Genomic DNA, 112830 nt, shown 5'->3' with positions numbered 1-112830 from the left:
AACGGGTGCTTCAGCACAGGAATACTGGGTGGAGGTGGGCATAACATCCAGAAGGCAGCACATAATGATGCATGAAGTCTTTCTACCCAGCTCCTAAACACCTTCTATCACAGCTGCAGAGTAGAAGCATTGGTATGGGAATGTTTCCATGGGAATTTTTTTTTTTTTTAATGGGAAAGTGAGAAACAGATCATTCCACACATCACTCCACACATCAAGTATCCCATCTTACACTATCCTTCACACCATCCCAGGAAACACATGCATTTCTTGTGTACCTGCACTTCTGTCAGTGGAAGTACACTGCTCACAAGTGATGCCTCCAGGTATTGCAGCTGTAAGGGCTAAAGTTTTCAGTGTGAGTGTGGTTCCATGAAGGTATCCACACTGCAGCTTTTATCAGTGAGACTACTTTAGGATGCTTGTTTGATTTTAACAAGGTATCTCCAAACTGATGTAGTAGATGCACCTGATGAACCCACGTGCACCCTAGTTTGCTTCTGAGACCAAAAACTCATCCCAGAGAAATGAGTATTACTTCAGTGTGATAGCTTTAAAAGAACTTGCAGTGAAATCTTAAGCACACAGTCAGTAGAGGATAATGCAATACAGCCAATGGCAAACACCTACCTATTTCATCATTTTGCTTCTACTTGGCCTACTGCTGAAAAATCCCTTCACATCTCTCCAGTATAATCCGTCTTGCTTATTATCCCTTCCTGCTACTCCTAAAAACCTAGCTGCTTAATTCTACCTGCATCAGCATCATGGGGATTGGTCCTTTTGCAAACCATCTGAAAGCCTGCGAGTGAACGAAGGCCTCCTGGTCTGTTACTGTACAAGCAGTTGGCTGTGACACACAAAATCCTTGCTGTTCTTTGCAAGACAGAGGTTTTTTTTTCCCCTTGTGTTTACCACCTCCAAAGCCTGCAGCCATTTTCTGGTGTTATTCTTTATACATGTAAAACAGCTGTGGCACAACACATCCTTATCTGGGACTGGAGCCCTGTGACAGCCAGCACTGTGTATCCAGCTAGGAAAGCAATACAATCTCTAACACCTGTGCCTGCTGTGCATGGAAAGACTGGTCCAGGGATGTATGTATCTCAGCTGGACTTTAGTCTGGCTATTGATACCAGCATTAAAATTATAGCAGAAGAAAATGAAACTCATTTAGTATCACAAATAGTTATCTCCCTTCTCTGGTATGAGACGTAAGAGGAACTGACAGAAACAGGTGACAATGAGATGGCAGGAGGAGCAACAGATGTGTGTGCTCCTTCTGTACCTGTCTTCTCCATCCATTTGTTGAGGGGGGAAAGTAGCTGAGCAAAGGGGAACTGGAGCAAAGAATGAAAGATAGAAAAATAGAGAACTGAGAACGCTGGGGAAAGGCAGTCTCTGAGCTCACTGGCACAGGCTGGCACTGTTGAGTTGCCCAGCAGCAGCAGCTGAAGGAATGTGGAGAAAGGGCAGTCACCTGCCAGAGGCAACATAGCAAAGAAAAGTATGGGGCTTGTCCTCACAGATGAATCATACTGTGAAAAACAAAACGAAGATGCACACTTCTGTGTTCTTTTGTTTTGAAGTAAATCATAAGTTTGCCCCAGTTCTACGTCTGGTAATTTTATATTTATGTCCCTGTGCTTCCATACCACTGTTTTATTACAAGGTACAGCTGGTGTGATGCAGGAATGCAAAAAGTCTTTTTTTGCAGGCAGATACCTAAGATTGCATGAAGCCAATCATGAAACTGTAGCAAAGGGCCACCGGCTGCTTTGGAACAGGGAGGTGGGGAATCAGCTGGTGAAGAAATGTCCTTATTCAGGTTGGCTATTAAAAAAGGTTGTTCACCAGAGATGAAGATGGCCAAGATCTGGAACAGGCTCCAAGGCAGTGGTCACAGCCCCAAGCTGCCAGAGTTCCAGAAGCATTTGGACGATGCTCTCAGACACAGAGTTTGAATTTTGGGCAGTCCTGTGTGGAGCCAGGAGTTGGACTCAGTGATCCTTGCGAGTCCCTTCCAAATTGGCATATTTTACAATTCCACACTCTAGGACAGGAACATAAAGCGGATGGGATCTTATCAAGAAAGAGAAGCAATGAGCCTTACTTTGTGAAAAACAGGATTGAGCCTGAGTGACAGAGATGAAGAGGAATGCTCCCATAAGAGATGCCCAAAGGCTAAGAGATGTTGTGCATCAGGAATCTGGTCAGGAAACTGCACGGGCTGACCAGGACAGCTATCTCAACTCTGTTCTAAGAACACACATTCCTCTCCTGGCTGCAATCCAAACGAGATTGGCAGGAATTTCTTTCTTTGCTTTTGTAATGAGAGCATGCCAAGTTTTAAGCAGGAAGTGTTTGTTTTTACTGCCAACAGCAGGCACTGTCATGGGTGCAGAGAAGCAAATAAACTTTCCCAAATTTCTCCTTTTCACTTAAGCAGTTCAGCCTCCTGAAAGTAGCTTCTGACACTGATCACTACCTGTGGCTGGAGGACACCTTCTGCCACCTATCCTCCAGGGCTATCCCACAGAGCCAGCATGAGCCCTCCACCCCAGGGGCACAGTGCAGCTGGCATGGCCACTGCTGCAGAACAGCAAGCATCCAGCCACCAGGGCCCCTACTTCAGCTCCATCCATGCAGGCTGCTTCCTCTGGCTGCCACTGCTTCTTCAGGCAGTGTCTAGAACTTTGCCTGGGTCTGTGGTTGCTGGCAAGATTTCTCCTTCATACTCCTTATAGAGAGATATACTCAGCCCTCTCTCACTCGTGTAAATGTCTGTTGTGTTAAATAGAAGAAGGAAGTGATGAAAAGGAAATTAGTTTTGTGTCCATTTCAGTTTGTCAAGGGAAGAGCCTCATCTTGCAAAAAGCCATGTCTTGCTTATATAGTTATATAGAAGAAATCAGATACATTCTGATTACCTTGACAAGTGAAAGGAATCACACAATTTAATGCCTGAGTACTACATACTCAAACATCTCACCAAGTTTTTCATAGTACTTTTAATTCTCCCGTGCTTATAAACCTATTTAACCATAGCACAGGCAGGCAACAAGTTCTGAATTACAAACTGGGGGTATTATTATCTAAAAGGCCCATAAGTCTCTGCAAAATGTGATGCAATTTTTCCGCAACTCTGCATGTGCCCCGGTCACCATGCTCTTCTGATTACATGAATCCTCTGAAAAATAGCCACGTCTGCAGCACGTGGGCTCCCTCTGAAAGAGCACGTCGTTATTTACCTTAGGGGTTTTTGTTTGTGTTTCCATTTGTCATTTGAAGCAAGGGCTTTGCAAAAGTGAAACTCAAAAGTGAAAATTGCCCTCAGCAGCCCATTTGCCCTCTACTCACACAAAAGCCTCTTTTTACTTCTTACAGTTTCCCCCTTCTTCCTCTCTTTCCCCTTCCTGCTCTCTTCACCAAGTCTGCCTTTTGCAACCCACCCTGTGCAGAGTACAGCACTGTAGATAAACCACATGCAAACCACATGTTATGTTTATTCAAATACTGGTGTCAACACCATCATCACAGCGATGCAAACGTCGGTGCATCCGAAATTCTGTATGTGCTCTCAGCTGGTTGAAGTCCATTGTGCTGCTGCTAATCTTACTTTCCATCACAGAAATTGAAATAGCCTGCAAATAGCGGTGATAAAAATTCCCTGGGCCCTTCCTAGTAATTGAATACAGTTACAGAAGTATTTAAATAGGATTTCTAAATTTTACAGCATACAGGTCACTGACTGGAGATGAAAGATATACCTCATTTTGATGTATTTAAATTTTATCTTAGAAAGTTCAGCAGTGTGATGTTGGCTTCCAGAGACAATTAGAGAGCTCTTGGGCCAAGACTCAGATATCCACCAAGAGCTAATTCCTCTACTACAGGAAAGGCACTGAAATCTTAGAATATGTATTTTGCCTAAGTGAAAGCAATTCTCCAGTGGTCAGGTTGGGTTTAGTTTACTATAGTTTATATTGACAACATGTAGCTTTTCTTTTTTTTTTTTTAATGGATTGCATAATCTGTTGTCCTGGAACAAATGAGAGGTACAAGAATCAAAACATGGAATGGTGCCAGAGTACCAGCCAAAAAACAGAAATCACGTGGTCATTACAGGAGTAGAGACTTGCTAGATAAGTTTAGCTATAAAAGAAAGAACAGAAAGACTAACTAATTGAAAACGAAGGAAGAGAAAGTTCACCCACATGGATTACACTAAGAGATTACATAAAAATAAAATCAAGCAGTCTCTAAGACAAAGAAGGAAATGACCTCCAAGAGCAGCACCAAGCTCCTCCCAGGGAAGAGCCTTGACACTCTTTGTGCGTGTGTGACACTCTTGTGTGTGTGTGTGTGTCATTCTGCAGCCTCCCTGTCTCAGCACAATGGGGCCTGTCCACATGGGAACCCAGAGGGACACTGCAGGAGGGAGCACAGTGCCAAAGAAAGAGGGCAGCTACTGGGAAAATTCTGCTGTGGAACTATATTAACTGTATCACTCAGACTTTCCTGCATTAATCTGGAGTACGAGCAGTAGGAGTATTGCTACCAGGCTAATGTTAATGCTATGTTGCATGTTGATTAGTCTGCCTTCAGCTTCTATAGCAGAATGATATGTTTTTTCAAAGAAATGCAACTCTGGATGTCTTAAGGTCCGTACAAACAAATGTTCCATATAAGCAAATAAACTGACAAAAAGATCTAACTTGGATTCAATCCAGTACATCCTACAGGGCATTAGGTCCTGCTCATATTTGCTCTAGGGACCCATAAAATGGACGTAACAGAAATTCCTTTCCTGACAGGCTGTGCACACAGAGTATGATAAGGAGAGAGAAATACCTGACATCTTGACTTCAAAGTTGTTCTGTCATCATGAGCCTCCAAAATCTGCTTTCCCTCAGAGCTCATAAAAATGCACCATAAACTAGGGGCAAAATCTTAATTGGGGCAATATTTCCTAGCAAACCACCTCTCCCTCCCTCCTTCCTTCCCTCCCTCTCCCCCTCCCTTTTTCTCCTTTTTCCCTCCCTCCCTCCTTCCTTCCTTCCTCCCTCGCTCTCCCCCTCTCTTCCTCCCTCCCTCTTCCTCTCCCCCTCTCCCCCTCTCCCCCTCTCCCTCCCTCCTTCCCTTCCCTTCCCTTCCCTTCCCTTCCCTTCCCTTCCCTTCCCTTCCCTTCCCTTCCCTTCCCTTCCCTTCCCTTCCCTTCCCTTCCCTTCCCTTCCCTTCCCTTCCCTTCCCTTCCCTTCCCTTCCCTTCCCTTCCCTTCCCTTCCCTTCCCTTCCCTTCCCTTCCCTTCCCTTCCCTTCCCTTCCCTTCCCTTCCCTTCCCTTCCCTTCCCTTCCCTTCCCTTGTTAACTTCAAACATTTAATTCTCTGCAAGTGTGTTTAGTAATACATAACAAGTCATCAGTAGCTGCAGTACTATTGTGTGGCTAGCTTTTCAGTACTGATATATAGTTAATCATTTTAACAGAAATTTTGCGTTAATATTTTAGCCTGTATCCTAAAGCTGCATGAAATCCTCTGCAAGACCAGTGGATCTGTATTCAGCAATGTGGAGAGTTAAAAAAACTGTCTTGATGTGCTGGACATTTGTCAAGACAAGCTGAAAAGAAACAGTACTGTGAATCAAGGTTATTCGGTTTGCATTCTTTCAGCTATCTCTTTCTAGCTAATTGGAGGCAGTTTTAAGAAGCTGTCATAAATGTTGCTGCTGCTTAGCAGTAAAAACTGTAAGGCTAAAAAATACAATTTTCCACTAAATAATAATTAAAGGGCAAATAAGAAGACATTTCCATAGGTTGGAATATCACCTATGAAGAGAGCTGTTTCTTGTATGAATTTGATAAAACTCTTGGCACATGGAAAAAAAAAAAGCCAACAAAAAACTGTGGAATGCTGCTGAGCTTGTTTCTCTCTTAGAAGGAAAAAACCCATGCTTTTTTTGCTAGAACTGTCTTCATGCTGCAGCTTCCTATTTTGCTTAGCCTGCAGCCTAAAATTCTACTAATTTTAACCTTTAACTTATTTGATCGAGTCATAACTTCAGCAGATCGACAATAATCTTTCAGCACGTTTTAAACAGAGGAGCAGTTTTGCAGATAGAGAAAAATCAGCCCCTTCCATATTTTTGCTGTAGTACTGCACTCCTCAGCCCTTCCTCAGACATAGCAGACCTCCGCCTTTTTGTGGCCTTGTGTTACACTGCGTAGTTCGGGGATCTTGTTTTGTAGAGAAGGTAGCATTGTGCCAACCAGGATCTTGTTTCCCCCATGCCATAATCCTGTGTTCAAATTATTTCTTAAACTGTTTTTACTGTTTCTTAATACTGTATTTTAATTGCTCAAGCCAGATAAAGCAGTGTTGATTTTAAATGGGTCAGTAACAAATTACTAGTAAATTAAAAACTGCTTTCTGCTCTTCTTAATGCACTTCAGTTGGATACTGTGCATGCTGCTGGGCAAAACTTGAAAATGTTATACAACATAGCAGATTAATCTTACCACAACAAAACAAAATGCACTTTATATTAAAAAATAAAAGAATTTTAAATCCATAGTATTTACTGGCACTAGGACAACCTCTCCTTAGCAGTGAGAAGGATTCTTGCTGTTCAGAGACAACAAACTGCTTTTTCTATCTTTTATTTTTAATTTCCTCTCAGAATCAGACTGAGAGGTTGATGTTTGCCTCCCAGTCTACCTGAGCCATGCTCTGCCCAGCAGAGGTGTGCCAGCCCAGTGCTGCCACCTGTGCCACTTCTTGTGTTGGGGGCCTCCGAGTCTTGGCTGCAGCTCTCACAGCCAGACCATCTTGTCAAGACCATACTTGCATAGGAAGCCCAGAATGATGCTGTCCTGCATGCATCTCCCACCACGCATCTACAGACATCCTCCTGATCTCTTGTTGGAGCCATCAGAGCAGGGATCTGAAGTCTCTTGGATGTTGATGGAAAAAGGCAGCCCAGAGCTCAGGTGGGAAGCTGTGCTCAGGAGCCAGGAGCACTGGCTCTGCAGGCCCCTGCTCACCCAGCAGGCCACAATCTGAGCATGCTGCAGGCTGCAGGACAGGACACTCGAGAAAACTGTCATCTGATCTCAGCGAGTATTGGGTGGTTTTATCTTGTGACCGCATACAGCACAATTCAGCTTTTCCTTTGCCCACCAGAGTGCACAGCTGTGGCAAAGCATATGGATACAGGGGAGTACATAAGCTGCATCATCCCAACTATGCCCACAGATGGGGCAGGTCCAGTCTGATGCCACCTCTACGGTGCCAGGCTGTGTAGTGGGCTGTGTAGAGATGAGGTCAGGAAGCTGCTCCTCTCACTGGCACTACAGTGGGCAGGCAGGGTTGCAAAGAGAAAGAGGCTGTGGTCACTCACTGTCCCAGGGGCAATGCCCTGGTCCATCAGCAACAAACTCTCCTGGCTCCTGCTCCCCATCAGATGCCCTGGGTTGACGTACCTGTAACACTCACCTCCACTGCTACGAGTGCACCCCATGGGGCCCCAGCTCCCTGAGCCAGGCAGGGGCAGGGAAATGCTGGTGATGCTGTGGGATGGGCACCAAGAACTGCTGTTGGCATTCCTACAGCATAACTCAACCAAGGCCTCATTCAGTGCTCCAAGACTCACAGCTGTGTTCAACGGGAGTCCAGGAATGGATTCACACTGGACTCTGCTGGTGCCTGAATGTATAAAGCAAGGGTGAGTGAAATCACGGTCACCTATCGCTGACTTACACTTACAACCCCTTGGTCAGTGACCTCACAGCCCTCTGATGCATGTATTCAGGCACTGGCCTGGGCCTCCATCACTCTCCAACATTCAGTGATTTTCCTTTGTAATGATGATACATTTGGGAAAATAAAAACTGCAGGTTTACTATCTCCACACTAATCCATCTTCTGTGAACTGTTTCCACTTTCTGAAACTTCTTTGAGATACACATTTTTTTCTGGTCCTGGTTTGGATGCAATACAAATTGGTGACAATCTCTATTTCAGGGCTGCTTTTTGCAGGCTGTTTGCTCACACTTTCCTCTGCAACTTACTCTAGGGGACCTGCTTCAGCAGAGCTTGGACTGGAGGATCTTCCTATGACTCTGAGATCTTCTTGATTTTCTACTGGATTTTTTTTTTTTTTTCCCTGTTTTAATTAGATTAGCCTCTGTGTCTCCCAGGGAAAAACTAACTACACATCTGTGTAACTATGGCACTTTTTAAGTTTCTTATGTTCTGATTGGAAGAAGTAGAGCACAATGTATGCTGTAACTTGTTTTTAGAAATACCACATATTTTAGCAGTATATTTTAGAAATATTGTTGTATTACATGATTAATTCTTGCTTGCAAAATTGCAGTAGCTTTTAGATGTTGCAAATACTATGGATGTAGTACTATAGACTAGAAAACATGCTGTAAGGCTATTCCGTTTTGATAAGAGACCCTCTGCAAAAGAAACACAATAAGGAAAGCCAGGGCCTCCACACAAGGCCAAATTGTCTCACTCTGGGATTAGGCTGGGATGCAACAGACAGGCGTCAAGATACTCCCCTCTATCCTCCTTATCTTCTGCACCCCAGCATGTATCATTAAAAGATGGGTTGCCAAACTTATCTCTATTCAAGGACAAGCAGATGTCCAGAAATAATGGCTGAGTGCTGAGTGAGGAGATGTTACAATTTCAGAACTATAGATTACTTACAATAGGCATTTCCCTACTGAGCATGTGTCAATGAAGAAAGTTCGTGTAGAGGACAAGCAAGGAAGATCATTGGATGAAGTAGAAGACTGTTGGTTGGACTGTCACGATGCTAGAAGGATGCTAGATGGTAGAAGAGACCATGGAATAGAAGATTGAAGACCTCATAAATCACTAGCTGAGATATATGTTAATTGTCTCACGTGTAATTGATGAACATGCACTATCTGTAGAAATATACTGGACTCTGAATCATGTGATCTTTGAAGCGATTATGATGGAATTATCCCCAGTACTGCTGGCACTGCTAATAAAGAATACCTGATTTAGCAGTAACAGAAGTTTGCTGTTAAGTTCCTATGCATCAATTTCTTTGATTCAGTTCCTAAGGAACAAATATTTGCCTTCTTTGCATTCACACTCTCTTCTTTGTCATTTAAAAAAAAAAAAAAGTAGGATTCCAGTCATCATTTTTCATTAATTCTTTGCCACTTCTGAGCCATGGCATCAAAACACACCGGTTAAGTCTTCCTAAAATGTTCAAAATGAAACCAGGATTATCTGCTTTTGATTTCGCTTCAGTAACAACGAATTTGTCTGTTTCTCATCCTCCCAGCAAAACACCCAAGGACAAGCCAAAGCAGCCCGTTTCTATGGCCATACATCACGTACGTCTCTATCAGGCTTTCAGGTAATTATTTTTAGCGACTGATCTGTGACCGATTGGTGCCAGCACGGCCGTAGGGCACCAGCAGCAGCGCTGGCCGCCAGCGGGAGGCGCTGAGGGACGGACGAGGGCGTGCTTTGATGGATACGTGCTGCCAAGCAGCAGTAAGCTTCGACACGCGTGTGCTGCTTCCAGGAAGGCACTGTAAGGTATCGTTCATAGCGCTGCTTACTGGAGCTAACTCTTTTCCAATCTAAGCGACTACTATGGGTCTGTGGAGGATGGCACCACGAACAAACCCCGCACGCATCACCAGCCCCATCATGGCTGCCACACCCCCACAGCCCGCTGTCACGGCGCCTCCTCCACAGCGCCCCCGACACTCGGCGGCGCCCAGTGGCAGCTAGAAGCCCCGCCTCCGTCGCACCTCTCCTCCAATCGCTTTTCGACCTCTTCTCTCTTCTTGCCGCGGTCGGGAAGGCGGACGATTGATGGACATTCGTTTCGTCCAATCGCAGAGCTCCGCGGCGCCGTGTGGGTGGTGCGGGGCAGCGCTGTTGTTTGGCGCGAGAGAGCAGTGCGGGGCTGTCTGGCTCCGCGGCCGCTCGCCCCTCGCAGCGGGCGAACTTGCGCTGCGTCCCGCACCTTCGCGGGCCGGGCTCCTGCCATGGCTCTGGTAGCTGGCGTCATCCGGCGGCTGGATGAGGCCGTGGTGAACCGCATCGCGGCCGGCGAGGTCATCCAGAGGCCGGCAAACGCCATTAAGGAGATGATAGAGAACTGGTAAGCTCCTGCGCCCCGCTGGGGGGACGCGCGGCGGCTGTGGGCACGGCTGTGGCACGGCTGTGGCACGGCTGGCCGCTGTGGCGTGCTGCCTGGCGGCGAGGGGAGCTGCAGCTACTGCTGGGATGCTCCGGCCGTACGGCTGCGCCCAGCCGAGGGGCGGCAGGAGATAACGCTTGTGCTGAACGCCTGGAGGGACGGCTCGCCCCAGAAGGATTCCCTGGACGGGGCTTGGCTCAGTTTGCTGCTGTGTTGGATGTGAATCGTTTCCTCTGAGCGCCAGGTGAAAGGTCTGTCGAGGATACAAGTTGTGGAATTTCACAGTTTCACCTGCACGTCCCTTGGTACGGCAGCTGCACGGTTCTTGGACTCCTCCAGGGATGGTGATTCCAACACCTCCCTGGGCAGCCTGTGCCACTGCGCCACCACTCTTGGAGAAGGAGTATTCCCTAATGTCCAACGTGAAATACACATATTTATTCTCTAGAATTGCTGTTCTGTAATGTGCTTTATTGGTTTCTGCAGTTTGGATGCTAAATCTACAAGTATCCAGGTGGTAGTCAAGGAAGGTGGTCTGAAGCTCATCCAGGTCCAAGATAACGGCTGTGGTATCAGGGTGAGTAAAGCTTAAAACAGATCACAGAATCACAGAATCGTAGGGGTTGGAAGGGACCTCCAGAGATCATTGAGTCCAACCCCCCTGCCAAAGCAGGTTCCCTACACCAGGTCACACAGGTAGGCGTCCAGGCGGGTCTTGAACATCTCCAGAGAAGGAGACTCCACAACCTCCCTGGGCAGCCTGTTCCAGTGCTCCGTCACCCTCACCGTAAAGAAGTTCTTGCGCACATTTGTGCAGAACTTCCTGTGCTCCAGTTTTCGGCCATTTCCCCTTGTCCTGTCTCCACATACCGCTGAAAAGAGTCTGGCCTCGCCACTCTGCCCCCAACACCTTAGATATTTATAGACCTGGATCAGGTCTCCTCTCAGTCTTCTCTTCTCAAGGCTAAACAGACCCAGCTCACTCAGCCTTTCCTCATAGGAGAGACACTCCAGGCCCTTCACCATCTTTGTGGCTCTCCGCTGGACTCTTTCCAAGAGGTCCCTGTCTTTTTTGTACTGGGGAGCCCAGAACTGGACACAGTACTCCAGATGAGGCCTTACCAGGGCAGAGTAGAGGGGGAGGATCACCTCCCTTGACCAGCTGGCCACGCTCTTTTTAATGCACCCCAGAATGCCGTTGGCCCTCTTGACCACAAGGGCACACTGCTGGCTCATGGCCAGCCTGTCGTCCACCAGGACACCCAGATGGCTGTGCACTGATATTTTACACATAATGCCTCTTAGAACTTAATTCAGTTTGTAAATATTTATGCTCTTGAGTAGACACAAAAATAATTGGAGGTGCTTAAGGCTGGGTTGGATGGGGCCCTGTGCAGCTTGACCTGGTGACAGCCCTGCCCATAGCTGCAGGTTGGCACTGGGTGGGCTTTAAGGTCCTGCCCAGCCTAAGCCAGTCTATGATTTTTATGAAACAGAAAGCAACTGTTACAATTCTTTTGTCTCTTTCACACAGAAGGAAGATCTGCACATCGTTTGTGAGAGATTTACTACCAGTAAACTGCAGAAATTTGAAGACTTGGCTAGTATTTCAACGTATGGTTTTAGGGGTGAGGTAAGCTCTTCATCAAGGTTTTGAAATTGTTCACTGTTCATAGTTATCCTTTTGTACTGCTGTTCATGTAACTTCTCATTCTGAACACACTCTACAGAAGGTTCTGTTTTCTGAGAGTCTGTCTTGTGAATACAATCAAGATATATTTCCATGTCTAAATGGGTTCCTAGGGAGAGGTATATATTCTTGTTTTCTGGAGTAAGAAAACTTTTAATTTAGGCAAGGCCTTCTTGTCACATGTTGCTTCAGGAGTCTGCAGGTGAAAGACCATGAAAAACTTGACAGAATGGTAAATCCTTGATGACAGACATTGGACTAAATACAATAATTAAAGGCAGAAGAATGTCCCGGATAAAAGTCAGTTTTTTGGGTTTCCCTAAACCCACATTCATGAGAGCTCTACTGACCTGCTATTTTCTTGTGCAAGTTTTTATTAGTTACTTGCAAGTAGTGTATAAAAACCTTGTGATGTTCTTTAAAGTGTTTAGACTTGTTTAGTTACCAATGATCTCTAGACCAAAGTTTAAAAAGATGCTTTTTCTTTCTCTAGGCATTGGCTAGCATCAGTCATGTTGCCCATGTTACAGTAACAACTAAAACAGCTGATGCAAAGTGTGCATACAGGTAAGCTAGTTATTATCCAAGTAACTTATGCTGTAGGTGATAATGAACAGATTCTCTTTACTGTGCTTGGTGGTGGTGGGGATGGATACTGAAGGAATATTTTGTTTCTAGAATAGTTATAAACAAGGCCCAGAAACAGAAAACATATCAGAAAACATAGCTTGAGTAATTTCTGTTCCAGAATGTAAAGATGAACTTTACCTAACAGTGCAGTTTAAAAGTGGAGGGGATCTTAAAAGGCACTGAACTTCAGCAGCTAATGTAGGGTAAATTTGTCTTTTTCTCATTTTGGGATAAAATATATGTACACAGTCAGCATTTCTTGCAAATTTCCAAAGTCTTTGAGCACAGGAGTTTGCTTCATGTTGCCTGATCAAAGGAATTTTGAGTACTCTCCTCAAAACTCAAACTCAAATATGAGTAAAAATATTTCTATTAATTTTTTTTTTTTTAAATGAGGTATGTAGAGTCTGTGAAATGTCAAATAAGGAAAAAAAAAAGAGTGTCCTTTGAAATTCTAGTCTATATAATCTGCTGAAATAACTGAATGGATCAGAAATCATTTATGCTAAAATCCTTTTATGGACAGCAAAGAAACACACCTTATATGTAAAGTCAAGAATGTCTTAACAGTATAACTCAAGTATAAACTTTAGGGGGAGATTATTATGAGTACAGGTCTAAATATTAAAGAGACTAAAGGACAATAATCCTACTATTACAGGAAAGTCTGAGTAGTGCAATTTCAAAACACATATCCTTTTATCTGGTACTTTTTCTGTTATTCTCACTTTCCTGCTTCTCCTGTGTGTACAAAGGTTATTGAGGACTACTTTCCTCTAGCAGGAAGTGGGGTGTTGCAGTTAATCCCCAGCAAACCAAGTTCTCTACTGGTAGGACTATGATGATGACAGGGTTTCTGTCCACTTATATCTTTTTTAGTTTTTTTTTTTTTCCCCTACCTCTATTAACTGTTGGACAACTTTTTATTTTCTGCTTAGAGCTTCTTACAGTGATGGAAAAATCAAAGCCCCCCCAAAACCCTGTGCTGGAAACCAAGGGACACAAATCATGGTAGGTTGGTTGGTTGATTTGTTTTTGCACATTCTCCTATTGTTCCCAGGTCTTTATATCACCTATTGTTATGTGTTGCATTGCAAGGTATATGACAGCATCACTTAGAATATGTTTGAAATGTTTTTTTGTGTGCCTTGATTGCAACAGCTGTTTCAATATTTATTTGCATTTCATTAAAACATTTTAGTTGGAGAATCCAGTGCTATCTGCAATGGAAGAAATGCAACTTTCAATGGAAAGCAGATGTTTATGGGGTTGTGGTGTTAGTTTAGAAACAACAAAGAACTTAAACATTGCATTTTATTAGGTGAAACTAAGCAAATAAGAAAACACTGAACATTGATCCTTTATAATGGGCCCTTCATGCTAGGCTGCGTAGGGATGGAGTCAGGAAAGCCAGGGCACAGCTTGATGCCAAAAAGAACAAGAAAGGCTTCTACAGGTTCCTCAGCCAGAAAAGGAAGGTCCAGGAGAGTTTACCCTCCTCTAGTGAGTGACCCAGGCAGGCTGGTGATAACGGACAAGGAGAAAGCTGAGGTACTTAACTTTTTTGCCTTGGTCTTCCCTGATATCTGCTTGCCACACAGGCCTCAAATGTTTGGTTTGCTAAGAGGGGACTGGGGAAGCAATATTCCTCCTGCTGTAAGCGAAGGTCAGGTTCACAACTACCTGAGGAACTTGAACATCAACCAATTTATGTGGGTCCCAATGAGATGCATCCCAGAGTCCTCAGGGAATTGGCTCAAGTAGTTGCCATGCCACACTCTATGATACTTGAAAAGTTGTAGCAATCAGGTGAATTCCATTGTGACTGGAAAAAAAGGTTACATCCTACCTGTTTTTAAGAAGTGTAAAAAGGATGACCTCAGAACTACTGACCTATGAGATTCATCTCATCTCCAAGGTCTTGCAGCTGGGTTGAGGGAATTCCAATTATCAATAAAAGCTGAAGGATGAAAGGATTGAGCGCAGCCCTTCTGAAAAAGACCTGGAGGACTGGTGGATGAGAAGCTGGACATGAGGCAGCAGCGTGCCCTCACAGCCCAGGAAGCCAACTGTGTCCTGGGCTGCATCAAAAGAAGTGTGGCCAGCAAGTTGAGGGAGGTGATCCTGTCCCTCTACTCTGTGCTGGTGAGGCTTCACCTGGAGTACTGCATCCAGACATTGGATAGATGCAGACCTGTTGGAGTGCATCCAGGGAAGGGCTACAAAAGTGATCCACAGAATGGAACACCTCTCATACAAGGACAGACCGAGAGAGCTGGGGCTGTTCAGCCTGGAGAAGAGAAGGCTGTGAGGTGATCTGATAGTGGCCTTTCAGTATCTAAAGGGGAGCTATAGGACAGGAGGGGACTGACTCTTTAGCATGGTCTATGGTGATAGAACAAGGGGAAATGGTTTCAAGCTCAAAGATGGAAAATTTAGGTTAGATATAAGGAAAAAATATTTTACATTGAGGGTGGAGGGCACTAGAACAGGTTGCCCAGTGATGTGGATGGTGCCCCATACCTGAAGACTTTCAAGGTGAGGCTGGATCAGGCCCTAGACAATCTGATTTAGCTGTGGTGTCCCTGTTCGTTGCAGGGGAGTTGGAAGGGACCTCTGAAGGCTATCAATTCCAACTCCAAAGATTGTATGATTCTATAAACTAAAATGTTGTCAGAAAATTTTGTTCTATTTTTTCAGAAAGTAGTTTAATTATATAGTGATTTTTTTTTAATGGTCTTTAATTTTGACCTTTGTCTCTTGTAGGTTGAAGATCTTTTTTACAATGTAAATACAAGGAGGAAAGCTTTAAAAAATCCGAGTGAAGAGTATGCAAAAATACTAGAAGTTGTTGGCAGGTAAACTGAAATAAGCAGCTCTAATTCCTTTTGCCATGAAGAACATGGTTTTTCAGAGAGATTAGTGTATACGATATTGTGATGTTGTTACTGTTTTTTTTTGTTTGTTTTTGTTTTTTTTTTAGTGATGGAGAAAATTTAGATGATGAAAAACTATAGTCAATTCAAGTGTATTATTACCTAGAATCCCAGCAAACAAATAGTGATAGACTTGAATAAGTGAACTTCGAATAAACTTGACTTGAAAAGAATCCAAGTAAAAACTGAAAAACTGAATGTGAAAAAGCTGAATGGCAATTTGACTTCTTATAAATGTACATATCACTTTAGCTACCAGATGTAATGTTTCCTTATTGGGTTCCTTTTCTGTATCTGATATGTGCAGAGGTTTGTAAGCAGGACCTATGCAATTTAACCACATAAAACCGCTTTGCACTCTCAGTAAAAACAAAAGATAACAAAGAATAGCAGGGCACTGTGTTAAGTTTTAGCTCTCTCCCTGAACAAGCTACTTAGTCTTCACTGTGAAGGAACACTTCAGCCAGGAAGTTAAGAGGCAGATCTCACTGTTATGTGGAGTGGGCTGATCTGAAGTCTTGCTGAGTTTGTCTTCCAACTCAGCCTTCTATGATGGAATGATGGCATCAGTGCACAAAGGAAAGGCAACAACTGATGTCACCTATGTGAACTTGTGGAAAGCCTTTGACATTAAGCCAGGGTTATGCAGCTGATGTGTATTGTAACTTGGCCTTGGATAAAAGGCAGCTGAACTGTCCAGGTACGGTGGAAGCCAGCCATTTCTCAACCCTTTCTTCATACAGATTGAGAGTTGATTCTCTTAAGAGAAAAGCTAAATGTTCTCAGTACTAAAACTATGTATTGAAACTGAACTAACAAGATCTGTGTAAGTTAATTAGGTTTGTTGTTATTTTTAATGTTTTTTTTTAATTATTATTTTAGTTTTTCTTGAGAAATAAACTAAGCTGATTTTTTTTTTTCCCCTCCCACATGGTTACAGTTATAAACAGATCAAATTTTCTTAATATCTGTTAGATCTACAAAAAGTTTAGTTCGGCTCAAGTTGCATTACTGTCTAGCAGGGAATGATTTTTGGACCTGTTACTAGCTGCTTTTTCAGCATTCACAAGCAGGAGCCCTTCATTCATTTTTCTTTCATGTACTGCAGTCTTATGCTGGCTTTTTTTTTTTTTTTTTTTTTTCCTCAGGTATGCCATCCATAACTCAGGTATCAGCTTTTCAGTTAAAAAGGTATGTAAATAAAGGCCTTATAATTTCACCATATACATATCTGGTCAAGTTTTTATATATATTTTTCTATCACACACACATAGATATGAAAGCAACAGAATAGTTGTATTGCCTCTTTTGCAGAGGGAGTAGCATATGGAGCTTTCCCTTGTACTGAAATGTTGAAGTGTACTTTGTTGCAGTTGAGTAGAAATCACTTCAGCAAACAGTAAAGAAAACAATGTATTTCTCAGGTGTTTGGTGTTTTCTGTGTGGTCAATGTTTCATTTGTTTTAGCTTTATTATAGAATCATAGAACGACTTTGGTTGGAAGGGATCTCAGAAGATCATCTAGTTCCAACCTCCCTGCTGTAGGCAAAGCTGCAAGCCATCAGCTTCTTGAGGCAGCCTATGTCAGTGCCTTGCCACCCTCATGAACAATTTTTTTCTTATATCTAATATTAAACATATCTTTTTTTTTTAGTATAAAGCCATTCCCCCTTTTCTTATCAGTACAGTCCCTGCTAGAGTCCCTTGCCTCCTTTCCTGTCAGCCTCCATTAGGTACTGGAAGGCCATTCTCAGGTCTTGCCAGAGCTGAACAACTCCAGCCTGTTTTCATAAGAAAAATGACTCAGCCCTCTGAGCATCCTCATGGCCTCCTCTGGATCTGCTCCAACAGGTCCATATCTTGCTTATGTTGGCGGCCCCTGAGCTGAATGCAGTGCAGGTGGGGTCCTGAGAACAGAGCAGGAAGGGAGAATTGCCTCCTTTGCCCTGCTGGTCATGCTACTTTTGAAGCAGCCCAACCAGGATACAGTTGGTTTTCTGGATTGCAAGTGCACACAGCATGTTGAGTTTCTTTCTCATCAACTGATGCCCCCATGCCCTGCTTACAGCTGCTCTTAATCCATTCTCTGCCCAGCCTGTATTTGTGCTTGAGATTGCCCTGTTGTAGGGGCAGGACTGTGCACATAGCCTTGTTGAACTTCATGAGTTTTGCACAGACCCACACCTTGAGCCTGTCTAAGTCCCTCAGTGTGGCATCACTTTCTTTCTGCATGTTGACTTCACCACATAGCTCAGTGTTGTTGGCAAACTTGATAAAGGTGCACTCAATCCCACTGTCCATGTTGCTGACAAAGATGTTAAAGAATGTCAGATCCAATATCAACCCCTGAAGGACATCACTTGTCACTGGTCTCTACCTGATCATTGTGCTGTTGATCACAACTCCTTGAGTGCAACCATCCAAACAATTCCTTATCCACTGAATGGTCCATCCATCAGATCCTTGTCCATCCAGTGTGGAGACAAAGATTTGTGAGATAGTGTCAAATGCATTGCATTTGAAGTCCAAATAAATAATGTCAGTTCTTCCCTTTTCCATCAGTGCTGCAATACTGTCAAAGAAGGTCAATATATTTTTTCAGTTACAATCTGCCCTCAGCAAAGTCATGCTGGCTGTCACCAATGACCTGTTTTCCATGTGTCTTACCTTAGTTTCCAGAAGGATCTGCTCCATGATCTTGCCAATCACAGACTGGCTGGTAGTTCTCCAGGTCTTGCTTTTTTTCTGTTTTTAGAGAAAACAGGGGTTCTGTTTTTCCCTTTTCTGATCACAGAGAACTTGACTGGACTGCCATAACTACTCCAATATGATGAGTAGTGGCTTAGCAACTTTATCTACCAGTTCCCTCAGAACCTTTGGATGCATCTCGTCAGGTCTCATGGATCTGTGCACCTTCAGGTTCCTTAGATGGCTTCAGACCTAATTTACTACATGGGCAGTTTATTATTCTGCCAGTCCCTCCTTTGCTATCTGTGACTTGGGCAACATGGCTAGAGCACTTGAGTGAAGAATGAGGGGAAAAAAAAATCTTTGAGTACCTCAGCCTCCTCCATATCCCGTGTAACCATGACTCCTTCTGGACAGAGCCCATGTTTTGTTCCTCTTATCACCAGTGTATAGAAGCTTTTCTTAGTGCCCTCAATGTCCTTGATCAGATGCAATTGTTTTCCTAATCTAATCCTAACTTTCCTAACCTGATACCTGCCTGCTTGGACAAATCCTCTGCATTCCTCACAGGCATGCTTCCACCTCTGTAGGCTTCCTTTTTGTGTTTGAGTTTGTCCAGGAGCTCTTAGTTCATCCATCTGTCCACCAGGGCTCCTGGTATTTTTGCTTCCTCTCTGTTGAGATGCATAGCTCCTGAGCTTGGAGGAAATGATCTTTGAATATTAACCAGCTTTCTTGGGGCCCCTCTTCCTTCCATGGTTTTATCCTATGTACTCTACAACACAGGTCCCCAAAGAGGCTCAAGTCTGTCAAAGTGAGCTTGCAGTATACCTTTCTAAGGATTCTGAAGTCCATTATTTATGAGCTGTTTCAGCCTTTTTTTAAAATCTGATTACTAATAACTGTGTGAAATAGAATTGTGTAAAGTAACATGATGTTCTTGACACTTATTTCTAGAACTGCCTATGTTCTTCAGTTCCAAAGATAAAGTATTAGCCTGAGTAGCTCTGATGTGGTCTAGCAAATTCTGCAGTGCCACTTAACATTTATTGCTTTTCTAAACACAAATAAGTAAATGATATAAAACATCCAATGACACTTCATCATTTGTTAGAAATATTATTGCTAAGTTTCACGTGTTTATGAAACTTCAGACAGAAGTGTGAATTGACTCATAGTCCTTTCTGATCTCTTCAGCAAGGTGATACTGTGTCAGATGTTAGAACTTTAGCAAATGCTACGACGGTGGACAACATTAGGTCCATCTTTGGAAATGCTGTTAGCAGGTATGTTGATGTCATGTACTAGAACACTTCATGTCCAAATGAAACATCTCCCTCTTTCTTCTCTTTTAAAGAACACAGGCTGTGCTAACTCTTCCTTTTCTTCCTTTAAAGTGAATTACAGAGAGTGACGATTGCAGTAATTTAAAAAAACCCAAAAACTTCCCTGTTTTGCAGGCTTTTTAAAAATTTATTTTAAACTGTATGAAATGAAAAAGGAAGTTGTAGTTACTCCTTCACTGGAAGGGAACAATCTGCTTGTAATTTTTATGTGCTAAACCAAAAAGACCAAGCTGTACCTGTTTTCTCTACAAGTTTCTATCCTTTTCTTACACCTTACCTCTTCATACTTCAGTTTGCTATTTGATAGATTTCAGTCCTTAATTTTTTTTTTGTGAAGTCTTATGTATTAAAATTTTGACAAAAGCTTCATTGGCTGAGGCTAGGTAAACCAGCCAGAAAAGCTGAAAACAAAACCACTCCTCTATTTGCTGCTTAAGGTAAAATTCTATCTTCATTTAGCTGAGAAAAATTGATAGCACACATCTGGGGAATGCATTTCAGATCTCCCTAGGCATCAGTTTGATTCAATTACTAAAACCACAGTATACATGTAAGGAATTAGATGTCTAACACATGAAAACACCTTTAGGTTCAGTATTTATTTACCATGTACTAGTTTTTCTCTACTTCCAATGCTTGTTTGATGCAGCTTTTCCTTTCCACTACCCTGAAGAAGGAAAGAAAACAAAAAGAGAAAGGAAATGCCAGCTGCATTTTCTTATTTGTGAGGTTAAATAATTTTATAGCTCAGCAAAGAATGTTTGAAGTCTCAAATAATTCAAATGTTATCCTTAACCATGACATAACTACAGTACAGAACAGTATGTTGCTACTTGTGAGGGCTGTTTGAAATTTGCATTAATGGAAGAATACATTTTGTGTGTGTGTGTATGTGTTTCTGTCAAACTGTCAATAGGGAACTCATAGAAGTGGGCTGTGAAGATGCAAATCTGGCCTTCAAAATGAAAGGCTACATCACGAATGCCAACTACTCTGTGAAGAAATGTATATTTTTACTCTTCATAAACCGTAAGTTAAAAAAAATAAAAAGCAACTTGTTGTACAGTCATGCTGCTTACGTAATAATCAGTAGAGCACAGCTTCCTGACAAATTGCAAAAACCTGAGTATGAACATTTTTCAAAGATGTCAAAGAATTAATATTAACTGTAGATCTTAAGGTGTTTTGCAATTCTTAATGTGGGTCATGCTTTGCACTGAAAGTACTAGAGAGCAGCTCACACTATAGTAACTGAAGCTTGTAGAAAATCAAGGTTATGCATGCCATTTGAAGACGCAAAACTTGAAGAATTGGTTTGAAGGATTAGCTAGGCACCATCTAATCTATTTCAGTGGCATTCTTTGATAATAGCATTTGGTTCTGTTTCAGATCGGCTGGTAGAGTCAACTGCTCTGCGGAAAGCCATAGAGACTGTGTATGCTGCTTATTTGCCAAAAAGTACTCATCCATTCCTATATTTAAGGTAAAGTAATAGGAAGAAGTAGTCTGACAATACTGCAGCACACTTGAAATCTTGGGACAATGACCAAGAATCACTGAAGCTATAGGAGAAGGCAACAGGGAAACTCAAGGAAAATACTTCAAAGGAATTAAGGAGTTCTCCTCCAACAAGGTGACAAGGCTGGTTGCCCAGCTGAAGTGCCTCAACATCAATGCACACAGCTTGGGAAAAGCAGGAGGAGTCGGAAGTCACTGTGGTACTAGAAAACTGTGATGTACTTGCTGTTACTGAAACCTGGTGGGATGATTCCTGTGACTAGAATGTGGCTATTGGCAGCTATGAGCTGTTCAGAAGGGACAGATGAGAAAGGAGGGCAAGAACGATTACCCTCTACATCAAGAAAGGAATAAAGTGAGAAGAGCTGTCCCTGAAGAATGGCCATGAGCCAGTCAAAAGCCTATGGGTGAGAGTTGAGACTGAGGCAACAACGGGAGCCCTGTGGCTGATGTCTACTACAGGCTGCCTGATCAAGCAGAGCCTGCTGATGAAACCTTCTTCCTCCAGCTACAGGAGGCACCATGATCACAAGCTCTTGTCCTGCTGTGGGACTCAACCACCCTGACATCTGCTGGAGAAGTAGCATGGCAAGCTGTAGGCAATTCAGGAGGCTTCTGGAATGCATCAAGGTTAACTTCTTAAGCCAAGTAATAGAAAGCCCCACTAGGAGAATGCAGTACTGGACCTGTTTTTCACTAATACAAATGAACTGACTGGTGACCTCAGGATATAAACTATATGTCTAAAAACATTTTAGTAGTCCAGTGGAGAGATTGATTTAAGGTTATTTAAAACCTTAAATATTTAAGGTTATATTATATCTCAGCAAGCTGACTTGGCTGAGATCAGAATAGAGTTTTAATACACCAAACAAAACTGACTGTAGTGTAACTTGAAGTTTCAGGATCATTATGGTTTCTTTCCCTGGGGTGATTGGTGCCTGGTTTGATAGATTTTATACTGAACCAATCTGTACCCTCTCTGCCATCCATGGGTAACTTTATGTTAACTTCTTTTAAAATGTTTTCCAGCCTGGAAATAGCCCCTAAAAATGTAGATGTGAATGTGCACCCTACAAAACATGAGGTCCACTTCCTTCATGAAGACAGCATTCTAGAGCGTGTGCAACAACATGTAGAAAGCAAGCTGTTGGGTTCTAATTCTTCAAGGATGTACTTTACTCAGGTGAGGATACATGTTTCAGATAATCACAGCCCTGTACAAAGTACTTTAACAGTAGTGGATGTATTATTTGCTTTCTTCAAAAGCACAAGCTAGGCTGGTCATCAGCGTTATACTGGTAGCTTGAGATCTTTAATGTTTCGGGGATGAAATTGCCTTAATATACCAATGATAATAATGTGGCAGTGAACTTACTGGATAAGAAGTGCATGAAAATATCTTGAACAGATACTTAGCAAAGTTATTTCATCTTTTTCATTTTGCAGGTATATTACTCTCCAAACTTGGTCAGCTTTTGTTCTGCCCTTTTCACAAGAAACATGAGACTGAGGAAACTGTGTGTTTGATGACACTGAATTTAACCCAACTGGAAAAATAGCAGGAAAAATGTCCTAATCTCTTTTTAAATAGAGGATAGTATAAAAATTATAACTGTGATCTTTTTCAAAAAAGTTTTCACTGTGCTTTTTTTACATTAAAGATTTTGCATTTCAGACAAGGGAATGCTAACTGATGATTTCTGTAGTTGCCATGATGACATTCATGTTATGTGAATAGCAAGTACAAGGCTGGTGGTTGTCTAAGCAGTTGAGATGGTTTCTGTGGGGTTTGGAAGTTACTTGCTTTCAAGAAGATGCTGTGAGAAACATAAAAGATCTTTGTGTTGTCTGTGTGCTCTTGCTTACGATTGATCTCTCTTCTTTCTCGATATCATAATGAAGACATTGCTTCCAGGGGCCGAATGTTCCTCCAGTGAGGTGGTAAAATCAGCAGCAAGCTCTTCTACAGCTACAAAAGGAACCAGTGATAAAGTTTACGCGCACCAAATGGTCCGCACTGATTCCCGAGAGCAGAAGTTGGATGCTTTTCTTCAGCTAGTGAACAACCCCCTGAGTACAGGCCCAACTGAGGAGACAACAGGGGTTAATGTGGGACCTCCGGAGGGCACATCAGGAAGCCAGCAGGACTGTCCTGTTAGGCCACAGGATGCTGAAATGGAAGATGTGAGTGAGCTTCTTGAAACAACTGATTTAATTGAAATGGCTGATGTTCAGCAGGATGCAGTGATGCCTGGAGGGCTGAGTAAGAGCGGACACTTGTCTCCTGAGAAAGCACTTCCTCGGTAAGTCTCATCTTTCCTGAGGTCCTACCTGTTCATTTCATGGCATCAGCCTGAATTCGAAGGTTTTTCTCATTTCTTTGGACTTCTGCTTTCAGAAGAATGTTTTGGCTTTTTCTCTAGAGTAACTTCTTACAGTCTTTTAATGAGAAATCCAATTTCATATGTGAACTGTAAATTACATAAACCTGTTCCAGTTGTCACAAGTTTCTGTGCATGCTGCAAGGCAGGAAACAGTATAAATGATGATACACTCTTTACTTCAGAGATCATATCAGTCTGCCTCACTTCACGGGTTCACCCTTTTGTGGTATGATGGAAAAATAGCAACTACATCACAGCATTTTGCAGCTGTTACCCTAGTAAAGATAAAAACCCTGTAGTGTTTTACAGCTCCCTTGGGGGCTGTTCTGAGAGGCCAGAATCTTCTGAGGGAATTTGGTTAGTTTTTTCCCTACTATTGCAGAGGAATTAGAGTGGAAAAGGTAATCAGAAATAATTATCCTTTTTCTAATGAATTATGCCTAGGAAGAAAAGTAAAACAGTATTTCTTTCTGGGAAATTGAGGAAACTTCCTGCTTTGCTTCATAATGTAGACTGTGTGAATTCAGCATCCCATCTGTTTGACTGTGCTTTGCTTAAGTGATAGAAAAGTAGGACATCTTTCCTCTTTGTTTCTGTATTGCAGAAAGAGACCAAGGGAAGACACAGACATACAAATGGAAGAAGACACCAGGAAGGAAATGACTGCTGCCTGCACCCCTAAAAGAAGAATTATCAATTTGACCAGCGTGCTGACTCTTCAGGAGGAAATTAGCAGCCAGGCACATGAAAGTAAGCGAATGTTTTGTTTTTCAGGTTTGTTGTACCAGATAAAGATGGTTGTTTGGACTACTAAGGGGGAAAAAGTTAAAAAGGTGTCCCAGATTCTTTAGAACATTTTAAATAGGTTGTAAATCTCAAATTGCATCATAACTAATGCCATAATATCACAGCTTGAAAAACTGAGTTAATTAGTAATTTTCAAGCAAATCTAAGTTACAATATTATTATAAGAAAATTGGCTTAGTTGCATGACTTCAAAATAGATTCAGAAGGAGAACATAATAATGGGACAGGCTTGATAATTGTATTTTTTTTCTATTTGGATCTGTCCTATGTATATAAGGGGAGTTTACAAGATACTGGTGAAAGTTTGGAAAAAGATGAAAGGTTTGCTGTTCTTCCTAAGGTTGTTCCCTCTTTACTCCTTCAGTTCCTTTAAGAGTTGCATAATGACATTGAGTCACACAGTGCTGTATTATTCAGTTAGTCTAAATGTCGGGAATCTTTTCTGTGTTGTTTTGTTGTTGAAATTACTGTGATTTTTCTGCTAGCAAGAAAACTGGTGAGCAAGAAACAGCAAGAAATTACTGGTGAGCAGCTCTACAGCTAACATGGCAAAACTAGCAGACTTCTGAAATAAATAACTTGTTTTTTAAAAAAATCAAAAGATCAGGATTTTTAGTAAGCATGTACTGACACTACTTGTGCTCTAGATGTTTTGCAGTAGGATGGTAATTCTGAGCTGGTAGTTTCATAGTTGACTGTCACAGTTTAAATACTGAAATCACATAGTTGTAGTCCTGTGCTGTAAAATTCTCCTTAAACTTTGTGGCAGAACTTGTGCAGCTGCTCAAGGTTGTCTTATCTCCACACATGTGAGAAATTCTTTTCCTGCAATATTACAGTATTCTGGAAAAAGTAACAGTAGGATTTGTTAGCGTAGGCTTTGCATTTTACATGTGATTTTGCTGTGATTGCAATGTTGTGCTTCTATAACCAAGTTTCTTCTGCAGGTTGTAGTGACGTTTGCAGAATGCCTAAAATGAACATGGAAACTGGACTTGTCATACTTATGTTTTTAAATACAAGAGAAGGCCAGAAACTTATTGAGGGGGAGAAGGAAAGGATTATAGACCTAACCTACTGCATTTCCAGAATGCAGTCTGACAGCATTAGATTTTGTTGCAACTTTGTTCTGCATCTAGAAAGATGCTAGGAGACCAGTGCAGGGCCACAAAGATGATAAAGGGCCTGGAGCATCTCGTGTATGAGGAAAGGCTGAGTAACATGGGTCTGTTCAGCCTGGGGAAAGAAAGACAGGGAGGGAGTGGGGATGGGGATCTGATTAATGTTTATAAATATCCATAGGGAGGTGGGAGGCAAATGGATGAGGCAGGCTCTTCTCAGTAGTGACAGGACAAGGAGCAATGGCCTAAAACTTGAACATAGGAAGTTCCACACAAACATGTGGAAGAACTTCTTTACCATAAGGGTGATGGAACACTGGAACGGGCTGCCCAGAGACGCTGTCGAGTCTCCTTCCATGGAGACATTAAAGATGCATCTGGATGCCTACCTGTGCCACCTGTTGTAGGGAACCTGCTTAAGCAGTGGGTTGAGTTCAATGATCTCTTGACGTCCCTTCAAATCCCTTCCCTTCTGTGTGATCTGCTGTGTTGTTTTTCTGGTTTTGGTGTATTGTTTTTTTCTCCCCCTGCCTGTATTCCCTTACTAACCTCCTGTGGCTGAAGCAACTTGAGAAAGTCAAGTCAAAAGGAGAAACTCTTAAAAATTTGCATTTGCAGATTAACTCATAACCTTTCTCATTTATGCTTTAACATTGAGTATATGCATATGCAAATAATTAAGATTTCAAAATGAATTGTAGCATTGCAGGCCTATATTAGAAGCTGTAGCATAGCAATGACCAAACAGTAACCAGACTTTAAAAGTCACAGATGACTCAGCTGAATAAATTCGGGCACACTTTTTCTCTTATTGTTTTCTTCCTTTTCCTCTCTTCAATTTCAGGTCTTCAGGAGATGCTCCGTGATCACTCATTTGTTGGCTGTGTCAGCCCTCAGTGGGCTCTGGTGCAGCATCGAACAAAACTGTATCTTCTCAATACAACTAAACTCAGGTAACAAAGCTGTTGTTTCCAACATGATCTATGCTTTTTCCCCTCTTAATTAGGATACCTTGGAGATGCACGATTGCGTTCACATAACAAATGTTTGTGTTTTAATTTAGCCAAGAACTCTTCTACCAGATACTTATTTATGACTTTGCAAACTTTGGCGTTCTAAGACTCTCTGTAAGTATACTTTACATTATATCATATGTAAGATTATTTACAGTAACCCTGTCCTTTCAAATAACATATGTTTATAGGTTCTTTTTTGTTCACTGTAGGAGTGATGTGCTGTTTCCTTTACAGTAATACAGAGTGGGAAACCTGTAATTTTGTAGCTGCAGCTGTAGATTGTGATCCTTGCTGCTTGTTGTGCTTCTGACTCTTCACCAGGCTTTGCTCATACATCAGTACAAATAATTGTAACGTACTTTCTGTGCTGATCAGATATACTACTGAATGACAGTGCTTATCCCGTGACTATCACAACACTTTGCAGGATTGTGAACTTCGTGGAGTTTTTTCACAAATAAATCCACACTTTTTAGACTAGTTGATGAGCTAATGTACTCTGCAGGCTAGAAGCTGTATATTTAGCTCACATTTCATGTGAAGGAAGAATGTCTTTTTTTTTTTTTTTTTTTAAGGGTGGGAGCAGTGGACTGATGGTTAACAACATTTCTGCTGCTTCTACTTCTAGGAGCCAGCTCCTTTATATGAGCTTGCAATGCTTGCTTTAGAGGACCCAGAGAGTGGCTGGACAGAAGAAGATGGCCCAAAAGAAGGCCTTGCTGAGTACATAGTTGAGTTTCTGAAAAAGAAGACTGAAATGTTGAAAGATTATTTCTCTCTTGAAATTGATGAGGTGACTGCTGCTATTACTCTTCACACTAAATAATGCTATGTTTTGGCATCTGGTAATAGCAATAGTTTGCTTGCAGTGCTTACTATCAGCAAGAGCTAGCTCTGGTAAGACTTGGGTGGTTTACCCCTTTCATTAAAAATGCTCAGGACTTATGCTGCTTTTAAAGGAGGGCTACGCAAAGTTTAATTATATTAATTATCAAATAAAATGCTTGAGTCATTGTTTCAGTAACTAGCCTGTGGCTTTCCTGTCCAACAAGGTGTGCAACCTAACTTTAGCTGAGGATGAGCTACAGGATCTCCCTCGCTTCTGTTATTTGTGCGTGGCCTACGGCATCTTTTATTCTGTACAAAACTGAACAGCTTTAGCAAATGTGTCATATAACCTTGACTTCTCACCTCGTATTCTCAGTGGAAATAGGATCAGCATAGTCAGTGGGTAGAGGAGGGAGCTCAGTTGAGGTCTCCCAGAGGTGAAAGCTCTTAACTGAGGCATTGTAAGTTAAACATCACCAACAACTCTTTTCCTGCAATGGCTACTTGGTATTGGGCTTCAAAAACTTGCAACTTCAGATATCCCCTAACACTCAGCAAGTTCAGCAAGGAGCAGCCTTAAAATAGATAACAGTTCCAGTGCATCCACTGCAAGAACAACCATATTTTTTACTGAAGCAGTAGCACTGCCTTTGCAGGAAGGAAACCTTACTGGATTACCACTTCTGATAGACAACTACATTCCCCTGCTGGAGGGACTACCGATGTTTGTCCTTCGGTTGGCCACTGAGGTATGTTTTTGTAAGTTAGTTAAAAAAAACTTAGTTCCTAAGTTTTTTTAACTTAGGAAATAATGAAGTGAATCAAGTGAATTAATGATAAGCTGCAAAGGAGGGGCTGAAATAGATTAAATGCACTGTTACATACTCCAGGCACTCTTGCAATAGTTGCTGATTAATTGGACTTTGCCTCTACATTCATAACTACTAATTGAGTATGTTTTGATTTGAATTGCCTTCATTTTTACTCATTTCTGTTCAGTGCCTTCACCTTACCAGCACAAAAATGGCCAAAGCACTATTCTGTATTGTAGGGAACCTGCTTTAGCAGTGGGGTTCGACTCTATGATAACTAGAGTTCCCTTATAATTCTGTGCTTTTGTGATTTTTATTTTTCCCCCCCTTATCAGGAATTGTTACCAAGTCTCTGGCCAGTTATCCAGATTTTATTAAATTACTTCTTTCTTCTAACAGGTAAACTGGGATGAAGAGAAGGAATGCTTTGAAAGCCTAAGTAAAGAACTGTCTATGTTCTACTCCATTAGAAAACAATATATAATAGATGAAACCAACCTGACAAGCTCTCAGGTACCATAATATGTTACTACTTATGTAACAAGCATTAACAAGACAAACTCTATTTTTTTTCTCCCCCAAACTACAGACGAAATGCAGTATACTTCATATATACACTTAGCCTCAGGTTGGAAAGTGTTTTTTTAACCTGTTAAGCTACAGTAAGCTTCTAGAGGTGGATGCATATAAACCTAAAATGTAGTTTGCTTATGTGTAAGTATCTGTTTAATCATTCAGTTAAGCTAGCCAGTTCAAGTGACACCACTCAAATGGATTTTTCAGAGCTTAAAATTAACTTTGCAGTACAGAATGTACTTGATTACTAGCAGAATTTGAGTCTCAGTAGTCTGACAAAGTTGAAGTGCTCTCTGTTAGTGAAATAACTTCAATTTGTTTATCCTTTCTGTTCCATGTTTCAGAATGAGGATTCTGACTCTGGTTCACCACCATGGAAATGGACAGTGGAGCATGTAGTTTACAAAGCCTTCAGGACTTATCTTTTACCTCCTAAACACTTCACAGATGATGGCAACATTTTGCAGCTTGCTAACCTGCCTGACCTGTATAAAGTTTTTGAGAGATGCTAAGCAAGAAATTATTTGTATAGATTTGTGCATATGTAAAAAAACTTGTTACATTCTGTTATATTTAGATAAAGTAGGGGAGGTGGTGGGAAGGGAAGAGAGGATTTAATGACAGCAAATAGATGTTATATTTTTTCTTCAGTTTAACAGAGAATAAAAAGAATCGATTATGTTCCTAAAATAAAAAATAAGATTTCATCTATGGACTGTGCATCAAGTTTCCTTGAGAAGAGAAGCTAACTTGAGCTGAAGCTAACTGAAGTGCAGGTGCTTTTACATGGCTTGAGCCCCGAAGGCAAGATTATCAACTTCCTTCCTTTTGTTTTGATGATGCAGGTACTGTCAAACAACAGTCTTTCATGAACATCAACTTAAAGCACATGCAGTAACTTTTTAGTACAGGACTAGCTGATGTGGTATTTCAGAACTCTTCAAATAAGGGGGATCACTTGCCTTTATCGAGGAGTCTGGAAGTGGAAACAGGAATTTGGTGCAAGGTAGCAAGTAAGTTTGCAAACATTAAATCTGCTTCAAAGAAGAGCTGCACTTGATAATCTTGAGTGCAGGCTCAAGAATGAGAGAAGACCATTAGTTCTGCTCAGGCAGAAAAAAGCCTTGTCTTGAGATCTTTCCAACTGTGAATGGGTGCAAGGATATCTTTGGTCCTTGACCAGCTTCAACTGTGTGCTTTAAAAAAAAACAAACAGCAGTGCTAAGGCTCTGGAATAGAAAAGTCCTACAACCTCCTTGCTGTGATAAATGCTCTCGAAGTGCATTGTGATTCCACTTGGTATACTGCCATTGCTATAGCATGCTTGTCTTGTGATTTCACAGAATGGCCCAGGTTGGAAGGGACCTCAAGGTCAGGAGGCATAGTAGGGATGGGCGAATGGTTCAACTACATGATCTTAGACATCTTTTCCAACCTTAATTCGACCTGTGATTCTATGAAATACGCTGGCTTAGGAAATGCTTGCAAATCTTTACCCTGAGTTTGCTATATCATTATTTATGTTTGGTATAAAATACATTTCTCTCCCCCCTCAAGGATTTCCTGCCATTACTCCATCTGTCTTGTTTTTCTTTACAGCTGCTGTTTTAACTCATCCTCCTTTTCTAGTTTTTCCCCCAAGTATTAAACTGCAAGAGGAAGCTGGCACTGAGAATAAGTTTACAGTTCTTGTAGTTCAAGAGGAATTCCATACTGCAGATTGAGAGAGGTGTTAAAGAAAAAGAGTGATGCACTTTGATGAAACTTATAAGTAATAAAGGAATTGCTCACCTCCTGGCTTAGATAAATTTTTCTCGTTAAATTTAATATTTGATCAGAAATACCCCAACTTTTGTTCTTCTAGTGATTTATTCTTACCTGCATCCTCTGAAACAGATCTTGAATATTCTGAAGGATAAAAAGATATGTTAGGATCTACTCAATAGTGACACTGGAGAACTTCAGCAGCAGCACACTGAAGCCAAAGCACCTTTTCACTGCCTTAGTGTACAGTGATCTTCCACATGAAGGATGATGGGATGCCTCATCTTTAGCCATACACATTTACAGAACTACTACTGGAGCAAAAAGGCGGGTTATGCTTTAAGTTGCCATCAAGCTTTAACAATAAAACAAAATAAAATAGGTGTGAAGGAATCTTCAAATAACCTTAAATGTAGCTCTCGCATACAGCAACACTTCATCTCTCTGCTTTTCCTTTGTAATGCCCCCAGTGTTCATTATACGTGGTCCACTCTCCCCAGCAGATCCCTGTCTTTTTTGTGTGTGCTGTGGAGCCCAGAACTGGACACAGTACTCCAGCTGAGGCCTGACCAGGATAGAGTAGAGGGGGAAGATACCTCCCTTGAACTGCAGGCCACAGTCCTTTTAATGCACCCCAATATCCCATTTGCCCTTTTGGCCACCAGGGCACAGTGCTGGCTCATGGCCAACCTGTCCTCCACTAGGACTCCCAGGTCCTTTTCTACAGAGCTCCTCTCCAGCAGGTCATCCCCCAATCCATACTGATACATGAACACCCAGACCACCCGCAACACCTCATAACTTAAGCTGTAAACAGACCAAAAACCTTTGCAACCAAACAGCCCTAAAGGGCAGCTCGTAATTCACATATTTGATGACAGGGAGTTTGAAAGCTGTAGTGACTCACAAGCCCATTTTCAGCTTACTGGATCCCCCTTCTTCAGTCTCAAAAATAATCAACACACATTTTAATGACTTGTGGATTCACTTTAGCATTGGCCTTTTAGTGGAAAAAAATCAGTAAATTAAAACAGTCAATACCGGTGCAAGGAAAAACTTAACAGAACAGTTAGACAACAGCTCATTTTGTGTTCTACCCTATGCTTCTGTTTCACAGCAACAGAAATATTGCAAAGCAATGGAGTATGTACACCCAAGTAAACACGTGAAGAATACAGTGGTACCTATCATGTGCCGTGCAGGTTGCTAGTATTAAAAACGAATGGCTTTGTAAGGAAACTGACAACACTTACATTCTCCTTTAGGTAGGAATTAAGTGTCACCAAAGCTTTTTTTGAAGCACTGGTTACTTAAGATCTTAGGTGAATACTTAAGATCTGTAGGTGAAAAACAAACCACATCTTATACCTATATCCAACAACTGATGAAAGCTTCTCTTTACTACAGCAATAATACCACTGTTTGCAAATGCTCACTTTCTCCACTTTGCTCCTTGAACCTGAATAACATCCAACACCAGCACAGAAATGGAAACTAAATTATTTCAAAAACCTTTTTGCATCCTTCTGATATCACATACACAACAGTGAAATCAATGGTGTTCTGCTAGTACTGACACTGCATCTCTACAGGTATTCAACCAGAGTAAGACATTCTGCACAAAATCAATGTAAACCAGAATCCTCATAACCCTACTAGAAACAAAAGAATGCTACATGCTGATTTTTCATCTGACAAAGCAACAAAGTATCACAGTGCATTAACCACGTTTTAACATTTTTATTTTAGAAAGTGAACATATCCATTAAAAAAAAGAAAATGCACGGAGTTAAAAAAAAAAAAAAGTAAACATAAAACTAATGACAAAACTGCAAAAACATAAAATAATTTTACCTAGTGAGTCCCAACCATTAAATATACTTCCACCACAGAGAAGTTTTACTTCATTATATTACCAGTCTCTTGATTAGGTACACAAAGACAACACTTGCCAGTAATTACCTAGTCATTAGAAGATCAACTTCAGGAATCACTGAATAATACATCATGGACAAGTATTTTCATGCCACTCAGGAGGCAATCTAATATACATATGTCACAAGGTACATCTTTGTGAGGTATTACAGTACATGGGAACCATTCCCTTTGCTTTCTAAGGAATAAATTCTCCAGTCAGCAGCTCCACCAGCAACTCAATCACAGACTGTTGCCAGAGTTTCCAAATCCCCACCAACTTCCCTCAGAGATTTTCCTTCTGTAACAGATTACACAAGTTAAGATTAAATGATCAAAACAATAGATACAGAAAACAGGAAGGCTCAGAAGAAACAGTCACCCGCTATTTCAGACAGGCAACAGACAGTCTCAAGTCAGAAGCTTCAACTGCTCCAGAACATTTAATACGTTCTCTAGCTCACGCTTTGCCATTTGTGGTAAAAATGAAAGCATGTGGTGAGATAACTCTGAAAGTAATTAAGTAATTTCTAAAATACGAACCTATTTAAACAAAGCACACCTCAAAAATCTTAAAACACAGCTTGCATAACGCAACCCACTTGTGGTATTAAACAGACTGTAAAGGGGAAATACTGAAGCAGTTTTGTCCATACAATCTTTCAGAGTCATGGATATGTTCTGGACTCAAACTGGAAGAAAATCTCTTCCTAGTACTTCTGCATCCTCATCTCCATAGACATTTCCCTCCTCCTTTACTTTTCCACTTTTGGTCCACCACTTTCCTTCCAAGAAGCCAGAGAAGAAACGGTAGAGGAGCTTGATCCCAAGTTTGCAGCCTTTTACACTCAGCACTGGAAGAGGGGCCTCAGACTCCTGTGTTTGAGTTAACCAGAACTCAGGGGCAGAGGAGCCTAACAACTGGCTCTCAAGAATATGAGAGGATTCCTTGCTTGAGCTTTGTCAAGACTGCAAGATGAGCTCCTAAGAATCAGCCCAACCATTCAAATAATTTGAGAAGGAGCTAAGAAGAAATGATTATTTAAGATTATTCTGGTGACATTCAGAGGAACTTACCTGTTTTCCATATTTGCTATACAACTGGTTTTTCACTGTCTTGTTTTTCTTCAGAGTCTTCATCAGATCCTGAACAAGAAGAGAGGAATGTCATCAATTCAGTTGAGAAAATAAGTACTACTAATAACTCATCATGCCAAGGAATAAATGTTGGCTCCATTTTACTTCCTTTTATATTATATTCTACTATATTCTGCTGTCAGTAGACTATTTCTACCCATAAGCCTCAAGATAGACTTCACATCTTTAACTAAAATACTTTTTCAGTGTTAATCATTAGTCATTATTTTTAAGGCACATTACTCCCAGAGGTCATGCTACCATATAAAATTCTAACACTTTCCACGTGGATAAGACTTCAAATTTATGTTGAATCAGAATCACAGAAAAGTTTCTTGACAGTATGCTGGTATAGCACACCATTACACTAAAGATTGTTTTAATGCATTGTCATCCCTAGATGGAGCTCTAAGTCACCTATTATATCAAGGCACTCAGCAATCACAAAGGCAGCCACTAAATGAGAAGAGTCACCAACATTAATTTTTCTACAATGCAAGATGGGCAAAAGCATCTGCAGCTATATGTGGATATTATTATTTTAAATACATTGCACAGTAAAGCAGAGCTTAACAAAAGAGATTTCTCTTTTAGGGTAAGAAGATTGACATGGGATCTTGGGTTCACAGTAGTTCAACCCACTTAACTGAAAGAAAGTACTAATTTCCTTGAAATGTCTGCAAACACATCTCTGGTATTGCAGTATTCCCATTTATTGTTGGCTTACTCACCTCACAGCTCAACTGGAACAAAGAGCACAGTACACAGACTCAAGGTATAATTAACGCTTGCTTTCAGTTCAACACGCTCAGCATTTCACACAGGAAGCTTTTTATTATGAGAAAGGAGCCTCCAACTGAAACTTCAGTTGGTCTTTTGAGCAGTTTCAAATTCACTGCCTCCCCTAAAATACTGTAAAGCTTCAAGTTCAGACTGGATTAAATAATGTAATGCTGAATAAATACTCTGTCTGCTAGCAGACAGAGAGGGCAAAAAAACAGTAGCCACCTCCATTCAGTTGCTGCCCCATTTTCTTTGAGACTATCTTTTTTCTAACACCTCTGGGACAAGTCAGAAGACTCACTAACTATCTGTATTGCAATTCATCTGATAGATCTTGAATAAAATGAATTGCTGAATAAAATAATCTTTTATTTCAGGATTATGAAATACAGTCTCCATTCATCCTCCACTCCCTTACATTATGAAGAGGAAGAAATATGCAGAAGTTTAATGCCAGTAAGAAAAATCTTCACAAATGCTAACATAATTACCTGCTACAGATTCAGGAGGGGAATAGAACTGGCCATCAGACAGGACTCCTGGGTGAAGGAGAGCTGCTCGTTCGGAAGCATCCTGTGCTATCAAAAATCCTAACAGGAAAAAAAAAATTCAGACATCATCTCACAGCTTATATCTTAAATACCGAGATCAAGCACCTTGAAGACTGAGGTACTGTATTAGCATTAAAAAACTGTTGATTTAATGTGCAGTTTCTGTAATTACAGGCAACTAATGCAGCAAGAGAGAATACTGTACACAAGTTAAGGAATCCTTCCTTCCACTCCATGAAAAGGCATGGTTAGGATGCCATATGTGAACTTAGCAGTATCCACCATCTAACTAAAACTCTGAAAAATGTATTTTTAATGCCCAGTGAACTGCCATGCACGATCAAATAAATCAAAGCTCCTTATTCACAGCTTGCTTTCACTCATTTGTCTCAACACACCTTGTAAATCCTACTCCTTTTGGCTCAATCATTAAAATCATGAAAATGCAATAGATAATGGGGCTATTCTGGTGTACATACATACAGGACAAATCTAAAGGGGGCTGGGAAAGAAGAGAATTCATCTTGTTCTTACTGCCATCAGCAGGTCTTCTGATAAGTAACAGGGCAAAGACAGCATTTTGGGTCATCTACTGAACTTGTCGCCTCCACTCTCAGCCATATTAAAACTGATGGGGAACAAATGCTTGATGCTTAACTGAATCAGGAGAGTTACCTGGGATAACCAGCAACTCCATTGGGAGGGGGAAAAAAAAAAATCCCTCTTTCTAACATAAGCACAGCAATTTATCTTATTACCCAGTTTAAGTCTCCAAAGGAGACATTTTTTTTTTTTACGAGTGCTGCTCTGAAAGTAATGACTCCCATTTTATTATGTTAGTCCACATTGTCAGAGGCAGATGGTGGTACAGCAGGAGAGGTTGAAGCTTCCCACCAATATTCCATTACATTCTGTTGCTGTGTGATAGTATGACCAAATGGTATCTGACATGGAAGTGTGTCTGAAGCAAAGGTGTGTCACTGAATTCCTCTATGAATTAAAAATGGCACCCGCTGACATTCACTGACACTTGCTTAACATTTATGGAGACTAAATAGTGGATGTGAGCACAGTGGCAGGGCAAAGGGCAGTGGGTGGTGCATTACAGCAGTAGTAATAGCACTGTGAAAGTCAAGCCACGTTCCAGACAGCCACATACAGCTGTCACACCATGAAACAAACAACATCTTGATCAGCTCATTGGTTTGAATTGACAGATTAAGAACAAGGAACTGTGTACAGAGCTGAACATCTGCTTCAATGCAATGGAAACAATGGTGGCAATGTTGGAATATCAGAAAGCTTAAGCCAGGTGAGTCCCACAGATGCTCAGAGTTTGTCAGGATATACTGAACCAATATGAAGCTGAAGGTGACAGTTTCCTGCATTGCATCATTACTGGTGACAAGATGTGGTGTCACCACTATGTGCCAAAGTTAAAACAGCAGTCCGTGGAGTGGTGACAAGAGAATTCCCCATAGAAGAAAAAGTTCAAGATGCAGCCCTCAGCAGGTAAAGTGATGTGCACTTTCCTTTTGGGATAGGAAAGAGGTGATCCCTCTGGATTTCCTGGAACCCAGACAAACCATCAACTCTGACTGCTACATCATGACACTGACTCAGCTGAAGGCTTGAACTTCCAGTCAGGCCAGAGAAGAAAACAACTTTTCTCTTGCAACATGATAACACCAGGCCCCATGACAATTTGAAAGTCACTGAGCGCACTGTCAATCCTGCCTGCACTGTCCTACCATACCTGCTGAATAGTCTGGACTTGGCACCTTCTGACTTTCATCTGTTCAATCAGTGGGCAATATTTTCCTAGCAATGGTACTGTCAGCAGCTGTGAAACAGTGGTTCTCCTCCACTGGTGCAGATTTTTTGTAAGCGTGGTGTGCAAGCTCTTGTTCACTGCTGTTGAAAACGTGTAGCTAACAGTGGTGACTGCTGAAAAACAATGGTTTGTAGCTGAGAGTTCCCTCTATCAAATAGTGTTACTTTGCTCTTTGAATCTGTTCTAGTTTCCACAAAAATAAATAGCAGGCATAACTTTCAGAACTACCTACGTGCTTATATTTCCACTCTGTCCAAAAGAGGAAAGATAACATCAGGTCAGAAATAATGGAAGATATTCTGAGTGGGTTTTAGCTTTACATCCTCCTCAAAAAAGGAAACTTTTAAAACTGGAAGTCTCTATTAATGGAAAGAAGAAAGAGAAGTAAAGGGATTGATGTAGAAAGATTGCTTCAAATCACTAAGGAATGAAGGCATCCACGCCCATGTAAACTTTTTGGTTTACCCAACAGGAAAACATACCCTTCCAGTTGTGTTTCAGACTATTTCACGTGGTGATACACAAATAACAGATAAGCTATACAATTAGTCGCCTGCTGTTGAAGCTAACAAATCATCTGTAACAGAAAACTGTGCTTTCTTCTCCTCATCACTCAGGAAAGCCTCTCTTTCAACTAAATCAGTGGGTTTCATCCATTTAGTTGAATACATTACTTGACAGATGACCTGCTGCCTTATCCTGAATTCATACTTGCTCTGGTCTCCTTCTATGCATGAAGCAGATTCTCCAGAACAGTTTCTTTGCTTTTCCTTTTCCACCTCAAAAGACAGTCAGCATGAGAGTTAGTTATTGTGTCTACTCTTCCTAGTTGAAAAGCCAGCAACTTACTCCATGCATTACCAAGGAGACAATATGTTATATGCCCAAGTCAGTTAAACTTTCGAGCCTTAAGCATGCAAAATTAAATATGCTCTTCAGTGCCTGACAAATACTGGTCTGGCCCTTGCAACTTTTAACTTTGTGTGACTAAATAAAAATCCCACTTCACTGAAGACATATTTCCTTCTAGAAAAATTATGCCACATCATTAAGTTTTTTAAACAACTCAATGTTTTTTAGAAGCTGGAAGATGCATTCTTCTGCCATTCTTCTGACAATATGAGACCAAACACTGCCAACTTCAGTGACTGAGGGAGACACAATAGGAACTTACTGTTTTCTTCTTCAGCTTCTTGTGGTAACACCTTGAAGTCCAAGAACCAGGTTTCAATCCAGGCAAGTATAAATGATATGATGGGCAGCACGTAGCCAAAAGCACCCTGTGAGAACAGCTAGAAGAAAAAAAATATATACAACATTATAGAAATTTACCTGAAGAGTCCTGCTTTAAAAGCAAACAAACGACCAACCCTGAGTAAAGCAAACGTGATTAGAATATATATACCTGTGAAATAATTACTTTTGCTAGTAAAAAGGCACTGGTCACCGCTGTTGTAAACTGAAAGAAAGAATAAGAACAGTTAAGACTGATAATTGTATTTACTTTTTCATCGCTGCCATTATCTGACATTTTCAATTTGAAATATTTATCAACAGAAACATCACAGATTAATAAATCTTATCAAGTGTTATTAAAATAACTTTGTTATTTTAGCCTTTTTAATACAAACAGCTCCAAATGTTGATTTTCATGCAGCTGATAGGCAGTTCAGGGACTAAACAGATGATAACACTGTATAAATTGTGATCTTATTCTACAAAGAAGATGCAGTATTTTCACTAACTCTCTTAGATAAAAAAAACAGACTGTAAATCTAATTGGGAAAAAGCAAACAATTGCTTGAAATGCTTTTCACTGCCATCTAAATCAAAGTTTTCATTTCAAATAACAAAATATCTTTGCACGAGGAAACTTGAACTAATAGTTTAATTCCCATGTTCATATTATGAAAATTAATCACTTGACACGGTTTAAAAATAGGAGGTGACAAACAAGTACCTAAAAAAAAAAAAAACCCAAACCAAAACACAAGAAGAACAGTGGACAAGTGCTATTCACTTCAACAAGGCTTCTAACTGTGTGTGTTTAGTCCAGCAACTCTTTAAATAACAGCAGGACCAAACTACCATCTGTTAAGCACAAGCAGAATGTTAAGACCAACAGCTTCTTCAAAACATTCAGTGAAGCTTTATAGATCTACTGCTTACCACCACAATGGGTTTGTTCTCACAACCTCAAAACCAACTGTTCAAGTTGGAGGATGTCAGTGGAAGAAATACCCCAAAAGTTATATTTCTGAGAGAAAGGGATTCTGAGATGTGTGCACTTAGAAATAATTTTTAAAAAATCACAGAGCAGCAATTGTTATTATGTATGTACTCATATCACACTAATAACATGATTTCAAGAATATCATGATGTAATCTTAGACTGAAGAAACTGTATGCTACTCCCTTGAAGAAAGTCATATGTGCACATATGCATTTACCACAGCATGAAGTGAAAAACATCCAAGATTGACAACGTACTGAGCCAGTAATATATGCATCATGTTATATGCCACAGTATTAACTGGAAGTACGAGTTCATCATATTTTTCTCATTCACACACAGTACAACTGCACTAAAGATACTTGTTTCAATTCACCAAAAATATGTATATAATTTACTATATGTAGATAATTTTAAAAAACTACACTTGTCAAGAGGCTCCTTTTTAAGAAGGGACACATAATCAATATTCTGTATTGGAGCAAGGAGCAGTACATGTACTGATACTCATGGTTGGTATATAAAATTCTAGGAACTAAAAATGTGTGAATGAACAAACAAATGCCAATTATTTTTGAAATAAAATTCAATATTTCCAGTGCAAATATATTTCAAGCATTAATTAGTAAGTCAGATGTTACAAGTGGTTACAACTACCCATTCATATTGGATTCAAAGTTAGTTTCCAACTTTTATTAACATGATACCTAACAAGGATCACATACGCTATGCTATTAAATTCTTGTCTTCAGACTTTAAATCTTCCTAAGCATTTGACCTGAATTAATTTTCATATATACCATCAAGTTGATTCTTAACATACAAACATTAAGAGGCATCTAAAGATTTGCCTGTTTGATCCATTCTAGTTGGAAACTCCATTATGCTTGGCTACTACTCACAGCTATTGCCCACCAATGGCGCAGTCTGCACATTGCATATGCAAGTATTAACACCTTAAATCGAAAGACTGCCAGTAGCTATAGAGAAAGGAAAAAAATATTTGTTGGTTAATTCAGAACAAAGAAGAACCACAAGATTCTCAGCTCACTAAAAATACGAACTGCTTACAAAACAAAACAGGACAATCAGTTCTACTATTAAGAAACAAATCTGAAGGTGGGTTTGCTTTTAAAAACAATATCATTTTCCATTTTTAAAGCACAGAGATGACTGTGTTGTTCACATGGCTACACAGACTCAAATTTACAAGTGTGAGCAACTGCACAAATACAAATTAGAAATATAAGCTACACAGAATATGTTTATAATCATTTTACCCAACTGGAATGTAAGCAGTTAAATCTAGATGTAATTAATCCAGCAAACACCCTGAGCATCACTGTGCACCTTGTTGATCCTACTAGTGTGCTACTACTGTGCAACAGTATCATTAAAAACTGTAAAGACTTCAAAAATGCAACGGCATGATGTTTATTTAACTTCTTTAATATTGACTGAAATGTTTCAGCAATCAATCATTCATTATGAAGATGCCTGCAGAACCAAGCTACTCCAAATATTCTGCAGTAAAGATGGATGAGTTATGGGATTTCTAGGCTAGAAAATGAAATCAATAGCAGACAGATGAGATTAGTGAATCAGGGAACCTAATCCTCAGTTTGCCTGCATATTCTGATACTAGATTCTTCTAACTTGCTTTAAAAGATGTGTTCAGAATTTTTAAAAAGTGAAAAAAACCACTCTAAAATGAAAAGGGATCTGAGACAGATATGTTTCAATATTGCACATTGCAAATACGTTTCAGCATGTATAGCAGAAACAGAAGAAATTCTGTGCAAGTCCACAACTCATTTTGCAGAATTCGATTAAGTTCTTTACAGAGAGAGTGGTGAGGTGCTGGAACAGCTGCCCAGAGAGGCTGTGGATGCCCCGTCCCTGGAGGTGTTCAAGGCCAGGCTGGATGGGGCACTAGGCAGCCTGGTCTGATATTGAATGTGGAGGTTGGCAGCCCTGCATGTGGCAGAGGGGTTGGAGATTCATGATCCTTGAGGTCCCTTCCAACCCTGGCCATTCTGTGATGATCCAGTCCCTTCCCAGGGAATAAAAGTCAATTATCTGGGATTACAAGTATTTAATCCTTGGTTCAACCACAGGACAATTTCCAGAGAATCGACATTTACAGATAAGTTTTTTTTTTTTTCCCCCTTCTTTCTAAATAAGGTACATCACAGAAACCTGCCAGCAAAATAACAATGAGAGAAAAGGAGAAATATAGTTTGCTATCTTCTGACATTTCTGTATTCAGTATCTCATTCCATCTGACTTGGCAAAAGACCCAATGCAGAAACCAGAACAAGCTTCTGCATTGCAGCTTTAGAGCTACAGCCTCTCTGAAAGACAGAAAAGTTTCCTGAGGCAGAAGAGCCCCTTCTGTGCACTTCAGATGCTTATATACAGGAGAAATGCTCTTAATGTTATCTGCTTTTAGTACAGTGTTTAAAAACCCTGTTTGAGTTAAAATACAGAAATCTGAAAACACCTGACCTGCACAGGCCAACCTGTTAACAAGTTTCTCTCACTGCAAAAGACTTACTCTGGAAGGACAAAGATGTCAATTTAAAGAAAATGATGTTACAGAGGAGGAGCACTGGCCTTCTCCTCTTAATAAAGTCTCTCTATGTTAGATTAGTCTCATTCCTGACTTTTTCACTTCTTCCTTCTCTCAAAACAGAAGATGCAATTTAAGTGTGCTAAAGCATCTCAATTGAAAAACTCCTTGAGAACCTGCTGCTTAAGGACTGGGCAACTCCTAGACAAGTGATATTTGGCACAAACTCTTCTGGTTTAAATTAGCAAGAAGAGACCAGCCCTGTCACAGGACTCAAACCAGGAAACATTTGAGGGAGGAGGAAACTGAAAAACTGTACTTTTGCTTCCTCCCTCCCTCCCCCCTCCCTTTTTTTTTTTTTTTAAAGAATACTTACAAATATATCAAAATATGAAGAAGAATAGTCATAATGTAGAACTTCTTTCTTCAAGGTAGTCTCAATGCCTCCCTTTACCTACAAAGAAACAACAGGCATAGCTTGAGAACAGAAATTACTTCAGCCAAAAACACAGATGTAAAACATTAACTCAGCAATTCCTGATCGACATACACAAGGATGATTAAACTAATCAGAGGAGATACATGGTAAGAAATCAATTTCAAAATTATATTCAAGAAAAATAAATGAGGATGCCACACAATTTATCACTGTTAAGAACCCGTGCTATATAAGCTACATTTCAGACTGTCCTAAAATAAAAGCAAACAAGTAGAAGAAATTAGTAGAAGGTAGAAGAAATTAATTGCAAGGTCTCCTACACAAATTCATTAACCATTTTGTTTCAGAAGAATATAAACAGCTGATCAGAAAGCCATCCAGAAATCAGCTCTCGTCAGCCACATTTAGTAAGCAGGTGATACTAAAAATCCCTTCTGATTCTTCAGCACTTGAATTCAATCAAATTCATATAATCCATACACTTATACTCCATATATATTTTCCTTAGCAATATATGTGCTACTTGTTTCCAGAAAAATGACCACAACCAAAAAAAATACTGTCAAAAGCACAGAAGCTGTGGTCATTAGTTATTTGTAGAATGGCCTAAAACAGGTTTAATTCCTTCATTTGTTTGAGGAGATTCAAAACTGCATCATCCTTAGCCACGTATCTTTCAGATGGAAGTGCTCATGATCTTTCTATTCAAAATGGGCTACTAAGAAAACAATTTAAGTTTCACTGGGCTAGAGACCAAGAGCAGCGTATCTTAGCAAGGAGTGAAGAACCCTTACGTCCATATTCCATTCCAAAGGCTATTTGTTTTTAACACTAAAGTAGATAAGTGAGCACTGTGTAACATAGTTATGTAAAGCACTGGAAAACAACAACAGAAAGCTTTGAGTTTGATTACCATCATGTTTTCAAAGCACTACAGCATCCCACAACACACGCTCACCATCTCAAAGCAGTACAGTGTAGCTACTTTCATATTCTTTGCTCAACTACTGCTGAATATTTTAGTTTTTTTTTTTTTTTTAAAAACTTTCTTCCTGCTGCTCTTCGCACCAACCCCAAGTTTGTTTATTCTTTCTTCTCTTCTCTCTCCCCCTCTGTAGATAGCTGAAAACTGCCTAAATATAGCTGTCCATTGCTTGTTGGTCTGCACCAAGTATGACCATTTAATTCCAGCATAAATAAGGAAGATTCTAGTGAGAGAGAAATTGTATGTATGTTGCTCATAAACCTTTGGAAAATATTTAGGAGGAAAGGGAAGAAACACACAAATTAATATACAGAACATTGCTGTATTGCACTTCAGGTCAATTTAAATAAGGGTTGGCTGGTCTTTTCTTTCTCTCCTCAACATGACATCTCAGCCCTCTCCTACAGGATAAAGAAACTAAAGAATAAGAACACAACACATCAGCATTAGCTGATGACTGAGTTCTGAGACAGTTCAGCAGCCTGTTCTGCATGCAGGAGCACCACGTTAACACAAGGATGAACAGAGAACCATGGAAGAATTGACTCAGAGTTCACTCAATCTACCAACAAAGCTACTCTCTGAAGTGTTTAAAAATAAGTTATGCTGAGTAACAAGTGACAATAGGAAAGTCATATTTACAGTAATTCTGGGAGTAATTCTGAAGTTCCAGTAGGGAATCACAGAATGGTCTGTATTGGAAGGGACCTTTGAGATCATCTAGTCTCAAGCCCCATTAGTGAAGAACAGTCCTACCACAATGCTACTGAACTTCCCTGCAAACAAAAATCAGTAAAACAGAACAAAAAGAACCTAACTGTGCATCAGGTACCAGCTTTCTTTCATTATTATGACTGAGCAAGGCAAAAACTTGTTTTTCATTCTTGCGTGCATCAGGCACTACAAGGCTCAGGGTTCACAGTAAGTGTCCCTTAAGAGAAAGTTTTTCACAAAGACAACTGCTAACTGCTGGGACCTAGAGATGTGTAATGCTATAGCATTCCACATAGATCACCATGACTTCATAGCATTTCCTACATTCTTAAATATTCGGAGAGCAATAATATGAAAAACTGTACTCTGAATACTCAACAAGAATTACAAAAGCATATTTTACTCCTCCCAGTCAAACAAGCTTTAAGGAAACTAGCTTACAACGAGCAAAAAGAAAGCATCAGAATGCAATGTGTTGGTTCTTTTGAGCCAAGCTAACTTTACACACTGGATACAAACACCTTTCCACCTAGCAAGATAACAAAAGTTAGTCACAAAATTATCAATCAGGCAAAGTTTGCTTTCTCAAATTAAATCAGGAAGTACATTTTTCATTACAGCAAACTATTCAAACAGTCAGCTCATGACATTTCATCACGTCAAATCAATAATCAACATCATTTATCTTGTAATGGAATGATGACAAAAAATATGTTTACTCAAGGTCTTTGTTACAAAAAAAAAAAAACAGGTACCTCCCATTTTTCATTTGTGCCTTTTCCTAAATACACACTTCAGATTACAAGCTTCAAATCCAGTTCAAAAAAACAGGATGCTACCATCAAACAATAACAAAACTTCTGTCTTATTTACTTCTGGGAATTTCACAAGAACCACCCTGGTTTCCAAATTACAAATGCTGGAGCTATAAGGCAGCAACTGTGGAAGCTTACGTTGTTTGATTGTGTCCTACCATAAACAACATATATTACTGTATATTTGTCTCAGATATATGTTACTGTAAAACAAAGATTTTGGCCATTTTAAGTATTTTCCAGGGACTAACCCTTCAGTCACTGACTCTGAGCTACTAAGTAAGATAAAAACACTTGAATCCTAATAAAATTAATGCTTGCCAAACTGTCACAGCTATCCACAGTAATACTTCTTGTTTACTTGCTCCTTGAAAAGTTCATTGGACTTTCAGTGTTTCTTCAGCGCAGTTCATAGGCTACAGGAACATCAAAAGGTTTAATTATATGAATATAAACCACATATCCAATGACTAAGTGAATGCAGCTAAGCAGATAAAAAGCTCATAAAAGCTTAAAAGAATGAAACTAGTTTCAACAGACACAAGTAGCACACAATTGGGATAGAAAACATATTAACCACTCCTGAAGTGAATAAATAACTGAATAAAGACCAAGCATACCGAAAAGATAACTCACATTTAATTCTATTATCCACAGCAAAGTTATAAATAAGAGATCAAATGTAACAAATAAACAGAAAGTCCTTCTGACGTCCGATATTCCCTTCTTCTCTCTGACATCATAGGACTCAATCCTGGCCATCAGGTGTGTTGGGTTGATGGAGTGGACATCTCGCAAGGACGGACAGGATTCCACACTGCTACTGTGAGCATTTTCTGCATCATTTGGCACCCGATTCATCCTGGGTTTGCTTACAGTAGTCTTTTTCCAATTTCACCATCACTAGAATGCTGATCCATATAGGAGCAACTTCTAAATAAAAAAGAAATGTACGTTAGTCAGCAAAGCCTCCAAATTCCACTATGCAATTTTACCTTACTATGTCAAGTTTCTCTCTAGAAAAAGTTTCAGCATCTAACCACCCTCATGGCAAAGGAATGTTTTCCAGTTCCCAATCTGACCCACACCTGGTGCAGCTCTGTGCTGTTCTTGCCCTGCCATTGGTGTACAGAAGCAGAGCCAGCACCTCCCTCTGCCTCCCCCTCTTAGGGAACTGCAAAGTCTTCTTCAGGCTGGGCAGCCTGAGTGCCCTCACCTCTCCTCAAAGCACACGTTATCACACATCCAGAGCTGGCACTACCAAAAGATTAGAAGTCCATTAAAATCAAGAGGGCTACAGTAAACATTTTATAAAGCAAATAAGCCACTAGTGAGTCTACAGATAAATTCAGCTGCTATCACATCCTATGCCACCAGACAGAAAGACAACTATGCAACTTCGTGGCAAAAGGTAAGGATGTCTCTACTGACTTCACCTCCACCTTCACTTTTTAAATGAGATTATCATGCTCACTTCTTACAAAACTCAAACTGATGGCTATACTACACAAGAAACTTCTTCCAATAAAAGCTCCTAGAAGGAGTTAAGGTTCAAGAAAACGCACAGAAACGTTAATTTAATGCAAAATACTCAGAAGAATAAGCTATATGTGCTGCAACACAAATCACATCAGTGGAGTTGCTGTAACACTGCGGGAGCAACTTCTTGAAATTCAAGAACAAAGCTCTGTCTCTTCCTGTGTGGGCTGACTTTCAGTACACCACAAAATGGAAACAAACCCTTCCCACTCTTCCATCTGAAGTAGCAACAGCATTCCAGCTTCCACTATGCAAGAAAACAGGCAGAGAAAGCACAGAAGGAAAAAACAAACAGGCATGTGTAACACAGCTCTGGACAAACAGGAGGATATAGGGACATGTGGGAAAAGGAAAGGTAGGGAAGGAATAGTCAGTGCACATACATTGCAGCTGAGGGAAAGGCAGACAAGTCAGTGTTGGTCCGTGTTTAGGTCAAGTCACACACACACATCCTCCAGGCAGCTTTTCTTGGGCTACTGCAGGAGAAGAGCAGCTGGCCTGCTCCCTGACAGAGGAGCCTCGCCTCTGACCGTGGGGAAGGAGCTGGCTGAGGCAAAGCAAGCCAGCACCAGTCACCAGGTCACTCAGGCACACGGCTACAAGCTGAACCAAGCACAGGACCAAGCACATGCACAGGCTGCCATCCTCCTCCAGCCTGGGAACGGCTTTTCAAATCCAGCCCAAATTCTTCTGGCTCTCAGTCACACATCATAGGAACAGAAAAGCTGGCAGTCTTTCGCTGACCATAATCTTTTAAAGAGATGTGAGCAAAGCACCCTCGGCCTGAGAAACTACAAAGCGGGAATAGGAGATTGAGCTTCCAGCTCCATTAGGAGGAAAAAGAGTAAAGGCAGAAATTGTACTGCATTCTCTCTTGTTACAAGATCCTTTCAAGTAAGTTTAGCACAAGCATCTTCACTGCTGCCCATCTCCCTCCCTGTTAGCCCAGCTTTTGGTGCCAGGACCTTCAGGAAGCACCAGCCTCAGCTCTGTAACCTCATGCTCTCTCTCATTCGAGGCATACACTGATTAGAAATTACAAACACTGCTGAGGAAGTGGAGAAACTTGGAAGTTAAACTCATATCGCATTTCTGCCTTTTTCTTCTTTAAAACATACTTATAAAAGGGAAGTATTGAAACACCTGAAAGTCATACATTAAGAACGTGAACATGGGATCATTTCACACTGCTGTATCGTATCACAGAATCACAGAATGGCCAGGGTTTGAAGGGACCTCAAGGATCACGAATCTCCAACCCCTCTACCACATGCAGGGCTGCCAACCTCCCCATTTAATACCAGACCAGGTTGCCCAGGGTCCCATCCAACCTGGCCTTGAACACCTCCATGGATGGGGCATCCACAGCCTCTCTGGGCAGCTGTTCCAGCACCTCACCACTCTCACAGTAAGGAAACTGATGAACATCTTCAGTAAATAACTACTTTGCAAGCTCTTCTATACCTCTGTTCCAAATACAAGGCGCTGAACCTTCTGCAAGTCACGTTTACCAGTTAGTTTGATACTAACCATGTGTTATCTAAAGCAGCTGCCTATGACAGCAAAGCCCATCATTTAGCCATTCGCTATGCGAGGAACCATTTCAGCACAGTACACAGGAAAGCTGAGAGGAAAGAAGGTTAGCTCGTAACATCCTCCAGGAAACTCTGTACCTACTGCCCAAGTCTGGGTCACAAGTAAAACTCTGAAGAAAGCTCTGCCATGGATTTCCTCCATAACAGCAGGCTCACGGCTCTATCTCACTGTGAGCTTACCGGAAGGTCAAAGCATTTAAGAGCGAAATATTTTGCCTTGAGATAAGAATTCACATTAGGAAGTTTGTGACATACTTTCTCCTCTTTTGACTCAAGCCTAATGAAGAGCTATGAGCACAATGAGAACTATCCCATGATTTTCAGCTTGTATTTAAAGTCATTGCCATTATTGCAAACGGCACACATTAAACATGCATCAGTTTTACATCCATCTTTGAGATACACGATTGGGATGGCACTTTTCTACCACTATATTATTCCAATTCTTCCATTCTACTGTACTTATTTTATTTATATGCTTGCTGTATTCATTTATCACACATGAGCACCAGCACAAATCTTTTTCTTTGCAAGTTCAAAAATGAAACAGATAACAGAACTTAACTGAAATACCAGAAATGATTTGGGAAGGAGAAAAACAAAAAGCTTACTTGAAAGGCTACCAAGATCCAACAGATCACAAGTGAAAGTGAAAGCATCATGAGAAGGCAATTTTAGGATAAGAAAACACTAGAAACAACAGCCTAAAATATCAGAGAAGTCCACTCAATAAACGAGAAATAAAAAATAACCGTGTGGATGCTGAAGACAAAGGAACAAAACCAAACAAACAGTGGCTGACATTCAGAAAGAAGATCGAAGATACATCATTTCCACTGACATGTGGCATTATAGTCAGCATTCAGGTTATATTAGATTATCGAAAGGCCCAAAGAGAAAATCATCACTGACAAAATTAAAAGCAACTGCTTCAAATCAATATTAAGAGGATTGCGTCTGAGGATCAGCAAGACAAAGCTCATGGCTGCACAGCAAACCATTCATCTGCTGCAGCTCCCCTGCTCTCCAGTTTGATGCTCATGAAATTCCTGCAAACTAGTAAAGCACACCTTCCTACACTGCAGGATAAGGCAAATCAGCTCCACAACAGCTCCTTCCGTGTTGTCCTACTCCACTCCTACATCTACATACAGTTATGGATATACTTCATCTTACAGTCCATCCTTTATACTGAGATCCTAACCAGTAACTGCAGGAAAAAAAAAAAAAAAAAGTATTTACATACTGACATATTGTTGCATTCCATAGGCACTACATACTTTAAACAATGTAAAACTGAAAAATTCAGCTGATGTACACCCACAAAATTCCTAACCCTAAGTACAAGATACTGTGTGTAGCTTTTTGGCAATAGCCTAAATGCTCAATGAAGCAACACAGCAGGAATTATGAGCTACAAATAAGTCTTCAGTTGGAGGGGAGGAACAAAGCATTTCAGCACACAGGGAAACTCTGTTACCTTTGTCTGAGCATTCAGATCTAGAGTAGCTCTGCTTGTGAAGTACAAGCTCTTACCTACCCAGGTCAAAAGATCTTTTCTTATTCGATGTACTAAATGGATACAATATACTTGAGTACAGCACAGCATACAAATCATTGCAGTACTTAAAACACACATCTGATTTCATACTGATGAACCTTGAAAATAATTTACAAGGAGGATTTTGAAAGACACGTAACCAAGCAGACAGCTGGATGTTAGACTAAACACGAAGTAAGAAAAGAGACTACAGGTGTCCTGTTCAGAAAGGAAACTGAAACACAAAGGTGTTGTTTAGCTAGCAGATTCATATTTTGTTTTGCCAACTTCCTATTTTCTTTCATGTAGGGTTCAATTTTTGTTTTCTACTAAATGATTCCACAGTTTGAGAAGAAACTTAAGAACTTGAAAATTAACTTCTCATTCAAGAAAACTCAAATGTTAGTTGTGCTTTGGTTGAAAGATGTTTCCCCAATTTTCTTATACTCTGACCGTGATCCAACAAAAGTAATAGGGCAGTTGCACACAGCTCACATGCACACTGAACAAGATTTTTCTCAGAGCACTGAACAAAGCTGCTGAAGAGTGCAGGACAGACTTAACAAGCTACAAGGAGAAATGGAAAAAAAAAAAAAAAAAAAAAATCAGTCGAATTTTTGGGTCAGTAGGACATCTGAGGGAACAAAGTTATCTTCCCCTGTCCCAGGAGTGAGTTTAACACATTCAGAAAGTCAAAGCAAAGTGCTCCAACCTTGGACTGATTTCTCCCTGCCCGGCAAAATGCTGCCATCCCTCCCTATCATTTCACTTCTTGCTCTAAAGAGCTGAGAAAATGGCAGAGCAAAGAGCAGGTAAATTTGGTATTGGCAAAGCCTTGCTTTTATCCCCATTGCCACTTCCACCTGCGTGCTTCCTAACAGCACATCCCAAATGAATGATGTGTGTGAGTGGCTTTGTACCTGCACACAGGCATGCTCAAACTAGACTTGGGAAGTGGCTTGTGAAAGAACAGCTCCTAAGATTTTAAACCAAAATGACTTTGAAAGTACACCCCAGAACGAACTCATGAGACACTTGGAAACATACCTGTCTGGAGTTCAGCTTTTGTTTAATCAAAGTGTGCTCTCAAATGTGCAACCCTATTCTGTTTAGAGAAAAATACTACAAAATGACAAATAAAAAGGATGCGTTATAACACATTCCCAATTTGAGACTCAGATCTCATTTCCACTCAGGATATTTAACCACTTCAAACTAAAAGCTAGAAGCACATGCATTTCATCCTTGTTAGCATTAATGACATCTGGAGGTGTTCAAGAAACACGTAGATGTGGTACTTTGGGACACGGTTTAATAAGCAATATGGGTGGTAGGAGAATGGCTGGACTAGATCACTGTAAAAGTCCTTTCCAACCTTAACAGTTCTATGATGAAGTACTTAGAACACATAAAGAGCAAGCACTTCAGTTACAGAATTAAGTATTTCATTTGAAACCATTACATTCCAGCTGATAACATTCACTGACTCAATTAAATAATTAGCAAAGCTAAGTGTTGGCTTTGATTTTTAAAAGATATCACCTTTTTTTTTTTTTTTTCATTTGGATGTTATGGATTCGTTTTGCCAATGACCTGAAACTATGTCATAATGTTGAGGTTAAGATCAGTCAGTTCCCCACTGCCACATTAATGAATGTACACAGTGCTTTTGTATGTTTTATGTACACATATACACGCCCGTAACATACAATAGCTGTCCCCAGTAGGAAACTCACAAACAGCCACTGATTTCTTCAAAAAGTAGAGGGAGGTAAGAAGGAAAACTGGCCTAAAAGGAAAATAGTACAAGGACAGAGAAAAGACAGTTAACCTCCAAATCCAGTCTTAGCTCTTCTCAACCTTTTCCTTCTCTGAAGGTGACTCTGTAGCCCACCCAGCATCAGTTCCCACTGAGAAGCCTTCTTCTAGGTATCGACAAAGAATATGCTTTATCAAGTCAGCATTTCTCAAAATAAAAAACACAGCCCTTTAAGAGAGACCAAACATCTGATGCTCACTGGAATATCAAGCTCAATACTGGCTTATTACACAGGACACTTGGGAATGTTTGTTTTCTCTAACTGAACAACAAACTCATGCCCCTGGGCTGCTATCCACCTACTACAGGCAAAAGACCAGCTCCTTCTGCACTAGCAGAGAACTCTGGGACTCTTCCTGAAGTACATCAGGCATTTTACACGCTAGTGAGAAACGCTCAGGATTCCATCACCTCCACAGTAACTACTGAACAAAGTGGCGTGAAAGTTTCCTCCATGAAAACTTAATCCCTCTTCAGAGCATCTGAGAAACAGTATTTTTAAAAGCTGATGTCCATTTTAAAATACAATACGCTCAAAGACAAGCTTGTATATTTAAAAAATCTGCTGTCCATATTAAAATACAAGAGAAACTTCCCTAAGATCTTCCATTTGCAACTCCTATTTGATAGCTCTTGTGATACTTCTTTACGCTTTGAAGAATATTCATTCTGTTACTTCGGTTTTAATCCTTAAAATGCTTCTATGACACTGTTAAGAAATAATTATCCGGTTCAAGCAGCAAACACTAGCAAAAATGCGTATCTGAACCTTCAGCATGGAATATTTCCATATCATTCACCTGGTTCTGTCTTTGCTGGGCAGATGTTAACTCCTGATACGTGCAGCGATGCTGTTTGAGGGCTCCAGTTGGTGACTGAGTAGCTGACCTTACATCTCAAACATGATGACTATGAGCTACACATACCGGTTACTTACTAAGACTATTTTTTCAACCTTTATTTCTGCTATTATTCCCAGCTGAATTTAACACAGCCAAGCAGAAAGGCAGCGCTAAAGAGCTGTCTTTCAATACGACTGCCAAGAATTCCAAAATAAGAGCAATTTTCTAGCTGATGTAGTAAAATCAGAGTACATTCAAGAAGCAATGCACCTACGACTCTTTGAAGTGACTCAGCTCCTGTTGGGAGCTGCTGGCTGACGATGTGAATTCACAGCCTGCTGCTGTCACAACAGCCGTGTACCATCACTATCTTGTCAACCTCTTCTGCAAAAGTATTGGCTGTGTTTCGCTCGCTCACTTCACCATTTAAAGGAATGAAATCCTTTAAATCTGGCTACTAGAAATAACGCCTCACGCTACAGAACACTTCCATCACGAAGCTGCACCAGGCCTACTCACAACTCACCCCAAATCTGCTAAAAACGATACGAATCCTCCCCATTATCCGTGTTCTGACAACGCCGGCTTGGCTAACTCCAAGACATCAGGACTTCCATTAGCGACTGAGGCACAACGCAGCCCCGCACCCCAGCGCACAAGCCGAGGCGCCGAACGCACAGCCGACAGCTGCAGGCCTCCCCGCGCAGCACAACCCCATCTCCGCACGTCCCCGTTCGCTCGCACCGCCACACGCGCAGCTCCCGCACCTCCAAGGCCCCGAGGGCGGCGGCGAGCGCTGCCCACCCTCCGTCTTTCCTTCCCTCCCTCCCTCACGTAGGCGCGGGCCGCCCCCGCGCAGCGGCGGCCTTCTCGCCCGGCCGACGGCTCCCCCCGCTCCCTCGAGGAGTTCGGCCTCCCGCTGCCGGACGGCGGCACATCCTACCATCCTACCCGGCCGCGTCGCTCCGACCGGAAAAGATCCGGCGGCGGCCGAGCAGCGCCGCAGGCCCCGGTTACCGGGGGCGGAGCCGGCAGCAGCAGGGCGGGACTGACCTCTGCGGCTCCGCCCCGCCGCGCCGCCTTCCTGAGCGCAAGATGGAGCGTGAGCTGGGTGCTTTCCGCGTCATTGGCTCCGGGCTCGGGCTGTGGTGCTGTCTTCAGCTCCGTCTGACAGCGAATTGTTCTGTTTTTGAAGTTATGGTGCTGCATATCGTCCTTCAGGAGTTCAAAATGACCTACCCTCCTTGTTTCATCGCACCGATTCCTGTTTTACTAACGGTGCCGCTTGATACTGATTCCTTCTTGTGTGCCCTTGAGCTAGAGAACTTGGATCGTTGTAACTTCACTTTTTTTTTTTTTTTGTGGGCATGAATTCCTCGGTCTTGTTTACAAGCAGCATTGTTTTTTTTTGCCTGCTGACTCCTGGAAGGATTTTTCCCCATCAATACCAATTTTATTTTGTCTTTCCACTCCAACTGAGCTGTTAAACCACAGTGAAAATTACATGTTTTACGGTTCTATTGGAAATAACACCTCAAGACAACACCAAAGCAGACCTCATCAGGATTCCACGCCCACCTGGTGATAGTGGCTAATAGCCTTCCTGTAACAGACAATCTTCTTGGTTCCACATTACAAGCACTACGTTTATGGTAGGCTTTTTGTGCTAATTCCTCACTGCATTAAGAGCCATGTATCTCTGAAGTCTTTAGGCAACCAGGTCTCAACATAAAATGACACAGGAAGGTGTCAAAAACTGTGGTGCAACACTAGTTCACCTGCATTGCTATTAGAAGATGTAATATATTTCAAGAAAAAAACAGCCTATTAACTTGCTTCAGCATGTGCATTTCAGTGATAGCTTTATTTAAAGGGGAATACCTCTAAATGTTAATGAATCAATCAACACAAGTGGCAAAGCAGATTATCTGTCACTGGCCTGAATTCTACTTAAGCTCCTGCGTCATGTTAAAGCAGAGTTTTTATATTTACACAGATTAGGATAAGACAATCCAGACATGATTGGAATCATTTGGAGGATATGCCAGAAACTGAATCATCCAGGCAGTTAATAAATGTATTCTTCCCTTTGAGAAAACATGTTCTCTATCCTTATGGAGACCCGAAACTTCTCCAATGTACATATATGTTGTAGGGTTTGTCTGCAGTTACATTTTAATAAACAAATGTGCATGAAAATCTGCTCTGAAGTATATGTATATACAGCTATCTATCTCTCAAGAGAAGGAAAGACAGACATTCAGCATGGTAGTCATCCTGCTCACCCTGGTGGGCTCAGCATAGTACCATGCATCTTCAGGGAGATCCATGCACTGTTGCAACAACAAGAAGTCCCGGTCAACCTGGAGCTGGAGCAGAACTGAAAACAAGAACCCTAAGCATTTATTATAAACAACTTTATGGAGGATGATAGCTAAGGTGAATCTCTTCACCTTTGTCCAAAAGAGCTGGAACTTGCAACAAAATGCCCTGTTCGCTGCTGTTGGTGGTTGATGAAAAGGGAGAGGAATCAACTCAGCTGTGAGAAAAATCTTGGAAGATCTTTTTGTTACTAATTATTTTTAATCAAAGTCTGTAAACATGTAATCAATTTCTGCCCTTTCATGGAAACACAGAGCCATAGAATATGTCAAGTTGGAAGGGATCCAAGAGGATCACCAAGTCCATCTCCATAAAGGACCACCCAAAAATCAGGATATATGACTGAGATCGTTGTCCAGCTTGGGGCCGTGACCGCTGCCCTGGGAAACATGTTCCATTAACGACCATCCTCAGTTGAAGAACTGTTTCCTGATGTCCAACTGACCCTCCCCTGTCACAGCTCCGTGTCATTCTTTGGGTCCTGTTGTCACCAGAGCATATATCAGTGCTATCCCTCTGCTCCCTTCATGAGGAGCTGCAGGTTGCCATGATGCCTCCTCTCAGCCTCCTCTGCTCTGGGATGAACAAAGCAAAGGGCCTCAGCTGTTCCTCATACATCTTGTCCTCTAGACACTTCCCCATCATCATGCCCAAGCCCACACCCAGTGTTGGAGGTGAGGGCACACAGCAGAGAGCAATGGGACAACCTCTTCCCTTGTCTGTCTGGCAGTGTGGGCCTGATGCACCACTTGTGGTTGGCCCTTTGGACTGCCAGAACACGCTGCTGACTCAGATTCAACTTGCTGTCAAACCAGAAAATGACTTTTGTTATGTTGCTTTCTAAACCTCTAAAATATCCAATAAAAGCAAAGAAATCAAGGAGAGGTTGCACAGCTCCTGTTTATGCCATCAGCAAAATGGACTTGGTGTCTTTTTCTAGTTGGACCTACAGCACAGCCTCTGGGACACTGCTGACATTGTAGAGCACTACCTGGGTATACACAGCTACTGTCATGTAGAAGCCATGCTACTGAAATCACAGAGTATTTGCAAGAAATGGCGACAAACTGGGAAGAGATTGCTGTTTTCTTTTGTTAACATTTCTTGGGAAACCGATTCCTGCCTGCCCAACCTAGAGAACCATAGGGATACCAAGGAGGTGAGAAGAGCTATTCAGGGACCTCACAGGGAAAGGGAGGCAAGGCCCAGAGGAGGAGTGATCTCCTTTAAATACAGTTTTCTTTGCTTCTGGAATCAAATTCAAGCACTTGTGGCTCTGTGCAGGACCAGCAACAAGTGCTGGTCAGTGACATTTGCTCTGGCTGCTCCAGCCAGCCCAGGCCCTGGCTGTCACACAGCGATGTCACTGTGACGTTTGAGCATTTCCCAGAGGAACCTCCCAACAGTTCTGTTGAGTTTTGCTTGCCAACTGGCAGGGCAAAGACTGACTCATCACAGAAAAGCCTCTATGTGAAGATTTCCATCAAACTGAGACAAAAAAATTAAATAAAAATTGAGCCACCTGAATCAGAAACGTCTTCTGTTTCTCAGCCAGAGAAGGTGATTGAGTCCTCAGGCTCGCTTTCTCCTGATCCTTTGGGATAGGACAAAGGAACAATTTGGGATGCTGCTGCAGCATGGATAAAGGAAGAAAAAAATTCACAAACTTTTCCTGATGAAGAGGAAGCCAAATGCTTACCTCACATTTCTTCTGAGGAGAGCAAAGCCAGCATCTCCTCAGCCACCAGCTTTCCATAGAAAGTCTGGCAACTGGTTGAAAATGATCAATTTAAGATGCTTTAGTGGGGTCACGGTGGAAACTTTGTTGTTTAAAAAGATGAAGAAATGTTTAAGCCTCAAGTACTGGGAAGGAAAGGACCTGTGAAAAAGTTCTGGACTGAAAACATGAAAAACTTCATTCGCCAACTTAATCTGCATGGATTCACAAGAATGCACTGTGACTGCAAAAGATGTCTGTGAGTTCCTGAATTTCTGACAGAGGAAGAAGCATTTGCTGCTCACAGGAAGGTTGCTCCACAAAGAAACCAACTCTCACAATATTCTGGTGGGGGGGATGGAGGTTCCAAGAAAATAAACCTTGGTGATAGAGGAGGATGAGAGTAAATGTTCTAATCTTCATTTCTTTCTCCGGCTATTTCTGGGTATTTTAGAGGTAACACTGCTAAGTAGCAGAAATATGGATAAAATAGATTTGGGTTACATCCAGAACCCACGGGATGAAAAGATAAATAAATCAGGATATGATGCTTATTTATTTCAATATATCTGCAACACATCTTCTTTTAGTCAGCCTAAGCAATAGGATTGATCTGGCCAATAGACTTTTTTAATGCTCATGTTTGTCTTCAGCAATTACAAGTCTTACTTCTGGTATCTTGCTGTCTTTCAGTCCCAAACTGACAGCAAGTAACTCTTTCCTCTCCTTTGCTTTTTCCAGTTATTTGCTCATGTACAACTTCAGCACCTGGTGATTGCCCAGCCTTCATGTTTGTCAAGATCTCTCTGCAAGGCCTTTCTACCCTCAAGGGAATCTAGTTCCCTTGGGGCCCGTCACCATCACTCGGCGCTGTGCCTCCACTCCCCTCATAAGGAGATGTAGTTCACTGGGAGGGTTGCCCCAGGCAAGTATTTGTACTTAGGAATTGTCATTACTTTTCACGTAAACGTAAGGAGAATGGCTTCTGAATCTCAGTAGCAGCCTGTGTTAGAATTACTTGTCTCCAAAGTGTTTTGATGCAATTTGTTTCATATGTTGTAAAAGCAAAAGCAGCAGCCCTTTTTCACTGCACACTGAAATGAATGCGCATTTAAATAAAGTGTGATTGACATTTGGCTGAACAGATTAGTAGCATAATTTATGAAAACATATGAAAAGGCACTGTTAATTAGGCCTTGTGTCTGGTTATCAAACGACAAGAAAGACATCTTGAAAGTGTAACCAGGATGAATAAACACAGCCCATCTTTCAGCACGCTAAGGCCTATTGCAGGCTGTGTGTAACCACAGATGTCACAAGTAAATACTCCTGCACACACCTGACCAATTTTTTTAAGGGAAAAATTTAGTATAAAAGAAATAAATGGGATAACCATTATCAGCTGAGACTCAGGGCCCATGTACACATGTGTGCACAGAACCAACCAGCTATCTCTTTAATGGGTAAAAGGAAATCTCTGCCTCCTTCTAGGTGGCCCATTGCCTCTCTTCTGCTGGCGTTATCAAAATGCTTTCTTACACAATTTTGCTGGGGAGAAAACAGTATTTGTTCTGCTTTTCCTGCTCTGTGGAGGGGATCCTAATGAGTGAAGAGCTGTTTCAGTTTCTTCTGCTTAGAGACTTCTCAAATAATTCAAGTAAATCTAAGAAAGCATTTTTTGGGGCAAAGGTTTACTAAGCTTTGCTAAAAATCCTTGGTAATTAAAGTGCTTAGCACAATATACAAGGTCATGTTTTCAGATCTGCTGAAATCCTGAGAACCAAAATATCTTCTTGTGCATCCTACACAGTACTTTAATTTCAGATTACCTTAGTGAGATAAGTGACACCTCAATTTTTGAAGCTTATAATCAACTTCTCCTCCTCAGTAAGAAAGTGAAAGATTTATGGATTTACATTCAGTAACCACTCTGGTAAATTCAGAAGGAATAAATTATATGGAAATTGGTTTGAAAGTCTCTGTTTATGAACAGATAAAACCAATCAGTCTCATGATTGCAATGCTGACTGCAGAGAGCACACATTGCAGTGCAGATTCGGAGAGAATGAGCTGAGTGAAGCCTGCTGATAATAAGCTAGTTCTTCCAGGCTGTTTGGTGGTATTTTCCTAGCCCTCTGTAGATCTGAGAATAGGGAGGGACGGACAACATTACATCATGTAAGGAAAAACTATGCAGTTTCTTAATAGTGCTTCACTAACAAAAGCATTCCTCTCTGTTCTAGTGCTGAAGTTTGCATGTACGCAGAGAATGAAGTGCCTGCTTCTCCCTCCAAAGGCACAAAGCAGGTTGCACCTGGCTCTCAGTCAACATTCCACTGAAATTGTCACCTTGGATTGTGTTCCCACGCACTTATTACAGGGCATTAAGGAAGGAGTGTCTGCAGTCTTCTGGAGCAAGTAAGTGGAAAGAGAAGCACAAGGGCAGGACTCATTGTTTACATCCTAAAACCTTCCTCTTCTAGTATCCCTCTGCTTCTACTTAAGTTTCCATTTTCTGTCTTCAGGTCTGTTCCTCAGTAAAAAGTGTATGGTAATAATAATAATAATAGGTTTTTCAACATAATAAACAGACAGCGATCAGAACAGGATAACGTGTTTTTCTTAACACTGTTAGTCCCAATTTTATATTCTCTCTCCCTATGGAAAGATGATTGGAGTTTTTCTTCTCTGAGGGCTGGAGGGATTTATAGTCCATATTCAGAAGATGGTTGATAGATAGTAGCTAAAATCTAACTAAAGTCACTGGATGTAAATTTCTTTCCAAAGATCTCTTAAATGCAAGCGGGATTCCTCAGCCTTAGGAGGCAGAAAGAAGGGCACCAAAAATCATCTTAATGGTGCTTAAAGGAACAGGATCCCTCAATGGTTGCCAAGGGCTGGGCCATGGCACAGAGCCCAGGCCCGTGCTGGAAATGCCATACAGGTGCTCATCACAGTGCAGTGTTTTGGGGCAGCCAACAGGTGTAAAGGCTTCACAGGGAGGGCAGGGTATTGCCCTTTGCTATCACTTCAGGCATTGGGATATGGGTTAATTGTTCTTACTCAGGCTAATGTTCTAACATGAAGGAAGGGCACTGCAATGGTTGTCTCTAATGTGCCTCATTATGTCAAGCAGATGAATGTCGGATGGATCACTCTCTGATGTCAGGCCTTTAGGTATTCGTGCTGTGGAAAACAGCCAAAATGTGTTAGACAGTTTGTGTAACAGAATGCCCACAATGATTCGGTAATTCAAAATGGTTTCTAAAGAGAGACACATAGATGTATCACGTCACTACAACCCCAAATCTCATTTGAAATCAAAGGAGTAGATCTGCTTAAATGCATTTGAGGATGTGGTGAAAGGTTCATATTGCGGTTCTTGACTGATTCTCAAATCTCAAGCTGCAAACCCACATCCAAAAATCCCTGGCTAGCTCTGAGTGAATGCCTATGTTGGTCTTGCTGGTAAGCTCCTACTGTCTCCTTCTCCCTCAGGAAAAATGAAGTAGGTTGTACTTGGGGCAATCAGATAGCAATCTAGCTCTATTATCTCTTTGGGAGGTGATCAGGTATTTCTGTAGTAGGGCAGGAAGAAAATAATCTATTGATCAAGAAGTTACAAAGAGTCTAAAGTTAATCTTCTCACAGAACCTACCTATTACACTTTGATGTTGATGCCTTCTTCGATGATGTGGCTCAGCTTAAGTGAATGAACAACCCATTTCAGGAGCTTTAAGCTCACCCTGCGGCAAGAAAAGTGACTAAGTGGAAGCAAGAGCCAAAGTCCAGCATTTGTCAGGCATTCAGATAAAGCCTATTCTTTTCTAAATCTGGATTTGAGATGACGCAACGGTACTCGTGCAGGTGGTGATTTGCTGCTTAATATGCAGTGCAGCAGCTGTGCAGCACTGTTCAGCAGATTTCAGAGCACTGCTCCATTAAAAGACTGACAGACCACTTTGCAGGCTCCTCTTGATATGAAATTACATACATGCCTTCTGCATATCTTTGTTGCCTCAAATGTTAGAAGTCCCTATATTTCTAACACGTGCATGAACCAAACTTTGCAGCCTTGTGCTCTGAAGAGAACCTCTCCTTCCCACTACCTGATGTTAAGAGGAGCGTTATCAGACCCAACGCCAAGTGGTCTGCTAGAAATATTCTTATTTGAGCTCTTGCCCATCAGTAAAATAAAGCAAATCCCATCTTAAAGATAAGAGCTTATTCACTTGGGAGGAAGAAAGAAATGCTTGTGCTTTAGTTTCAGACAAAAGACCATTTTGAATTTCTCTTGGCTTTAGGAAAGTGCTTTGAGCAAGCAGAGTGCTCAATTTCACAATTTCGCAATTTCACAGGCGATTTGTCATTTTCGGCCATTCTCACTCATGTGCTCTCTCTCTGCAAACTCTTTGTCTTTTCCCCTTCTGCCACCTTATCTTTGTAATGCATATTATTATTTTCGACTAATTTACCCCCATTGATTCCTCTCTGTTTCCACCTACAGAAGGCTGGTTTCTGTACATTATTGCCTTTTTCATTCCTATTGAGTTCCTCTGCCCTACTGAAAGTTCTTCACCCACAGTTAGAGTTCACTGGATGCTTTTAGCAAAAGGGCAAATAAGCAGTTTCAAATATTTAATGAACTTTTTACAATTTATGTCCTGTAGGAACTGACAATAAGCAGAAATAAACTTTAAAACTCTTCATTTGTACCCCAAACCATCTTGCTAGCTGTATATGAAAACTATATGCAATCCGTGTACACATCATTATTTACCCCAATTTTAGCTATGCTTTTGTGCATGAAATGCAATATATATTCTACTCCGGGTTTGCTTATTGTCTTTTATCTGCTTTTACATATTTCTGGGCTTAACTGTCCATTGATTCCTCATAAACAAGTTCCTTTATACACAGAAATATATCTAGTGAAATTAATCTTGTGAATGTGCACATAAACCAAATAAGCTTTTGGTAGTTTTGTGAAGTCTAAAAGGGGAGACCTCAAATTTCACATTCTTGTGACTACTCTTACTGAAACAGAAACGTTTGCATGAAAAATGAGAACTAAAAATGAGAAAAACTAAAAACTAAAAAAAAAAAAAAGTCAGTCTGAGATTTTTAGTATGACTCTCTGGTATATTTTATTCTGCTAAAAGAGGAAATATGTTCTGATTACTGTACAGAAACTGCTCTGTCAGCAGGACAGGGTGTTTCACCAAACTGGACATAACCCAAGAATTATTTATGATGCTAACCCTGCAAACCCCAACGCAGCTAACCAACAGAGCTAAATGCAGTTGCAGCCTTCCATAAACAGACTTACAGATATGGTACTACCAGCTGTAATCGCCTCTGTGGACAGACAGTGCATCTCAGGCTTTAATCTTACATTGTTAACAATGGAGTGTTATTGGTGTAATACTAACGACATAGTGACCATTTCCAGGATAGTTTACATATGTGCACTGAAGTATTTTGGCCCCAAAGTGTAGTCTGAATGTAAGTACACAGAACTCTGCTAAGGAAATAAAGTATATTTATAGTGCTGCTGGTTCTTGCAAGGCTGAGAATTCTGATGTTGCTTCAGCAAGAGTTTTGACTAAAGCTATTTAAACCATTTGAAAGCAGTGCTGAAACCATCTAGTCCTTGTTTCCTCTCTCTTCCTCATCCTCTCTGTTTCACTTTCATAGAATCATAGAATTATAGAGGTTGGAAAAGACCTAGGATCACTAGTCCAACTGCCAACCCATCCCAACCATGCCCACTATCCATGGCCCTCAGTGCCACATCCACATGTCTCTTGAACAGCTGTGCAAACAGTGACTGCACCACCTCCCTGTGCAGCCTGTTTTTCCAAATATTAAACCCGAACCTCCCCTAGCACATCTTGAGACCTTACTTTTCATCCTGTCATTAGTTACACAGGAGCAGATGACCCCCAGAAGGAGTTGCGGAGTGTGGTAAGGTCTCCCCTGAGCCTCCTCCAGATTGAACAGCCGCAGTTCCCTCAGCATCTCCTCATCAGACTTGTGTTCCAGACCCCTCACAGCTTTGTTGCCCTACTTTGGATATGGTTTAAAGGCGTTCAGATGGAAACACCACTAATGTCAACGATCTGAACGACAGATATTTTTCTGAACTAAACATTTATGGGGGACTGCGGGCAAGCGGAAAAGAAGGCACTAAAAATCATGCAAAACAAAGAGGAGAGAAGCAGAGTTACGCAGGTAGAAGGAAAGCTGGGAAATCCGAATGACCGTATCTCGTACTGAATCCAAGCGCCTGCTTTTTTTCCTCCGGACTCCTACGAAGAATCTCAGAGCCGCTACGAGGCGGCTGGGCGGAGCTCCGGGATGCTCGGCGAGGAGCTCGGCCGTGGGGCGTGCAGCTGACCCCCCCTCCTGGGCAGCCCGCACGCTGCACCGAAACACGCCGGCTGTTCCATCGCCCTCTGGTGAAGATCCTTTCTCTGATCCCTAAGCTGACCCTCCCCTGGCATAACCTTGAAAATGAAACACTTCTAGAGCTCAGGAAAATTATAATAGAAGATTTTTTTTTTTTTTTAATTTAGAATTCTTAAAGCTGATGAATAAGATGCTGAAAGAAACCGTTTAGTTTGAAGGGACCATAAGTAAAAAGTGTGAATAATTTGAGAAAATTTATGTTAAAGCTAATTATTATAAAACAACGTGCTGCATGTGGCTGATTAAAAATGGAAAGCTGTCCTCCTGCTGTCCTGCTGCTGTGTTGAATCCTTCACTGCACTTCAGAAATGGGGAAGGAAATTCTCATGTGTCTCTGTCTGTGACATAGGGGCTTTGCTTTGCTGGGAAATCCCTCCTGTCACACTGCAATGTGGTGTGGGGTAGGCAGCTGTGGGCTGCATTGTCCACCACCAGCTCTGTAGGAGCTGAGTTTGTTTCCCTAGACATGTTTTGGCTGGTCACTAGTTTAGGTAGCAGCAAGTTCCCTTTCCAGCACACAGGAAAAGCTCTTGAGTCATCACCTCATGGCACTGAGTCCACAGTGCTCTGTCCCCCAAAGGGACAGGGTTTGAATTTGAGCCTTGCATCTTATCAACTGATGGTGTTGCTGCCAGGGCTGTGACCTCACTTGCACAAGGTTCATTTGCCCAGGAATGCCTTGTCAAACGTGCCCTCACAGCCCTCCTGCTTGAGTAGCACCTCATCCTACTGCACACCAGAAGCCAAGGGGATGCATGGCCCCCACACTAGGCATGATGGAAACGTCCCTTCCTGTTCCTCTGCTGGCCTTTTTTCCTCTTGCTGACATCAGGGCCATGCTGCAATTACAACGCATTCCCCAAGTCCACTTCTCACTGGGAAAAAGTTGTCTTGTTTTTTTTTTCTTTGATTGCCCACAATGGAAGGAAACTCACATGCAATTAATGGAGGAGGATTATTTGGCTCAAAGCTGGCACCTGCTGCTGTACAAAAGCATTTATAATATGAGCCTTTTCCACAATGGGCACTGACTGCCAAAACCAAGATCTCTGCAAACCTGTGAGGTACTGGGACTGTGCTTCACCAGGTTCTGTGGGCACACTGTCAGGGAAGGGGTGCAGAGGGTCGTTCATCCTGTCCATTTTACACTGAAGGACAGAATAGTGAGTGAGGCATCAGATGAAGAGGTGTGTAGTTGAATTCATCTTGTGCTAGGAGAAATACTCAACTGGAATGCTAAGTAAAAAACAGCATCGATATTAGACCATACTTTACCAAGTTCTGTGGCAGACAGAGGCAGGGTCAGAAGAGGAGATCAAGGACACTATTGCAAAGTGGGGCTAAACAAATTAATGATCAGTTGGTCCATATAGAAATAGTAAGGAAAACAGAGAAGGATGTACCCCTTAACTCCCACAACCTCCTAATTGCAAATGCTGGAGAAATAAGGGGGAGAATAAACCATAGGCATTGCTCTTCCTGCCAAGTATCTCCTATCATTGCTGTTGGAGACCACAACAGACTGCATGAGCCATGGCCCTGACCCAGCTGGGTGTAATTTTTATTCTTATTTTCTTATATTCTTAACAGCTGAGTGTGTGCAGAGAACTTAGGCACTAATGTCCTTTAAGTTAATGATAAAGTGCAAGTCCTGATTGGCTGTGTTTATCTGCTCTCTCCAGAGTTAAAGACTTGTTGGCTTTCCCCACTTTTTGTTCAGCCCTCGTGAACCTCCTATCTTTTCAATCTCTTATATGCAGGGTGAAAGGAATCCATAATGTACTATGAGTGTTTCTAATGCTGCTGTGATAGTAGTTATCAGCACTACCAGCACTACTACAATGCAGGTACTTCATACTGGTTGAACTACCAGTTTCTACCCCAAGTTTTGAGCTACAAAGTATAAAACATTATGCAGTATGCATCTACTTTAATACAGATTAAAGCAAAGGGGAGGCCTAGAATCAGATTTTGCTTATGGCTTCTGACCTGGGGTGTTTTCAGATCTACAGGAGCAAGTTAAGCAAGTATGCCATGGACTTTTAAGATATTTTCTCAGAAAGATGTACTTAAACATACATTTTACTCAAATCAGGTAGCCTCCAAAGGTGGTCTTAACTAATTTGCAGCCTGCTTACTACTTCTGATTTTTATGCTTCCATTATATTATGCAGTGGTTCTCATTTCCTGACCTCCCTCCACCCATCTTCAAACCTCTGGGTTATTGAGCAAGAGGACTTCTGTTCTCCACTCCCAGACACAGCACAGGAACAGCTTTTGGAAATTACCCAGCTTGTTGAGCTGGTGTTCCTGGGTGGCAGAGTCAGAAGCAAGTTAAGGAAGAAGACTTCCCAGAGATGTGGCTCAGTAACACCTGAGGTGACTAATTTCAGCACAAGTCAAGCTCCATACCATAGTGATGAGGAAAGTGGTGCTGCAACAACTGAGCTTATCTATGACCAGAGAGGTGCAGAAACAAAGGTATACCTCTGTCTGTAAATGCTCTCATAAACATCTATATGCATGTGGTCCCATTCTGAAGGAAGTAAAGTGCTCCCATGCTTGCAGTCAGAAGCATGAGTCTGTGTCCCAGGCACCAGATTACAGCCATCAAAGGGAAGATCTTGCTGTCCAAGGGCAAATGTCTTTATCAAATAGATGTTTGTTCTGAAAGAGCATCTGTGAAGAAAGACCACAGTTGGTTTGCTTGTTTTCTTCCCAGACTTTGGGATCCAAGCCTAGATTTATTTTTTTTTTAATGTGCTGTACAAGTAATGGGAGTTCTGCTCTGGTTAAAGCTAGCGTTTGCCTTTAGAAAGAAATCTGAAATGAGGCACATAGCAACAAACACTAAAGCAGAGGTATGTATCAGGGCCAAAGTGAGCTTACTTAATGTCCTTGTGACCTAAGCCATAAGTCTAACCAGAACTTTTTCCTTCCAGTTCTTGAAGACAAAAGTTATAATATATCTAGGGCTAGTTAGAGGATTATTTTAATTTCTTGAACCTGTGCTGAAGAGTGAAATCTTTCCCTTGCCTTTCAAGTTATGTGAGAGTTATCTCAAAGTTGACAAGTACAGCTCACTGGGTGTGACCACAGCAATGCTGCTGCTTTTTGAAGGAGGATCAGACTGTATCAGGGGTTAAGACAACTCACTTGGAAGAAAGTAGTAACTATGAAAGTGCAGGTAAGGTACAAAGTACAGAAAACGGGCTGAGTCTCTGAGGACTGCTACTACTGCAAAAGCAAAGTTCTGAAACAACACCTCGAAATCAGTTAGCTCATGAATACTTCACTGCCTTTTGACCTGTGTGTAGATTTCCCAGAGATTATTGTTGGGATCACTTTGATATTAAAAATGAAATCCTTACAGCATCATGGCAACATTCTTTAAGAAAAAATTCTATTTAATAGATATCTTAACAAAGAGAAATTAATCTTAGGATGTTTAATCAGACAGGTGCCATACAAAATGACAGTCCTTTAAAGGAGATGGCCAAATCAGAAAAGTGACTTTTCTTAATGTATGGGTGGTATCCGCTATCAAAGCAGACTAAGCTAAGCCAGCCATCTGTTGATATGACAGTGTTTTTATAGATTGTTCTGCTTACAACCTAAAAAAAAAAAAAAGCATTAAGGACTTGAAAATATTTGTTTTTACTGAACGAAATCCTGTGTACTGGGCACCAGCACAGAGTTACGGTAAGCCTGAACTTTTCACATCTCATTCACGAGTGGTGGGATGGGATAGAAAGCTGATGTTTCAATTGTGGCTTGGTTCTACTCTATTGTATTTTTATTATAATTATGCTGGTTTGAGAGTGAAATTACTGATGAAGTGGCGCATGATTCCCATGTCAACATAAAACCTCTACAAACAGAGATTTGGTCTCTAAAATACACACATCACAACACAGTATCCTATCATTTACATCAAACAAGACATATCCAGTGTTTTGGTTGGCCGTCAACTAGAAAGGAAAGCCAAGTTTCCAACAGCTTCACTTTCCAAACACTAAATGAGACTTCAAAAGCTGTAGAAATGCAATACAAGATTATGAAGTCCTATACATAAAGTATCAAATCTTTCTAGAAGTAACAACTGTGGGTGCAATTATTGTTATGCAAACTTCGACATAGTTTCTGGAAATTACTTGGAATTTCTTACTAAGACTTTAAAAATCTTTTCCATCTGTTCTTTCTCTTGCTTATTTTAGGGTGTGTTTATAGAAATTACATCCACAATATATTGGGCCACTATATATAGAGATAATATTTGAAATATACATCCCCCTATAAAGCTATGTTTAAAGTAGTCGAACACTGATTCATCTAAAGAGGCATCCAAAGTAATGTAAGGATTGAGAGTGAAGACTGATAATCTTGGCTAAATAACAGTCTGAGGGAAGGAAAATCCACTTGGTCGTTAACCTTAAAATAGTGAACATTGTCTTCCTATTCAATGCAGATCTCAAGCCTGGGAAAGGGCTGAGTTTTTTTTTCACACGGACATGCTTCAGCAAAACAGAATCCAATCCACAGAAATACCCTTCCTCAGAAAACTGATCATCTATCCCACAAAAATTAGGAGGCTGCACATCCTGTGGGAAGAACAGGATAGTTATTACAGGTTAGTTAATCTCTAGCGAACGTGCTGACACTACGTAAAACACTCCCACTGCAGCAAGTTTTCAGCTGTGGACCAGTTAAGAATATGTTTCCTCATGCTGACTTGGTTATCTGAGAGATTAGACACATCAGATCATTCCTTCAGCTGCTTTTCTGGAAAGAAGTGCTTATAATACTAATATGTAATGAAACAGTCATGCAAATGCTTGCATATTTAGGCCGAAGACTGAGGACACCTTTCCAAGGCAAAGGCAGCATTTACCACATTGTTTTTTAAGTTATGACAACTTCTCAAAGTGTATGTTGGTCCACAGTGTTCAGCAAAGCCTAACTTCTTTGAAATTTGGCAAAGCTTTTGTCTACAGTTAAGACTAGAGTTTTCTTCAGAGTTGCTACAGTTATGAGCCATCATAGGCCAAGGCAGCCTTGGGAATAATTCATAGTATTTGAATGACAAGTAGAATAAGTATCATTAGAAAGGCGTAAGAAAGCATCAATAAAATGTTTTCAGTAAAGTGGGCTGTTTGGTGATAAGAGTAATAAAGATGTGGCGTATGTCTGTCAAAGGACCACACTGTCAAATGAAAATATTTCAGCCAGAGACAAAACCTGGTGGGCATCAGAGATGATACAGAACCTCCAGAACGATTAAAACAACGTGGAAAGTGATGTGGAAAAAGAAGTGAAGAAGCCAAATGTACCGTGTCACCTTGATGAGGGCTAATAAACTAAAGCACTTGTGCTTTCAGAAGAGCTTTCCATGGGTGCCCGCAAAAAAGGTCTAAACAAGAGAATGCCCCTCACATTGGCCTGTGAGAGGACAGCCTATTGAGCTTAAGACATATATTAAAGAACATCAAAACATTTCATTCAGGAGAATGTAATGCACAAATATATGCGAACATGTGATCAGCTCAGTGACTATAAACATGGGAAACATTACAGTGACAACAGGGTTTTTCCTTTAGGTTTCTAAATAAGGGGTTTAGGGTTCTGTAACTGGACTATATACTTGCAACTTTCATGAAGTCTAATTAACCAGCCACTTGTAAGCTTTAACCCTTTCTATGCAAACTATGCTTCAGCACATCATTTGCTGTGGAAGAAACCAAAACATCACAATGTGGGCAAAAGATCTTGTTACAATGATTATACATAAAATAAAAGTATTTGTCTTCCAGTGGTCAAAGTGGAGCTTGAAACTTGATATTGCTTGTGGCTGAAAATTGGTACTGAGAGGAAGTTTAGTCACAAAGGAAGACTATGTGTTCACATGGTTGGTGCAATGTGTGTATACAATGGAGTGTTCATTATAACCATCCCTTAGCATGTTAAAAGTATTGAAGCATTAAATGCATTAATATTTTTTAGCTTCATAAAACATAAAACATTTAGATGCTACTAAGAATTACTTAGCCATTTTCCTGAGTGGAATATAATGATTTTTTTTTTTTTCCCTACAAAAAATATGTTCCATTACTGAAATAAGGGAATATTAAAGGTTTCATAAAAAAGGGTTATGTAACATTACATAATTGTGCTACGAGGTCTGCTCTGAATGAAATGCCTCCTATTTTATAATGCTGGCCCATAACATTAGAGATAGATTTTGGTAGTATGGCAGTAGAGGTTGAACCTTCCTCCAATATTCCATTACATTTTGTTGCCGTGTGACAGATAGCAGCAGAGGGGCAGTTGGACAAAATTGTGTCTGATATGGAAGTGAGTATGAGATGAAGACGTGTTATTAAATTCCTCTGTGTGGAAATAATTACACCCATTGACATTCATCAATACTTGTAGGGGGCTTTTCTGAACTCACTGCGGAGAGGAGCACGTTGAAGGATGGGGTGGGAAGACAGGCAGCAGAGTCATCATTAAATTTTAATCACGTGGTGGATAAAAGGTGTAAAATTGCTGATCTCTAAAACTAATTTCTATCCCAGTCCAGTTGTAATTAAAATAGGCAGCTTCACTTCCCTTGGAGTCACCGATATGAATACTAAAGCCAGAATATTGTACTGGATTTTAGCATAAACAGAAAGGAAATTTACTTCTCTGAAGTAAAATTTGGTAGAAAAGCACAGCTAAAATGTAAAGCCTGAAGAAATGAAGACATTGAATAATTGATTATTATTAACTTCAAAAATCTATATTATGTATCTTCACATTTTATGCTCAGGAGACTGGCAACTGGGCTTTGTGATTTTTGACTATCGTTTGCTAAGGAAGCTATTTGCTCGGATTCCATGAAATTAGGTTTCAAAGCCAACAGCCTAACAAAACAGGCTTGCTAAGAGGGAATTTAATGGTGAGTTCAAGAGCTCGCTTGTGCAGTCCTCTAATCAGTGGCATGATGTAGAATGTTTGTCATGCAGTGAATTTGCCATCTTTTCTTTGTTTCCAGAAGGCACTTCCTTTATTCATCTTATAGCAGCTAAAACCCCATAATTTGGAAAAATAAGTACCATCACTGCAAAGCACCACTGATGTCAAGTATGATATTCAGATGTGAGGCATGCCACTGCCTCTATAGAAAGGAATAGATAACCGAGGAGAAAGAACAGCAAAATTAGGTGGATTCATAGCCTCTAACCACCAGAAGTGAAAAGACCAAACAGCACAATGCAATGGATGGTGGTGGTGGACTTACTTGTGAACTTAAATTTGGGCTTCTTTCTGGTGATCATGGGACAGCCCACATCAAATTATGAGTGTAGAAATGGGAGAGAAAAAATGTTTCCCTTCATGTCCAGGCACACCATCTGAGCCTGTGAAGAGGGAGCCTGCACTGAGAGAGGTCACTGAAGATGATGGCACGTGTCATGCCATGCTACTGTGCTACAGTAAGGACTGCAGGGCTGGGCTATGGGGAGGGCAGTGCTCCTTTCCACAGATCTACCTTGGCTGCATCACGATGTGCAAGGCTGCATCCGTGGCAAATGGCATGGAAACACAGAAAGCAATGTGGGAAGCATACACAAATCCTTCCAATGCTGCCAGAGCAGCATCAACAGCAGTGCTTGGCAGCATGTGCTCTCTGCCAAGAAGCACTTAGTGCAGCTCTCCTTCAGCTGGGTCCTGCTCTGTCACTACACCCTGTGAAGCCCCATTCTGGAGGACACACAGCTGAAAAATGCTCTTTTTAAATCTACATAGATATTTCTTTAAAGAGGGTGCAGTGACATGCAGGATCCACACAGAGTCCTTGCCACATAAAAAATGAAGGCTTTCTAAGAAGAGTCTTTCTTTTACTTTCTTATGAAGTCCTTCAATAGCCTCTGGTTGGGGTGGCCATTCCCTGGGCATGTCATGTTTAGAGGGCTTCCTTATGGTTCTCCCTGCATGGTTGCATATGTCCAAGCCTCCCCACCTTTCAGAACTCAGTGGTTTTTAACTGAAATAACCTGAAATCTGGCAGCAAGGGACATGAATCAGATCTGCATTGTGCCAACCACGAGTCCCTTTGCATCAGAGATCTGAAGGTTTCTGCATAAGCCAGCTGGGGCTGAGATGGAGGTGGCAGCAGGGCTGAGGGGATGCTTATGCCAGCAGTTCTGGAAATTATCTGTTGGTGCTCAATGCAAAGAGTTTGCAGGAAGCTTTGTAATCCTCCTCCAAAACCTCAGAGCTAGTCTTCTGTTGTTACATTTTGGTCATGCTATCCACATGCAGGATCCCAAGATACAGATATACACATATTTATATGTGCTTGCACATCCATCTGCAGACACATATGGTCACACATATGAACAAAACAAAGCATACCTGGGATATACTAAGCATTGTTGTTCTGCACTTCTTTTCTTGCACAATATTTCTAAATAGAAGTCTGAAGGAAAGCCCACTTTGTGATAAAAGCAGAGTAAAGGGGAAAGTGAGGCAGATCCTGAGCAGCTGTCTGGGCTAGAGGAATTATTCCCGTGAAACCATCAACTAGTTGAAAAGGCTGTAGAAGGCCCAATTTACTTTGCTTGGTGAAGACAGTGTGGAGAAAGGGAGATGAAAGGATCTATTACCTCACTCTGCTAAATATGCAGTCATAGAAAATGGCCACATAGATCACGTCATTGGGAACAAAGAGCAAAACATCTCCTTTTGCATAGCAGAATGAAAAGTAAAATTCCTAGCCTTTAATTTAAATCTTTGTTTTATGGGCTTTGGTCATAAACGCAGACACCCTAATGGTTACTATGATTCTCCTTTTGGGAGCAGGGGGAGCATGTATTTTGAGAATTTCAAGGCTAATCTTAGAAATGCTTCTTGTCTTATTGACCAGTGAGGCTGCCATTTAGTTGTGTTTGTTGTTTTCATAGAAGCTAAAAATAATTTAATTGCTTTGTGTTAGCAAGAAATGCTTGGTTTTTCTGCTGTGCTGCCATGTGGCATAGTCTGGGATGTGGGTTTTTAATAGCCCAAGTCGTTTGTGCTGTGTCCCCACAGTATCATCAGCACCACATGCTCCAGTGTACCCTGATGTTTGTACAAGGAAATAAAACCTCCAGGCACTGCAGCCTTTCTTTTAATAACTCTTTCACCTGTTGGATCCAAGTCAAAGCTAGACTATGCAGGTTTCTAGTGCTACATAATGCACACTAAGCTTAAAAACAGCAGGGTTTGCTCATAGGTGCTTTTGATGCTTGCAATATCCTTTTGAGCTTTTATTTTTAAGTCATATTTCAATACTCATCACACTGAACCTCAGAAGTACCACCTTCAGTTATTTTCAAAAAAAAAAGGACACTTTGGTAGAGGACAAAACTTTCATTGCCTGAGTTTAAACAGGTTTATGGACAAAAGGAACTTTGTAACCCTGCCACTGAGTTATTCCTCACTGAAAATCACAAGACAGAAATCAAATGAGTTGATGGCTCACACTGCCCTCTGTACATTTTTTGACTTCTTGTAGCTGAAATGATATGTTGGTGCAGGTCTCTGATCAGCAAAACTGAGAAAGAAAGACAGGGATGTGAAGGAAAGAGAACATCCTGCAGACATATATTACCTGGCATTTTCATTCTAACTAGTATGAATCTTCACATGACACTATGTCAACGTTTGGAGATAAGGCAGTATGTGAGTAGTCTTATTTTTCAGTTTTACTTTTCAGTTTGTACAATTCTGGCCTCCAGTTTTGTACAAGGGGCAGATTTCAGCCCAGGAAGGGAACAGGACATGGTGGCAGTGCCACTTGTGTTACTCAGCTCACTATTGTGATGGTCTCTGATGGCAGTACACTGTGTGAAAATACTTCTTCAAAAAGAAACACAGCTAATGATAAATTACAAAGCACATCCTTTCGGATATTATGGATAAATTGGACCTAAAGAGTTTCTGAGCAGGGAACATTTATGCAGATGAATCTGTAGCCTTCTCCCCTCTCATGATGAACCTCTTCCCCTCCAGCTCACAGTAAAATTCCTCTTGCAGAAAAGGATTTGTTACCTTCTGGGACTCTTCAGAAAGTCTTTGCCTTTCTGTCCAAGAGTTGTGTTTGCTAATGCTTTTGGGTATCCATCACATTCCAGATGAATACACAGCAAGGCTTTTGTTATGATCGGTCCAACCATGTGAAATTTGTTTGCTCCAATGTTAAATTCCTTTCAGATTTTTCACTTAAAACTGAGAGAGTTGGAGTGGTGTCTTTCCAAGGGGCATTTTAAATCATATTCCGTTGTATCTATTTTTTTACATACTTTAATTTACTTAATTTACTTTCATAAGTTTCCTCTCAAAAATGTCTAAATCTCCCAATCCTTAAATGAAAATGGCAATTATATCAAATGAATGTCAGAAAACATAATCCAATCTCTATCTTGCCTGAATGACAGAAAGAGTAATCCAATCTCTATCTCCTGTGAATACAGTAAGGCATAGTCCGATGTGAAGATGCTCAAGGACACAAAGAAGATTTTGTCTTCCCTTTTGTCCATCACCACTATCTGTTCCCACTGAGGAGACAGAATTATGGAGCTCCACTTCCAACTTTACGGCCACACCAGCTCTGCTAACAAATAAATGTGTAGATGTTTAACAAACCGTCCCTCTAAACTCCCATTGTTTTCACTGCAAAGCGGTCATTTGTTGTATTCCGTTCCAGTACATTAAAAGCTCATCTCATTACATTCTTAATCAAATCACATCCCTCTTCTAGATCAATCATTTACCAGCATCTATGCTAAGAGTTCTCTGTGCTCATCCAAGTTCTTCCCCAGGCTTTTTGGTATGCGTGCAATGACAGGCAGCAGGCACAGAAATGGTGAGTTACAGAATAGCAAGAATAATCAGTCTGCTAGGTTAAGACAGGAGCTGAGACCAGGGACTGAATTTATGAGTGATTGTTAGCATGTGTCTATGAACTGGGGTATAAAAGACATCATAGCCAGCTAGTTAATGCCACTTAACAATGAAAACTATTTTAATTACATGGTAGCATTTGCCTTTACAGCCATAGGAAATCTGTGGTAAAGCAGCAATTGAAAAGCCAGCATAAAAACACTATCAGTATATCCAAATGGGTGTCAGATTTTGACAAAAGCATGAAGTAGTTTTTCAAACCTATTGTTTTTTGTTTTTTTTTTTTAAATTTACTTTGATGTCCTAAATAATAAGAGGACCAAAAAACAAAACTGATAAACTTGAGAGCAGCCCCTAGGGTATAATCCATATTACTCTGCCCCAAGTAGAAATGGGTAGATGCTGTCTGAGCACGGACAAACAAACACTGAGGATGCAGCCTGGGTGACTCCCCTATGAGCTCCTCAAAACCTGAGTGTCAGTGTCAGCAAGGGAAGAGGGCAGCAATCACATGTCCTGTAGGTAGCCCCAGAAGCAAAATTCACCCGCTCAGTCCATCAAAGTAGGGTGGTACAAAGGCATGACATCGTCTCTGAACTGTCCTAAAACCTTGACTCACCCTTCAGAGTTTCTGAAGTCAGACCACTTCTGAGGTTTAGGCAACAAGAAGAGGGGTTCCACGGTATTCCTTACACTCTTCATCACCTTCCAGCTAAGTCCACAGCTACATCATATTTTCTAAGGAGACAGGGGAAAATGACAGAGTAAAGATATTGCTAGATACCTCAAATTTTTCTACAGATAGTTTTGTGGATACCATCTTTCACCATTTCCCTATAGATCAATCCTTTTCATTAAATCAAATACAGCTTTGGCTGTATTTGTAACTGCTTTCTCAAAATTCTCAACTTGATACAAGACTAGTTGCTTCTGAAGACCTTGAGAAGGTGTGAAGTCGTGGCAGGCGATCAGTACTTGCTTTGCTCTCTCAAGAAACCAGTGTTTCTTGTGAGTGGACTGCTTACCTTTGCAGGAGGCTGGGATCCTTCCTTTAATGGGACACATTTATAGGACAAGTCTCCATTCAGATCTCTGAGCTGGAAGTTGATGTCTTTATGAAGTTCATCGCAGTGTTTTGTTTTGTTACTAGGAGGTTGAAGCTCTGGGCGTGAGGACTGTGACCAACAGCCCAAGGGATTCCCCAGGCTGCAGCCACACAGCAACCATTTGTTTTCTTTTGACAGCCTGCAGGGTCCCTGAAGGCAGCTCAAATCCACCAGTTGACTACAAGCTACAAACCACAATTTCTATTCACTGTTTTAGAGCATGTACCTGACAGGAATATAAGCACTAGAGGCCTTAGCTGTACTTTCCCAGTTGTTTCCTTGTATTTCATGCTGCTTTATTTTTTAAAAGGAATTTTCCCCAGGGAATTTTGGCATCCCCACAGCTGATGGAAGCCGGTTCAACCACAAACTTCTTCTTTGAGGACACATGAAGGGAAAGGTGTTGAGAAGAATGTGAGGTGTTTCCTACTAAGAGAGTCAGAAAACTCTTATGGAGACATATTCTTGCAGGGTGAGCGGATGCATGCTGCAAATGAAGGACACTCCCCTAAGTTTTGGATAGATTCAAACCTTGATGAAGAGACCAAAGAAATAACAGTGCTCCATACATACCACATATGAAGGTGGTTTATAAAGCCAAACATTTATGAATGTGGCCAGACACCATGGATCCTGCCACATCTGATGTCTGACCTCTTAATTTCTGTAAAAGGCTGAGAGGTTTCCATAGGCTGCCTGGTAGACAGTCATCTCTAAATTCAGCAGTCCAAGACTTGGGTCAGCAGCTGTTTGCTGGCTCTACCAAAGGTTCTACTTAGCCTACATGACCAGCCTGGAAGGGTACTTATTATTGCACTGTGGTGACTCAAAAGATATCTTTCCATTTCGCTTTCAGGGGAATGTACTCAGGGTAAGAATAACCCCACTTAAACTGTAGTGTGTGGTATCTTTTACCCTAAAACTCTTACCAAATGGCTAAAGGGATCTAAACACATCTGAATATCTCAAATGAATTCTGAGCGTCCCACATTCAGTCTGTTGCATATTATAGTTAAGTCCTACCAAGGTAAATAGAACATATACTCTACAAAGAGACAGAGAGGCAAAATGTGAAATTGCCCTTACTGAGTGATTAAGTATGTCAATTTCAGCAGTAGAGGAAAATGTCAGTTGCTTATTGCTCCAGAATTTATCATAAACAGGTAGGTCTGAAATTTTCTAGCAGTGCACAGCTGCAAACACAATATTATTTCTAGAAACCACCCATAGCCTCAGTGCTGAAAGATGCAGAGGGGCCTCAGAATGAGGAACGTCAAGTTGTTGTGTTCCAGACTGCGGTTTCCTTACACCTTTCCATTTTGGCATAATTTTGAAAAAGCACTCTCCATTTTTAATATTTAAATGTTAGCTGACGCACCAAGCATATTCTTGGGAAATGGCATAGCTGCAATTCCAATAGGCATAGCTGAAAGAGGGGAACGTAACATGGCTGTATATCTCATGACAAATGGGGCGATAAGCTACGTGAGCCAAGAAGTCCATTTTCCAGCTGCTTAGAGAGTAAGTCTTACTCTTTGCTTCGAACTATAAAGGTGCTGGTTAAAATTAGATGATTCATGTTGATTCAGAGATGATTTTTTGAAAAGTAAAAAAAAAAAAGCCTCTCTGACCAAATTCTTCAGTGGGCAGGGAAGCCGTCTTTGTTAAAAACAAAAGAAAAAAAAAAAGCAAAACAAAACAGAAAAAAACCCCAGCACATTCACATACTCTTAAAAGTTACTGTTTTTCCCCTGGAAAATGTGGTTTCTCTAATTGAGGGTTGTAAAAAAGAAAAAAACCTTTTCAAGCATCCCACTCGATTAGTCATTTCAGGGTGGGTCAGTCTTATCATGTGATGTCCAGTAATGATGATGCAATAAAACACATGCTGTCCAAATTTTGTGCCACCAGTCAGCAGCAAAACTATTCAAATCAATCCACGGTCCTTTTCTAGAAATTCCAAGACATGCCATCTTCTCCAGCTTCTGTGTTTAATAGTTTCCATCTTTCGCAAAAAACTGAATACACAGTAATTTCTTCTTCACAAGCACATGACAAGAATGAGCTCCAGACTACTGGCAACCCAACTGAGCTGAAATCCAGCTTGCTTATAGAGGGCCACTCCACCTTGCTGAAAAAAGAGGTGAGAAAAAAAAGAACTCCAGATGTTGATTGCAAGTCTGGCAATCTTTACTGTCTGGCAACAGTTATGGTCCATAAAATCCCCTACTGAGGCAATATCAACCCACTTAGACAAGATACTGTATTAACCCTGGAAGTTTTTACCCAAGGAAAGAATGAAGATCACAAAGTGTTATTAATTTTGATTTCATTTCATGTATTTCTCATCTAAGGTATTGCACTGTACTGTTAAAGTTAAAAGCTGATTTATTTAAATGTATTTCTGTTAAGGAACTCTCTGTGATAGAGAGTATGATAGTTAGTATCAGGTTTTACCAAAAAAAATGAGGGAAAACTTAATAAAAATGTTACAACCCTAGATTTTGCTGCCATAAATTGCGATTATGTGAGCATCCCATGAAAAATTACCAGGATGCAATCAGAATGACTAGCATCAAGTACAGCAGTTCCTATAAATCAGACTGTGTAAGTGATAAGGTCTGATTTTTGTGTTGAGTCTGGTTTTACTCAAAATAATGGGAGTATTTCTACTAAAACAGGAAGCCTTGAAGTTATTTGCAATGAAACTTCATCTGCTGCTGCTGCTGCCAACAATAAATCTACAGTAACACTATCATCTTATTTGCCTTTAAGAAACACCTTCTTGAGATACATGTCTCGTGAAGCTATGGATGACTTTTCTAACTCTTCTAAGTACAACCCTATAATATCTTTCATGTAAGGTAGTTTTGGATATGTAAGTAAACTGTAATGGGATTTTCCTTAGCGGGAAAATATGTTCCATTTGCAATTGCACTTCAAAATCTGTAGACGTGCTTTTTGTAGCTAAGTAAATGGTCCCAAAGATATATTTTTGTGTGTGTGGAATCAATGCCTGAAGAATGATAAGTGGGGTTTTCAAAATACAACCTCAGTCATTGCGAAAAGACAGGACACAACGCCAGCGGCCATGCAGCAGCAACAGATAACAGCTGCAAGGTCAACAGGTGCATTCCTGAGTAAATCTTTAGAAAGGCATGTCATATGCACATTAGAGAAAACAGCTGAGCTGCACAAGTGACTGTGGCAGAGCGGAATGCTCCCAGAATTACCCTCTGTGCTTGAGGAGCAGTATTTTTTTTGCTGTGAGCAGTGATGGTGACTGTGTAAGGATGAGATGTCAGCAGCTTACTGGAAGACAGCTTTTACCCTCCACTATCTGATGAAGCAAGTGTATGGTTTGTGGGAACTGAGTCAGGAATACAAGATATTTTAATGGTCTCCAAGCTCCAGCCCAGGAGCAGGGACTGGGAATTAGATTGGATGAAGCCTGAAGAAAAATCCAGTAGGCCCTGATAGGGATTAAATCCTTGGAGAAATCAAAACTGGGGCAATATAATGTTGCTAAGTGACACAAGGAAACAGACTTCTGGTGGGTTCATTGAAGTAACTGAAGAAGCCTAGTTTACAATAGAGTAGCAGTGAGGCTTGTTTAAGGTCTGAGAGCTCATGAAGGAAAGCATTGAAACCATTGCTTTTCACAGAATGACACCTCTCCAAACTGGTCAAGCTTTGCCAGAATCCAATATCTAAAAAGGCCTCAGCAACATTTGCAGTAAACTGGCAGTGTTGCCTTTTGTATCCTTGGCCTGCTGCTGTCCTTTCTCAAACGCCACAATGTAGAGCAGCTGATGTGTGACAGCTGTGTCTGGCCTGGGCTCAGCCCTGAGGATCTTTGAGAGGTTTAATCAGACTCAGACAAGGAAAAGTCAACCAATATTGTATTTTTCTTCTGACCAATACCTCAAAACAGAGAATGTCCTTTAGACCCTACAACCACATGTTCCCAGATCCTCTCAAAAGAGGCTTCTTATCTGCTTAGTGATGCATGATGCTCCAGCATGACAAGTCAGAGAAACTGCGCAGAAAACAGGAGCACAGAGAACAAGAAGGTGCTTACCTGAGATAGGAATGGCAGGTGCAAGTGGTTTTTGTAAGAGGAGAAGCAGTATCCAAGATCTGTCAAACAAAATCTGAAAGAGAGTGGAACAAGTGAGGTAACTTACTGCAGTCTGAAAGGAACATGCAGTTTTTATGCGTTCATGCAAATGTGCGGGGGTTAAAAACTCCATAATATTACAATCCGTAACATTTACAGGAGCCATCAAAAATATGATGTTTAATTTGGGAAGAGAACGTGTATTCTGAATCACTTTAGTATCTTTAGATAGTAAAAAAAGACTGTCTAACTTCATTAGATATTTTACCTCGTGAGCTTACACAGGTGAATATATGAAAACAATACAGAAAAAGAGATTAACCATTCTGCTTTGAAAAAAACATTAGCATGAGATTTTTGGAACAAAGTGGTGAAGAATTAAAATGCTCTGTGTTGTAGTGGTGTCCTTTTACTAGCATACTGTGTACTTAAGTAAAGCCTAGTATACATGCAGCCTGTTTGGTTTAGTTTTCTGATTACAAGATTAAACACAATGAAGGAATAATTCTGGAGTCTTTTCTTTTGCCATTGTGTCAAATTGATTAAATTCTCAAGTTCAGAACTCACCATATTAGTTTATGGAGTCTACATTGGCAATGCTAGTTTTATGTATTTCTCTGTGACATTCAGTAATTTCTTAATTTTCCTGTCGGCAACATTATAAACTCAAAGAACTTTTTGGAGAAATCTTGGAATCTAGAAACATTCTATAGGGTAATTTGGCAGAAAACAGTAGTGCAGCATGAATAAAAATTGCTTTTTCAGGCTTAAAAATAGCCAGCATTAACAAGTCTCTAATCTTGAACAGATCTGTCACTAGTGCAATGTAGTCATAAAATGGAGTACTAAACACTTGCATTCTGATGTTTCCATTTCTTAATATTTAAAAGTTCTTGCCAAACATAAGGAAACTTAAATTCCAGAGATGCTCTGATACTGTGTCAAAGAGGAGTCAATCATTTTTCAATAGATGATGTCCAGGAAGAATTCCTGCCAAAATCCCAGTGGGAGGTTCAGAAGGCATATTTTGTATAAGTAAAGGCCAATTTATCTTATAAAGCACTTCAGACTGATTCAGTTTTCCAGTGCCTGATACGTGCTTTGAAGTAGCCATGGCTGTCTCATCTTGCTTTCTGTATTTCTAGTCTTGTATTATTGACCTTCATTCATCTCCAGTTCTAAGTTGCAGGGCTTGCTAGTGGTTGAGCTTGGCAATTTATTATGTTGATCATGCATCTCTTTCTTCTGTGTACTGAAAATCAGCAAGGACTCCTGAAGTCCATTGGGCAGGAAGGGATCTTTGGAAGTACCTGGTTCATCCTCTTGCTCAAAGGGTCACGGCTGAGTTCAGCCACGTTGCACGAGACTTTGTCTAGGTGGGTTTTGAAATCCTCCGAGGTGCTGACTTCTTCTTGGTAACCTCCCCCTGCAGGTTTGCACTGAGGTACCATGCCAGGTCACTCTACCAGCTTGCTTTGCTTGAAGAGCCAATCTAGACAGTGCCGTACAAACATTTGGGCCACATCAGAAGCATTCACAAAATTTCCTTACCTTTGGGTCATGCCTTCCCCATGACTTATACCATTGTAACTTTTCATTGTCCAGGGGAAAGTTGTCTTGTAGAGAGTTAGAGGAGATCTACAGATTCCCCCTTTTGACCTAAGGAGTTATGTTTAAACATGGGAAGGGCATTGGAGGATGCAAGCACACCATGGTCACAATAGTAGCGTACGCCATGTGAACCGGAGGGAGAACAAGATTTCAGAGTGACAAAAGTGAACAGAACTTCTATCATTCATTTGCTAAAAGTGACTTGTACTTGTGTTTTCCACTCTTAGAGCTGTGGACTTGGACAAGCAACGTAGGAAACCTTTTTTTTCCCAGAATTTTAACCAAGCTGGATGAATTTCTGGGATTATGCTTAAGTGGCTGACACTGATGGGAAAGATAATCAGTTCTAGCATGAATGCTTTTCTACACTGACTCAGACATTGCTCAGTTAATGTTATGTCCAGTACTTGCAAGATCCCAACACAACTCTTGTGGCTTTTACCCATTGGTTTACTTCTTTTGATATCAGTTCCTGGTAGACCCAAAGTGGAAAAAGAAGAAGAGAGGCATGCATAGCCAGTAGCAAGTGATATGGTCCCCCACAGCCAAACTAGTGGTCTACAGTAGAATAAAGGAAAGAAATATAAACTAGCCATGAATAAAGGGAGATCTTGCAACATTCTTTTCACAGGAGCAGCAGGAGGTAAAATAATGTGATTGTTTTAAGATGGAGCAACCCTGTGCTTGTGAAAGAGAAATGTTGTAATAAAAGAATAACTGTGGCAGCATGGATCTGGCCCTGGTGATCAAAGAAATGATCCTTGATCGTTTTGATCATTGAAAAGGTGCCTTTAAGAAATTCACACAGGGCAGAACAAATGCATTTTTCTGTATTCTGGAGGTGTGCTTTACCTTAAATGCTTGTAATACAAATGAGTGTGTAATGAGTGTCTATTGTATCTTCAACTGTAGAGTACTTCATCAAGGAGTGCAGACATTTTTTTTTCATTCAGCTTGTGGTTAATAAAGCCCTGGGAACATTTTCCTTGCCCAATTAAATATCAATTTTAACAAAATGATTGAAGAGAAGTGTCATGTTTCTGGGTTATTTGTGTTTACAAAGAAAATCTTTCAAAACACATGTGTTGCTGTTATCTCCTATTGGATGAAAAAGTCTTAGGCTTTGGGGTTTTCAAGCTGTGTATACTGCAACAGCTAGCAACATCTAAGGCATGTCTAGTGGTTTCATTTGGGGTTATGCACAGGTATACAATACACAAATATAAATGTTAAAAATGTGACTGCTAAAGTACCTTTCCCACTGCTGGCAGTGACCACTTCAAGATACAGTGCAACAACCCCCCTGTATTTCTGTGTGAATGTTCAACAAAACCTCCTTTACATCTTGCTGACCTCCAACTGAGAAGTGGCCTTCAGCAGCCACTGAACTAAAGACCTGTTAAACATCACTGAACTGAAGTTATGCTACTTACTGTCAGGACATGCCATTGGGAATTCAGTGTACTTCTAATCTAAAATGCCAGTACAGATTGTCCTTCTATGGCTGACCAACTGGATACTGTTTACCATGGCTGCTAATTATCTTTCTCAGCTCTTAGTCATCTGTCAAATCAACTCAGTTTCCTTTTCTCACAGATCTTGTGGACAAAACAAAAGCAATAGGTGCCATATATCTTAACCATGTTTCTTATAACAGTAATTAATAAGTTAGGGACACATGGTCAAGATGAAATGAATATTCTACAGAGACAAAGTTTCTGGAAAACCATATGATGTGTGAAGTCAGAGGGATGCACTGAGTAGGGCTTTTCAGAGAAATAATCTGAGTTGGCTACTATACAACATTTTCATTAATGACATAATGATAGAATGAAGTGTTGTATCAAATTTGCCAATTACACCAAGTTGGGAAGGAAGTTAAGATTAGTATTCAAAGAAATCTTGCCAAATTAGAGTTATATTTCAGAAACAAAATGAAACAAAATGCTATTCAACAGGGACAAGCGTGGGGTATGCAGACACTGAGGAGTAATAACTGGCTGGGTAGCACATCAGTAGGAAAGAAACTGCAAACTTGACCTGAGTCAACAATGTTGTAGAGCTACAAGAAAAGCAGAAACTGGTCTGTATAAACAAGAGAATGACCTTTAAGACACATGGATGGAAAAACCCAACCATTGTGCTGTAACACAACCTCAGCTGAAGTTTTGTCTAGCTAGAAAACAGCTGTCAAAGAGCAAGTCTACTTGTGTTTCTCCTAAAAAAAAGGGATGACTAAGCACCATCACTGCAAGTTTCTAAGTCATGAAATCCAATGGCAAAAGGAATAATCATTTTTCTATATCCATATGGCAAGACAAACAACTGTAGGCTAAACATCATCAAGGACACTCCTTGGAGCACGGGAAACAAAGCCTGGGGTAGATGGTGAGAAGAGACAGTGAGGGTTTCAGCTTTGGAGGACAGTGGTTAAACACTGATGGGGAACGACACAAATGGAGCTGACCCCCCCTCTGGTGTGGCAGAAGCAGACTAGATGGCCTCCTGGAGTATCATTCAACCCTGCGAGCTGGAATTCACTGAACTGCTAAAACAACACTGATGAGTTCAAAACTGTTTTAAAAATGAGCCCATACCACTTCAAAGACATTACTGCTTCACAACCCTTTTTCATGCCTGCCTGGAAACACTGGGCAGTTGTCCTGTGGGGAGATGAGGCTGTACGAGACCACTTGAAAGCATCGCCAGAAAGCAAAGTTTAATGCTTACAGTTCAGTGACAGCAATAAAAAGTTTTTGTGTCAGTTTCTGGTTTTGTCTCTTCTCTTCATTGCAAACATTTATCCCACATCTTATTTTGCAGCATTTGATGTTAATATATGGAGAGATCCAGTAATGAGAAGATATGGTGCAGGTTTTTTTCCTGGTAATGTCTCAGCACATGGAGAATAAGATAGCTATGTCAAAAAAGCCCAGAAGTATTCCCACATATCAGATCATTAGATAACTTCAGAGGCTGACATCAAGCATGACTGTCACACAGAATCTATTTTCAGTGTGCTTGAGATCCTGTTGGGTCCCACAAAAGCTTCTCCTAACAACCTCATCAGACTATGAAAAAAATGAGATAGCACAAGTGATCCTGTGGATCCTGTGGTCACCTAATTCAGACATCCAGGGATCCATAGCTAGAGTCAGCCCCAGCAAAGCTTCAACAGCTGGAGCTGGTGTTCCCAAAGGCTTTGTTAGGCTAGGCTCTCTCCTTGTGTAAAAGGACTGAGAGGTTATTGCTGAAGTTGTCAAAATACTGAAGATATAACAGGTTTATAGAGCTGCATAAGCAGGATTTTACGTAAGATTTCTGGGCTGAAAAGGCACGCAAACCCCTGGAATGCTTTCATTGCAACCAGATGGTACACAAGACAGGGGAAACATCGAATGGGAAATGGTTAAGAGAAGGAGGTCAAATATCAACCACTGAGGTGGTAACATCTGGATGTTTAGTAAGCCTATGTAAGAAGAAACTAAGAGGTCTTTGAGGGAGTGCTTCGTTTTCAAGTTAAAGAAGTGCATAGATGATGGAAAAACTCATTCACTTCTTACAATAACAAAATCAAGCAAGATTTTGTTGTCTGAATAGCAGTTCTTTTGATGATCAGCACCTTCTATATTTGAATGTTGAAATTTTCCATCTGTTTGATGATTAAAAGGTTGAGGCTGTTGAGTCTGTCAGCTCAATAACAGACTGTATCTCTTAGACATTAGTGAGATGTTCTCTTTTTTTTCTCCTACATCTTTTTAGAGCAGCAAAAGCAGAAAACATCTGAGGTGTCAGAGCTTAATGCACTGACAGCTGATAATTGAAAAAAGAATTTCTTTCAGAGATTTCTGATTTTTGAAAGTACTGATTCTCCATCAGCCCCATCTTGTATTGCTGTTGATAGCAGTAACGTCTCGACTGCCTTCACTCAGTACTTGGAACTTGAAAACATTTTCGCCTATTACACAGCAGTTACTACCGATTTTGTTCTCTTAACTTCAAGGTATACTTCAAATGATTTCATCAGTGTGAAGTTTAACCGTGATTAATTTGAGTGTCAGACCAACAAGAAAATGGAAAGATGATGATTAGAAGTGCATAGTCTTCCAGACACATCTGGCACATTTCTATTTTATGTAACCTTTTGGACTCGGCAGTACAGTTTCTCTGGGGATCTCTCTCTGTATGGAAGATTGTTTTTTTTTTTTTGGTTTTGTTCTTTTTTTTTAGTTTGAAATAATAAAAACCTTTGTAAAGAATATTATCTTCGTTTTACAAAAGGAATGCTAAACTGGTGATCATCACTTCTAATATTTCTAATATCTGTAATGGTAATTTGGAAAGAGGAGCTATAGTAAGCCAGTTCTCTGAAGTCCCAAGCAGTATTCTGTTTCCTAACTTCCTATTGAGCTCAATACTATTGTATTTACTAAATTAACTGTCTAAATAATCGTTCTTCACTTTTTTTGGGGGTAAATTCCCTGGACTGTTAAACAATCACATTCTAGGTAACAGAAAGATTATTGAAAACGCATTTTTATATTAACATGTAAAACCATCTGCAAATTGCATGCTACTAATTATTTGGATAGAGGTAACGCCATCAGAAAATGAGTTCCTTAGTCACAATCTCTTAAAATAACACCTTTCTCCCACCAAAAGTAAATGGACTGTTCAAAGAAAGAAATATATCTCTGAGGAACAATTTTAATGCTTCTCTTGCATATGCTACATTTATCAATAGCTAACTGAAGGTTTCTATCCTCCAGATAGAAATGAGTAGAAAGAGACAGAATGAAACAGAATGAGGCAAGTTTATCTGAGTAACTGGGGAGAGAAGGTTCAAGGGATGAAACATTTTGTTGTCTTGAAGTCAGTTTGAAGCAGTTTTTGAAACCTTTTATGCTTTAATAACATGGCTGGGGGAGCAGGGAGTTTTCACCTAGAATAAAACTGGAAGAATGATTCACCACATGTCTGCAGCTGTTCCTTGATCCCAGTTAAGTTTGACACCACTAACACCTATGAGTCAGCAGAGGCTCCTTGGGACAGGCTTTGCCTGCCCTGTTTTAAGCTTGTTATGGTAGAATCTTTACGAAGGCTGGAAATTGTCTTCCAGCATTGCCTGTGTCAGTTTTTCCTACCCACTATCAAATACCACCAATTTCCACTAAGAGCAAGGGTATATTACTATATCCCATGATTTCCACAATACGGTTGTAATACTCAGTCTATACTTTGCCTTGACACTCTTTATCATCTCTCTTTATCCAAGATAATGTATGTTCCCATAAGGACGTTGACATGAGGTTGAAGATCTGGACTGGTCAACAAAGCCTAAAAGCAGGCAACTAGAATAAACAGCATAAACTGCAGCCAAGACACTGGAAGGATATTTGTGCCATGCTTGAGAATCCCTCGCTCTTGTATTTTAATATGCTCTGTACTTTTAGGTTTAGAAAATAATTCTGCTTCTTAATAGAGATGATGGAATTTTGGGATTTGTCAAAATGGAAAACAAAGGAACTCTTTCAATATATGAAGCCATATTTTTCACATCTTGCAATTTGCCTTTCTCTGTTTTGCTGAGTTCCAAGATTGCTCAGACCCTGTAAGCTGATTCAACTTTCTATCTTGACTTGGCCTACAGCACCCTAGGCAACTGTTACAACATTTAAGTTTTTGGCTTATGAGTAGGTTTCTTTCTTCTAGAGCCATTTTCAAAAAAATGTGATGAGCAAATGGAAATGGGAATACTTGGAGCATATTTGATAGATGTGCTCGCTATGTTTATACAGAATTAGAATATTTTACAGTATTCCTTGTGATTTCTTTTAGTCCTAAACCTAAACCGAGGTGATAGGACTTTTTTCTTAGTAGTTATTTTATTATATTTAGTATCAGAGCGGTCTGGAGCAGGGCAAAGCTTCTGAATGACTGTTTCACTAAGCAATCTTCTATATACTACAGTAGGATATAAGACTGGATATACTGCAAGGAGGAATCATTTGTGAGAGCCATTTTTCTACAGTCTGAAGAATCAGTCACCATTGCCCATCAAAAATATTTTAAGTACACAGCATGCAGGCTGCTTCTTGAAAGATAGACATCACCAAACAATATTAGCAAATAATTCAGTAAGTGGAAACAAATTCCTGACAGTCACAGCAAGTAAGCAACAGGTCTGGAATGGAAGACAGATTTTTATATAAAAGCAAGCGTGGATGTCTTTCTAGATTTCACTTCAAAGTATTAATCACAAGAAATGTTGGACAACATTAGTGGATAGTGTAGATAAGACAAATGAAATATTTTCAGGTAAATCCCCATGTCTTTGCACTTCTTCAGTGTAACGAATTGTAAACTAAACTAAGACCAGTTTTTCATATATGTGCTCAGAGCTCAGTATGGATAAGGCATTTGGAAGACATTCAATGGATGGTCAAACATCTCTGCCAAGCTCTTCAGAGAGAAGATTATCTGCTAAAGGTGATGAGTAGTTTTCCATGTCACTCAGTCTGAGTATGCAATCTCCACAGTGACATTACCTAGACAGGCAATGATTAAGGGGTTAGTTAACATCCATGTCAATCATATACTGTCATCATTGCTGTTTCTGGTGCAGAGTAATGTTTTTATTCCTAATCTATTTGCTTCAGACTAAATTACTGAGATATACTTTGTGCATGCTTACATCTGACACTTTTTATGAAGCGGAAGGCAATATGGGATTCGGGTCGTAGTCATTAATGGAAAGCTAGGTCTTTCCAAGGAACATCATACCCACATATCTGAAATTAAAATAGTAATCTGGTAAATGCTGAATAGAGTTTTCTCATATTGGATTTTGTTCATAAAGTCATTAATGGGATTGGAACTTATTTATCTTGGTCTCTATCTCTTCTTGTGCCATGCGGTTTATGGTCATGGTCAGAGTCGAATTCCTATTCACTGATAGATGATATTGTTTTCTTTTGGAAAAAGGGAGATATCAACTGACATTTGGCTTTCTTGCTTTTCTGAATGTATACAGCAATTCTGTTGCAACTGACTTCTAGATGTGCACTAATTTTTTAGTCTCTCTTTATTTGATTTATTAGTGACTGGCCAAAAACAGAGTTTCTGGAATGGATTATTTATTTTTGAAATTAATGTCAGGAAGCAGCAGCAGAAAATAAAACATGTTTATGAAATACTTATATGGAAATTTTGTATTGGTATTTATAGCTTTTAATTGCCTACAGAATTTACGACCTCAAAGGCTGACACTGAACACATCTTGCCTGATATTACACTGTCCTTAAACTTCTATTCAGAAAGGAGGGAAAAGTGCACTGGTTCCAATAGTCACGCTCTCTTTCATATGCAACAACTCAAAGATTTGTTTTAAAATGACAATTATATTTTTGTTTTAAAAATGTGCGAAGGAATCATTTCCATTTAGTTTGCTCACCATTTGTACTCTTTGCTCAGAATCCCTCACAATCCCTCAGAAATCAAACTCTTAAAGCTCCTTACTGAAATATGATCTCAGGAGAAAAAATAGAGAAAAAAATCAGAAAAAAAAATCATTCCTGTGCTGCAGTCTGGGATTTTCAGCTTTCTTCAAGCCTATCTGGCCATCTATCCGTTTCTCTAGACCTTCCAGATTGGGTACAAAAACATTTCTACTAGTTTTATACTGAGATTCATCTTTGAATCATAACCTGCAACTTGGGATCTCTTACCAGTAGTGTTGCCTCTGGGCCATTTTCATATCAACTGAGGAGTAGCATAGGCTGAAAGCTGTAGCTGTTCATTTCCTTCTTACAAGGAGCAGAAGTTTAGTGCAATAAATATTTCCAGACTGCTGCTATTCTTAATGTATTTTGACAGCATCCATGATTATAGAGAAGACCAATGGCCCAGCTGTACTTAAGATCCTAGTTTGCATGTGAGTCTTGCTTTGGATTGTGCATTTCTATATGAGAGAAACTCTTTCTAATTACATTTGCATTTAATTTCTCGGTCAAGATCAAACTCTTTTCACCAGTGTACAAATACTTCCTTGCAGCTAGCCTTTCTCCCTGGGAATACTAAAAACACCTCCCAATTGTGCTTTGGATTTCTTAAATGTGGAATTTGAATTTCTATTTTCTGTTAATCAAGGCTGAATGATTAGGATAACTCAAAGGGGATCATGAGGCTTTCATAATCTCAGAAGAATGGAAGAGAAGAGAGAGAACAGTTTGCAGTAGCATTACCTTAGAGCACACTGAGATGCTACTTTGGGATAAGATCTTATAGCCTTTAAGGCAACTCTGCCAGTGCTGTAGTTACTGCTCTCTAAGGTTGCACTTTGTTGTAATTTATTTGCAGGAAGTTTTGGGAGTCTCCATATTAAAATGTTGGTTTTGTTACAACAACAAGCCTCACGTGACTGTTAGATCTGTAGGAAAAATGTTCAACAAACTTGCTTGTTTTGAAAGGATATGTAAAAATAAAATATTATTGAAGGACTATTTGGGAGGAATTTAGAAATATTTCTGCCAAGAATGACTTTTGGAAGTTGATGGCAAGGTCAGTATTGGAAGCTGTTATTCCGTTACTTTCTTAACAAGGTCTTTTCAGTACATGCAACGATACCCTATAATTAGCCATCCACTCTGATGTTCCTGAGTTTGGTTGTAAGACCCCATAAAGAAGGGAAAAAAATTGGCAAAAAAATGATACGAGAGAGCTAGAGATGAAATATTTACTTCATCAGAGGGTCTGGTGTTTTAAAAATAAATGGCCTTTTAAATGACACACAAGAATTTCCCTCCAGATTGCTCTTGTGAAATGCAGTGGCTTTGTCTCTGTCGTGGTTTGAGTTGGAAGCTCTTTGTTTTAATTCTCATCCAGTTATTACTTTAGTTGCAGCCTAATGTCAGTTTAGATTCCTTTGTGGAACTGAGAATAAGTGCTCTATCTTCAGTGTAAAGAAAAAAAACCCAACCACAATCAGGTTTTAGGAAAAGACGTTCGGCTATAATTCATATTAGCAGTCAGCCGACCTGTAACTATTCTTTCCTCCGGAGTGGGCCAGAAAAAGGACTATATTTTTTCAGCTTTGAGATCGGTTGATAGGTACAGTCTTTCAAAGCAACTCCAGAGGGCTAAGAGAACACGAAGTGCTGTGCTAGCCCATTGTGGCCAGTAGACGAGAGGAAAAAAGCAATATTTGCAAAGAATAATCAGAAAGTGCAAGAAGTTAGGGTTGTTTGGTATTTCCCTTTTTTTTCAAAATGGTGTGTTAATGATTTTGCTACTAGAAAGGCGATACTGTTAACATTTCTGCAAGGACCATAGAATTCTTCCCATCCTGTATGGACTTTCTTCACATTGGTCTTTTAAAAGGATGCTAACTACTCACATATTTTAGTTCAAATCCATAAATATAACTATGTGCAGCCATAGTACAAAGTTGCATGAAGTTTGTTGTCCTTGTAAGGAGAGGCTTAAATCCCCATCGGAAGACTTCATTATTTATTTTAAATACAAGAAGGGTTCAGAGGAAATCTAAGTGAGAAATTGAGGGTGCTGATGAGTAGCTTCTGGTGATGGCTGAGCTGTGCTGGACTGGAGGATCTGAGCTAGATATGCTCATGCATTGTACAGTATGACAATTTACATCTGGAAACTTCTTAGGTTGTTGGAAGAAGTGAAAAATAAAGTTGAGGAGAATGCTTGGCCTCCCTAATTACAGACCCAGGTGCTGTACTTAGTTCAGAGGTGGGTGAACACTCCACTTCAGCTAAAGCAAAATACTTTCATATTAAATTATTGGTTATGAATTCAGAATGGGAATTTACATCAGCCACTGAAGTTATGCTTGGAGAAAACACTTAAGTTTAAAACTAAAATTTGCCTGACTTTTCCAAGTCTCTTCTCTCTACATTCCTCAGAATTATATCTCTCTGGATCTCTTTTCTTTCTTTCTTTGGCTATCCATCAATTTTGATAGCCTGAGTAATAAGCTAATAGCAACTTTTACAACTTGGATTCAAACAGTGTTCTCAGTTTGAGGAAAATGCACAGAAACACTAAGCAGTAGAGCAGTTCATGCCTCTGTATCAACTCAATATTATTTTTTCTTTAACTGCTATTGTCATTGAAGAACTAATTCATTTTCTCTAGACTAAGCCACAAACCATTCTGTCTTACTGCAACAGAAATTGGAATTTGCTACAGAAAATTGAAATTTCAGTTCTAGAGAATGTTCCTTAGTGAAAAGAAGTCAAGTGAATTGAAGTTATTTTCTTCTGTGATCTGACGGGAGTCGACTCTGATGACCTCATTTTGTGATGGAACTAATTTGTCATCTTTCTACCACCCATTTACACACTTGAGGGAACCGATGAAAGGAACTGAGGTGCAGGATTCAACAGGTCAAACTTCATAAAACTTTTTGCTGTGAGTCAAAGAAAGAGTGGCAGAGAGCAACATTCTGGCACTCAAATACCCTTGGACTCAGGAAGAGGAATGTGTTCCCCAGGACTTTGAGCACTGGGGGCTCTTGTTGCATACTAGAAGCAGAAGGCTGCTTGGAATGCCCAAGAAGGAGCATGAACATTCAGGGCAACTGGTACCACAGATCCACAGAACTGGTGATATCATGCTCAAGATACAACTGGGCATGGTCCTGAGCAACATGGCCTCTCTTGAAGTTAGTGTTTTGTTGGGAAAGGATGCATTTGAGGGAACCAGTGGTTCCTTTCAGCTTTCAATATCCTATAGGTCAAGGTCTTGCTTGGAGAAAAAACCATACATATACGGTAAAAGAAGGCAAATGGCTCCAAAATCGCTCAAAAAAAAAAAAAAAAAAAAAAAAAAAAAAAAAAAAGGATTACAAAGAAATCTTCTTCAGATCCTCCAGTTATATACATTTTCCATAATATTCTCTCGTGTATATTTTGCAACATACAGCAAGAAAGCAGTTATTGTCTGAAAGGATTTAGTTTGAATCCTTAAGTCAGTGGCAAGCTTTGTGGTACTCAGTGTTAAGAAGCTGAAAGCTGTTGCTGTCTTAGCAGAATAGCTTGAGAAGGTAAGTTCTCTTCCAATTGCTAATGATATTGTGGGTTTCATTTTCATTTAAGAGAAAGCTCATGCTAGAAGACATTCACTGTATCTGTAATGATGATATTGTAATAAGTTTAAATGAGTGTAATTTTCTAAAATCCTCAAAAATGTTCTATCATATTTTCTCTTTGCAAACTTCTTCCAAAAGTAACTCCTTACTTCCTTTGCACATGCTATCTCTGGGAAAAAAATGTAGTTGTAGGGAAGAAGGAGGAATAAAGCCATTCGTAAGTGAAGTAACGTGATGAACTTCTTAAAGATTAATGTATTTTGAAAAGAAGACAGGTAAAATGTTGTATAAACAAAAATTCCACTGCTTTTAGATCTCATGCTAACATACGGCTTTATAAATGTCAATTGAGTCCTCTGCCAGATACTCAAATATGCGTTATCACTTTCTAAATTTGAAATCCCACCTAGAAAAGAAGAGCACACAATAAAATCATGGTATAAATGTAGAATAAAAGCCTGGCTTTATGAAGGAGTCCATGAGTAATGACTTTTTATACTGCTTAGTTTTAAAATTCCTCAATAACTGTGGTTAAAATGTTTTAAGTGCTAAATTGCAAGTTAGCTTCCCAAACTAATTCAAGAGGATGGTATAGTCAATTGCAAACCAAAGTTTGCATCTTTTCCTTGAGAGACTGGGCCAAAGCCAGCTGAAGCTAACTGGAGTCTTTCCAGAGAATTTGCTTTGAGCTTTGGAAGAGAAACAATATGTAAGAGCTCATGGCTTTCTAAACTCCTTTTGATCCCAAGCAGGATAAGCAAAGAAAGTAGAAGCTGATGAGTGGATACAAACATCTGACTGTTGGGTCTGAGAAGCAGAAGTGGCACATGCTAAATATTCTATTTCATTGCTGTGGCAAATGGTCCACACTGTTTGCAGGCAAGTATTGACAGCCCTCTTTCTTACTGGAGGTAGAGCTGCAGATCATACAAAGGGATTGGGTCCTCCTCCAGGAGAGCAAAATCCTTCCTCAGCTCTGTCCCAAGGCTTCTAGAAGACCCTCACCCCCCTATTAATATGCCTGCAGGAGATACCAGCAATGCGTCTGGGCTTTAGCTTTTTACTGGTAGCTCTAGGTGTCTGCATACTAAATTTGACCTTTTCGCTTGGCATGATCACATTGCTAAGCCTGATCCCAGTACTTCCAAGTTCTTAAAATACAGTCTTAAATGTTAATATGCAGCATGAGATTCTGAGCTCCATCTCAAACAGCCATCTGTAAATTGCTTTGAAGTCAAAAGACTACCTGAAATTAAAAGATGTTTTGGATGCTCATTTGTCCCATAGATACTGGCATCACAGGTCAATCAGCCAGTTTTGCAATCCTTTTCTCTTTTCATTAAAGCAGTGCCATAACAGACAGGAAAGGAGGAGGAGGCCAAACAGCTATGGAAGGTTTAAAGCAGGATAAAAGCTCTGGAGAAGTTTTCTCATTCATCCTGCCACTGCTGGAAGTGAGGAGGAGAGGCAAAGCAGGGTGTGTGGCTGGAAGCACCATCTTCACCCACAGCTCAGACACTGCAGCCCTCACCCCTTGCTCAGCCCATTGCAGTTACACTGCATTTTGCATCTGCAAAGAGCAGGGTCATGCCAGTTTAGCTGACAAGGGTTGAACTAGATGAAGAATCTCCTGCCCAAACTGCTGTGTATGCTAATTGCTACGGCCCCACAATCAATAATGTTTTAAAAATGCATTACATTTTTAAATGTCTTTTTCGGGGCTAGAGGATATCAGATCCCTAGGATTTCAGAAAAAAAAAAAAAAAGAAACAACAGAAAAAAATGCTCTGAAATGTTGGACATCTGCATTCTATAACAGCACAAATGCAACTTTAAAACTGTGCTCCTGTCTGCCCTAGCTCCAATTAATAATGCACTGATCTGTAGCAATAGGAGTTTCCCAACAGATTTCTGGGGATTCATTTAGATCAAGTTCAGTGGCAGTCTTGGCAGTAGATGCTCTGACATATCTGAATAATTGGTGAAATTGTCTGCTGTGAAATGATTAGCTAGGCATCGAAACACGCCGCTTCATCTTGCTTCATTCATTAGAAACACTTGCAGAACCCAAACCCGAGTCCTCCCTGCTGTCTGATGTTGAGCTGATTGCCTTGCATGACAAACTTCTCCCCTCTTGCCTAATGCAAAACTGCTGACTTGGCTCCTTTTCCCCCTCTTCATTCTTCAGTTTTAACCAAAAGCTCAGTGCAAGTCTTTCAGGGTCCCCAGCATGCACCATTACTGAGATTTCAGCATAGTACCACCCAGTTTGCATGCACAATCTCTGATGTTGAATGTGACTCCTAGGACATTCTGAATTTTTATTTTTTTTGTTACAGTAATTAACTTTTTTTTTTGTACCTCAGCTGTAATGCAATGAACACTTAGGGTAAATTTTCTTCCTCAATCCCCAGACCTCCTTATTCCCTAACAAGTTCAGACCATTACAGACTTATGCTGGTGGCAGACCTGGACAATAACTGGGAGTGTACAACACTGTATACAATGAAAAACAAATACCTTAAAAGTGAAAATACAAATAATGTTTCAAAACTGCATGTGGTTTTTTTTTTTTTTAACATTTTTTTTAACTGCTGGAGAGGTAGAGGTGTTAGAACTAGCTATAGTCCAGCTATGTCTAAGGTAAGGGGCTAAGATGTAGGACTGACATAGAATCATAGAATTGTGCAGTTTGGAAAAAGCTTCAGGATCATCACATCCAACAGTCTGATATGGAAAAGTGGAGCCATCCCTTTCCTGGGGCTGGAAAGCTGGCCATAACCAAGATGCTCTTTGGGCAAACACCTCTTCTGGATTTCCTGCGCTGGGGTAAAATATCAGATGTAGATAAAAATATTTTTCTGCAGAAAAATATAAATTCTAATAAGAAGAGTCCTTCTACTGAGATTTTTAGGTTGGAAATTTCATGCAACACACTTTGACTAATTCTGATTTTAATATTTTTTCAAGTGCATGTAGACTTATTAGGACCTTGATATAATTCACTATTCAAACACGTAGTGCTCAATAAGCAGCTCTCATCAAATAAAACAGTCCTTATACAGTGCTGATTCACTTTTTGCACAAATTGATTTTAAAAACCTTCAGAAGCATTCAAACCTGTATTTGCCCTGTATTTCCCCATCAGAAGCTTCAAAACAGACTGAAATGGGCATTTAGTATTGCTGCAACATGACAAATGTCCTCATCTGGGCACGTTCCAGACTTTTCTGTGCAGAGATTGGTCCTTGACAGTGCTTCCTTGCTTAAGTATCAGCTACCTGTCAGTCATAGACTTTGGAGCTGACTTTCCAGGAAGACAAAAGCACTCTCCACACCAAAGAAAATCTACAATAATCAACACTGGGCGCATGGACAGAGGAATGCTGTCTGGGCAAAATACAAAAGGCAGCAATAAAACATCCTGCTGCTGTGAAACTTTCCCATACAGCCTCATGGAAGCCAGCCTAAAGCCAGAAAAGCCAGTCTGTGAAAGAGGTGGAAAAATTCACAAAGTGAGAAGATCTATGAGAGGAATTTGGGTTTGCCCTCTGGAGCAGTGTGATAGATGTTAGCCCTGCACATGGCTGGGGGAAAATGTCCTTAAGATTCCATAGTGTTTCTGAGAAAATGATGCAGAGCTAGTATGGTGCAAGCAGGGGCCATACGCTGCCACCCTTCCCCGCTTCTATTGTCTTTGTAGCCCACAGGGCTGCACCATAATCTGGTACAAGGAAGCAGCATGTCTGTGGGGATTGATCTCTCAAAACAAAATTTAATCATAACATCTTCTAGGAGGAAGTACCCAACTCCACATGGTCGCCTCCTTGTCCTCCCTATGGGAACTGTTTGGACCTCTTGTAGCATCTTCCTGGCCACAAGGGCACAGCAAAGCTCACCTTTTACCAGGCAAGTCCAGAAATCGCAAACTCCCTTTGGGGCACCCTGTCTGCAGTAGCTTGCAGGCGTGCCTGATTGTGAGTTGCAAACAAGTATGTATCAGTAAGCTCACATACTTTAATATTAGGTGGCTTAAGCCGCTCTCTTTTCATCAGGGAGCATTTTTTCTTAATGTTTGAATGGTTAGGGCTGGCAAAACAGCCTTAATGGATGATATTTGGCGTTTCATGTGTTTTCCATGCAAAGTGAGCCAATAAGCCCAAGGAGGCTGAGGCTGGCCAAATCCTTCTCCTTGTTGTTCAGACTTGATGTGTGCCAAGGAAGCTCCACGAGTGGCTTCACACAAAGGTGAGAAGGCAGCAGGGGGGAAAGGAAACCTTGGCTGCCCATTTCACCTCTCCTCAAATGGCTCCCAACATCCAGGAGAAAAACTACACAGGAAACCTCTCCCTGTGTCCGCAGCCTGGCTAATGGGAAACCTATCTACTCCAGAGCAATATGTGATGGTCCTTTATTTGGAAGCATTTTCTCTCCCACTCCCTCACCGCTGGTGATGAAAACCCCCAAATTTGTCCCCGAAGCAGAGTACCTGAGTGGAAAAGGACAACTGTCTGCTGTGGAAAGGGCAGCAGATTGGGCTGTGGTTACTGACCCTGTCTGCGGCTGAGGGCTCCACTGATGGAGGAGCCTCTGTCCAGCCCTCAGCGATGCTCCAGCCTTCCAGAGGTGGCTGGCAGATGTTGCTGATGTCTTTGGCTGCCCTGTGTGTCCCTCGTTCAGGCCCTGAAGAAAAAGAAAAAAAAAAAGAATTAGACTTACATGTAAAAAAAAAAAAAAAAACAGTTTGGAAAATATGTTGCTTAAAATCAACCCCCATTTAAAAAAATTAGTTCAAGATGTTGTCACTTCCCAAGCCAGGAGACTTTGGGAGTACAATGCAGGAAGCCCGCTCAGCCCTGGCCGTCCCTTCAGACAGGGACAAGTTATTGTGGCGTGGGTGAGATAAAAAAGGCCTTGAGCACCCAGACAGAATTTTCCTTTGGCTGTTTGTTGTGTATGCATAACCCTGTCTGTGCTTTGTGCTGGCCAGGGGATGGAAAAGAGGTTTGTGGTCCTTTTTTTGCCACACCTCTGTGAGCTCACCTGTTTTGGGCAAAATACAAGCAGTGCTATACATCCAGTAGCATATATGTCATGGTAAAACCTCTTTCTGCCATGTCAACAGTGGAACATAATGGAAGAGAGCAGCCACAGACCCCTTCACTGCCTTGCTGTGCCCTCAGCTCAGGGCTGGGCAAGCTCAAAGCCAGCCCCTGCTATAAGAGCAGCAAGTGTAGCCCTGTTGCAGCAGCAGCAAAGCAGTGTTGCAAAAGATCTGAGCTTGGCACCACATTAGAAGCTCCAGTTGTTTGAAAGCATGGCAAAAGATAGCCAGGAAAGTTAGTGGAGGAAGGCAGCAACATGGTGCAAAGATCAGATCAAACTAGGGATATTAGGTAGAGATGCTAGCAGGATGCTGATCACAAGTAATGCAAGGGGACAGTGAACATGAGAGACAGGAGTAACTAAAACTCTTAAGTAAGCAAGAATACTGCACTGTATATGTGCTAAATTGAGCATGATATACATGCACATGCTAAGAGCACTGAGGCACAAGGACGCCTATTTGTTATTTGTTATCACAAAATATATCTTCCAGCACGACAGTGCAATCACAGTCATGATTTATTTTAGGAGGGAGAGAAGAAAGGAGGAATAGCTTTTTTTTTTTCTTTCTTACCATTTCAGGACTAGATCCAAGTCTCTCTAAAGTCAACGGGCATCGTTCCAGTTTCATTGGGTTTCAGCACACATCCTGATTACAGTAGAACAAACTGGTATTATTATACAGGCAGAGAAATTGTCTGTCACCTTTAATTAGGAGTATGTTTCAGTGCATAAGTCATATCTGGGAATTGATACATTGCTTAATAACACTGGCAACACTGGGAGGTATGTGCTTTTGGAAGGCTCCCTAGAACTGAACATCCCAATGAGAGGGGAAATGTAACCTGGCATTGTCAGAATGCAAGGTGCTGCTTCAAAAGAGCCCTTATTTTTCCTTCTGTTTCTTTCTTCTCTTTTTCCTCATTTCCTTAGCCTGTCCAGCCTTTCCTTTTATCAAAACTTGATTATTGCAGTGAACCAATACTCAGTGTGTACAACACATACTCCAAGGTGAATTCTTTGGTAACAAAAATTTAATCCTTCTCCATTTTTTAGCACTGCAGCTCTTTTCAGTGTCTTGTAAGTTAAAATATATGGTTTTGCAGTACAAAGTAAAGGCTTATATGACACAGGCAGAGAAATGCGAGTTCCATTCTCAAAGCATTTTTAGCAGATATACCACCTGTTCATTAACTTAAGAATCCTCAAAATTTAATAAGAAATTACACTTGTCTAAATTTCTAAGTAAAACATATAGAATTATTTATTCTTTATTCAATCTGTATAAATTTCTGCAGAATAAGAAAAATGTAGTTTGAAAAGTTTAAAGAGTATTGTAAAAAAACTTTTTACATATAAAATAGTATAGCATTAAAGATGGATCTTATGAGATTCACCAAGGATTGTATTTCCTACTTTTAGTGTTCTCAGCCAATATATTTTCTGGAACTGAATATCAGAATCAGAGAATCACAGAATTATAGAGGTTGGAAGGGACCTTTGGAGATCATCTAGTCCAACCCCCTGCTAAAGCAGGTTCCCTACAGTAGTTTGCAAAGGCAAGCATCCAGGTGGGTTTTGAATATCTCCAGAGATATCTCCACAAGCTCTGTGGGCAGCCTGTTCCAGTGCATTGTAACCCTCAAAGCAAAGAATTTCTTCCTCTTGCTCAGATGGTATTTCCTTCATTCCCATTTATGCCCATTGCCCCTTGTTCTGTCTCTGGGCACTGTTAAAAATATCCTGGCCCATCCTTTTGACATTCACCAATTAGGTATTTATAAGCATTGATAAGATCTCCTCTTGGTCTTCTCTTCGCCAGGCTGAGCTGTTCCACATCTCTCAGCCCTTCCTCATGAAGGAGGTGCTCCAGGCCCCCCATCATCTCTCTTCAGTAGCTCCCTGTCCTTCTTGAACTGAGGAGCCCAGAATGGGAAACAGCACACTAGAGAAGTTCAGTTTTAAGTTAATTTGTTCAGAGGTGAACATTTAAGGAATTTCAGTCTTTGAAATTGTCTTATTAAGTGATTATACACAAATTTAAGAAACTAAATTTTGAGAGCTGGGTAACATCTCTTTGCCTTCACTTAATATCTAAAAAAACCCAAAACTTGGCTGTATACTAACCTTAAGATATGTATCTATCTATACACAGTCAATATTTAATTTCGCAAAGAGATTTGAACAAATGGGTTTTGGTAGAAAAGGAAACAGTCAAACATCAGTTTTCTGAGTGAAGCAAAAAACATTTTCATTTGAAGGAGTATTTGCTTCATATTTAAGTGAATAAAATGCCTGGCTACAGAGTAAGCAGTTTTAATTTCATTTCTGGTAATCATGATAATAATATCCTAAAAAATCACTTATATGATAAAGAAGGATGAAAATAAAAGATCTAGGAAATGAATCACCACACAATGTAAGACGTGTTTCACTATCCCATGGGAAAATTATAACAAGTCTTGTTAAAATATGCAGTATGAGGCAACAATACTTGCACTCCTACCAAAAAAAAAAACCAAAACCCCCCCCCCCAAAAAAAGATGCCTAAATCTGGGAATTTGGGGCATCCAGTGCTCTTTGAGAGTAAATGGAAAACAGAAGTAAGACTCATGATCCAAGGCAGATTTCAACAAATCTACTTGTGTTGCAGCTAGATGAAGGAATTCATGTTTAGTAAATTAAGGTTATAAGCGGGCATTTATTTATTTATTTTCATTACAGAGATATGAAATGAGACAAGAAGTTTTCAACTGAAACACCTACTTGTTCGCATAGATTTTCTCTAAGAGAAAGAAATTTATAATTTTGTGCTTTAGATATGTCTTCAAATTATATATATTTTTTTCCTGATTAAAAGCAAAAAGAGCTTCTAATCCATTATGCACTTCTTTACCTGTGTCTGCTTTGCCCTCTCTTTCATAGGTACATCCGTGCTGCCCATCTCTCTTCGAAACAGAAAAAAAATCCATTCAACATTTCTTCCTAAATTGAAAACAGAGGCAAACAAGGTCATTAAAGAAGAGGTTAAGCATAATTTCTAGCGCTACAAATGCATTTAAGACATAAATAGCAAAGTGATTTGGTTTCTTAATGCTTACTATGAATGTAAAACTGGTAATACTGAGTCTAAAATGTTGTGAAGTTGAAAGTTAGTATTAAGGGTTAGGAATTCAGTTGGAATTTAGGTGTTAGACATGGAGGTAATAACAGAGGCAAAAACTGAGCTAGCTCTGAAGAAATAAGGGTCGGAAGTAAGACTTGCTGAGTTTATGCCAGAGAAATGTTCGTTTGAACAAGTCATTCCACGAAATCTATTGCATGTATGCCAGCAGTCAGGAGCTTTTACAAAGGCACAGCATCACAGTGGGAAATTTTCCTGCTTGCCCCATGCAGCCTGGTGCCAATAACTGAGCATGAGCAAATACACTGTGTTTTAGATCTCCAGTTCAGACAGAGAGGTGTCATGCCACGTGCCACAAAATAAAATGAGATAAAAGGCATATACATAGGGATGTAAAGCTTACTTTGAAGCTACCTGGAGGGAGGGCCTCAGGTTGGGAGGACCTTGGCCTTGAATTTGGAAGTGTCCATTCCCAGGCCTTGCTTGTGGTTACAGTTGCTTGTTTTTGTTTTTGTTTTGTTTTTTAGTTCATTCACATGAAAAAGATGTGTGTCATAACTTCTGGTGTCAGAACAAGCTTTTCTCAGTGGGTTTCCTCAGTAAACCTATTCTGGTTCAGGCCTTCTCCTGACACCCTTAAAAACTTCCCTGTAGCCTGTAATGAAGTTATCTCCAGATAATTCCCCCAAATAAAAGAGGTTAGTCAGGTTATTAGCAATGTATCCCACAAGCTACCTCAAGGAGGAGTGCACACATACCAACACATGCACTGCACCTTGGAAGGCCAAGTACTGACTCTTGTGTTTGTGGTACTGAGATTACCAGATGCACAGAGGTGAGAACTCTTAGGTTCGAGCACCTAATGGGACACTCTGGTTCTGTGAGTGAAGTTGATGGGTACCATCAAAAAAGTTGCTGAGCACAAGTAAAGAAAATCAGCTTTGTGCAGTGAGTCAGCTCACACAGCTCCCAGGCCTTGACCTTATGAGAAACACGGGATGACAGAAGGCAGAAGCTTGCTTCCACTTTCTTTTTCACTAGTGTTAATCACAGTGAGTACCACCTCTGCATGTGCTTGTTAGGGGATTCTGAGTTCCTGCAGCCTTCTGCCAAGAGTTCATTAATTACAAGAACAGCAGTGCTGCCTGCGCGCTCTGCCAGCATGCGGCCTGCGGACCTTTGATGGCGTGTGTTTATGCAACTGCAGACAGCTCTGGCGTCTGCTGTGCCTCACAGGGTGACAAGGAAATGACAGTCAATTCAGGGGCATGCTCGTCTACCACTCCTGTGAAAACGTCCTGCTTTCATCATGCCACGGAGGAGCCAATGTCAGTGCCCAGCATCATGAGCTCACCAATGTCACGCTCCCAGGGTAGCTGTGTGAACAGAGCAGCAAAGTTTAGGGGACTGGTATTTTGTCTCAGAAGGAGCTGACCACTGTTTAGGTCAGTGAAATATTGAGGTAAAACACTGCAGACTCCATAGCAGGGGAACTATCTAATCTGGCCATCAGAGCCCTCCTGGGTCTCTAGCCCAGAAGAGTAGGCTGCCTGGATGTCACAGAAAACAAAAGGTAGACAAGAGTCAGCTGCTCCCTTGCTGCCCATTGACGTGGTTTGCACCATGCAAGGACCTGGTGCACAGTTTTTTGGGCCTCTTGATGGCTGTGAGTCATTCACATTCCAACTGGAAAATAAACTCATTTTAAGGCAGTTTAAACATGTAAAATTAGGGCTTAGTTTCTTGCTAGCACCGAACTCAGCCAAGGCAGCTATCTGTAATTTTAGAATGTCTCGAGAAGATTTATAGATCTCATGAAAACACTCTTTTCCATCTCCCTGGTGATTTTGCCTTCCACTTGCTTTTTAACTTCAGTCCATCTTTAGATCCAGTGGAAACAACACCAAAGCTAAACACAGAATGAGAGTGAGCTCACACCACCTGCAAAGACTTCTCATCTGGAGATGCCGTGTTTAACTTAGGAAGAACCCTACCCGTGCAGTGGGAGTTCAAATGAAAAACTTTCTGTAATAAATGTATTTTAAGGGTGTATATGGTGATACAAAGCACCACATTCGCTGATATTCTTGCCAGGATGCATTACAAAGGAACATGAAAATACAAATGAGTTTCATGAGCAGACGTCAAACTTTTTTTAGATGTAAGACTCAAACAGAGCTTTGTGTTAAAAGGAAAATGGAATAATAAGATTGGATAAACTTTATATAATGATTATAACAGTGGAGGAAGCTTCTAAACATGGTGGGAAAACTATTGTGTATAAGAGCAGTAATCTTCTTATCAACAGTTCTTATGTACATGACCACAGTGATAATGATTAGTGTTTTCACACTTGGCAGTTATATGTGCTATCCTTACATATATTGTACATAAATAAAATATGCATCCATTACCTACATATTTGCATAATATACTGCTAAGGTTGAGGGGTGAGGTGGTCCCAGCTGTCCTCTGCAAAAAGTTCAAGAAGCTTGGTACCACAAAACGAGTAGTTTACAATCAGCTTGTGAGTAAGGTAGCAAACTGCCTCACCCGTTTTCTGTCATTCAAAAAATGGAAGCAGTGAGATGGAGTAACAGGCAAAGCAAAGTGTATGAAAGAGCTCTGAGTAGAGGCCAGCCATGAAATGGGTACAGAAGGAAGGACTTTTGACAGGAAAAGATAAGCTTAAACTTCAACAGATGACAGATGAGCTCTGCAGCTACTGCAGATAATTTGAAATAAAATAGTAAAAAATGTGTGAGCCAACAAGCCTGTGTTCTTCTGAGCATAAATTCAGGACACCAGATTTTCTTCTTATTGTTTTCTAGTGTTTCAGACAGCTATTTTACAAGGAAAAAAATCAAAACCCACAATGAACACTGAATTAGGGAGCCCAGATCACTGCCATTTTGGACTTAAAACCAAAGATTTTTGATATTATCTTTCATGATGCTCTTTCACACTCATCACATTATCACAGAATCACAGAATGGCCAGGGTTGGAAGGGACCTCAAGGATCATGAATCTCCAACCCCCCTGCCACATGCAGGGCCACCAACCTCCACATTTAATACCAGATCAGGCTGCCCAGGACCCCATCCAACCTGGCCTTGAACACCTCCAGGGATGGGGCATCCACAACCTCTCTGGGCAGCTGTTCCAGCACCTCACCACTCTCTCTGTAAAGAATTTCCCCCTGACATCCCCTGACATCATCTGCAGAGCTTACTTACTTACTGAGCTCTGGAGGTTCCTGCTACTGAATGTTGTGATTTCAATCTCAAATTGTCTACTGGAATGTTGTACTTGCCAGGAAAACATGTGGCTCAATGTCTGATAAGATGCTGAATACTTTATTCTTATATTACCTGATGCAACTCAATGGGCAAGAAAATTCTTTCTTTTATTCAATGAAATACAAGAACAGACTCCCTGGATTCATTTTCCAAGATCTGGTATGAGGGAGATTCAAAAGTCAAAAATAGATTGTCCATGGCTCCATATACAATCTAGGCTTTTATTTTTCTAGAAAAACTGGATGATGTGGTAGTTCCAGTGCTACTCAGAGAAGGCTGTATGTTAGAAGTATATTACCCTTACAACTGCTGAAAAAGAGCCATATTCTTGAATGCATTTTGAAAATTCCTTTTTGCAGCCGCAAAAAAGTTAATCAAGTGTATTGCTCCAGCAAACTGATGATGGAATCATGTGTTTATAAAATTGTATTTATTTACAATTTTTTCTTGCTCTCATGATAAGTCAAATAATGATGAGATTGTGTTGCCTACAATACCAACAATTTTTCAGTTCCAGAAACACATTCAAGGCCATATATGAAAGGTTTCACATTGTAATAGGACCTTATTTTTCTGAATCTGTTTCTGAATTCCATTTTCTACAGAGCTATTCAGCACACAGCACAGCCTTAAAAGTACCAGAAAAAGTTCTTCCATTTCTCCTTGGACAGCCTTAGCAGCTGTGCATTTCTCTTTACTGTGGATGGGAATATGAGCGTCACACTTTTAACAGGTATCTTATAATTAAAGTTTATTGCTTCGATTGCCGAGTGGCAGAAAGGAGGTGACACAACCTGTTGACTTCACAATTACTTTATAGACACCCATTTGCTAGTATGAAAATATTATCTGCTTACTCAGATGGATATTGTAGCAGCTGCAATATAGTTTAACCCGCACAACAATACACCCAGCAGACGTTAATGGGAATTAACACAACGTGCATGCGTTGCCAGGAGCAGGCTGATGCAATCCTCAGTTCAGCTGGAAAAAACTATCACGAGAAGTCTGGCAAAGTAAAGTCACAGTGCTACAGAAAGTGGCAAATCCCCTACATTTTGAGGAGAGCTGGGTGCTAATGAGACAGCACATGCATTTCTGGCTCATTCGTGTGTCTCTTGTGACAAGGAATTAACAGCACAGTTAGTATCCAGAACAGTTGCTCTGAACTCCATCTCTCCAGGCAAGTGTTCCCATTGAGTTTCATCCAGTATCTTGACTCATGGGCTGTTTATTTTTCTGGTGAATGTCCTTCACCCGAGCACTGCAGAGAATGTACACGCCGACCTGTAAACATTATTCCTTCATAGGAAATACTTCATTTTGACCTCAATTCCTTACTGAAACCCACCATATAGAATAACCCAAACAATGGGACTGCCTGAAGCCAAAAGAAGGTATATCAGCTGAACCCAGTCTCTTTCAAGTCAGAGACAAACTATGTGGGTCAGCCCACAAGCAATGCATTAATTCTGAAAATATGTAACTGATATTGGGAAGAAAAAAAAAAGCAACAACTATAAAATATTCATTTTCGCCAGAAACAGGAAAGCAAATTGCTGACCAATGCACAAAGAATGCCCTCTTTTAAAAGCTTTAAGATTGTGATTTTCTTTCTTTTTTTTGGGGGGGGGGAGAAGGAAGTTTTCTCACACGTATTTTTATTTTGGCATTAAAGAAAACATTCATAGCTTATAATTATTTTCTCTCATGTTTCTAAATTGTTCTTTTTATTTTAGCCTTTGAGAAGAAAGGACTTGACCAACGTCATATATCCCTTAGGATGTGAAAATTCAAGGTCTATGGCAGCATGAATATAGGTCAAGTGGCCACAATTTCTCGAAGAATAAGAAGAATGAGGACCAGCACTGATAAAATGCAAAAGAAGAACAAGATCCTGTGCTGTATTTTCAAAAGTATTACACATATCGAGGATAATGATATTTCCTGCCTGAATAAAATTTTCTCTGGTGTGCTGACTGGCCTGTCCTGCACAACAACTGCTCACACACATGCATTATCCCATGGCAAAGCACCTTAAAGGACAGCCGTGCTGGGAGAGAAATCCATTAAACGTGGCAAAAGCAAGTTTAATGTCAAGAAACATGATGGCCACTTTTTCATCTTCTTCTTAGGTAAGAAAGTTGCATATGAAACAAAACTTGAATTGTTTTCCTGTGCCTACAATAATTTTGTTTCTGCTAGAAAGCTACTGACTGTTGGGAATTTGTACCAGGGATGAACAAAGATCTCCCTGCTCCAGAGAAATGTGGATTAAATAAAGACTCCCCTTTTAATTACTGGTGTAGAAGAGGCCTAATCGCTTTCTTTCTTGATCTTCTTTTGAAAGAGTAATTTAACAGCAGTATATTTCAGATTATTTGTGACATGGAAAGACTAACAAATGAATACTAGATGTGGCTTAGTTATTAATTTCTACATGGAGTGATTCAGTTGACATGCTTCACCATCCATAAATATGTCCTCTGTAATTCTGCCTTGGAGGAAAGCTAAGTCAGCTCCCAAATAAAAACTTACTGCTGTTTCTTTTTCCTCAGATTGTGGCCGTGGCAATGTTGTAGACAATAGATCACCCCATTAGTCATCCTTTCTCTGTGCCAGAGCTATCATTCACAAGATCATGCAGCAAGAAGGACTAGGGACTCTAGCAGTGCACCACTAAATCATGAGCAGCACATCCAGAAGATTTTTAAACACATTCAGGGATGGTGACTCTACCACCTCCGTGGGAAGCTGTAAGGAAGTTTTTCCTGATATCCAACCTGAACTTCCCCTGGCACAACTTGAGCCCTCGTCCTGTCACCTGTCACCAGTGAGAAAAGACCATCCCCACTCTCACTGCAATCACCTTTCAGGTATTTGAGGAGATGCTTGTGCCTCTGGGACCTTTTGCCTCCTCTGATGTTTCCAAACTATAGCGAAAAAGTCATGGTGTTCCACCTGATGCATAATTTAATCCTGTAGGAATACCTCTTTTGTAAGAGATAGAAAGCATGGGAACCACATAAATATACTATGAGATGCAGCTTTTTCTGTTTCATGGATGCCATGAAATCCACAATATGATGCAGACAACAAATTCATCTTGAATGCTGGTTTTCTGCAATCTATGCTGAAAATAAATGACTGAGAACATTGCTGTTTCATATAGAATCATAGAATCATAGTGGCCTGGGTTGAAAAGGACCACAGTGACCATCTAGTTTCAACCCCCCCTGCTATGTGCAGGGTTGCCAACCAGCAGACCAGGCTGCCCAGAGCCACATCCAGTCTGGCCTTGAATGTCTCCAGGGATGGGGCATCCACAGCCTCCTTGGGCAACCTGTTCCAGTGTGTCTGAGGTGGGCCAATGCTTTCTCCAATCAATAGCCTGTTGGAGACCAGTTCTATGTAGCTGTGATTGGCAGATCCAGACTTACACAGGTTGTGTAAGCAATGGATAGACTGAGTGGGTAAATGGTGAATATGAAGCTGGTATTATCAATTTAGGCACTATAAAAATGTATGTCCTCTTTATAGGAGGCTGGCATTAACAGACCTTCCATTTTGGAAGTTACACTTCAGGCAGTGCCATATCAGCACAGAAGCTGAAAAGACTACAGGAGATGAAAAGCTGGGAGTCAGTGTGATGCAGTTAAAGGCGCTGACGGAAGTGGGAATTAAAGTTTACTTGCTAGGAGTATGAATAAAGGTTGCTTGGCAGATATTTTGTGAAGAGTAAGGCTGTTGATAGTGCTGATGTGAGTAATGAATTGGATGGCCAGTTGGCCAACTGACTGCAAAGCCAATTGCCTCTATTTACATCGCCATCCACCTGCAAGATGGCTTTTTTTTTTTTTTTCAATTAAGAAAAGAGTACAAAAAGCAATTCGTTAGTATGTACTTGGTAACTAATCAGTTTGCAAAATTTGTTCAGTTAGTGCAGAAAGCTGCCAGACTATTTCTACCTCAGAATTATGATGTGAAGAATGGGTCTAAGCATGGATCTCATAAGTCAGCAGGAAGCACGAGGCAAGAGATTAATTCCCCTGCCATGAGTACCCCCTATTCAGAGAGCTTTTAGGGAAAAGATGTTCTTCAAGTAGCAAGGATTTCAAATGATATGGAATTTGTAAGTTAAATATGTGTTTTGAGTCATGCTTGAAAATAAACCAGTACTCAATGCACATTAAGACTATGCTTTCCTCTTTGCAAAAGGCTCCAGAAGGCAAATGAATGTTGAAACAACACATCCTGAAGTAATTAGCTACAGCAGTACTAATTGAATTCCTGTACTGTGCTGTATCTAGCAACATTCCAGACTGGAAGTAACAAATTCCTACATAATTGCAAGGATTGCCACATCAAAAAGAAAGGTCATATCTTTTAGCCAATGTGAATGGAAATGTTTTGGAAATGCAGGTGTTATTTGGCTTTATTCTTTTTTTAACAATCCCTTCGCCTTCCTCTCTTTCTTTCTTTCCTTCTTTCTTTCTTTCCTTCTTTCTTTCTTTCTTTCTTTCTTTCTTTCTTTCTTTCTTTCTTTCTTTCTTTCTTTCTTTCTTTCTTTCTTTCTTTCTTTCTCTCTTTCTCTCTTTCTCTCTTTCTCTCTTTCTCTCTTTCTCTCTTTCTTTCTTTCTTTCTCTCTTTCTTTCTTTCTTTCTTTCTTTTCTTTCTCTCTTTCTCTCTTTCTCTCTTTCTTTCTCTCTCTCTCTCTCCCTTCCTTCCTTCCTTCCTTCCTTCCTTCCTTCCTTCCTTCCTTCCTTCCTTCCTTCCTTCCTTCCTTCCTTCCTTCCTTCCTTCCTTCCTTCCTTCCTTCCTTCCTTCCTTCCTTTCCTTCCTTTCCTTCCTTTCCTTCCTTTCCTTCTTTCTTCCTCTCTTCCTCTCTTCCTCTCTTTCTTGTAAGACTATAGCCATCAATGACCACATTTTGGTTTTATGTCTCATCCCAAATATTTTCCTTTGAAATTCTATTGCACAACAGGGAGCTTCAATGTGATGGCCTTTAGCATGAAGTGAGTGTTGTTTGCAGCACTTGAGTACAACACTTCTGTACACACCCTTGGGCTCAGGTGGCCCAAAGTTCATTGCAGCACTTGAAGCACCTGATCAAACACACACCACATATGTCTTCCTCTTCTAAAGCGCTTTGACAGCCATGTTTCAAGCAGCTGCTGTAGAAATAAAGAAGGAAGCTTTAAAAATGTATTGTGTTTGGCCACCCTTGCCTGGTGTTTTTGGCTGGCCTGGACACAACTTGCCGTGGAGACATTATCCAACATTTCCTCCCGCTCTTAAAAAAGATCCTCCAGAGAGAGCAATTTCATTAGTGAGCAACACATTTGACATCATACATACACAATATTTGCACCGACCTTTGAAGTGTAACAGTGCTTTGTTTCCTGTGGCTTAGCTTTGTGATTGCCTGTTTCGCAATTGCAGCTTCAGTGCCTTGTATGATGGGAAAGGCAGCAGGTGCATGAGAACTTGTCCTGCCTTGTTTCATTCTGGACTTCTCCCTCTGATTATTTCTCATAATGTTTCCCAAAGGGGCCATCTGTCCTTTTCATCCACATCTGTAAGAGTGAAACTGTTGGAAAAAATAATCCTAAGGGCAATACCATTTTGGCAGCATGAGCAAGCACAAGATGGAAATTAAATGGAAGGGAGTTAGGCACTTTTAATGTCCAAATTCAGCAGCTCAGTTAAGAAACTTTTCTTGGAAAGAAAAGAACAGGGTCACACAGGATGATCGTTAATTTCCACTGGCTAGATATGATTTCAGTCTACCCGCTTCAGCTGCAAATGTTTGGTACATCCTTGAAGTGAGCCCAAAAGGTCAAAATCATGTTGGTGTGGATCCCACCCAAAGCTTCCATCCTTCTCTGGGGCACCCAAAAACCTTGTATTGGTTGCCACTGGGATATTATGCACTGAGTAAAGAAATGAGAATGTTAGCAAACCCCATGAGTTCTCTGCCAGGCTGTTTGTGTCTTTCAGGAATTTTCATTGCCTAAGAAGAAATGCTGATGTTTTTTAACTTTTACATTTGGAATTGGTTTCCTTTGTCATTTCTACAAGCCCATAAAACAGACTAAGAAGAGACAGGCAAAGACTGTTCTGTGTCTTTTTTCTGTCTCCCTCATCTTTTCTTTAGGGAACGGTTGACTGGGATACCAGTTTGTTAGGATACTTTAAGTTAGCCTATTTTTACTTCTTTTCTTTTCTAATTGCTGCTTTTCTCCCATTCTCACTAAGACAGAAGATGTTCCTTACACGGTCCTGAATGTATTTTCATTCTAGGATGTCTCTGCAAGCAGAAAACAGGGAAAAACATCAGTTTTGGTAAGATTTGTCCCATGATAGGGACACTGACTGTTGCTTATTGGCTGTTCTTTGTTCAAGCAAGCCCATTTGACGAGAAAAAAACCAAAACAAACAAACAAACAAACAAAAAAAACCTAGCACAGGTGCTCTGCTGGCATAAAACATTATTTGTTTTGGTAATTTGCCCAATGCTGAGTTTACAGACAAGTAAACAAACTCCACTTTGAGAGGACAAGGTATGTAGCAAGAAGTAATATCTTTCATTAGCTTGGTTGGTGTGGTTGGAAAAACAAGCAAATGCTAGGCAAGAACCTATCTTCAAGCCCACAGCAGAAGCAGCATCTTCCAAAGCTGAATGCCATTTGGGTCTATTTATTCAGAGTTCAGTTCAGGTTTTTTTTATTAAAGGTTTGAGAAAGTATTCTTAATGTCAAATGTTACTGGTACAAATTCATGATTTACTCATCTGAGAAAGTCCACCTGTATCCCAGAGAACTGATCAGCAAAGAAACATCCATTTTATCCAGTGGGATTAAAATTCAGCTGGGTAAAAATTATTTTGTCAGTTAGAAATATAACATTGTCACTGATCTCCTTTATTAATGGCATCTGGCGGCCTGTAGCTACCAAAGTCTAGGATGCGCAATAACAACACAAGTCTAAAAAATATTCCAAAATTTGCACCTCATTTCATTTAGGTATTGCTTCTTCTGTGTTAAGTGCAAAGCTGAGCAGCATCTGAAGGCAGAAATAAAACTACAAAGCCCTACAAAGGTCCTGTGGCAGGCACAGCATTATCATCTTGTGTGCAGAGCCGATTTCACTTTGAGATCTAAGAAATTACTGAATATTTCTAGCTTATTCTGTTCAAAATTAAGGTGTTTCTCCATCAAAATTTTCTTTGACTGTCATCCATCCAAACATTTTTGAAAGCACCTGCTTTCCTTTAAATTCTCCATTTGCCATTTGGAAAGTAGTTCTAAAGATGAAAAACTTAGAGACTTCTTTATAGATACTGTTTTTGTTTTACTATAATCCTTGGATCTTTTTGCATACTATATCTTTAACTCATAAGTCACTTTTGTTGCCAGTAACTGTTTTACAACACTTCTATAGAAACACATTTGGAAGAAAGTTTTTGTTTTTCTGTCCCTCTCTGAAGCAACTGCTTAAGAGGGAGCTACAGTCACATGTATCACATGTATAGGTTTTTGCTCACATAGCAAAAGATACTGCTTTCATAAAGCAGATGCACTGCATAACAAAACTCCTACACCTCCCTTAGAGAATTGTGGGGTCTTTGCTGAATATAAACATCTACAGCTTCTCCAGAGCCCCAGCCTCAGATGGTCAATAGCATTGTGGTGCTTGGTAGTCACTTGGGACACAAACAACAGACTCTCTGCTGTCAACCATCATCACTTCTGGTATTTTCATCACCTGTGGTCTTACTCGTGCAAGCTGCTACCAGCACCAAGAATGGCTATTGCTACACAAGTCTGGGCTGATAGGCACTGAGTAGATTAGTGTTGAAACAGAGAAGAGAGGCATGGCTTCATGCACACCTTGGCACAGCCACAGGGAAGTGGAGAAGACCTACCAGCCCGGTGAGCAGAAGGAGTAATGACCCTTTGAGACCCCTGCTTGTCCTGAGAAGTGTGGGGGCAAAGAGGGGACAGTGGGTAAAAGGTTGAGGAGCACTGTCCAGTGACAGGCAGAGGCCGTAAGAGTGTGTATGTTTTCTCCACTGAAAAAGATTGAGTTTCTGGGCTGGTCTGAAAGATAATTTTAGTGCTCTGGGTGAAACACAACCCTCCTTTCAGCGTGACACTGATGCTGGCCACTCAGCTACTGCTGTTTCAGGAACATCACAGCTATTAATCAGAGATGGGCAAGCCTGTGAGAAAGTCCAAGGCGCAGGGTGAGCCCATCAGGCTTTCCTCTCCTTCCGCTTGGCTTGGCTTCACTGAAGTCAGAGCTGAGCTCTTTTAACACTAACAGCCAGGCACTGAGCTCCTAAGCAATTACCCAGTGCATTTGGTGAGCACACAGGCATGCACACATCCAAACACAGGTCATTTTGCCACACGCTGGAGGGAAGGCTGAACACCCTCTGTGGATTGGTGTCACTGCAGTAACATCCACAGGGCCGCGTGGGCCCTGACGTGCCATGCCTAACGCTAGCACAGCCAGGAAGACAGAAAGCAGGCCTAGAGCTGAGGACTTTGTCCCACTTTGCAGAGTGGGAAGATAAGCCTGAAGATAGTTCTCCTGGAGAGAGGATGGTGAGAAGAGTAACTATCTTGCCCTCTGAGATGCTTGGAGGCAGCACCTGGGGAGGCCGATGCATTCCTGCTGCTCCATGAGCAGGCCAGCCGCCGCTCGCTCACGCCTGAAGAATGCACACCACTGGGCCGCCTGTCCTCACCTCCAGTGAAACGGAATTGTAGCACAAATGAATTGTGCTTTATTTCATTTACCACGCCGCTTTGGGCTTTCTGCTGAAAGAGCTACATCAAACTTCATGAATTTTTGCTGAAGAGTGTGTTAAATCAGTGTGTACTGATCACGTTTGGAACTGTACCCCAGCAGCTTCATAGCAACGTCATTTCCTACATCTCTTTTGCTATTTTCTTGGGGTGATAACTTTCAGAAGAAACTACAGGTCACTAAGAATGTTGGATGAGGCTAGATCAACGAATGCCAAAATTTCTACTTTATATCAGGAGGGACAATAAAATACAGAGGCCAGCTGGGGGAGGTGGCCCGGATGTTCTCCCTGGTGGCTCACAGGGACTGCTTCCTGGATCGTAACCTTTCTTCCCCCTCCTCTTTAAAAACAGTAAATGCTCAGATGTGTCTAAAAAGCCTTAAAAATTCAGTTAGTTTGAGTGCCTAATTGCAGACATACAGATTAAATCTGTATGTGTCCAGGCCCATGCTGTACACGTGGTCTCCTAGAATGATAACTGAAGGAGACCTTGGTATCTTCACGCTCAGGGGCCTCCATCTTTTTAACTGGTGTCTGGGGGCTTCTTTAGAAATCTGTATGTCCCATAGGTAGGTAGCAGGCAACTAGCTGAAGATTCCATTACAGTTCTCTGCCATGTGAGCTTGCTTAAGCGCTGGTTTGTGACACATTTGATGCAGGAGCAGTGCTGAGGTCTCTCATCTGCCTGGATTTTGGGGTGCTGGCAACTGCTGATGAGCTAAGGCAGCTCTCACCATCGGTCACTCAGTGTTGTTCAGAGTGCCTTGTTTACATTTTGTTATGGCTCACTTTGGCTATGGATTCTCAAAAGAGCCTGTTGGCATGCCCTGGTAAATGGCAGCATTTTCACAGAGTGCAGCGTGGCTTAAGGCAGCAAAATCTGGCCATAATACTAGAGTTAAGCAAACTGTTAAAATAGGAACTGCACCAAATGTCCAGATCTCCTCCTCAAACTCAAACTAAACCTGTTTTGAGGTTCAGGAATGTTTGGTTAACTTTAAATAAAGCAATGTTGTGTTTCTACACATCCTGCTTTCAGCTAAGCTTCCAAGCAGAAATACAAAAATATGGCAGGCAGCTCTATATTTGCACTATTTCTGGCCCAGCTGAAACCAGGAAGCACTGGAAATCTCACAAAAACAGCTTTGCCTGACAGGCTATCCAGCTCTGAGGTTCTCGTACTGTCGCTGAGTATAATGTATCTCATATAATCTCACATTATTATCTCTCTCAGCATTTATTTTCCACCGGGATAATTTTGATAAACAAATTCCCCAGACTACTGGACATATGAAAGCCTCATTTTTACTTTACTGTGGCAGGAGATCATATGCCCACTTTAACATCATTTTATGTTCATTCCTACTGAATCACTGGTATAGTCACATAAAGAGAAAA

The 112830-nt window shown here is 40.7% G+C and overlaps 2 protein-coding genes and 1 long non-coding RNA gene across 10 annotated transcripts; 1 reads left to right on the top strand and 2 right to left on the bottom strand.

Annotated features, from left to right (window-relative positions):
• Positions 1 to 9876: 9876 nt before the first annotated feature.
• On the top strand, positions 9877 to 29273 carry MLH1 (mutL homolog 1). The gene is made up of 19 exons (XM_031590428.2): positions 9877 to 10168; positions 10694 to 10784; positions 11742 to 11840; positions 12391 to 12464; positions 13466 to 13538; positions 15294 to 15385; positions 16612 to 16654; positions 19349 to 19437; positions 20414 to 20526; positions 20887 to 20980; positions 22048 to 22201; positions 22921 to 23321; positions 24007 to 24152; positions 26175 to 26283; positions 26394 to 26457; positions 26975 to 27139; positions 27831 to 27923; positions 28386 to 28499; positions 28907 to 29273. The coding sequence occupies exons 1-19, from the start codon at positions 10053 to 10055 to the stop codon at positions 29072 to 29074; spliced, it is 2298 nt and encodes a 765-aa protein (XP_031446288.2). The 5' UTR covers positions 9877 to 10052; the 3' UTR covers positions 29075 to 29273.
• A 1990-nt stretch (positions 29274 to 31263) lies between these two features.
• STARD3NL (STARD3 N-terminal like) lies at positions 31264 to 74253 on the bottom strand. Of its 8 annotated transcripts, XM_090142333.1 has the most exons (10): positions 74160 to 74253; positions 73754 to 73872; positions 44940 to 45236; positions 41727 to 41804; positions 39681 to 39758; positions 37951 to 38004; positions 37720 to 37837; positions 34652 to 34750; positions 33318 to 33386; positions 31265 to 32541 (listed from the first exon to the last, which is right to left on the bottom strand). In XM_090142333.1, exons 3-9 carry the CDS (start codon positions 45162 to 45164, stop codon positions 33334 to 33336), a joined length of 705 nt encoding a protein of 234 aa, XP_089998459.1. In that variant the 5' UTR covers positions 45165 to 45236; positions 73754 to 73872; positions 74160 to 74253; the 3' UTR covers positions 31265 to 32541; positions 33318 to 33333. The 8 variants fall into 8 exon arrangements, with proteins under 8 accessions (XP_031446294.1, XP_089998459.1, XP_089998461.1 ...); XM_090142335.1 differs by lacking the exons at positions 73754 to 73872; positions 74160 to 74253 and adding an exon at positions 52692 to 52762; XM_090142334.1 differs by lacking the exons at positions 73754 to 73872; positions 74160 to 74253 and adding an exon at positions 52406 to 52554.
• Positions 74254 to 95554: 21301 nt separating this feature from the next.
• Positions 95555 to 101200, bottom strand: LOC116226983 (uncharacterized). Its single transcript, XR_004166458.2, has 4 exons — positions 100073 to 101200; positions 99087 to 99175; positions 96765 to 96839; positions 95555 to 95767 (listed from the first exon to the last, which is right to left on the bottom strand). It is a non-coding gene; the product is annotated as an uncharacterized LOC116226983 (long non-coding RNA).
• Positions 101201 to 112830: the final 11630 nt, after the last annotated feature.

This window comes from Phasianus colchicus, chromosome 6 (assembly GCF_987193195.1).
Source record: "Phasianus colchicus chromosome 6, bPhaCol1.hap1.1, whole genome shotgun sequence".
Lineage (NCBI taxonomy): Eukaryota > Metazoa > Chordata > Aves > Galliformes > Phasianidae > Phasianus > Phasianus colchicus.
The sequence above is the reverse complement of the archived record's forward strand: the minus strand, read 5'-3'. Positions and strand labels throughout refer to the sequence as shown.

Coding starts and splice junctions, on each gene's coding strand:
- STARD3NL (XM_090142333.1), bottom strand. CDS start 45,164: ATGAATCGGGTGCCAAATGATGCAGAAAATGCTCACAGTAGCAGTGTG. Junction 34,751..37,719: donor AGAAGCTGAAGAAGAAAACA/GTAAGTTCCTAT, acceptor TTTTCCTGTTAG/GATTTTTGATAGCACAGGAT. Junction 33,387..34,651: donor CCCTCCTGAATCTGTAGCAG/GTAATTATGTTA, acceptor CTTCTTGTTCAG/GATCTGATGAAGACTCTGAA.
- MLH1 (XM_031590428.2), top strand. CDS start 10,053: ATGGCTCTGGTAGCTGGCGTCATCCGGCGGCTGGATGAGGCCGTGGTG. Junction 15,386..16,611: donor ATACTAGAAGTTGTTGGCAG/GTAAACTGAAAT, acceptor TTTTTTCCTCAG/GTATGCCATCCATAACTCAG. Junction 20,527..20,886: donor ATTTTTACTCTTCATAAACC/GTAAGTTAAAAA, acceptor GTTCTGTTTCAG/ATCGGCTGGTAGAGTCAACT.